Genomic DNA, 144179 nt, shown 5'->3' on the forward strand with positions numbered 1-144179 from the left:
AATAGCGGTATAGAATATTGTTGAACAATATCCTAAACATCCATATGTCTTTGTTCAGCTCTTTCCAAAGCTTGTTTGGCCCTTAATTCCAAAACAGTTGAAGCCATAACCCTAAATATTAATACAAATCTTCCTTTTTTGTTTGGAACCACAAGATAAACTTTTATAAAGATCAACCAACTAGAATATTCAAGTTATATATCATTCTCCGACTTAAGTTGATTGGAAGGAGTGTCGCGACACCACCAAAGATTCATTGAATGCATATTGCAAATAATGGATTTTACAGAGAAAAATCAGATAAGTTTCGTCAATTAATGAATGACCATTATAGATACCAGAATTGAACATCGCAAAAAGAACTATGTATCATTCGATACTCATTTTCGATTTCTAGAATGAGAAATAAGTTGAAAGATTTAAGAAAGAAATTTGTGTCTGCATCGGCGGATAAAGCGGCTAACCTCGTGGTTATTATATGACGTAAATATTATACAAAAGTACTTTGTCACGAAATAACTATCTCGAGAACTGTCATAGTTTTCCTTCCCTCGTTTGTCTACCCCGGACTTGACTTTTTATGAGCAACTCGGCGGGTGTTTCTAGAAAAGCAGCTAGAGGACGCTTACCCTACCGGTGCACCTGGTCCATGCTCCCAACTTTTAGTGGAGTCCGATTTGCTCGTTTGCTTTTGTTACTTTGTATGTATGATTTTGGTTACTTTATGCTCTTTGTTGTGTGTGTCTGTTTTCCATGTCTGGTCTTTGTCCCTGGATTACATTCTTTTGATTACCGCTATAACCTTGGTTCCCTTGATTACTCTTCCAATTCATACTACAGAGAGTAATACTACAGAGAGTGAAATAACTAAAATAACATCATAAATCTGCTGCTTTGTTGTGTATCAACATCGATCATAGACCGTTCCAACATTATACTGAATACCAAAACTTCATAAAAAGCCGTTCAAATCATGTTTTATCTCGTCCTCAAACAAGTGTTCTACTACTCATGACCTTTACTTTTATTACTATTAAAAACTTTGTTGTTAATTATTGCAATAAATGTCATGAATATAATTAATTGTGTTAACCATTTTTGAGTATCAAAAAATCGTTTAAGGTATCAGATCGGCTTTATAACAAATGTACAAACTAAGGACTACTAGCAGTTAACTGACATGCCAGTTGCAGACCAGTTTAAAAGTACAAAAAGTTATGTTCCCTATCGTATGTAAAATTAATCCCAATTCTTCTCGTGCGGGATTGAGAATCACGGTACGTCATAAATCATACAATATCTGATTCTGATTCCGATACAACCAGGGCACAACCCATGGCATGCCAATAACTGCTATAAAATGTAGTGTTTTAATTTCTATGTAAAAACTTTAAGAGCGAATGAATGTTGATACCAAAATGTCATCCTTAACGATTTGACAACAATATCATAACTATATCCCTTACGAATGAGCCTATTCAACGGTGTAGTTGATTTATAGGGTAGTATCGAGCTCTCCGGGCTTTGTGTAGAATATGACCTTACAGCAAAGGGTGAGAGGTACCAGTACTGTATTAATCCTTTACAAGTACATCTGTATTTGAGATTACTTGTATTGGTTGAAAATTTTGTGAATATTTTAAAGAGCTTATCGATATATCGATAGTGATATCGAAAATCTTGATGTAGTAATTTCTCGGTTATATAAAAGAGTAATCAAGGGAACCAAGGTTATAGCGGTCATCAAAAGAATGTAATCCAGGGACAAAGACCAGACATGGAAAACAGACATACACAACAAAGAACATAAAATAACTATACAAAGTAAGAAAAGCAAATGAGCAACTCGGACTCCATTAAAAAATGGGAGCATGGACCAGGTGCATCGGTAGGGTAAGCGTCCTCTGTTTTTCTAGAAACACCCGCCGAGTTGCTCATAAAAAGTCAAGTCTGGGGCAGACGAAAGAGGAAAGGAAAACTATGACACGCTGAACAAATCAGTTTTCATGGCGCAGATGGATACACCGTAACGATCCATGAGTTCACGATGACGACCATAAAACCTTTGTAGTGATGACTTCAATCTTGTAGCAACATAACCCTGCACCAGAAGCCTATTTGTTAGAATTCTAGCACGATACAAAAAGTCTGCGTAGTCTCGGCAAGCTCTGGCATAACGTATGAGTTGTGATATGAACACTCCATGCGCAGGTGCTGAAGGAACGTTGCCACAGATGAAAGGAAAGTTGACAATTTTGAATAAAAAGTCATCACGTTTGTTGTAAAGTTTGGTCAATAGTTTTCCTTTATCGTCGATTTCTAAGTGTAGGTCAAGATATGAGGCTGACTTCACAGTGTCTGTAGTATCCTTTATCTCAAGTTTTTGGGGTAGATGCGATGTATCAAATCCCCATAATTAGGAACATTCATTTCGTTAAAAACATTGTTACAAATACGAGCAAATCGAACCAGCTGTGATATGTAAACACCACATGATGGTGGCACAATGGAACGTCACAATCTAAAAACGGATGGTTGACAATAGGGAATAAAAAAAATCATCCCTTTTATCGTAAATTTTAATATCAAGTGTACTATAATCGATATGAATACTAAGATCAAGAAACGGACATTCTTTGTTATTAAAGGTGTTATTTTTTTTTCTACCAAATGCTGTTTGAATGGGTCTTTATTTATTTTAGTAATAAATTGTGATTCGTAACAGTACATAAAGAGGTCTGTAATAAGTGGTACACAATTGGTCCCCATGGGAATTTCAATAACTTGACGACAAACAGTTTCGCCAAAGCGGATGAAGATGTTGTCTAACAAGACCTCAAGTGCTGTAAGCATATCAAAAGAAGTCCAACTTAATTTGTCCTGGGCTAGCTATCAGTAATTGCGAGTGTTTTTTAATTGGATGTCTCATTTTGTCTATATGTTGTATGTTTTGGCATTCCGTGAAGGAAAATTGGATATATTGCTGGGTGCATTTTATAGTGTGCTTATTTGTTGTTTCAGTTCAATTTTGAGTTGACATAAGAAGGGTTGTTAAAGCCTTATAAAACTAGTTTAACCCCACCGCAGACATGCACCTGTCAACAGACACGAGATGTTGGTCATTATTGTGTTTTCGTGTCGTTGTTTGACTTTTAGTTTATTTTGAAGAAGTGTCATCGTTCTGTTACCATGGATTTCATTAGTTTTGTTGCCGGGGCTGTTCAGAGCTTACTTAAAATCGTGTTTACCCTTGTTGAAGAAATTTTGGTGATTTCTGTAAGTGTTTATTATTTTTATAAAGGGTACAGTTACGACGATGCATTTGTTGCGTTTCAACATATTTCCTTTTCTACTTTCATTGCACGAAAATCAAATGCAAGTATCTACGGACGACGACAGTGTCATACCATTATACGACCTCAAATTCCTTTAGGTCGTATTAAAATTATCGCTTTGAAGTCCAGATTAGCTGATACATTTATTATGATTGTACAAATATATAGATAAGCAAAGAATCAAGTTTCTTAGTCTTGTAAACTATCATACCTATTAGTAGCTGTCTTTGTAAGAATCATGCAAAATCTGAAAAATGTGATACACCCCAAAAAAGGCTACATATTTTTATTTTTGTAATTTAGTTGTTTTGTGGGTCTATATTACGAAATGTGTAATTATTCATTCAAATCTGCCTGCTCTTAGGAGATAATCAACATTGAAAATCCAATAGATTCTATTGTATTTGAGTGTCATTTACAGAGTTATCTTCCTTACTTTTGAATTCTACAGTGCATTCTATACAATTTTTATCTCCTATGTGCACGGGTTATATGAAAAACCAAATGTTAATTTCTGTTTACCAAAGCATTTTAAACAAAATATCAAAAATTAAAATATGTAGGCTTTCCAACTATATATCACATTTTGCATGATTCTTAGCTGGAGTGCTACTTAATATTTCAGATTTGCCAGTAAATGTACCAGTGGAACACCTGTCAACTACATTTTCAATTAAAGCTCACGAATTTAATTCTCTATTTATCATCCCAACATCTGGCTATAGATATTATCAAGAATTGTTCATCTGTTGTAAGTAATTTATTTTCAAATTTGCAAGCACTGCCGAACAAAAATTCTGAATTACAGCTACTCAAGTTAATCAAAATTGTTAAGTAGACAACTCATTCTGCATTAAGTTGGAGAATGATAGAATATGTTGCTACACTGACATCAAATGAAATCTGACGAAGACTCTTTCCCTACCGGGGCACCTGGTCTATGCTCCCAGTTTTCACTGGAGTCCGGGAAGTTCATGATTCTATGTGTGTGTGCGTATTTTCTTTGTCTAGTCGTTATCTCTGTATGATGCTCTTCTTGATTAGTGTTTGAATCATCCTGGTTCTCATGATTTCTCCTTGGTATGGTATAATTAAATTAATCCAGCGTACCATTGACCTGATTAGTCTAATGCTCAATAAAAACAACAAAGCTTTATAGGGAAATGCAGGAAAATGTGGGGTATTCAGATGATTACGTCAATCAAGCGTGTATTGGTGTACATACACTTCATGAACATTTGCTGGTTGAATTCTGCAGTATTCTCTTTTAACTTAGGTCCTGTTCTCATGACCAAATTTGCTTTTGTGCAAATTTATTTGCATATAATATGTTAATTTAATTTGCACATATGTAAATTTACACACAGGTGCGAACTCGTCCATGTGAACGTCCATTTAAGAGCAACCAAGGGAACCAAGGTTATAGCGGTAATCAAAAGAATGTAATCCAGTATGAGTTGTGATATGAACACTCCATACGCAGATGCTGAAGGGATGTTGCCACAGATGAAAGGAAAGTTGACAATTCTGGATCATCACGTTTGTCGTAGTTTGGTCAATAGTTTTCCTTTACCATCGATTTCTAAGTGTAGGTGTAAATTCGTCATGAGATTGGGGGGTTAGTAACCTTTATTATTCTAATCTGTACTCTTTAATAAATAGTATTCGCTTTCACTTTATCTTCATGATTCGATTCAGTTTGTAGTTGTAAGAAACTGATACCAGTAGTTCATTTTCCCCTAGTTATCTGTACTAATAAAGAGTATCACATGAAGACAGCACGTAAAATTTAAGTGTATAGGGAAAACGTGAAGGTATGATGGAGAACATTGCACATACACCTGCCAATTTTTCTTGATGGCTTCATGGTTGGACAAAGAATTAGCTGATTACTTTACAATAATAAAAACTATACAGAGATGTCCCGAAATCCAAATGCATGGACACATCTTTTTAGCAAAAATGCTCTAAGTTGTACTACCCTAAAACATCTTTGTGTCTGGTTGACACAGATGATACCCTAGCACACCAACGATTTATCCATAGACGCTTGAATGAACTTTTCCCTGAGCTGCTAAGCTAAGTTTTCTATCAATCCTCAATTAAAATTAAAGTGAGTTTACCAGTGTAGATGTACACCTCCAATTGCTTCATTTTAATTGGTGGAAGCGTTTTTAGTTCTTGTGTGAAAATTGGAAATCATCCATTTTTTTATCAATGAATTTTCGTTACTCAAAAAAGGAAAATAGGAATTAAAAATAAAACAAGAGTTTTTGGAGATATTGGCTGAAAACTGCTAAAACATGATTTTTCGCCTTTCAAGGGCCATAACTCTAACAATTAGTAGCCATCCGACAACTTTGATCGCCGCACACGTTGGTAGGCCTTATCATAAGGATCATAGGAGGATCATTTCGGCAATTGATAGAATTCGGCTAAACCAACAGTTTTTGAGATATATGTGAAAAACGTCTGTTTGACCCCTATGTTTTATTTATAGTAAAGGCAGCCATGTTTTGTCGACGGATCAAAAATCCCCACATCTGTTCTATGCACGATACCCCAACCAACATTCATACCAAGTTTGGTTCCAATTGGTCAAGTAGTGTCAGAGAAGTAGATTTTTGAAAGACATAACATTGAAATAGAAAAAAAGTAAAAAAAGGGCAATGGCTCAGAGTTATCAAGGGAACCAAGGTTATAGGATAATCAAAAGAATGTAATCCAGGGACAAAGACCAGATATGGAAAACAGACAAACACAATAAAGAACATTAAGTAACTAAAATCATACATACAAAGTAAAAAAAAGCAAATAAGCAACTCGGACTCCACTAAAAAAACTGGGAGCATGGACCAGGTGCACCGGTAAGGTAAGCGTCCTGTTTTTTTTTCTAGAAACACCCACCGAGTTGCTCATAAAAAGTCAAGTCCGGGGTAGACAGACGAGGAAAGGAAAACTACGACCCGTTGAATATATCAGTTTTCATGGTGCAGATGGATACACCATAACGATCCACGAGTTCATGATGACGACCATAAAACTTCTGTTGTGATGACTTCAACATAGCTTAACAGATTAAAACGAAAATTTCCTCACAGGTAGATCTCATCATGCTGAATACTTTTATCCATGTCAGAATGTGGCTAAACCTAACGGTTTTGGAGTTAAATGAAAAAAAAAAACTACCGTCTGACCCCTATGTTCCAAATTTTGGTAACGGCAGCTATTGTCTTCGACGGATCAAAAATCCCCACATCAGTTCTATGCAGGATACCCCAGGGAACATTCATACAAAGATTGGTTCCAATTGGTCAAGTACGTAGTGTCAGAGGAGAATTAAAAAACATTGTTAAAGATGACGACGACGGAAGCCAGGTGATGGCAATGGCTCACATGGCCTTTGGCCTGGCCAGCTAATAAGGGGAGATTCACACCACGAATATATTCATTTCCCTAAAGTTTCAACATGATTTGCGAAAGACTTTTTGAGTTGGAAAGCACCATCCTTTTTATGAATAAATTTCAGTAACTCGAAAACAAAATATTGTATATAAAAAAATTATAATCATATGAGTTTCCCATCATGGACATGTGCAGTTTCTCAATTTGTTTTAATGTAATTGATGCAAGAGTTTTTGAGTGATAGAGCGAAACCGTGCGGGACAGAATGACAAGGGTTTTAAATATTCTCTAACTTTTAGTTGCAGGGGCATAATATGGATTAATGACATTTAAAATAGTAATACCTTAGCAGAACTAAATTTATTTAAACACCAAATAGCCATTTTCATTCAGACCATGCGTTTTTTTTCTTGTTTTGGCCACTTTCTCAAACTATAGCAGAATTTGCATTTGCATGACATTTTAATGATGTAACGCGTGTCTAATTTTCAAAATAATATGATAGTCAATTTTTGTTAACCCTTTCCCGATTTTGCGTCTCGGTAACCGGTTTCAAGTATGAAAGGGAGAAAACTTAAAACAATTTATATCCATTTGGGAATAAATGGACAAAAACTCCTAAAAAGAATGCAACTGCAAACGAGCTAACTTCGGAATGAAACTGGAAAATGGATGAATACAGGGATCGCAAACTAAACAAGTGTTGTATTAAATAATGAAATCACCAAGAAGAAAAAGCAAAACAATCATCAAAATGAGCGGAAAATATCGGAGGGCGGCTTCATTAAAACAGAAATGTGAATTTAAATCAGAATGCATAGGAGCCACACGAAATAGTCCACGACTAAGTCCAAGTTGTCAACGCTTCTGAGATCGTTTGGATATCATAGCTTCTTACCACACATATATGGTCCTACATACATACATTATGAGGGAAAAGCGTCCTTTTTGTTTTCTTTGTTTCAACAGTATACCGACAACCATCGACTTAGCTAACATGCAAGGCAAAGAAAGGTAACCAAAAAAAAAAACGTCCTGAAGCTCTGTCGAACTACTGGCATATAATTACTACTGTAACATCTGTGTATCTTAGTCAAAGGCGTATAAATACATCATACATGAAGTTGGCATTAAACAAAATTTAAACGTTTTCTTTGGCTGATTTCAGAATAACAGGCACTGTTCGATGTTGATGATAAATGACGTCTGATTATCTTAAATATTAACCAAGAAATATGCATAGCTATGTTAAACTATTTTTAGTTATATAAGAAATAAGAAATTATTTTGTTGGCTATAGCTGGAGGTTGAAAAATGAGTTTATTTTCCTACAAATACACAGAAAGACATAATTATTTCTCTACAGACAGATTGGCAGATTGGGTCAGCAGTAAAAACACTGGACAATTAAGACATTAGTTGGTAAAATCAATTTATTGTTAAAAACAATACAGAGAGCAGCTTGATATAGTCAGCACCCATTATATAGCACAGTGCGAAATCAAAACAAGGGGTAGATCCAGAAATTTGCTTTTAAACCCCCAGAACCCTTTTTGAATCCACTACTGAAAATACTAAGACTTGATTTAAATTTGAAATGAATTCATGAACAGAATTAAAATACAAAAAAATCTGGATGAGCAATTTCTTAAAATAGAAAGACACAGTGAAAATGATAAAGCAGGTCCTATATTTAAAAATAACAAACATTTGGGAGAAAATTAATTCCTTAAATGAAATGGTTGCTCCATAAAATTTGAACTTTGTAGCATATTGAAACATTTGTTCTTAGGCTAAGTAAACTTAAATGGTAGATTATCATCCAACCATCACAAAAAATATGGGGTGGGTGGGAGGATTTTTTCATTTTTATTTCTTTCCAGATATTTGCTACCCTAATTTTAGCTATTTGGAGTATAGATATTTTCTAAATCCATTGCCACATCAGTTTCAGAGAAGAAACATTGTTTTAGTCACCAAGAAATGAATAATTTGTGTATTATAGAATTTCAATACGAGGAACTGACACTAAAAAAATCCTACTTTGAAATTCCGCCCCAATTTTTTATTTTTTTGTCATTTTTTTAGGGACAGGAGGAATGAGAATCCAATAATTATTTTATTGGGCCTTATTCTTTTTAAAATGCTCCATGTGTGAACAATTCAGAGACAGAATGTTAAAAAAAATACATAGTCTTCCTACATTGTAGTTAAAAGTTCTTGATTCATGCAATGATATAGTGTAGCTAAAAAGGTCAGTTAGTGGTCATTAAAAGGTGATAACCACTCTGAAAGATATGACAATCTCGATTTTTGATCAGTTTTGACACTCATGATTTAAGATATTATGACCTTGTATGATCTTCCACAGATGGGTGCTATGCTGATTACACTTTTTGTTTAGTTTTTAAAAATGTGCAGATGAAACAAAAATACCCTTATTCCATTCTAAAACTTAATATTTATGATCATTACATATGAAGATTTTACATGTACATTGTACTATTACTTTATTTTTATTACAATTCACCACATAGAAGACACAACACAGCACATACTGAACATAACCAGGTCATGAAATTCTAATAAAATATAATCTAATTTTACATCTGTTTTAATCTTGCATTGGAAATGCAGACAGATTCATACAATAAACTTATTAGTCCAACTAAAAATCATGCAGGTTATTTACTGAATTCAGTGTCTCTGGTTTAATGGCTAAAATGCATAAATGTATGAGTACTTTGCAATAGCCTGTAAAACTGACAAAAATTACCTTGACTTCAAATAACAAACTCTACAATAAGCCTTCTAATACATTTATAAACTAATTTACCCCATTTTGCATGATTTTTAGTTGGAAAAATTTACAAATATAAACATTAAACATTTTTGTTCACAGTTAATTTTTGTGAGTATAAATAGAACTCTGTAATTTATAACATCATATAATGTACATGCAACTCATTATCCAAAATTTTGAGCATAACAGACAAAGAGCAGTAACTCCAGTTAAAAACAAATCCCCAACTAATGCAAATAATTGCTTTGCATGATAAACATTGAGTAATTGGTGGACAAAACTGGTGAGGTATATGGAGACTAGAAGACTGTAAAATGGAAGGTAATAATAAATCCATTAATAAAAATATAAAGATGGAATGAAAAGAGGCAGGAGGAGTGGGGATGTAGGATGTAGAGTTCTGGAAAATGGAGACTTGGAAACATAAGATTGATCATCGATTAATCAACTATTGAGGTAAGGTGAACAATGTGAACATTGAATGGAAGGACAAAGGCAAAAAAGGGGACACAGACTATTTAAGTAAGAAATATGAGCAATATAAAGATATGAGGAAAGGCTGAGAGAATGGAGAAGAGATAAGAGTGACTTGAACGTAAACACACGGTTATTGTTAGAAGAAGGAATGTCATGAAGACAACACAACAACAACTAAATATTGCAACATAAAAACAATAGTGAAACCAGTCTTAACCAAAACCTGGGTAAACTGGTAACCTGTTTAAACCAGTCTTAACCAAAACCTTGATAAACCAGACATCTACAGATGCAATCTAATTAATATTAGACCTATACAGTGACTGAATGGCACAACTGATAGGTCAACTTTTAATTAGATTGCTACAGTCAAGTCCATTCAAATCAGTTTTAATACTTTGTGAACTGGAGTAAACAGAAAACCTGTTTAAAGAGGTAAACCTAGGGTAAGGGACATAACTCTTAAAAATAGTGATACGTCAGTATCATATTCAATTTCACCAAAGCCTATCAAGCTTTCATTTGAAAAAAGTGAAATCAATCCATGTTACTTTCATTTTTACATGATGTCAACTGCTGAATACATACATTCCAATGGTTTGTAAGTTGTAGTTGTGTCCCTTACCTTATGCCTACCTCCTTAAACCAAACAAATCTCTTTGTCCAGAAGGGGTTAGGTTAAGACAGATTTCAATGCATATAGACAGCCTTTTTTATGAAACTCATGTGATGCTGAAATTCAATCTGTGCAACTTTGAATCACTGTAAATGTAATTACAGACAGGCAGATAAAAAGAACAGAAACAATGTCTCCCTTAGATATTGGGGAGAGAAAATATAGCAATAATTTCTAAAGTTGTGAAATACAATATATATTATCACAGTTTAAATACTTTTATACATTTGAAATACTATTTTTCATAGAGTTTAAAATTTTGTGGTTTACAAAGATTACTCAAACCAAAAATTTTAAATTTCTTACAAAATGTAAAATTTCCATAGCAAACTTATATGCTTTTATGAAATATGTGAATTCAAAATTCCAGGCACTAACAAAATTTTGACAAACCCCCAAAATTAATGCAACCCAGTAAATGTATCTTTATTGTTATTTAATCCACAACCATTTTTCCATATGATTAGTTCTCATCTTGAGCAAATGCTATTAAACCGGAAATATCAGAGTCTCATTTGATAAAAAAATCAAATTGCATTTTCCTTCAAACTTTACTCAACTAAAAGTTAACAAAAGTTAACAAACTGGATTGCTACAAATTGATAACTTGAGGAAGAACCCAAAATAAAATTTCTTTTTATAAGACAAGCAGTTTAGGCACAGACCATTTTTTTTTTTTGGGGGGGGGGGGGGGGGCTAGGGTGTTATGTTGAGTAAAAATTTGTTCATGCATACATGAAAATGAATTATTTTTCAGCAGTCGTAATTAACAATTTTTATTTGAAAACCCTGTTATGTATTGGGTGAAATATTGAATCATAACTATTTTTCTGTCCATGGCCGAGTAAAAAGATTTTTTGGCTCAAATTTCAAAAGAATTTATATTTTTTTCAAAATAATCACAGCCACCCCTCCTCCCAGTAAAAAAAATTGTTGGTGCCTTAGATTTGCTGACCAAGAAATTTTCCATGATAAAAAGACATCACAACTGAAGGCCTAAAACTTCAAAATATATATTACATGTAAACTTTCTCATATATACACACTAACAATGCCTAACTTTTTTATCATGCAACTAACATCTTATACATAAAATTAACTATTGATAAAAATATTTAACAAAATAACAAATAATTATTTGCAAAACAAAGTACATGTACAAATAATTCGAAATACACAAAAATATTGCATCTATTCTTGAAATTTTGTCATTTCAGTCCAAAAACTGATAGTAATTTTTGCCGAATTGAAAATCCTGCTTAAGTATTAAAACGACAACAATCCTTCATGAATTATTACCTTTTATTATAAAGATAGTAGTGACAGGAACGCCTGAAGATTAAACTTGTGCGTGGAACATGTTCTTCATACTCTTTAAATATAGTCATTCTTTGGCACTTGTGATCATATTTGGGTTATTCACTCTTCTAAATAATTATCCTACAAGTCTAATGCAATTTATCATTGAAAAAGCCACATATAAAAAAAATATCACATGAATTTTTGAATTTACAGTATAATACTAACAATTTAATTAAAATACTGTTTAAGTACTATTGTTCGTTGGGTACCAATTTTCATGGTTTTTGTGGGAAGGCCAACCCACGAAATTTGGTTCCCTTCGAATAGGATATTTTCATTGATGTGTATACTGAAAAACCTCAAAAACACGAATTATAGAATCCATGAACATGTGCTCCTTCCTTAATCCATGAAAATTGATATCCACAAATTAAAGTACTTTCACAGTAATTTACCCCCCTCTTGAATCAACCACAACTCCAGTATATTCTACCGTCAAAGTGAGGAAGGATTTTTAAGATGTGGAGATATGAAGACGTAGAGAAACTACTTCCCAAAGTATCAGATTCAAATCACTTTTAATTTCAATGTGTATTCAAAATTTGCATGAGAATTGTATATTTGAAGGGAAGGGGCATAGCAATTTTATTGTTGTATACAAATTATTTGGAGGAGAAGTATAATATAATACCATATGCACCATTAGGATATCATTTGTCCTTGGTCCTCGGAATTCGTAGTGAACTTTTGAAAATGCTAATCTAAAGATAAAATGTACTGAAAACTTAAGTTATGTTAATACCAAAGTTCTACTACTTGTACTACTTGATTCATTAACCTTTCTTATATCTGTTAGCATGTTATCATGAAATATAACAAAATGAAACCCCCCCCCCCCCCAAAAAAAAAAAAACCCCAAAAAAACCATGGAGTCTTGAAAACTGACGTGGGGAGCTCCTGTGCCATTAGAACACAGATTGGTGTCCAACACAATTAAAACTATTTATTATTGCATTCATTATTAGTAAATAATTAAAAACATAATCATATTCTTTTGAACAAAAGACAACATTCTTACATCCTAATACATGTAAAATTTAGCAATTTTGTAAATTAATTCAGAAACATTAACATTCATAATTTTTAACAAAATATATTCACAGACAAACACATTTAAAACGAATAAAACACAACATGAATTACATACAAAGTAGCATTGTTTTTCTTATTTTGTTTTGGCTTCACAACATTAACATCTTATTTCATCTTCATCTGATTCCGAGTCAAATGGGTTTAAACTTTTTCTTTTCTCATTTCCCAGAGGATCTGAAAAACTTTCTTCTTTATCAGAACCAGATGACTCAAAAGGATTGAGACTTTTTGGTTTCCTAGCAACTTGACCCCCATCTTCATCTTCACATGGAAGAGTTCCATTGCCATTCATTTTTGCACCTTTAGATTGAAGAGTTATATCACTGCTATATTTGCGCGATTCCGTGTAATCTGACAGCTCATACTTAGCCTCAATTATGGTGGAATTCGGAACAAAGTCTGCTGTGGGAGAATCAGCAACTTCAGAGTTTTCTTCACTGCTCATGTAAAACATTTTGCCAATTTTCCTTCCAGTGGGTAGTTGTTCAATATTGTTTTTTTGGTAATCACAAATACCATTAGCATTGTCAGGTTCTAGTGATGCGGAATCCTGGGATATCTGTGATGTTTTCATATCCATATCTTCATTCAATAAACTCTTTGTAAACTTCAATGTTCCTTTCAACAGATCACGAACCTGCACAGTGTAAAAATCATTCATTAAAATTTAAAAATAAATTACAACTGGGAGTGAAATCTCCTCTTTTAATGCAAAATGTAAAGCCTCAAGTTTGATTATTGCCCTTTCAAAGCATCTGGCAATACCAACCTTGCCTCATGCATATCGACATATGATGTCTAAACTTCATTTACGTACATCAATTTAATTACATAAATTACATTTTGTACCTTCAATTTTGGAAGAGAAGTTTTGAGATTACAAGTTAAAACACGGAAAACACTTTCATGCACATCTACATATGATGCCCAAGGATGAACCTTCATGTAAAATTTCATCCATTCTATTGAAAGGTTTATAATAGTTTGTACTTACAATGTCTCATCTTTGTGTGCAAAAGGGTGTTATTGAAAATTTCAAATTAAAGACAAAAAGCAAAACTTGGCAAATGTGAAAATTATTAAATATACATTACCTGTTTGATTCCTGCAAGAGCTATCAGTATCTCATCTTCATTTTGTAAGTTCTGAGATAAAAGTTCTGACTGTAAACGATCTGAAAGTTACAAAATATAATCATTGTTACACCCTTTCAAAGCTATTTTAAATGTCATAGCCTTATTTTATTACACACAGATTTGATTTTGAATTTTGAAACTGGAAGTTATGATATACATATTAACAATGAAAAAAAGGACCACAATAGAAAAAAATCCAGAAAAAAATAATTTTTTTTTATTTAAACCAGAAAAATGATGTCAACTTGATGAAGATGAAATATTTGCAATAAATAAGGTACATGTATAAGCATACAGGAAAAAAAAAAACTAGATAAGTCGGGCAAGCAAAATTTTACTTAACAAGCAGAAGAAGCATTTCTGGTACTATATATATAAAAATATCCAAACAAAAACAGGAGGGTTTCAGGGTTATAGGAAATTTAAATTTAAGTCTGTATAAAGCTTTAAATCATTGAAAAACATAAATTTAAACCTTAACAGTCCAAACTTTCAAAGTGGATAACAGCCATATCTCATGAATGAAATATGCAGTATATCATCATCAATTTTGATGTAGAATTTTGGTTCAAACGAAAAAGAATTATGAAAGAGTGAATGATAGGATGGACAGATAATCAGTCTGGAGAATCACTTTATACCAGGTCAAAATTAGAAAACTGTGAGTAATGCTCAATAACTTGATACCCCCACACCCCCATTTGATAACATGCACCTTTTAACCACCATATTGATTCGGATCAAAATCTAAAATATAAGGTGCACAATGGGAATATGTAACAAAGGTTCGGTGATTCCATTCAGTGGTGTAGGAGTAACAGATAATAAATGGGTCCCCATCATGTCCCCATATTCACAAATGACTAAGTCCATGTTTTGTTATGTAAAAACCTCAAATTGAGGTGCACGATTGGAACATGTAATAAAGAATTCTGTCAAAGTTTCATTCAATTCCATTCTGTGGTGTAGAAGGATGGACAGATAAAAGAGGGGAAGTGCAGACGGAAGGAAGGAAGTGTGGATGTATTCCCACCCACTTTATAAGGAAGGGTATAAAAACTCCCTAAGTGTAGGTAGAAAAGGGTATGTAAGTCTCCTCATGTGACTCTGTGGTTTCACGAGAATGGATCCTTTTCTACCATTCAAATGCATGGAGATTTGTCATTAACATAGCAATAAGTTCAATATCAAAAGCAAAATATTTTTTTAGGTAAAAAATACTGATGAAACATGACAAATATTTAGTTCTAAAGGATAAAAATGTTAAGAAGAGCATAAAACAGAAGATTTTGCATTGTGATGCAGCGTTTCGATTTCCTGGACAATAAAATGCAGATCGGTCCTCGGGATTTCAGTACGTTCTGCATTGGAACTAGAACGAGACTTACAAACCCTATAAATGCAAGCAGTTTATCATGAATCACTAAACTATATTGACAGTGAGATACCATCTGTTTACCTATATGTAAGTCTAGTTTCTGAGCAGAGTATTCACACATAGATTCTTTCTCTGTTACTTGATTCTGTAACAACCCTATCTGGTACTCATACTCTTTCTCCTGTAATACAAAACAAGGGCAATCACTCTTACACTTCACCAAAAACATTTTTTGGCACTTTTTGGCATATGTTTGTATGGTTTCTAAGGTATAATTTTTTCATATTTTATTTTTAATTTATTGTGTATATCTTGGCTGACGCTATTTCAGTATATATATATGTACATGAGTTTTTAGATGTTTGATAGAGGATGAAGTCCTCATAATGGTAATAATCCCAAAATTTAAGGTATAATATTAGAAGCACAGAGAGCTTAATTTCCGTCTGACAGGAAGTTACATCCAGTTGAACTTTCCAGAATTTATGGGGTTAGTGCAGGCAAGATGACAAAATAGTTTTGAACGAGAAACACGAAAACAAACTGAATGTAGAGTAAGCCAGTTTCATATCTGAACACATGGAACTCACCTCACAAACACTAAAACTTAGCTTGTCATTGATAAAGCCATCATGTCATAAAACTTCATCCTTTTACCGGTTAAAACTGCCTCATATCAAATGTTACAAATGATAAAAGCATTACACTTCCTGACCAAAGCTAGACAGTTCTACAATATTACCAAATCCTAGCAATAGTCTTTAGCCATTTTGCACCTATCTACCTTATTTGCTTTTTTGCCTTTGCCTTTAGGACTAGGTAATGTGGCAAATTTTGCCATGCTGCCCATCCCATCATCAGATAGTGGACTGCCTGTATAGGCTGATGGAGGATGACTAGAAGATTCCATTCTAGCCATAGCAGACGTGGTATTGCCTGAAGTTTCTATTTTGGGTGATGAATTCTCAGATTTGAAGTAAGCATCTTCTACTTGAGACAAACTTGCAGATGATCCTCTCTTCTGTTTAGGGTATTGTGGAGTTCCTACAGAAATATATATTAATCTATCATGCTTGTAAACGACTATAGTTAAAATTTCATGAAATTCAATAAAGTCCTCAAAACAGGACTTGATCTAAGAAGTCAGAAACTTCCACACTGAATGCAAGTAACTTGAAAAAAAATAACAATGCTTAAACATATCATGGAACCTTTAACTTGAAATGAATATGAATATTTAAGTCACTGACTTTCTATATACATTTTCGGCAAATTTGATATACTCTTAAATGCACAATACCAAATTTCATGATTTACCAAAACTGGTACCTGACAAACAATAATACTTTCACTACCTGGTGACATATCTGTTTGGGTGTTCATGACAACAACAACACAATTTACTTGGAGATACATCAGTTAGGATGTTCATGGGAACAACAACACAATTTACCTGGAGATACATCAGTTAAGGAAATCATAGGAACAACACAATTTACCTGGAGATACATCTGTTTGGGAAATCATAGGAACAACACAATTTACCTGGAGATACATCAGTTAGGATGTTCATGGGAACAACAACACAATTTACCTGGAGATACATCAGTTAGGATGTTCATGGGAACAACAACACAATTTACCTGGAGATACACCAGTTAAGGAAATCATAGGAACAACACAATTTACCATAAGGTACATCAATATGGATGTTCATTGGAACAACAACACAATTTACCTGGAGATACATCTGTTTGGGAAATCATAGGAACAACACAATTTACCTGGAGATACATCTGTTAGGATGTTCATGGGAACAACAACACAATTTACCTGGAGATACACCAGTTAAGGAAATCATAGGAACAACACAATTTACCTGGAGATACATCCGTTAGGATGTTCATGGGAACAACAACACAATTTACCTGGAGATACATCAGTTAGGATGTTCATGGGAACACTAACACAATTTACCTGGTGAAATATCAGTTTGGAGATTCATTGGAACACTAGTGGATTTATACATGGTCTTTTTATCAGCAGACATGTGCAAGGTCTTTGGTCGGGAACCAGACATTTTTCTACTGAAACTTGACCAGCTGGTCGTCATGGATGCAGGTTTGTTAGTAGTGCTAATGGTAGTAGTGGAAGTGGTATTAGAGGCAAGTGTAGCTGGAATATATATTTATTTGGCAAATAAAGCATAGAATTTTCTGCTATATAAGGCATAATCAATGCATTAATTAGCTAATAGCAAATTGTACCCTGCAGACTAACAATCTATATGTTCATAACATCTACTTACCTTATGGACAAACTGACACAGTGAGTGTATATGACTAAAGTAGCAGTCTTTATAAAAATCAGACAGATGGTGATTCATGCATGTCAAAATCCCACCAAATTTTACTCTTATTTTTCTTTCAGAAACAGTTACATACCACACAACCACATAATCTTATTTTGTCATTCAGATGATATAGACAGTGTATGTAATTGTCACTTTAAAAGAGTTATCGTTCTTGATTTTGTTTGATTTGGTTGATTTTAGTGGGAGATGAATGTATGTTTTTTCTAAAAAAAAATACAGTTTTGAATACAGAAAGGACTATTGTTTCATAAATGTAGCATATGCAGATCAAACATGCATCGTTTGTTGCTCAGTGGGTTTTTTCTAAACTTTGAATCACCTCTACCAAAGACAGTGTTTGAATTTTATATGAACTGGTGCTTAATATCTCATATTATTTTAGCTCAAAGTTATTTTTTTAGAATAATTAAAGGAATGAATCTGAAACAGAGCACTTGATCTTTAATCCAAAAATTTCTTACTGATATCTGAAAATTTTCTTTAAAAATAAATAGACTTAAATGTACCTTCCATGAACAAAAGTCAAAAGCTATATACTACAAGTTTTGTGTGTTTTGGATTACACAGCACAGCTTCAGTATTTGAACTAAACTTTAAAAATTATGCTGAATGGCAAGTGTTTGAAGGATGTGCTTAGGACCTCAAAAATCTAGATTAAAAATGCAAGTTAGAATTTTTCTTACCAAACATATCTACTTGTTCTATGAAAATTATAATTTCCAATTACATGTATATGATCTCCTTAAGTGAATGGGTTTTGCAGTTTCTATTTTTTTCATGATTGATTACCAAAAAAACAGTGAAAAATTATAACTCTTTTAAAACAAAATGCTTCATTTCAGTAAGTATTACTGTAAATGTACTAATTTTTTTTGTAAATTTTTACAGACTCTGTAAAGTGAACATATTTGCGGGTATCAATTTTCTCGGTTCCAAAAGAAGATTAGTGTTATGTTGTGTTAAAAATCAATTTTATGAGTATCATTTTTCATAGTTTTCCGACCACTGTAAACAAAAAATAGCAAAAATTAGAACACCATGAAGATTAAGATGTTTACAGCAGTCATTATGGTTGAATGTACATCAAAGCCCTCTAAATTTTGTGAAATAATCGTTCAGTTATTATAAAGTGAATAGAAAGAAAACAATCACCATACAAGATATGATTTTTCTGATTATACTTAAAAGCAGTAAGATACTGTAAATTCAGAAACTATTTTCTGCACTCATTATTGAAAATATTTTGGAACAATGAATTTAAGAGGTAGATGCAATCTTCTTGCATCTAAAATTGAGAAAATGTAAAAATTGCTTGTTTAATGATCATCTTCATGATTAGATAACATTATTTCCAATAATAAAAACTCATAATTTCTGAATTTACAACTAATCATTCCTGTTTGTAAAATATATCTACCTTTTTTGCTGACAGGAGTAGTTTTGGCTATATTGACATTCTGGTAAGTGTAATTAGGGGGTCTTGGATGACTCTGAAATAGATAAATTACCAGCTAAATAAATATTTCACACATGTAAGAAAAATAGATAATTGTTTGAAAAAAGTGAATAACCTGGTTGTGGTACCACAAAAATTCAAAGACACTTAAATGGAATAGGAATCCAAAAGAGTTTTACTTTAATTTAATAGTATCTATGTAAACATGCAAAAAAAATGTGTTTCTTTAATTTCAAAGCCTCACTAATTAGCCTTAATTAACTGATAAACACTAACACCGGAGGCTGACATTTTTTCCCAGCATACATCATGATTATGATGTATCTTTGGCACTAATCTGATCAAGTAATACTTTATCTTATCATGTGGTCACACAAGAAACAAAATGTGTGTGAAGTAGAAAATATAATTCAAAACAATTGTATAATAAAAAATATCAAAACTTGACATTGTTTTTCTTTAAAGCTGGGATTTTCAATGTTGCTAAATTAATTTTCTTCTGTTTTAATTTTTAATCATTTAATTTTTTTTCAATAGCAATTGAAGTATAATTTTTTTTTTAGAAATATGGCAGGTTTTTTTTTTTTGCTGGTCAAATTTACGATGAACAATAAATGTAAAACATTATGAAATATTATGTAAATATCAAGGGAGGACATATGAAAGTAAAGACTCAGATAATCAGATATTGTATCTTTGTTAAAACCAAATAAAATTAATTAATAAGTTTACATCCCCCCCTCCCGCTCCTAATTTTTTTTTTTAAATTGGACACAAATTTCAAAATCAGGATTTTTTTTCACTTCAGTTTAGGCACTATAATATACCAATCTTTCAATTCTTGGTGACCAAAATAATGTTTCTGAAACTGATGTGGCTATGGATTTAGAACATGTCTATATACCAAAAAGATAAAATTAGGCCAGCAAATATCTGGTAAGGAGTAAAATATAAAAAATGAAATCCTCCCAAACACCTCATATTTTTGATGAGGGTTGAATGAAATTTATTTGTCCTAAACAAGACATGGCTTTGTCTGTGGTCAGGATTTAATGAGGAGCTGCTTCTTTTTTCTAAACCATACAGAGCATAAGAAAGCCTAGGACTCATGCAGGCCAGGATTAGCTTCTCCTGTGATAGCCTAAGAGTCTGGGACTTTTGCATGGAAGCAGCCCATGTCACAATCAATTATGCATGGCCAATCTAGCGTCTACAGCCCTTTAGCACCAAAAATATATCAATTAGGCAAGTAGCAATCTATGAGTGAATTCATGATTGTATATTATATCTCATTAAGATTCTTGCACACTTACATAGAAAATAAGGGGTGACAGGAGACAACCTTGGGGTACTTTTTGTATGTTCATTGAAGGATAGTGAGAGTGTTGAATTGTGGATGACTTGGCATTTGGTGTTTTTGTAGAGTCCTTGGATAATCTTTACAATTTAACAGGGATTCCACAGTGTCTTAGTACCTTCCAAAGTACATTTCCGTTAACTATGCTAAGGCCTTCTTGAAGTCCATGAAGTTTATATAGAGGGCTGATTGCCATTCTATTTATTCCTTGATGATGATCTGTAATGTGGCATTTTGGTCAATACATAATCGACCACATCGGAATCTGGAGAGTAGTTGAATTCCTCACCAGTTTTTGGCAGTTGCTCAGGTCGCCCTTCTTTGGAAGCATAATGATATATCTTAAACCCCACTCTTCAGGGATTTCGACTGTTTTCAAACAGGTCATGCAAGGTGATGTAGGGCCCCGTGGAGGTCAGAGTGTCATCAGAACAGGTGAAATATTGCTACTTGGGTGTTAAACCCCAACAATCAATCAATCAATCAATCAATCGATATGAAGGTTTTTTCAAGATTGATATTCAAAACCTCAGGTGGAAATTTGGTTCGGTCCTGGGGCTTTTCCAGTCCTTATTCGTAGGGCTTTTATGATTTAAACCTTCGCGATTGGGCCAGTATCAACATCAAGGTCTTCTCCAGGAGGTAGATCAGGAGCACCTGATATATCTTCTCCATTTAAAAGTGGTCAATCTAGGTTTGTTATCACATTGCCACATTTGTCTTTCACTGGTTTGGATGTGTCTACCTGTCAGTTGGCATGTGATTTTGTATTCAGTTTTTGTGTCATTTCTGCCCATTGCGTTCTTTGCTTTTGAAGCGAGTTTGTTGATGTAGGTTCTTTTATCCTGTCAATTCCTTCCTCTTCACTTCTCTCCTTATGCTTATATGTTTGCTCGTCACTCATCTTGTCTTGACCTGGTCAAGTTATATCTTAACAGACTTATGCTTCTCAGTTGTCTCAATTGTATCGTCAGATAATCATGGTTTGTATTCCTTCTTTGAGAATCCAAATATATTCTTCTTGGCATGTGGTGTTACGTGTGGATTTTACTCTTTCCAATTGTTTGTCTACTGCAACTCTTCCTTATGCTACACTTTTGCCTACTAATCTGATCTTGTCTGGTTGCCATGGCTATCTTGATCTTCAATTTAGCCACCACATGTTGATGATCGGATGCTATATCAGCACCTCGATAAAGCTCTTATAAACGGCTGTCATGTTCTTTCTTCATCTCCTGGCGACTGTAATGTGGTCTTATCTGGTTTTTATAGTTTTCATCTCTGGAGACACTCGGGTTGTTTTTTGTATATCAGTTTTTTGAATGTCGTACCTGCTATGATCAGATTGTTCTAAAAGAAAAAATCTGCATTCTGAGTTCTCCATTTTCTTTGATGTTACTGATTCACTCCTTCCCCATGATGAGTTCTCTCTCTGCGTTATCTTTTCAAACTTTGGCATTCATGTCACCCATTACAACCAAGATGCCCCAAGTGTTATTCAATCTTGGGTAGCTTGGAGCTGGTTGTAAAACTCTTCTTTGTTTTCTTCCTCTGCTATGTTGGTAGGAGCGTAGCATTGAATGACTGATACTTTTTGTACCTTTGATATAAATCTTGCTACGGTAAATCTTTCACCCAAAGGATTTCATTCGAAGAATGATGATTTGGTCTTTATGTTGAGTGAGATTTCTACTCCATGTTGATGGTTGCCATCCTTGTTTTGTGGTCCAGAGTACAGTAGAATTTGCCCTGTAGATAGTATGACTGCTCCAGATGAAGTCCATCAACTTCATCCCAAAATATCAAGGTTATAGCACTCCATTTCTATTGCAGCCTGGGCAGCTTTTCCTGTTTCGTATAATGTCTTCACGCTCAAGCTTGCAATCATCTAGGCAGTCTTAAGGAAGAAAATTTTCATTGGTGGACGTAAAATTATAGTAAAGAGAAATCGAATGTATTTTGTAAAGCATATACACATACTACAAGTATCCTTCAGGAATGTTGCATTGGCTTCAGATCATATAGTGAAAATATTAATTAGCTTCAGAATTAAATGTATTATGTAAAAGATGCAAATATAAAGAACGGTATATACATGTGATGATTTTATCTTCAACAGATAAAAAGTGCTATGGAGTAATACTAATAGTTTAATTGTTACGAAAGACAAGCATTATAAAGGTTTGACCAGGGACTTCTTTAGTGGTGGAACTAATAGTTGAGAGCATTCAGGGTCATTAATTATAAAAGACCAGTGCTTTCGTAACAAAAACGAGATTGTGGAATGTTGGGTAGTATTTTGTTACAAATGTTAATAACTTTATTTTTTTTATTGACTTAAGTCTGAGAGCACTCGCTCTGCTAGTGGGCAGCACAAGCTGTACATTGTGCAGTCGAGTAACTTTTTAATGAATTAAAACTTTTGAGACACATTGGACTACTATTAAATATTAAATATCGTAAGGTTTCTCCGTATTTGATTTGGATTTATTTACACTTTCTCTCAGAAATTTACTGAGGACTTAGATAACGTATAAGTATGTTTGAGTAGCTCAGGTTCTTATTAGCAATGTTAAATAACATTTGAAGTTGATCAAAAGACCCATTAAAGACAATAAAGCCATGACGTCGGAGCTAATTATGTTGTGCTTGTTTGGGAACTTTTCAACCATAAAGTTAATAAGTTCTTAAGCTTGTATGTCGCAAATGTCAGGGCAAGGGACTGTCCTCATTGCACATCGTATTAAGAACTAATTCTAATAGAACAAATTATAATATTAGAAGTAAGTTATCATTGCTCAAAAGTATAGCATAGTCTTCTTTTTTCATTTCAAAGTGAATGTTTTCAGCTGCCTTTATTAGTTCATTACTGAACATGCTTGTATGGGTGTGTTCTCCAACATTTAATTATTAGACTAAAACGTGCATACATAAGTTCTTTGGTCTTTAGCTATAGGTAGCAAAAAGTAGTCAAGAAGTCTAAGCAATTTCCCCAATGGGGAATAATCAGACGGCATGGTATTCTTATCTTTTCTCTATTGAAGATAAAATCTAAATTGGTTATAATAGTGGTAGTTCGTGTAATTTTTGCATCTTTCTAATAGTCAAACTGGATTAATCTAACACAGTTGCTCATTATAACATTATGAATTTTTCGAATATAAACCATAAAATGTTAATATTAAAGACATTTGTTACATACTTCTTCATACATAATTTAACACTTTGAATGGCAGTTTATGGTACATTCACTATATGTACATGTGATTCCTCTTCTCTCCTATCCTTTCTTTTTTTTAAATTTTTTATGAAAAACAGAATACAACATTATTTTTTTTTCACCAGTAAGCAACTTCATTTATTTTTTTCTTGCCACAACAAAAATATTTTTTTTATTTTTCTTCAAAGTAAAATTAATATTTTTTTTCAAAAATATCCCTGGCCCCCCTCATAAAAATGGTTGGTGCCTAAGGGAGATTATCTTATAGCAAAGATGGCTGCCCCCTGTAACCATAGATTTAGATCAATTACCCTCTCTAATGAAGTAATTAAGTATAATATAGGAAAAAGAACTTCAGATTCTTCTAGTATTATGTAAAGACTATCTATATACCCCACATGTGGAAAAGGGTTCCTATTCTCTTTAAGTATGAGAATATTCCTAACTTCCATGGTACTTTGAAATTGATGACACCACAAACAGTTAAGAATTTTCTCAGACAAGTATTTTATAATTTTCAAGTGTTTTGGCACTGGAGTCTAAAAATAATCATGAGTGTCGAAGAACAATATTTGAACACAAAAACAATTAATGAGTATTTCCAAATGACTGCGATTTGGCTTTTGAATGGCCAATTAAAATTCTGTAGAATATCCCTGTCATATGCAGACTTTGCAAAGTTTTGAAAGACTATTAAACCTAAAATTAGGTATATGATCTACCAGTAGAACAAGTTTTCCTTAACTTGACAACAGAATAAAAAAGGAAAGGAGGGAGAGACAATTGTTGCATTCTACTATAACCTTAAGTTCTTTATTATGAAGAATCAGATGGTGGGTAAATCTGACGTGGGGGGGGGGGGGTAAATCTGACATGGGGTGGGGGGGGGGGCACAAAAGCCTTTCCATGAAAATTATTCAAAATATTATATGAAATGCATTTTTTTTTAAGTGTCAGTCATTTGAGGTATAAAGTATATAACAACATTCCAGTCTCATTGTCAAAGGGAGATAACTCTCTTTTCCCCAAATCATTCCAATGTAACTTTCAACTCTTTTAAGACAAACAAACTTGTAATTTGTCTTCAATAGACCATAAACTATGTGCCTACAATGTCATTTCATGTGGTTTTTTTTAAGCATGATTCATAATTTTTAGAATTTTGCTTTATTCTTACAGATTCAAGGACAAATGTAACTCACATTAGGATCCCTCAGGTACCTCGCCTTCTCTATCAAATAATGGACGTCTCCAACAGGTGGATACCTCATCAGACAGTTCAGGCATTGTGGGTAATCACTAGCCAGTACTGGAAAGATAATTGAATCGTCTGTGTATATTTGTTATGAATTTCAAAGAAGGGTATCAAACAAATTCTAAAAATAGTCGGTATTACTAGTTATATATTTAGGCTATTTTAAGCCTTTACAGCCCCTGCCTCTTTGTAAAGAATTTCAATGAAAGGTTTCAAAACTAATTTAATACAATATAGAGTATATCTCTAAGAACAATTCAAAATAAAAATTTCGAGTCAAAGGGAGACAAATCATTATAAACTTGGAAGAAAACGGTTGATTACAGCAAGAAGTCAAATGGTTCTTACATAAATCTCTGATGTACAATAACATTGCCACAAAGATGTAGTCCACCAGATCAAAACCAATACCATCAGCAAACAAAGCATCCCATAAAACCAGCAGGTCCTGCATTGGAAACTCTCGTCCAAACAACAGCCTGATCCATCGTCTGTGATTAGCAAAGGAAAACATTAACATTTGAGTGGAATTATTTCTGATTTGATACATTGTGTATTCTTTGGGCTAATTACAGTAAAATCTAACTAAACTGAACCCAGGACCAAACAAAAGTACCTGTCTAAATCAGACACTTTTGAAGTCCCTCGCATCAATTTGAATGCATCTTTAACCTGTGTAAACCATGCAAACGCATATTTAAAAATGTGTTTATGGTCCACAGGAAACACACAAAATTTTACAGTAAAAAGTAATTATACAGCTGAACTTGTCTAAACTTAATTCTATCAGGGTGAATATTTTTTTATTTGCTTTATTTGGACAGTTTGCTTGGTTTTATACAGGTTCAAAATAAAAGAAAATACAAATAAAATTCAATCCTGCCTAGTATAGACAGGTTTCCAGTTTAATCAGGGTTCACTTTTAACAGGTTTCACTTTACCTACTTACATGCCATAAATCTGTGGAGGTATTTCTAGTCTGTCCAGATGCATGTGAAGTTCTACATCAAACTTCTTCAGTATGTAATCCTGTATCCTTGTCAGTTTACTCACTATTGCATTAGAGGGGTTGAGGTCCTGGGGTCTTGCAAATGGGGTGGTTGTTATTTTTTCTCTACCCTGTAAAATGGTGATATAACATTTTAAAGATGACGTTCATCAATAACACCAAAAATGGAATAGGTTTAAACAGAAAAAGGAACTGATTTGGTGAAAGGCAAAAAAAAAAACCACCAGCATATTACCTAAATACAAAATTGTCAATACTTTCAGTGATCACAAAAAGGTCTTCGACAAGTATAAACGCACCTTTAAGTAAGCTCTGGAAGGCCCTGGCAACAAAAGCAACAAAATCCACAGTTACAGAACGATGACAGGACATATTGTCATGGAAACATTTGCAATCAAATAAAGTTATGCATATCATTTAAGTCATCATAATCATAACAAAAGGGGAAATGTTCTAATTCATAACTAGAATGACATAAAAAGTGGCTTGATACAAGAACTTAGCTTGTAGTAAAATGCAACTTATAGTAGTTAGATGACAGAGTCAATGGGTGCATGGTCAGCCCACAGAACTTTTATGGGTGTACCTTAGGTGGCTAAATAGGATAGCCATCTCTTCAGAGTTATTTGGCCATAAGAAAAAAACCTGACGTGGACCATAGTAAACCAACAATAAAGTGAGAAAACAACTCATTGATAATGGCTCTATGGGTTCCTGAATTATAGTACTCATAACATGCTCTAGGACAATCATCTTACCTTACATGGAGGGTCTTTAGAGACATACCATGGCTCCACTGTGTCCATAATCTGGGACAACATTGCACTATAAATATACATCCAGCAGTCAGTTAGACTGATGTTAAAATGATGGAAAAGTTTCAAAACAAAAAAAAAAAAAAACAATAAGTTGTTTATGAAACTACTGCAGGCAATTCATATTTTTGTAGTTTCAATGATTTATTTATATAGTTTGTTCATGGCCATTTTTGTACAAAAGTACATTTTGGGGTAATACCATGGTGCATTTGTTGCATTTCATCATATTAGTTCCTTTTTCTAATATTTCTAGTTCTCAACTAAACACAGTAAATTTGTTTAAAATGATTTTCTTGGTTGGTAATACCTTCAAAAGTATAACGAAACCCTATTTATAGGATTGAATTATTTTATAATAATTCTTTTAGTTTTCAAATCTGTCATTTCACTGTATGATCAATGAAAATCAAAAGCCATTATTTTTCAATGGATGACATTTACCTAACTACAATTTTTTTTAATATCTTCCTACTAAAAAGAAGGTCTGGCAGAAAGATCTATTATGAAATGAATTGCTTTTTTTTAAACTGAACATCTCTCAAACATGATGTTGCAAGTATTGGCATGCTAGGTATGGTTTACAATGTATGCCCCACCAATATAAAGCCAAATACTACATTAAAATCAGTTGCCCCAAAAGCAATCAAGATTTTTGTGATGAAAGTTTTCTCTTTCATTCCTTTAATTAAAAAAAGGAAAGTCCCATGATACAGGAAGAATTGGACATCAACCAAAATTGTACAGGCAAGGAATTTCTAATATACCACCAACCCATTCAGTGGGAGTATGATAAACTGATTCAATAAACTTACTAAGCATCATGTTCTAAATAAGATGGATCCATTACTTCTTTAATTACCTCCCTGTAAAAATAATATAAATTTAAGTAACATCACTTTATTGTTTACATATAGGTAATTTTGTCACCATATATTTTTAATCTTTTATAATTGAATTCAAATAGCAGCACTAGACATAGATAAATGATTCAAAACACCTATCATAAAGTGCAAAAAATAATTGAATTTGATAAAAAGTGTATATACAGTGTTTTCATTAGGAACAGGCTGGAGGCCAATTTGCATGCTCCAAACACCTGTCTGGCTGGTTCAAGAGGAAAAAATAACATATATAATTAGGAATTAATAAAGTTGTCCTGTTCAAATTTTTATTTGACCTTTTAGGAGAAAAAATAGTGAAAATACTGTATATACCATAGATCAAGTTGTTGTCTCTTTGGTACTTCATTGTGAAAGTGGTGGGCAATGGCAAAAAATCTCCATGATTATTTTTACACTATTTTAACTGACCTGTATGAAGCATTTGAAATGACATTGAATTATAGTCTAAGGGTATAAGTCATTGCTCATTGTAAAAATCGATGAAACTAGACATTAAAAGTAACTTACTAACATGTATCCTTTGATAGCATCATCTAGTGTGTTTGAATGCTGAAGGTGAGTCTTAGATTGATTGATTGTTGGGGTTTAACGCCCGTGCAGCAATATTTCAGCTATATTCAGGTGATGGATTAGTGTAATATAATGTTATGTGAATTAAAACTTTGAAATCTTGTCAAAAATGACCAAATTTTAATTCTAGTTACAAATTAAAAAATTTGATTAATCCCAGAATGTTTTTCAAGTTTTAGTGGACAAAAATTATGCATCACTAAAATTCAGACAGAAGTGGAAGCATGACAGCAAGAAATGATACACAAATAGTACAATCAGTTATGTTTAAGACAAATTCTAAATATCAAATCATACTTGTAAAGGGTTCTTAAATTTAAGCGGATATAAAATTTATGAATAGATGTACATGTTGACAGCAGTAAAACCTAATATCCAACTGACTTAAAATTAAAAGTTCAAGTACCATTCTGTGTAAGTTTCAGGCAATGAGTGGCACATCATTTTTCTCAATTTGGTCTTTTTGCCTCAAACATACTCAAAAACATCTATATAACAACTATAAAGCTATTTAAATTTATCCTTAAGTATTGGTGATGTAGATATTTTTTGACTGCTTATATAAGGAAAAAGTTCTGGAAAATTTTCCCGCCATTTTTCCGTAGTGCATTTCAACTAAATTTGACCTGTCAATATCTTAAAAAGGCAAACTTTACAAACACTTTTACAGTAATTTCTTGAGGTTATAAGGTATAAATATTTGGATAATGCAATAAAATCTCTGTATATTTTTTCTTCATGTGCCACACTTAATAAATATTTCGTCTGATTCTTAGACGTAGAAAAGTTTAAATGGCCAGTGAAACCTGTCTAAACCAAACTGTTTAGGAAGGAATTATTTATTCAGATAAAACAGGTGTTTGGTTTAAACAGGTAAAAATGCATTGAAACTGATATGAATGGATATCAGAAAATATCAATTGGAACTACTAAGCCTTTCTTGATGTACAGAAGAAAAACACTATTTTAGTGGTCAGAAATGGCGGTGTAGTTCCTAATGAGAATACATCTGGTTAAGACAGATAACTGGTTTATTCAGGGTTCAATTTAGACAGGTAACTAGTTTATTCAGGAATCAGTTGAGACAGGTAACTTGTTTATTCAGGGCTCAGTTTAGACAGATTACTGGTTTATTCAATGTCTGGTTAAGACAGGTTACTGGTTTAATCATGGTCTGGTTAAGACAGGTTACTGGTTTAATCAGGGTCTGGTTTTGACAGGTTTCACTGTATATAATTTTCTTTGCTGTACCTCTCTATACTCACTGGGTTCTCAATAAGTTTTAAAAAAGTAGGTGGAAGAAAATTAAAAGTAGGTGGCACCATTGAGGGCCCTCATTTACCAAAATATATCATTTTTTTTAGCAACAAAATAGCCAGCACCAGTGTCAAAGTAGACAGCAAAATCGCCAGTCGTCGGCACTTGTTGAGAACCTGTACTTATATAAGAGCCAAATAGTCCAGTAAGATAATATAGTAGAGATAGGCAAAACAAGCACTTATAAGAAATTTCATTAAAAGTATACATACTAGTATAATAGTGCTAGAGTCATACTAAATACAATGTATTGTTTATACAAAAGAAGTCAACAAGCATAATTCTAAACAAAGTAATTATTAACTGTGTCATAAGTCTAAAGTATTAGTTACCTAGATAATGTTGATTAGTGAGAAATGTGAAATGGCAGACATAATCATGTCTAGGGCATCAAATTCATGTTTCAAGAATAAAAAAATTGATTTTGTAAAACCTTAGCTCATAGAGATGCCCTCACTCCCAGAAAAAAGTGATGGGGGAGGACTAGGATCAATTTTGAAATAAAAAAGAAGGAGGATGATGTATGGTTAAACTAATCCAGGATGAATAATTGGGTAAATCTATGACAAAATAGAAGTTAAAATAAAGTCATATCAGAAATTGCTATGAAAAAAATCCAGGACACAAAAGTTGATCCTAGCCCCTAGAAATCTAATGGTAGCTCCCTAATTAGCCAATCAGAAATAGTCTTCCAAAAGTAAGGGAAAGGCTAAAGACTGATTTAAATGGCTCTTTATAATGTAATTAAGAAATGATCTCCAATTCATAAAGTTGTCTCCTCTTTACAGGCATCAATTAAAAAAAAAAAACATACTGATAAACAATCAGATCTACTCAGCCTTTCCCATTTCATAAAAGAAATGTTTTTTTTAACAGAGTGGAAATGGCCAAGTAGTTCTAATCGTACTGGTAAATAGAAAGATTTCTTTTTGAAACTAAATAAACATGATATGCCTTTATTTCCATCACTAAGCAAAGACTACAGTATCCAGGCTACTTTTAGAAAGACCAACCACCTTGCAACAGACATAGAAATAACAAAAAAAAACTTTCACCTGTCATGAGAAGGAATCAAACTAAAAAATGGATGATAAGTTTATTGATGGGTATATAAAATTAATTTAAATTTTTAACTTTAGCTTAGTTGATTATCTATCTAACTGATGCAATGCATAAACAAAGCCATGTGCACAGCAATAATAAATGAGTAAAATGGGAATATGCAATAGGTTAAGGATTGTAAAGGTTCACTTTACTATTAATTTTCATACTGTGAAGGCACTTTTATTTTGGGGTACCAATGTTCATTGTGTTTCAAATTTTCACTACTGAAAACCAATTTATTTTCATGGAAACTTCTTCTAGAAATTAAGGATGTAAGATATTCGGCCATTTTTATCGGATTTTCAGACTCCTCAGAAATTTTTCAAATGTAACAAAAATGAAGTTCTTAACAGAGTTATCTGCCCTTGAAATGTTAAAACTCAATCTGCCAAAATGATATGGAAAATATCATCTTTTTTCCTTGATTCTAATGGTGCAAATAGTTAAACTACACTTTCAAAATGATGGGTTTTTTCCATACCATGTTTCACCAACTGCCTGATTCTTACAGAGAAATAACACTTATAAGATTTCCTAAACCTTGAAATTCTTGTTATTCTTAAATTATATACATGTAGTGAGCATCCTATGTATATCAATTCAATTTAGCAGCTACTTAATTTCAAGTCTAATTTACATGTTTTCCATTATAAAGAGACTTAATTGCAGTGATTTATTATTTTCGTATTTCCCACCTTAAATGTGAAAAATCAAATCACTCATGATAAAAAAGTTAACAGTATTTTGTAGGCTTAGTACTACTTAGTAAGAAACAGGCAGTGGGTGAAACACGGTAAAAAAAAATAATCACAAATCTTTCCATGAAACCTTATTCAAAGTGTTATCTGGAATGCAGAAATTGCATTCATTTCTTTTTTTTAAGTGTCAATAATTTGAGTTATAAATTACATGAAATGCATTAGAATTGCAATATCATCGTCCAAGGGAGATAACCCACTTTTCTATTGTAACCTGGAACTTGCTTTTCCACATCCTCTGACACTTCTAGGAGGAACTTACTGTCAATTTGTCTAGAATTGACCATAAACTTTGTGCCTAAATAGTAATATTTGGGTTTAATCTGAGCATGATTCATTGTTTTTCAAATTTGCTACCAGCATATTTTTCACTGATTTAAACTGAATTTTAACACACCATTGTGACTTTCAAAAAATGTTGTTTTTACTGAACCACCAAATCAACAAAAATTGGTACCCCACAAATAATAGTATTTCCTCTAAGCTAATCAGTTGAGAATAAGATATACATATACCAGAAATCTGGTAGTTCTTCATCACTGTAAACAATATCAAATTAGAATCATCAATATTATAAATAACGTTATCTGACGATTTTCTTCCCAGACTCCTTAACGCTTGTACTGGGTAATCTTTAACTTACTATGGATTTAATGTCCTTCACTTCTCTTTAGGATTCTTGCAGGGACAACTAAATTTTTGTGGGCTTTGAACAAATATTAATTTTATATTTCTTTATTTTCATTTTGATATCATTTAGCATAGATTAACACTAAATTAAATGTGCAAAACTCTGAACTATACAATGTGCCACTATTACAACATTTATTAAAACAACACAACACGGTTTGAAATAATGATGTGAAACAACATTTACGTATAATGTATTCAGTGGAAAAAATGACATGACACAACATTTAATTATTAGATATCTGAGGAATAATGTGAATAACAAAAATAAAAATACAGAAGCTATAAACAATTCACATTAACTGGTCCAAATTTCATAAAAAAGATCTCATATTGAGATTTTCCTAAAATCCTGATGTTTCTTCACAAATCTACAATTTCAATCAAACTTACTGGTCAAAATTTGAGTTTGGGAAGAATTGGAGGAAAATTGATGAAACCTGACCCTGGTTACCAAGTAGATATACGTACCCTAATGACTCTACTTCTGATGCATGGAGGAAAGCCTGGTGGTCACAATGCAATACAAATACTAGTGGAGCTAACAACTCATGCATACCCTAGAGAAGAGAAATTGTCATAGTTGTGTGATAGAATGTTTTCAATGCAAAACTTAAGCTTCTACATAAAATGGTGTTTGCAAAATATCAAAATGGAAAAAAAATAAGACTGTGAATATAAGAAATTACAAAAACAAAATCCAAAAAAAAAATCAAGTATTAAAAATTTAAATTTGAACTATCTTTTAATTGTGAAATTCCAAGGCTTCATTTTGAAAATTTTCAACAAAATTGCAAATACATTTATTTAATGGCTTCCAAATGATCATAAGATGCATAATCTAAGTCAAGCTTATCACCATTAATTAATATCAATAAGATCATTTATCTTAAGTCGATTATGGTACAATATAAGAATTAAAGAATATGCAAAGCTTGCATGCAAAAATAACAAAAAAAAAAACGAAAAAAAAATAATTAGATAAAAGAAATACAATGAATGAGTACATTGTACTAATTTGGGTTATTTAGATTATATGTAGACTTCCAACAATCTAATGAAAGTTTTCACTATAATAGTATACAAAAGAAATGCAAGAAAATTCAGAGAGCATAATAAAACTACTGACTAGCACAATAAAAAAGAAGACCATGCATTAACTAAAGGCTGCCAGGAGCCTGAATTAGTCGCCTAGTTCATTTTTTTTGCCTTTCAAAGGGAATAACTCTAACATGAAGTCTTCCTACAACTTTGATACAATGGCTATTTTGTAAGCTTTATCATAATAATCATTTCATTAATTGAAGTTTTTTTTCTATTAATTATGGTTTTCAAAATATTGGCTAAGAATAATCAAGGGAACCAAGTTTATAGTGGTAATCAAAAGAATGTAATCCAGGGACAAAGACCAGACATGGGAAACAGACATACACAACAAAGAACATAAAGTAACTAAAATCATACATACAAAGTAACAAAAGCATATGAGCAACTCTGACTCTACTTAAAACTGGGAGCATGGACCAGGTGCACTGGTAGGGTAAGCGTCCTCTGCTTTCCTAGAAACACCCGTCATGAAAAATCAAGTCAGGGGTAGACGAAAGAGGAAAGGAAAACTATGGCACGTTGAACAAATCAGTTTTCATGGTGCAGGTGAATACACTATAACTATCCACGAATTCATGATGACTGAAACTGTCAAAAATGTCATTTTTGCCTTCCAAGGGCATTAACTCAAGCAAGGATTAATCCTACAACTTTGACCTAATCAAAGAAAGAAATTCATATTAGTTTTTGCCCATCCCTAATAGTTTTTGAAATATACCTAGAAATAAGTGGCTTTACCCCTATGTTCTATAAATAAACATGGCAGCCATGTTTTTTTGCAAAGAATGAATAACAGGCAGTTGGAAAGACAGACAAAAGTACACCAAATATGTCTAGAATGACTGCATATACAAAATTTAATGCTCTTAGAAATTTTCTTCATGACCCTAATTCTTTGCCCTCTTGATATAGTTAGCTCACTGGACCCACACAGTCATTAACCACAAATTTGGCTTAGGATATATAATTAGAGGAATGCTATAAAAAATAAAGCAAGGTTAAGAGGGTGTTAAATAATCATCAGTGTTCTCTCTACATATACATATATGCCTAAAAGCCAGTAATCCTAAAAGATTTAGTAAAAAGTAAGTTAGTAGATTTCAATATTAACACATGTGAAAATATGTGTGAACAATACTAATGTTATTTACAGAATATGATTAGCAATCAAACACACCCACTTAGGAGCTCATAACACTTGTATACCTGTTTATATGAAATAGTGCCCCTCATTTTACATAAGATAAACAGTAAATCTATCATCTTTTGCCTGACCTCTTCTGACTGAAAAAACTGCACCTCAGGAAAGCTACAAATAAACTAAATACATTCACAACATGCAAAACCTCAAATATCAACTAAAGAGAAAATAAGAAAAGAAGTGATGCTTCAACATCCATGCAGAGCTATTGGATTACATTGGTGTGCTAGACATAAGAGCACATAAAACGTATTTTTAAGTCTTTAATAAATTTTGCTTCATTTGATGTAAAAAGTAGGGCATTAATGCAACATTAAATGATACCCTGTAACATAATGATGAAAAAAGGGGAATGGCAGAATGTTCAAAATGGCCTAACCCAAACATTGTTGAAAATTGAACACATTTGAACACAACTTATATCTTATGGAACTAAACAACTGTGCAAAGTTTAAAAAAAATTCTTTGATTTGTTCTCAAATTATCATCTGGAAACCGTTGGGGGACGGATAGACTGATGAACATGCAACTTTTCTGAGGGTATCACCAAATTAATACCTGGTCACTTCATGTAGCGGGGTATAAAAGAGTAATCAAGGTAACCAAGGTTATAGCGGTAATCAAAAGAATGTAATCCAGGGACAAAGACCAGACATGGAAAACAGACACACACAACAAAGAACATAAAGTAACTAAAATAATACATACAAAGTAACAACAGCAAATGAGCAACTCGGACTCCACTAAGAACTGGGAGCATGGACCAGGTGCACCAGTAGGGTAAAGTAGCCAGACTTAATTATATCAAAAGTTTTTTTCAAGCAATCCTATTCTTTATATTGCTGTGAAGAGTTACAGCACTACTAAATCTTGGGATGTTTAAAGGAGCTGGACATTGATGTTTTTCTGCAACAACTGTGCCATTGTGTACATAACCATACAGGTACAGAATCACCTAGGATTGACAAAAGTTAGGCTAAAGGTGATAAGGCAAAACAAAATTATAGTCTTGTTTCCTGCTAAACACAAGAAAAAAGTAGGGTAGGTAGGTAAATTATTGAGTAAATGGGGTAATGATCCAGATTTTAACAAATCTTGAGCCAAGATGACCATAAAATGTTTAGGATAGGCACAGTAGGGTAGCAGGAAACAGACATATTTATTGTTCAGGCCTAAGTGGAAAATGCTTGTCAACTTCCTTAATAACAAAGAAATCTTTCAAATAGTCACACTTTTGACTAGAAAAACCCATTCCCCACCCCAGAAATCACATGGTCAAATATATAAGCTAAGTTGTCAGACAGGAAATTTATGTCATTTGAGAATAAAAACCCACAAAATGGCATATTTAATATTTCTCCGTCTAAGAATCAGGCAAAATGTGTAGAAGCAGTGGCACATAAAGGGAAGAACACAGAGATTTTATTGCATTAACCAAGTATTTATACCCAATAACCTCCAAAAATAACCATCAAGTGTTTGTAAAATTGCCTTTTTATGATATTGATAGGTCAAATTTAGTTGAAATGAACTATGGAAAATTTTTTTCTGCTCTCAAGCAGCAAAAAATATCTACTTCACAGATGCTTCAGGATAAACTTAAACAGCTTTTCAGTTGTTTTCTAGATGTATTGAATATATTTGAGGCAAAAAATACCAAATTGAGAAAAATGTACAACCCAATGACTGATTCTTACACAGAATGGTACTTAAAAGCCTCAGTCAAAATATCAAGTGGCAGGGAAAACTGTTACGAAAAAGTTGTGGACAGTTGAATGGACAGATAAAAACCATGACCGCACTATATCTCCCAAAAAGGGTGGGTTATAAATAAAAATAACATTAAAAAATGTTTCTAGGGTTGGGAAAGTAATGGAACTACTAAGCATAGCTATTCTTTTTCAAAGAACTCTAACTCAGAAAAAAAGGAATCTAAAAAAATAATATAAATTAGTAGGGATTTAGATATTTTTGAGTGATAAGAATAAAATAAAAAGAAACTGATATTTATATATATAAAAGCAAAAGGTATAGAACAAAATAAAAAATTCAAGCATTGACAAATAAAGCGGCAATATTAAAATAAAAAGGCAAGCATACGACATAAGACATAATGAGTTCGACATGGACCAAACCTGACGATAACATATTTCAGGATTAATCTTTGCATAGATAAACAAGACATCCACCATTAAATTTCTCACTTGGTTAGATTGGAAAAATTCTATCCGTGGGTAGCTACAACAGGAATCTCACAAAAATTAAAACTGGGGAAAGCATAAGGTTTATAAGAAAATGTTGCTTAGGAAGCATTTTTAATTCATGAGAAAGAGTTTTTTTTGTAGTTCCACTAAATTTAGTGAAATTTTTAAAACTTGTTGACGATATTCAGCTGTCTTCATTTTTCAAAGAAAAATAACATTCAGATGGGAATGCAAATTAATGGTCTCAGTGACCCACGAAAACCACAAAAATGGTAATCTACTGCCATGAAGAAATTACAGAAGAGCATTTTAAGAAAGGAACAACCATTTGATTTCTATGGAAAGCCAGGATAGTATTTTTATCCTAGAATTTTCTTGTGCTTGTAATTTCATATCATCAGAAACCCACGGCTGATTCTAATGCATACCTTACTCAAAGGTATCCAACAGAATCAGCTGTGCGTTTGCGACAATGGTAATTTCAGTCATTACTCTTATTTTCTTAAACAAACCATTATTACCAGAACTAAATATGTGTTTGAATTTCTTTTCACCATGAGACTAGCTAGTACCACATTTTTACTCCAAAATAGATCCTTGTTCTTCCCTAAAGATCAAATGGTTCTGTCCCAAGCAAGATATCAATGACCAGTATCATTCAGTGGTTTTAAGTAAGTAAAGCTTGTAAATCTATGCTAAATTCTAATTTCACATCATTATAGCATCATGCTAATTATCAGAAATGTAGAATTTGTTAGTGACAGGAATTTAACACATGATAAAGGATCATAGTTCAGGGCCTAATCTAGATATTGATGACAAGGAGAAGTTTTTGTAAATTCTGTTTGAAAAATAACAACATTGACATTTATGTGTATGTAATCTATTACAAAAACTTCTCCCTCTCAAAGACAAATGAGAGAGGAGAGCACAAACAAGGAGAAGTTTTTGCCCATTTCTCCCTCTAGATTAGGCCCTGAGAGTTTTTTGTTAGTAGTAGTTTTCAAGAACATAATAACTAGATGTATTTTTCTTCACTGGCACATGTATTGCCTTCCAATACAAACTAACTAACGTTGGAATAATTACCATGGATATCTAATTTTATCATTTTTTTATTGAGGTAGTCATCAAACCTTGTGCTTGTTTGACAGCTATTTGCAAACTCCTGGTCCATTACTTATTAAAATAGATTTTGATGTTTTTTTAAATAATTTTTTCAAAAGGCTCAAGTGACAAAACAAAATTTAACAAATTACGACACTCACGTTCTGATAACATCTTGTTTTATGGTCAACCTCAATTCATTGTCCTGAAAAAATCTGTTCCATGGGCTCTGAAAATAGAAACAAGGGAGATTACTCATTGTATTTTTTAAACACAGTACAAAAATCCCTGTCTTAAAGTTAAATTTAGTCAGATATTTGTGTGGTTTCTCTTCATAAAAAATAATTAAAAAAAAAATTAGAACTGACCATTAGTCAGAGGTGTCTTTTTTTAAGTATTAAACCTGTTTACTAACAAGTAGAATACAGTATGTGACTGAATATACATGTAATTTTGTTTTGACATCAAAAACCTAACATTGTTTTGAAGTGGCCAGGATCTCACCCATTATGAATAAAAATAATTGTTTTTCTCACTTTTCATGTATTTTGTGCAATTTTTAGAAATAACAGTGCACTGACTTGAAAAAAAAAAAAGATACACAAATTTAACTGAAACAAGTGGAAATGCTCTGCAGGAATTTGGTTTATTCAAGTTCAAATGCAATAAAGACGGTAAAAAGACTTCAGAAGACAGTCACTTGTGTTGTTTACCTGAAAGGTTTGGTGTGGACAGGTTTTTTTATACTATTGTACATAACTCATCAGCATGTGACAGAGCGTTGTTGACAACTTAACGAATGGATTGACCAATTTCTATACATACCCCATCATCCTGTGACGGAGGGTTGTTAACAACTAAATCAATAGAGTGATAGCTTATTATACATACCCCATCAACCTGTGAAAGGGGGTTGTTGACAACTATTCCATAGTGATCACCTACTAAACACACCTCATAAGTATGTAACAGAGGGTTGTTGACAACTTAATGAATGGATTGACCAATATCTTTACATACCTCATCAGCATGAGAAAGATGGTTGTTGACAACTCAAACAATAGAGTGATTGCCTACTATACATATCTCATCAGCCTATGACAGAGGACTGTTGACAACTAATCAATCTATACAAACCTTATCAGCCTGTGACAGAGGGTTGTTAACAACTAAATCAATAGAGTGACTGACCACCTACTAAACATACCTCATCAGCCTGTGACAGAGGATTATTGACAACTAAATCAATTGAGTGATCCCCTGCTTTATGTGGATTAACTATCAGCTACAAAATAAAGTACAGATTTTACATGAATTCATGATTTATTGTCACATATTCAACTAGGCATTTTCATGGATACAAATAGACATTATTTATCTATGTCTGGAGAGTTAACTTTTTGCAATATTTCTCAAAATAGTACTGCACCTGAAATTAAACTTTGCACAATACATACTAAAATGTATACTACAACTTTATCATAAAAATATCAGTATTTTTACACATTAAGGTTTCCAGTTATATTGCAATAGTTAATAAGATAATGCACTCTGTAAGTTTTTCTTCCAAATAAATCTTCATATTCTTGAACTATTTGTTCACTAGTAATGAACAAACTGACATGAACTGTTGACATATTTAATATTTTTTGCAGATTCTGTCAAGTGAACATATTTGCAGGTATCAATTTTTGAGGGAAAAAAAAATGATTACTGCTACATAGTGTTAAAAATGGTCTACTGCGATAATAGTGAAAATTAGTACAACGTGAAAACTGATTCATTTACAGTATTCTAAAGCCTTACACTATTTTTAAGATCATCAAACTTATTCCTCCATTCTCTCGTTTTAGATACCCACAAATTGACATCATCTGGCAGAACTTCTAAGAATATCTGAAATATTTTATAAGCTTACATGTAGTTAACAACTACAAGCAATAAAGAAGCCTAAATTGATTTCAAAAACATTCTAAAATTGCAGTATACTGCACAGGCAAACATTCTTCATGTGAAATTCATGTTAAACATCACATGAAATTAACATGCTTTTCACATGAAATTCACTAAACACGATTTTCATGTGAACAATTCAGGTGAATTTTATGTGAAGTCTGTCACAAAGTTTAATTGCTAAATTCAGATGAAAATCATGTGAAATAATTTTGCGTGCTTAAAATTAATTAATTTAAAAAAAAATCTTATTTAATTGTTTTTATTGATTTTTCGTTTATGTATACATGATACTAATTGCATTTTTCATCTATCTATAAGCACATTCTACTTGTTCTGAAAAATCTAAACACAGCTAAAGTTCATTCAAGAAACAATTCAAATAACTTGTACATAAAAAGTTGTACCTGTATAGTGTACATTTGAAAATTATTGGTATGTTTCTATTGCTATGAAAAATGCATAAATTGAAAATTTTTATTGAAGTATTGTTCTGCTATTTTAAAAATGAAGATAAAATTTTAGAAAAAAAATATGATAATAAATGCATGAAATAATTTCTGAATTTACAGTTTCCAAATCATTTATTGTTATTCTACATGAATTTGTTCTCGTTGTTTACCTTCCAGCTCACACTTCGGAATCGGCTGCTGCGTAGATAACCACTCATAGCATAGTGTTTCAGTAACTTGCGGTAGTTGGGTTTGGTGTACAATTTCTCCCATTCTGTGCTGTAAGTAAAAGGAGTTTGTAATAACATTTTTTTGTTGTGCAGTTTGGAATAAAGGCCTGTATTTGCATTGCACTAAAAACTCTAAATAATCAACTTGTATAAGGCATAGTTGCCTTCATGCTGAAATGACAAGAACTTCTGTACCAGAAAGAATTAGACTATAGTATGATGGAAGCAATTAGTCCATCTAAAGAATTAAGAGTTTTTTTTCTCTAAAAATGTATGGTGATTAAAAATTATGCAAACAAACAGGTTTATAACATCCCTGGACCTCCATTTGGTGACGTGAAAATACATCAAAATTGAAATTCAAAACCAATCTCCTTTGAACTAAAGAGTTTGATGTTGACACCGGTTAAGAACGAACTGAAACTGATATGAACCCTGAATGAAGGAATTAAGAAGACATGTAGATTTGTCAGTTTATGTAAGTTTCAGTTTTGATAGCAGTGACAGTTCCAGGGGGTGTTCTAGTTGTTGGAAAGTTTTGATAATTTGGAGCAAGTTTGGGACAAAAACCAGCAAATAATAGCCTAGAACCCACCCCTAAAAAATTGAGGTATTTCATGCAGAGAATAGGATGTATTATTCAGTGAATTTTAGGGTGTGTTGGCCTATTAGTCTGTTTGTTGCTTCAGTTCATTTTTAACCTTACATAAAGGGGGGGGGGTGGGTAAGACCTTATAAAAGTAATTTAAATCCGTCACAGATTTCATGTGCCTATCCTCAGTCAAGAGATGTTGGTCATTAATATGTCTTTGTCTTGTTATACATTTTGTATTTCTTTTCAATTTGATTTTGAAGAATTGTCTTCGTTCTTTACAGTGGATTTTATTATTTTTGTTGGGCCTTTCAAAGCTCACTTTAAGATGTGTTTACACTTGTTAAGGATCATTTTGGTGTTCTCTGAATATATTGTATTATTTTTTATTTAAACACTGGTGCATTTGTCACATTTCAACAAATCTGTTCTTTTTTCCACTATTACCTATAAGCATTAGTGTAACTAGCTCCGAGAGGTTTGATGTCCGGGATTTCCCAAGAGTCAGATACAACACTTTCCTTACTGTTGTGTCTTGTCAGGTTATTGTTGTCCTCAGGTAACTCTGAACCTCCATCTGAAACATGTTTTCATTCTTTTAAGGTGTCCATGCAAAAACCAGGCAGCAGGTGGCACATCGCAAAATTTGTTTTTAAAAAACTTTCATATCACATATGCATCATTTCTCAGAGTTGAAGGTTGGTTTTTGATAAACTTCAACAATTAAAGAGAAATAACATAGAAAGCATTGAAGAAAGGGAGATAGCTCTTTAATTTTAAACAAGGTCTTACTAACCACTACTGGGGCAAATGGCCACCCCCTTATGTAGTACCAAAAACATGCTGAACCTAGACCTATGCATTGTAAGTGCATTATTTGTGTGTATTCTGATTAAAGGTAGTCAAAATAAAGCTGAGAATGTGTACTTTAAAATCATATATGTAATTTACTACAAAAGTGTATGAATATTGTTTACATGTGTGAGTAATTTGCCTCCATGCTGTCAGTGAGTAGAAAAGTAAAAATGTTGATTTTCAGTATTTTTTATTCAAGCAAATTTTGTGAAGAATTTCTACGGACATCGTACCATTAGAGTAATGATTTTGAAAGCTTTATTTTCCAAGCTTTGCAATGGTATGCAACTTTAAGGTGTAATTTGTCCTGGAAATTCACAGTCAAACATTGAAAATTACTTGTTTAACATGTAAAGTAATGGAAACGTTAGAAGTGGTTAGTGAGACCCAAACTTTACAATCATTTTCTGACCCATCCATTGTCCATTTAAAACAAACTTTATACTTTTGACATACATATGATATATACATTACATCTGAACAAATAATTCAGTGGGATAAAATTTACTCTGTGCCACCCATATCATAGCCTGATTTTCACATGGACAGTCTCATAAAGATTTTTATGTACAGTTCTTTGTAGCAACCATGCAAATGAGGTTGGAACTAAGTTCTTAATAGGAATGAGACATCATTAAATAATGAAAACGTACATCAAAATCACACCAATCTTATAAAGCCTACTGAATTTGACATCCCTCAAATTTACTCTGATACAAACACAGCACAATGATTTTTTTTTAAGTCTCTGAAGTTTTTTTTTAAACCACAAACCTTGACTAGATACTCAAATTACAAATGTAGTTATACATGTAGCAAACCGTATTTTATAATTATCAAACAAAATTAATATTGTGACCTTGGCAATTGCAAAAGGAGCGCATAGATGGCCTCTGGTGGCCATTTTGTAAAATACATGGGCATCGTAAGTTAATAATTTAAGTCCTCCTACAAATCTTTTCTGCAAATTTGGTATAAAATGGCAAAATGGCTTTAACCCAATTGAACAAATGTCAGTTAACAGATAACAGAATAAAGAGATACTGATAGGGAACTTTGACCTATAGTTCAGGATAAAAAAAAACATATCCTCTATACCAGGACAAATATTCTTAGCAAAGGAAGCACTAATATGCAAAAGAACATATTTTTTTCAACTCTTATCTTATTTTATCAATTTAGTTTTTTGTTTTTTCTTCCCTTATCTGTACTTTTATCCTCCCTTCCTTCCTCATTTCTTAACTCCCACAAACCCTACCATAAGTACAAAATCTAGTTACCAACCATTTTCAGAGTTTCCAGTGAATCCATCAATAGCATTTAGAATGTCTTCCTTGGAAGGTGGAGGTTTTGTTAGAGTTGAGTTTCTCTCTGATTTAGACTTCTGATTGGCTGAGCGGAATTTGCTAATCATTCTTAAGGTTCATTTTCTGAAGAAGATAAAAATGTATATCATAATGTCATCTAAAGTAGGAAATTGGATTTTTTTTTAGAACTAGCCAGTGTACAAAGTTTCACTTTATTACTAAGTTCACTTTTCTTTTTGCTCTTGGGAAAGAAAATATCTTGTTAAAATGTCAGATTTAATGAACAGACACACTTCCATTAATGACATTCTGTCTGTTGGGTCTAAGATGGTAAAGATCAGTTATATTAATAAAATAACCAGAGAATTAATTTCTCTTACAGGAAGCTGGGTGGTCATACTTTTAAAGAATGTCTGAAAAAAGAGAATAAAGGTCACTGAACTTGATTCAAGACAACACATGCAGGTAAGAGTTATATACAGATTAGTAAGAAAATTTGCTGATTTCCAAACTACAAAGGTATAAATAAAAATCACATGCACAGAATTTTGTTTCTAAATATAGGAAAAAAAATGTTTCCATATTCTTAATAAAAAATTAAGGTTACCAAGCATTTTTTCATGTTATTTTAAAAAGAATCTGAGGAAGTTCACTGAAGTTCCCTATTTTCCTGGCTGTGAGAATCAAACTAGCTTGACTTTTAAAAAAGTACTACCCTCAGATAAACATACAATCAAAAATTTCAAAAATAAAGTTTGAAATATTCGCTGGTCCCTATTTTAGAACTTGACCAAGCTTGGTCTGCCTTGCTGGACAAATGTTGGTGTAAACATTCATATTAAAATTATTTTATTTTATTTTTTGTTGACAATGTTCAACCAAAATATGAAAACAAAAAATATCACATGTGCTTCATTAAATTGCTTTCAAACCAATAAAAAATATGTAAAACAAAGAAGTGAACAGAGTAATTGCATCAATGAAATCATCAAGATGTGCATACATTTGTACTTATTTTCAATATGGATTTCAAAACTTGATATATCAATGAACTTATCAAACTGTCAATAGAACAGTTTATGGCCACCACATGTGTCAAGGTTACTGGTATCTTTACAATTGTAGTATTATATACAATGCTACAATCAAACATTAAAAGTATACATTTCCATAACATAGTTATTTTTCACATTATATATAAAAATGTATATTATTTTCTTTCTTGTAATGGGACCTTCAAATACATTTATGTAGATAGAAGTGAGACTTGTCAATACCATCTGTTACTTTTAATATTTCAAGATGTTTTTTGTAGAATATTTATTTTAACTTTTTACCCATTACATCCTGGTTTACTTCAATCATCACTTGTGCATTCCAGCACATACAGCATTTCAGCCAAGACAAAAAAATTACCTTTAGATGTAAATATGACTTTGTATGTAAGTATCATAATGGCCCAATTGGTAAATCTTAGATGGAACCACTATTCTAGGGTACAGACTCGGCCAAAGATGCAACGAGTGTATGATGGCCTTCACATACATGTATGACATTGACATTGTATATGAATACTATAACCACTTTATTTTTATGACAAATTTCATTTAACTTTTTAAAAATGCGAAAATAAATCATGGCAAATAATTGCAATACATTTCGTAACTTACACACACCTAATTTTTTTCTAGTAAAAAATAAAAGGCTGCAAACTACAACAACACTCTAAAAAACAGTTGCACTAAAGAATTGGATACCCCTATGCTCTTTTTTAATATTAAAAGCACAATAACTTTGAAATGAAAAAATCAGAAAGCAATTTCAGTGAAGACAAACATTGTACCAAAAAATATTACAATCATTAAAGGTTTTGTATTTCAGTTATCATATAAAATGTGGAAATATGAATTGACTAAAAGTCTGACTGGCATTGCAATTGTATGATTTACCATAATACATCCATCAAATGATAGAGGTATACAAATGTGATGAAGAAAATTAATAAAATAGTGATAGAACAATTAAATTTTATAGTCATTTTATAACTCCCTCCTGTTAAATTATATTATCTTTACCATATAGCATTTGCTTATACTTCATAGAAAGTAAAGGTATCTTTATTAACCTACTTAATAAAACATATTGACACTGAAACCCTTTCCAAATAATGCCTGTAAATCACAATGCCAAACTCTAAAGCTAAATTGCCTCTGCAGCTTATCCAATATCTCTTAAATCATGAAAAACCCAATCAATTTTTCACACAGTCAGAAAGATAAATAGTCCATTTAGATTCCATATTGCTCTCCCAACAGGCCCATATATTACATGGCTAAACACAGCATCATCAGAGTTGTACCAATTATTCTATGAATCCTTTGTTTTTGAAAGCTGTTCTAAAAATTTCTATGTAAAATAGAATTCTATTACTGAATATAGTAAAATGTATGAATTATTAACCATCCACAATACAAAAAGTTTCAAAATAGCTACTATACCTGCTCATTCCACTTATGCCATTCACTGGGAAACTTCATTTCCACATGCATGCAGATCAAAATTTTAAGTGAATTCTAGTTACACAGTAAATTCACTTAAATTATTACAACAAAACCACATTAGATATAACATGTATATGACAGTGACATATTCTGAGGTGTACTCTAAAAAACCACTCTTTTCTCATTTACATATATATATGCAATGCACTATATGTACATGTATTATACAACTCATGTACTTCTCCAGCATCTGAATTTATATTTTTATCCAGAAATGGTAACAGATGTATGTACTTTTCAACAGTGTCAAAGTCATATCTCCCTATAAATACGGCTGCTTACAGTAACAATACATCAAACTACAAGTTTGTATTAACTTAGTTACTGGTATTTCCTTTCCAGGAGTAGATACACCAGACATAATAATTTACTTTTGCGGAGTTGTCAAGAGATAATTCTGACTTTTCTGGAATGGAACAATTCCTAGTTAAATGTCAATATATTCTCTAGACAAATCTGTGTTATCTGAAATGAATATCTCTATTGACTCAAACTTGTTCAAGTTTTATTCCATTTAAGAGTTAGGTGAAAATTGACACATACATGTATTCCTGCTCATAGAATAGGCAAAATTATTCAATTAAGCAAATATACAAACAAGTGCATGAATTTTCCAAACAGCTTATGTAAGTTGAAGTTCAAATCTTCCATGGAAGAAATTTAGCAAACCTACTGTTGTTGGTACAGCCAACTACATGTAAACCACATGTTGTTACAGGTCCCATACCTGTTAAACACCCCATATTAATGGGGAGAATCCCACACAGTCAATGGAAAATTTTTAATCTCCCACATAAAAAGTAAGATTTGTGGGAGGTTTTAGATTTTCTGTGATAAATACTAAATAATAGAATTTTTAAGTAAAAATATTCCATATAAGACAGTGTCAATGGATGAGAATCTCCCACACGAACTTCAGGTATGCAGGAACTAAAATTAACTTAGTTAAAAAAAATAAACTGTTTCTTTTACAATCAACTATTAGTAAGTTAACAAATTAAACCATTACTGTTACAGCCACCTAAAATGTTGTTACATTCAACCAGATAGCTGTTACAGCAAACTAAATTTTAATTATTACAGACAAATTAGTTGTTTTAGTTAGAGCAAACAAATTGTTTCTGATACCATCAACTATAAAATATTGTTTAACTGTTGCTGTTATAGCCAATTAAACAGTTGCTTTTCCTGCTAATTAAATAGTTGCTATTAAAGCCAACTAAACTGACATTGTTACAGTCAACTAAAATGTTGTTACAGTCAACCACAATGTTGTTACAGTCAACTACAATATTGTTACAGTCAACCACAATGTTGTTACAATCAACTACAATATTGTTACAGCAAATTAAATCATTGTAACAGAAAATTAAAAAGTTCTTGTTAAAGTCAACTTAACTGAGTTATGACAATCTAAATTGTTGTTATTACAGCCTACAAATTTGGTGTTATAACAGCAAACTAAATTGTTGTTACTATAACCAACTAAACTATTGTTTTCTGGGCAAATACCTCTCTAAAAATGATGGCTGAAGTAAACTCTCCACAAATCATTAGACATTCATCTTGAACACACCCTTTGTCTCATTCTTAAGAAGATTGTTGCTTCAAGTATTAATCCATATAAAATTTCAGACGCTACCAATCAAAAAAAAAATTCAATGGAACAATTTTTTTACATACAATATACACCATATTTTTATGTAACTATAGCTCTTTTTTGGATACAGATCTGTATTTTGGAGAAAACCATACATTCATCTCCCTCATAAATCAACCAAATCAAGGATAACTCTTGCAAAGTGACAATGTCATACATTGTACATATTCTATATGATTTTTGCCATAAAAGTGCAACAACAGAAAGACAAATTCAAATTAGTAAATTATGTGGTCTGTAACAGTTTCTGAATTAGAAATAAAAGTGAATTTTGTGGGTTTTTGAATGACAGGCATGTATCACCTGCTACCTGACAGTTACAAAGACAATTACATTGAGACTGATCACTTTAGACTATCAATTACATTTTAATGGCTTCTACCAGAAATTATGCAACTTTAACAGGTCCAATCAATGTTCACATGCTATAATTCTTCTTGTTGAGGGACCACATTATCCTGCAATCAATACAGTAGTCCCCATCAATGCATAACAGAAGAAATGAGGCTAATTAAATTCAGTTTCCTTTGCAGTGTTTGGGGAATATTTGTTCACCTGAAAAATTGTGCAAAACATTTAAGGCAAAGTTTATGGGGATTTTACATTACTTAATGTTTGTCAGTTTTCAATGAGCTCAGTGATCGAATTTAAGGGGAAATACTTGCTAAATGCAAGTTGAAATTTCATTTTGCTAGAAGAAATTACTTTCACTTGCTAAAATTTGCTAGTGGAATTCTATATGTAATGTAGGTAAAGTCCAGAAATAACTCAAAAAACTTAAATTTAGCAAGTGTAAATTTTCAGTACTTGCTAAATTAAGCTAGTGGAAAAAATTCTGAAATCCAGTCCCTGGAGCAGCGTTTCACCTTTGGTAAAGTTGGAAGGAAAGCCTGAATTTGCACATGTTGTCATTCTAAGCATATCAAACAGGAAGTTGATACTGGACAGAAACCAAATTCCTTACAACGTATGCCCCAACTAAATGAAGCCACCCCCAAATGTGAAAACAATCCATCCATTGGGAGCTGAGGTAGTTGCTGAGACAATGTGGTTCCAACACACCACCTGTTGAATTTGGGTATAAAAAGAATACTATTACTCAGTAGACTGAAGATCTAATAATCAAAGATAATTCTGATTGAAAAACCTTCAACAACTGAAAATAATCTCATTGATCTCATTCTATATAAAGGCTACTGGCTCCAAATCTAGAGGGAAATCCTGCATTTCAAATAAGAGGCATTAATATATTACATGTAAATAATCAGATATATCTTTACAGCAATACAGTCCAAATTATATTAGGAATGTTTAAATCATTCTGTGAAACTCATATTATTCAACAATGAGAGAAATTGCTTTCAGCAAGGACTTTCTTTCCAGCAAGGTCTAGATATATTACACATGTTTTGTTGTACATGTGATCAATTGTTAATATTTTTTTTTATAATTTTGTTATCAAAAACAGAGAAGTGTTGATGTGTCAAATCATGAGATACTGTAGATCTCAAAACCAACTAAAGCATTTGTACCGATAGCTGGTTTCATAAAATTTTGAGATTTAACCATCATTTGACTGGATTAGGAAATTGATAATCTCTCTAGTGCATTCTTAGTTCTCATATTGTGATGTTATCAAAATCACACATCAACTGATGCTCCGATATTAAGTCATTGGTTTAAAAGCATTCTGAGAACCAATGAAACCCTTATCTAATTCATGGATTGGAGACTGGTCTCAGATCAAGTTGTATGAAATTGCTCAGTTGTAACCCAAAGTTCTTGAAGTTTTGGAGTATAATTTGATTCCTCATGATATTTTTGGGAATATTATACAACAGTTCAGGCATAGAACCAGATATTTTACAAAGGGGGTGTCCAGACTATTATTTTACAGAGGGGATGTCCAGACTATTGTTTGCTAAGTTTTGCACTAATTAAGTGATTTCCAAGAAATGGGGGAGGAGTTCCAGTCATTCCAAACCCACCTGAATCCACCAACAGAGTTTGTAAATCTTATTCTAGTTTCATTTTCCTTAAAAGAATTTTCGATGTAAGACATATTGATATCCAAAGATAGGTCTGCATTTTATTGTTTACTTGTGGGATCTGGAAATGATGCATTACAATGCAAAATCTTTTATTTCTTGCTTTACGTAACTCTTTTATCATGTAGAAATATATATTTGTTATTTTTTATCGGTGCTTTTATACAAAAAGATGTTTTACTTTTACACATGTAATACTGAACTCAACACTCTGTAAATGACAAAATATCAATGTATTTGAATGGAAGAAACCACGAAGTGATGTGACAAGACTTACGTACCCTATTCATTTAATGTGCATTGAATATAAACCGCTACACAGTAGGAAACAATCACATTTTAACAAAAACTGTCTTTAAGGATCTACTGATAATATACGTTGTGATTGTAGAAACCAAAATTTCTTAAAAAAAAGGGTATTATATTTGAATTTGGAATTATTTTGGATTAAAGAAAATAAGTCAAAAAAAATTTTAAAACTTACCCCTACTAAGGGGGTTAGTCATGCAGTCATGACTTATGGGGGTAGTAAGTTTTCGTTTCCTTTTGTTATTCAATTAACCTTACCCCTTAGCCAAGCCAGCATGACTAATCCCCTTAGTAGAGGGTTGATTTTAAAAATTATTGTATGTGTCATTTTCTAAATTCCAAAATAATTCCAAATTCAAATAACACCTCCATATAGTGATCCAAAGTATGTGCATTGTAACCCATTTGGGGTTCACATTAGTCCTGGTCTGAAGTCAAGGACCCTCAATTTTGTTATGCAGGACCTTTGAAATATTATTTAACCAAATCCTGAACCTCATATCTATGTTTAATCTTATTGAGGACCATAACTTAATTATAGGGGACCTTTTCGTTTAGGAGGTATAAAATACCAGGACTTTTCACTCTTGAAAGCAGATTTGAACCCATGAACACTGTATAAAAACTTGTGCAATATGAAAAGTATACTGTTTGGAACAATATTCCTCAATAAATATGCAATTACTGTTTGTATATTAACCTATTTATCAATTTAATTGAATGACCTTACAATGTTTTACATTATTGTAACAGATCTGTATTACATAGGCAACAGCTGGTAAAGTGACTTTTAATTGAAGAATACACATTTATATTACAATAATACCACATTTTTTTACAAGTTGTGGTAAATGGCACATCAATAACACTAATGACGAATATGGTATATAGTACATGAACAAAATTATACATGAATAATTAACCTTTATATATGTACTTCACAAACATATTGATTTTATACATGCATTTCAGGGCCAAAAAAATTACAGAAAGAGTAAAATTAATTTAAAAATAAAACAACAACAAAAAAAAACCATATAGCATAATATTCAGAGTACATATATGTACAATGTATTTCTGCCAGTTTTACAGAATTAAGATTGTGATAGTATTGCATGTATATTGTATAGCAATACTGTATTATACATACATGTACATGTAGTTCACTACTAGCTGCAAGGACTATAACTGTGTCAAAAACTAACCCATCTTACCAGAATTCAAATTTGAACATATATGTACAACATGTATAGCAGTAATTCACCTGGCATACATTTTGTAAGATAAGAAAATAAATTATCTGACAAAAAAGAATCAAATACACTGTATTTCTCATGAAATTCAAAGGTCAAAGGCCTATATTTAAAAAAGCAATGAATAATTGGAACAAATCAAACATTTTTACAATATGTCACCAACATGTACAGTACTACTAAACAAAATATCAGCTCAACATTTGAAAGCATTTAAAAAAAATGATTAGAACTTTTTATTAGTTTGTTTTAAAGCTTGGTCAAGCATCACTGCATCTGCAACAGAACCGAACATAAAATTTACTTGTTATTCATCCGTACCCATTTACAAAAATCATGTCAATACATGTACATGTATCTGGAAGTGTAAAAAAATGATACAGTAGGGTCTTAGATTTACTAAATTTACTAAGTCAGAGGCCTGTACAAATACAAATTTGTAAAAAAAAATATTGAACTGGAACCAACCATAAATTAAATCTAAATCTGTGTTCCATACTAATACATGTACATGAATGATCACTTAACTGAAATCATCTCAATTTCTTGTTATATTTAAGGTGATACAAGAGCTAAAAGGGAACTAAAAATTGTACAAAACATTGACAATGGTAATAACTTGAGCTTGAGTAACTCCAGGTTCAATCAGGAAATACATGTACATGTACATGTAAACTGTGGAAGAAGATTGGTTTTGAAGAAAAATGATAGAGATAATACATTACCATTCCACAAAATATACTGTCATGCAAAGTATAGCAGCAAATAGGGCTGAAACATTATCGTCACCTCATGATGGGTACATGTACATGTATTACTTTCAATAAGATACAATTTGACAAATTTTCATACATTTACAAATGTATCTAAAACTTTGAATTAAAAATACAAATGTACTTCCACATTTGTGACCTAAAGCTTGCATGGGGATCTTTCAGTTTAATTTGATCAGAAACGAATCCTCAACCATGACCCAACTGTAAGAGGTCACCATTTTGTTTATTTTACATCTGCACTGAAGATTTCAAAAACAGTCCAACAAGCCCTGAGTGCTTATCATACCAAAATTACAGTATGTTGCACCGTACACCATGCAACATATAGTTTTGCAGTACATCAGAGTATGGTTTCATCCCTCCATCCAAATCCATTTCATTTAGACACATACATTGTACAGGCATACACTTGTGTTGGCCATTATAGAAAATAATGCCTTTTCAAGTTGTTTTAATTCAAACTGACTTCCCTCTGAATAGACCTTTTTTCATATTCCCAACTATGTTTTCGTTTTTTAAATTTTGAGCAAAGGGAAGTAAGCTTCCAACCTGACAGACTGGTTTACTGTGCTTTTGGAGCAGCGGACAGCAGTAGACTTCAAATTTAAATATTTGACATATGGTAACTGCGGTAAGTACATTTACATGTACATATACTTGGTTGCTTTTGATTAATTAATTTCAAACCATGTAGCTACTTACCGAAGTGTAAATTGTTTAAGTTTCAAAGAAAAATGTTTACTCATTATTCTTCCTTTACCCGATGAGACCCCCCCCACAAGTTTGGTGGGTTACGTCCCTTTTGAAAAACTTGCTAAAATGGCTAGCATTCTATAATTATGAAAAACAACTATTATAATTATGAATAGGTGATTTGTATTATCTAATTTTTCCTTCAACTGAAAAATAAATGATAACACAATTTGAAATAACACTATTTCTCTGGTGTCCAAATGGTCACTTGAAGGTACAATTTAGGACCAAAACCTGGTATGTTAAAATTAGAATCTCTTACATGTTGTGTACAATGTACATGTACAAATGTACTGAATAAAACAATGACAGTCTGTGTACATAATAACCTGAGTATTGCATACAATATTTGAACTACAGAATAATACCAGTTCTGGTTTCAAATTTATGATAATATGACTGACTCATCCAGCCGGTAATATGAAATTAATTTCACAGGAAAATTGACATTTTCTAGTCACATGATTTGTCATGTATGTGATTATATTCTGTTCATGAATGTAACAACAACAGGTTTAACACGAAAAATATAATTACTTTATACTTTTTAAATACCTGACAAATGATAAATAAACATCAGTTGGTCTTCAATTATCCAAAGTTCACATCTTGTCAATTTCTGTTTACACCGGAAAAAGAACACACAAGCTCTTCAGAGTGTTTGGATTGCCTGAAAAAACACTCAGCGATTGTAGAAACTTGTGACATTGACGAGTATTTCTTGTCGCCGGTTTGCCGGAAATTGATGAATTTACAGCTTTTTATATTGTAAATAGAACCTAGTGATATGTTAATATCACCACAGAAAGTCTGATTCTTTAAGGTTAGGTCTAATGAATGTATAATCAGCTCAGACGAAAAAGCTCAATCTCTCAAAGTCAAACTCAAAGTCGAAGTCAAATCCACACTTCGATCTAACACAAGGACAGGCCTGAACTGAAGTAAAATGAGCAATCATACCATTTTCGTGGAGGAATAAAATTTTAGTAAGCAGATTGGCGAGAGTAATTTCTGTCTTGAAAATGGGGAGATCTACTCTCAGTCCAGTAAATACCATGATTTACAGAGTTAATAAGATGACTGTTTAGCTGTATAAAATGTATCCTTGATAACTTCACTGAATTTTAATAACATTGATATAGGACAGGTGAAACCAGAAACACTCCTGAAACTGAAAACCTCGTTTTTTTTCTCCAGAAAATCAGGTGTATTTATCCAAAACCTCAATAAAATACATTTTCGGTTGGTATAATTGCTTCCTATTGAACCACCTAGAAACATCATTTTTAGCTTTTCAGACATGTACACATAGTTTTTCGGTTATTTAAGGTACAAAAAAAAATGCATAAAAAGTTCATACCCCAATAGTTGGGTCAGAATGATGTGCAATACAAAAAGTTTGAGTTTTAGTGGCATTGTGAAGTTCTACTTACGACTTTCAGGTTGATATTGTGCATGTCACACCTATATGTACCTAGTTTAATTCTGTAATTCTGGATTTATTTTTCCATTAGTTGGTGTCAGAAGATGGAACTCTTTCATTCCTATTCATGTTCTGCTGTATGATTTTCACATACAATAAAAATCCTGTATGTACAAGTTCACATGTCAAATCATTAAGTACAACAATATAACTGTCAGAATAACTCATTCGAGAATAGAAGGAACTGCAGTCCTTTTCACAAAAAATCTGTGTAAAATTAGTTTTAAGTTATGAAGTCATAATAAATCAAAGTATTGTGATGCCATAACTTATGACAGATTTTACACTTAAATTTTTTTGTGAAATAGACCACGGGTCTTTCATTTTTTTTATTAATACTTTTATCATAGTATTTTTGTTTTAACAAAGATTGTTTGCAGTTGTGGGTCAGTGTGCAGTCTTTAACAAAAAATTGGACAAAATTTTCTACTTTTTAGAAAAGAAATGATTTTTTTCTAGTTAAACTATTTATTATAACCTTTAACTCCCGTTTCCTGAAGGTTATACTAATTGGGGCTAATTCATTATGAATTAGCCCAATTCAAAGAAAAAGCAGTAAACAATATTTATAAGGAAGTCTATTAAACCAGAAAAGAAAAACACACAGCTTAACTGGCATACAATTTATTTTCTTTTTTTCAATTACCATTTGGTTAAATGTTGTTTTACATAAATTTGTACTTTTTACTCAGGATATTTCAAATTCTCTTCTGTTACATTAGGGCTAGGGTTGGGATTAGGGGTTCCTTGCAAGATATTTTATATACATGTACTATTTACATGTGCATTAATAAAAGTACAGTAATTTATTGTACTATCAGACTTTCTTTTTCACAAACATCTCTGTCATTTATTGTAGGTAAATGTTCGGTTAGTTTGTGACTTAACAACTGTTCACAATTAAAAAGGGCTACTGTTCAGTGGTAAAGAAATGACGAAAATCCTGAGATGGAAGAAAACAAAGGAGGGGAGATAACTGTAGAAAACAAAGAAGGGGAGATAACTGTATCTCAAGAAGAAAATGAAATTGAATCTCAAGGTTTAGAGACAAATCCAAATACTTGTAAAGGTGGAAACGTGCCTAGAAGGAAAAAAGAGCATACTATTAGATTTACAAGAACAGAGGAGAAAATTTCTGAAGAGGACGAAATTCAAATTGAAGAATTAGAGGTACATAACACAATGGTTGAAGCGGAGAAAGGAGGTCTTTGTGGAACAAACAGAGGACCACACATTATTTTACTATCCTTTTTCTACATACCATGTGCCCTTATTTCATCTATGTGTGTTTCTTTCTATTATGGTGCCTGGACTTGGTTTAATCTGTATCTGTTTTTCAGCGAAGAAAAAACTGTGTGGCATAAAGTCACAATTTGTCCCTTGTTGATTTTGACGTTTCCATTCACAGTGGGTCTGTCTTCCATATTTATTGCAGTATTTGCAGCATTTATACAGTTATCTTGGTACTTCAGAAGCTGGAGAAATGAAATTGTAGACTTTGACAAAGGATTTTATGGTTGGTTTTGTGATAAAATTGGTTTGTCTCAATGTTCCCCTTATGAAATGATCACCCTAAATGATGAATCTGAACTAGAAAATCTTCCAATTAGATCTTAGCAACCATTTTAAAGAAACAAAATATTAACCAAAATAGCCAGGGTAATCTTAATCTAGCAATTAATAATGTTCAATTATTCCTTGTAAAGTGGGAACTGAAACAAAGTTTGACAGAACTATCAAATTATCTCCTTTTATTTCAAGTACCAGTATGTCTAATTCTGTCTTGACCAACCTGGATTTGAATGCTTTGAAAGCACGCCCATATAACTAAAAATTTATGACCCATAATAGAACATGTCACATTCAATAGAAACTTTGAGGCTGATAAAAACAATATTTAATATCACTCTTACAATATATTATAATTTACATGTATGTAAATGTTAAATTATTATAGGATGTGAGAAATTACTATCAATTGGTGTTCATACTTATTATAAATTAGAATATAATTACAGTTATGATCAAAATAAAGAATCCAGGGAATTGTAAGTTTCCAAAGCATGCTGACATTTTGATGGCAGTCTTGAATGTTCTGTAAGACCCTGAATTATTCTAGTAATCAGTTAAAGCCAAAGTTTTATCGGTTTTTAGGGACAGTTTTTAGAAAAGCTCTTGAAGGTGCAGTGTAATATTTTTGTGTTGTGCTTTAAAGAACAATTTGTGAGCATTTTAATAGTTTTATTGTGTATCATGGTGCCATATATCTTGTCAGGTTGTGAAAACATTATTTAAAAATGGTTGTTGAAGTTATTGTGGCTTTTAGATCATCTATATGTCACAACATGTTATGACATTGTAAATGTATATTATTTTTAGTGAAATAATTATTACTTACGGTATGTTTTTATTTAAATCTGTAAAACAAAGATTTTTTTTTATTTCTAAAGAAGGGATTGAATAACCAAAATCTAATCATGAGTGGCAAAGAATGTGTAAAGGAGGTAGACCTAGGGTAAGGGACATAACTCTTGAAATCAGAGATATGTTTGTATCAAATTCAATTTCACCAAAGCCTATCAAGCTTTCATTTGAAACCGAATGAAATCAGTCCAAGTTACTCTGATGATTACATGAGATTGATGTAAATTGCTGAATACAAACGTTCCGGGTATTTGTAAGAGTTGTTTCCCTTACCCTAGGTCAACCTCCTTAAACAAGTGTGCTGAACTTATTCCTCACATGACATAAATCTTTTCATGTTTTCTGTATTATTTCATGGTCCTTATTGTTTTATCTATGTTGATGTATCAAATTATTTTTTATATGATATAAATATTAGTAGGATTAGTTTTTAAACAAATAAAATTTTATCCTTTTCTTGTAAATGAAATACATGTGTTGATACACACAAATTACCAGTGGTGCCAAATATTGTCATCTATGTCACATTACCAAAGTTTAATTTTGTCAAAGTGACAAAAGTTTTAGAGTGAAAATAAAAAGTATTTTCATGTGTATTATAGAAATCAATTTACTGCATCAAGGAAAATAAAATAAATCATTGATGCATGTATCTGCAGAATACTGTAATAACCACCTCAGTCAATTATTTGTTAACTACTGTTTTACTTGTTTTTTGGATATAAAAGATTAATGAAAAATGCCACATGACATTCAATAAATGATTTTTTCTCAGTTACAACACATATAATTGTTTAGTAGATGTACATGTATGTATACTGTCCATTCTGATTACTTATGATTTATCTTAATTCTCTATAAATTAGTATGATATTACATCAGGTGTGTTCTTTTTGTCTCAAGTTATATACATGTATTTTTTATAGACACTTGTATTAATAAATGTTCATATGTAGCTTGTCATGGCATTTCCAGGAAGATGGAAGTTTTCTTTCAATGCCCATGCAGTAGAGTGTTTATTCCTTATGAAAATAATATGCAAATAAAAAGTATTATGTGCACCTTCTATTCTTAAGGTTCTGCTAAAGTCAATATCTAGGACATTTATTGTCAAGATAATTTTAGTCAGGATGTTAAGAATGCAATTTTTATGTTCCTGAAAACTTTGCTTAATGCTTTTATACAGTAGTCTACACATATGTATGTTTCTTTCCATCACAAAACATTTTATTCAAGCCATACATGTATTTAGCCTAAATATCTAGTGCAGTGAAAGCTAGCAATAATTTGTGATAAATTGCCAGATTTTTATGAAAATTTTAATATTTTATGTTTATTGGTGTTGGTATTTAGCTGGATCATGGCATATAATATCTAAATTAATCTAAATTTTAAAAGATGGCAATTTTTTCAAGAAAATTAATGCTGCATAATACATTTGGGAACAGGACTATATGAATTTCATCAAATCATGTTTTTGACAGCTATAGATTTATTCTAAAATATGTTGTTTACACTTTTGTTGTTAATGTTGTATAGAAGTTACAAAAACAATTTTACTCGAAAGTCATGTGACTTCTGAGCCTTAAAACCATCTGATGTCAGTCAAAAGGACTTCTGGTTGATAACTGCCTTTAAAGTACTACCAACGCATAAGAGATCTGGCAGATGAATATTAAAATGTATCAAATTGATTATTTCGTATAATTACATTGCCTGTTTTTACAGTATACGATTAAAATTACATTTTACATGATTGATTGTCAAAGAAAAATTCAAAGAAATAAATAGAAATTTGATCTATATTTTATCAATGCCTTTGATTTCCGTATGTGGATTACATGTGATTGGCTACGTTTCAAACATCGGTAAAAATAGGTTGTCAAGATTACACTTTGAGAAACAAAATAATAACGAAATAAAATGAAACAAAAAAAAAAAGAAAACGAAATTTAAATTGAAATTTTGAATCATCAGTATTGTGTGGATGTGTAGTTCTAGTAGTGGTAAAAGTGCTGATCCCATTGTAAATAATTAATCTTTTTGGAAAAACAGAAAGAACAAATTACATCAGTGTATTATTATGTTTTTAAAATACCTATAAATATCTAATGACTTTGGGTTCTATGCCATCAGGGCTTTGATTTTTCCTGAGATTAACTTGTGCTTTCGTGTTAAGTACATATACAGATGCATTTAGCAATGTTTCAGCACTTAATTTAATGTATTGTTAAAACTATGAATGAAAACAATTCATTAAGGAATGTCCTAGATATTGACTTACTCTGACCATTAAAATAAATCTGCTCTTAGTGCAAAATACAGAGATACCAGTATTTAAATTTCTGGACTTGAAATTAAACAGGTTTGGTTGAAATACGGAATCATAATAGTTAGAGGGGGTTCACAACACCTAAGGGAAATAACTGTAAAAACAGCAAAATGTTTTTTTTTGGTGACATTCTGATATAAAACTCCAAGCATCTTAATGATCAAGTTTTGTTGATGGTTAAAATTTCTTGAAATTATTATTTTTGTTTCTTTTATAAACAAAATTTCAACAAATTTAAATGAGCCAAATAAATTTTAGAGGTGTTTAAGTAAATACAATGGGGGCAAAACAAAGGAACAGTCTTTCCATCGGAAAATACAAAAAAAAAGTTCAAACATATTCTTCTTGTATGTAATGTAGACTTTTCTTTTGATTGACCCCACAGAATTAAAAATTTTTTTCCTCACCCTCCTGTAATCACAAAACCCTTTAGATGGTTTCATAAAAAGGTCAAATAAATAATATTTAGAAAGTTGTCACATTTAGTTAAAACTAATGACCAAATTATGCTTATTTCAACCATTGGACCCATAGGCTGTTCATAAGGGGGCTGTCCACCTTTTCTGTGAGTTTGGTTGATTAAATTGAAAAATGAGAATGACCCCCCCTCTTTTTTTTCAAATTTTCTATATCTGCCACTTCAGTCTAACCTGGAACTCCTGTAGCTAGTCACTCAATATTGTGGTGTTCTTTTATCTCATGTTTTATTTTTATAGATCTTGTTATATGTTGTAAATGTAGTCATGTAGTACATTTTTACATTATAATCATATCTAGTCTTTATTAACTTGTACATGCAATTACACTTTTTTTCCATATAACACTTTGTTTTCTACTTATGAAGATATAGAACCAAGGTTTTTATCTAGGTATGTTAGAACATAAGAAGAAAAGTTGTATTTGTAGAAAATTTGCTAGTAATTTAAATTTACTGGTAGTGAGTATTTTATAACAATCAAAAATCTAAAAAATAATTGTCTTTTATTAAAAAAAACCAATTTTTCTTTGATTGTCACATTTGTCTAGAGCTCTTATTTACTCATACAATGTATGAAGTGTGAATTATATTTTTCTCATTCCCAAAGTTGAATCAGGATTTGAACAAAATTAAATTTAGTTTAAGCTACTTCAAAACTTAGTTTAGTAGTAACATATAGAAAATGAATATAAAAAAAGAGCCATATTGATCTAATCTAAATTTAAATACATTCCTGAAAAAAAATAATGCTTAAGATCTTTAACTTAATTACTTAACATGTGAGAACTGGAATGATGGATGATTTTATAGTAAGCACTATAAAAAAGTAGTATTGGTGTATTATTGTTTTAAGCAGTAGCTATTTTGGTGGAAAATTGAAGGAGTGCATTAAAAAACATCCAACTATTGGAAATAACTCCATATGAATGAAACAATGGTTGGTATACCTGTTAACCCTACTCCCACATTAGGTGGGGGAGATTCCCTGATTAGGAGGAAGCCTCTTACATAATAAATCAAAAATCCAGAATCTACCACATAAAAATGTAAGATTCATGTGAGGTTTTTTGTTAATATAATTTCTGTGAAAAATACTATATAATTGAATTTTTACCTTAAAAATTGGCTTTTATAGAAAATATCCCACATGAAACAGTGTTAATGGAAGAGAATTTCCCACATGAACTGTTCCAAAGGTTAACAGGTACAAAATGCATACTGATGTGATAGTGAAACAGTTTTAGATGCCAAAAATTACTGAGCTATTGCTTAAGTGAATTAATTGCCATTACAATTAATTTTTTAATAAATATTTGTACCGCTAACTGTACTTTTCATTTACATCCTCATTTCTTATGGATTTACAAGAGTCTTTCCATTGTGATGAAATATTTTTTTGTTTTCTTTGTTATTTGTTGTATGTTAGTGCTTCCATAATTCTGCTTTTGTATGATTATTTCCAATTACTATTTTTTTGAATGTGCAATGTCATTTTTACAGCACAATAAATCTAATTTTTTTAAGTCATGTTTTTTGATTGAAATGTGGCCAATCTTACATCTCATTAATAATTACAATCAACAGCTTGAGAACCACAGCAACAAAATGTTAATAAAATGAGTAATCAAAGGAACTAAGATACTAGTGGATATCAAAAGAATGTAATCCAGGGACAAAGACCAGACATGGAAAACAGACACACACAACATAGAACATAAAATAATCAATATAATGCGTACAAAGCAACAAAAGTAAATGAGTAAATTGGGCTCCACTAAAAACTTGGAGCATGGATTAGGTGCACTGGTAGGGTAAGCTTCCTCTGCTTTTCTAGAAATACCTTGTCTTGGGTAGATGGAAGAGGACAGGATAACTATGACCTGTTGAACAAACCAGTTTTCATGGTGTAGATGGATACACTGCAACAAACATCAGTTAGATAGTGCATGAATCAATGGGTACCCTAAAACGTCAGAAGGCATTATTGCATAAGTGGAAGATTAATGTAAATGATCATATGTAATCCTCACAAAACAAAATATACTTGCATGCAAGGATAACCTATTCATATTTATACCCCAAGAATCTAATTTGCAGATGTTAAATATAATAATTATAATGTGTCTTCCCTCAGCTTGTCAGGCTTCTCTCTTTCGTTGCAATACTTCTCAAAATGTTGATCAGAAGTTCATGAAACTTGGTATGTAATAAGGATGTTAAATGTAGTTGTTTTTGTTGGCTGGAAATTTTGACCTTAAATAATTGTAGGACTTATGCCCCTTTGAACTTACTTGCCAGGGTTACATGGCTGAATCATCTTGTGATCCCAACTTCTCTCAAAATACTGAGTAGAATTTATGAAACTTGGTACATGTATGTAGTAAGTACACACTTTGTTGTTATTATTGATCATATTTCCAGGACATTTTTTTATCCCTATCATTTTGTTGAGTTATGTCCTTTTGAAGTACACTTCTGAAACATTTGTCGTTATAACTCCTCACAATCTACTGAACAGGATTTGCAAAACTTGGTTTGTATTTTATGCATATAACCCAAGGAAATTTTATTTAATTTTGTGGAAGTCATACCCTTCTGAACTTAGTTTCATGATATTCACTAACAAAAAATGTCTATTAAATGAAACTTTTCCCACTTTACAGAACAAATTGTTTTAATATTTCCCTCTAATTATGCTGTTCAAGTGAACAAAATGATTGAACAGTGTTACTGGTGCTCTTTTGCCTTGTCTTTATTTTGGTATTCAGTGATACCATTGAAACCGGAAATGTCAAAAGAAAAATGGCAGCCTCTACAGAAAATATGAACCGGCTTATTAAAAAGAGAGATCAACTGGAAGCGGACATAAAAGCACTGAATGATGTTTTGGAATCGGTAAGGCAATGCCTAAGTACATTCAGCTGTTGATATTTTGTACGTGCATTACTTTTACTTGCTGTGTCAACATCTATTTTCAATCACAGAGTCTCAGAGAGGTGAAAAAAATATTTCATTCAAAATTGCTATGTCATGTCATTATGACAGACTCATTACACGGTGTCGCATACTTACTTTAAATTTACGTGAAAGAAGACCTCACTTCTTATTTATAAAAGACCAGTGTCAAGTTGTTTAAAGACTGTTTGAAATATGCTAAAATAGGGAAGCAAAAGCTGTATTTACGGATGTATCTGTATTGATCTATATTCATGAGATGAGAGAAGGGCTACCTGAAAGTTTGAAACCTCCTGTAAGAATTGAAAGTTTCAGAATGCAGTTGTCTTGTTATCCCAATTTAGAAGGTGCAACACCCTTCTGCCCTTTTTAACCTGACCTAAAATGCACTTGTGCCTTTTCATTTTTAGCTCACCTTGTGGAAGACCAGGTGAGCTACACAATGTATTGCCTTCACATGGCATCCCTTATCGTTGTCTGTAGTCACTAATAATTTTTCAAAACTCCTTTCCTCTGCTATTACTTGACCAATTGGAAACAAATTTGGTATGAATGTTCCTTAGGGTATTCTGCATAGAATTGATGTGGTGATTTTTGATCCATTGTGAAACATTGTTACCGTTACTAAAAATAGAACAAAGAGGTCAAACAAGTTATTTGCATGTATCTCCTAAACCTTTAAGTTTAGCTAAATTCTGACAGGATAAAAGTGTTCAGCATAATGAGATCTATCTCTGGTTAAATTTTTGGTTTTAATCTGTTAAGCCATGTTAAGAGTTACATGTATTACCCTTTTCAAGGTTTTTTCACCTATTTTTAATGTTATTTCTTAAGAGAATCTTCTCTGAAATTAGAATAAAACTTGGTAAGAATATTCCTTAGGTCTGATGTGGGGATTTTTTATCTGTGGAAAAAAAATTTCACCAGGTGACCGATTCAGGCTGCTGGGAGACTCATTTTTCAGGAGGGATAGTATATCAATGTCAGTGTATATCAGGTCCTAAATTTTCATTTGAAATTCTCTACCATGTCGGTGTCTGTGGAAGCATATTAATCTTAAGAAACAGTTTCTTAATCCTTTGCATTCATGAGTTGTTGCAATTTTTTGAACATTTGTTTTTCAGCAAAAAGGTGTAGGAATGAAAGAACCTTTAGTAGATAAAGATGGATATCCTCGAAATGATATTGATGTTTACACAGTTAGAAATGCAAGGCATGATATTATCTGTAAGTCATCATGAGTAAATATTATAAAGATAGAGACAGATATATATTTGTACTTGACAAAATCATTGTGACACTGTACTATAAGCTGTTTTAGAAGAGTTCCTCTCTGTTACTCTCCAATGCAGTTCAGTATATAAAACTGGGAGGAAACCAGTGTATCATGTCCACATTCTTTTAAGATATTACTGTATATGGAAATAAAACATATGTTGATTTGAATATGTCTGCTGTGAAATAAATTATTGTGACAATAATATGCAAGTAAAATTTATAATTATTTTGAAATTATTTAATTACACTATGCTCACAGTAAATGTACTTTTTTAAGAGCTCAGCTATGGTATCAACATATAAGTCAAGGCATTTATTATGCATACTGGTAACATATTGTAGGTTTACAAAATGACCACAAGGCCCTGATGGCAGAAATTGAAGAAGAACTTTACAAGATTCATGCAGCCGCAAAAGCTGCCAAGAGTGAAGAGAGTATGGATACATCCAGTGAAACACAGCTATCTGTAGAAATGCAAGAAAGGTTATCACCCTTCCTTGAAGTCAATAAAGTGGATGATGGATCACCGGCCTCAGCAGCAGTAAGTGTTAAAATTATACTTTTAAAGCATTTTTGAATTTAAATCATTCATTTGCTTGTTTTACTACCTACATAAATGTAGTATTTAATAGAAATAAGTGGAAACTTAAGTAGCTGTCTTTGTAAGAATCATGCAAAATCTGAAAAATGTGATGCACCCCAAAAAAAGGCTACATATTTTTATTTTTGTAATTAAATTGTTTTATGGGTCTATACTATGAAGTGTGTAATTATTCATTCAAATCTGCCTGCTCTTAGGAGATAATCAACATTGAAAATCCTGTAGATTCTTTTGTATTTTGGCATCATTTACAGCGTTATCTCCCTTAATTTTGAACTCTTCAGTGTACTCTATATAATTTTTATCTCCTATGAGCACGGGTTTTATGAAAAACCACATGTTAATTGCTGTTTACTATGACATTTCAAACAAAATATCGAAAATGAAAATATGTAGGCTTTTTACCTATGAATCACATTTTGCATGATCCTTAGCTGGAGTGCTACTTAAAAAAGAGTATTATTACTTATCTTGTAACATTAGATACATGTACTTAGAAAAGTAACAATTCCTGAAACAATCCATGCAACCATTTGAGGGATCCATGACCACTGACTTGTTGATTGCTGACAGATCGATAACCCATGACCAGTGATCACAGTTTTGTTATGTAAAATAACGGATAATCTGTTTGAAAAAAACAAATGTAAAATAAAATTATTAATTGATGTTAAAATTTACTGTATTATGTTCATATGTGTAAAATTGACAAATAAAACAAAGGAATCCGTAAAATATATTGACCGCTCTGTGGTCATGTGATGCAATCACCAGTTAATGGATCAGTGTGATAGATTAATGACTGATTGGAAACTGATTGATGATTAATGACCGATTGCAGCTTTTGTTGCATGGACTGGTTCAGGTACTGTACGTATACGAAGCTTAGCTTAGAGAAGAAAGTGGAAATGAGAAATGTTTCAAAGAGACATCAAACCCTACCTAACTGTAAAATTAGGCCTGTAATGAATGTTGAAAAATTTCCAACAGCAGGATTCTGCCTTTGAATGGTTTCTGAAACAGATATCACATATAGAAAGTTTTTAATTCTATAGTTCTCTCTTCATAATTTGTTGACACTTTTAAAAAAAATCTATCAAGGTTTCTTTATTTGATCAAAACTGAAATAACTTTGGCTCTGTTTTCAGCAATTACAAGTTGGAGATAAAATATTACAGTTTGGGTCAATCACAGCACAGAATTTTAAAACTTTACAAGATATTGCAACAGTTGTTCAACACAGTAAAGGGGTAAGTTATAATTACTAGAACCGATACATGTAATGTTTATAGGAATCAAGCAGAAGGGTTTCAGGATAAAATATCACAGCTATTCTCATAATCTGACCTATCTAATAAGAACTAGATATTTTGATCACATCCCTATACATATAACTGTATGTGCTCATTCATCATGTTCATATCCAATTTTTATTATTTTGTAGCTTGAGCAACTTCCAAGTTATTATTGATGTCAAATGCTCTGAAGAAAGAAATTGCTATTTTTACAATTTTTAAAATATGGGAGATAACTCATGAAGTTTAATTCACTGTAATTAATTATTTGAAATATTTAGTTATTCAGAATGAAATTGCGATAAACTGGATAAAAATTATTTAACCTAAAGCTCTTTTTAGTGATTTCAATTTCAAAATGAAAAAAAAAATCAATGTGATTGAATTGGGTGGATTTCTTCAATAGATTAAGACCGACCTTCAGAAATTAAACAGTATTTTAAAGTGTATTTTAAAAGCCACTATCATAAATAATTACATGATATTAAATTTTCAGTTAAAAAAAGGTTTTCCTCATTCACCCTTGTAAATGTATATAGCATTGTTTTCTATATTTCAGAAGCCATTGTCATTAACCATATCTAGAAATAACAGTGAGATAAGGTTATCACTGACCCCTAATACTTGGAATGGGAGAGGCTTGTTAGGGTAGGTTATTTGCTATTAGCTGGCAAGTTAGTCTTAATTTAAGTATCAAACTGCCTTGCTTACCATAATTGTATGCAGTAGCAGCCTTAGTGCCTCAAGTGTGGTTGATTAAGGTTCAATTCATAGACTAGCAATATTGATTACTTCTAGAACTGATAGTTTGATAGTTGCTGGTTCTCTGTGGATATATAGCTGATAAGAGCTAGAGTGAAAGAAATTGGTTCAGAGCCATAATGATGAGTGTAAAGAGTATTACATGGCTTTCTTTTTAGTACTGTTGTTGAGTTTCACTATCATGTCACAGGCTCATTGAAGGTGTAGTTACAAAACAATTATGAATGACATGTTTTGTTTACTGGCAATAACATAATACAATGAAACCTGTCTAAACCAATCAAAGAATTAACTGAAAACCTGCCTACACCAGGCAACTTTTGAAGTCCCATTGTGTCAGTTTATATATATTTCGAACCTGGATAAATCGTACACCTGTCCACAGCGACCAAATTCCACAGTACTAAAGGGGTTTGGTGTAGAGAGGTTTTACTGTAAATGAATATTAAGAGTTATATCTTAAATCTTAAGTTGCAAATAATGTGCCAAATAAATTGGAAGTAGAGTTATTGGAAGGAGATTCATTCCTGGCTATGGAATGCAAGCATTTGTGAGTTCATTGGTAAAATTTTCATTAACTCACAAATAACATTTAAAATATAAATTAAATCGTGGATATCATAACAGTATCTAACTTTTCATTCAAAATTTTGCATTTCAATTGGAATTCATATTTTTTGGTACGGGAAACCTTTTTTAAAACCACAGAAATTAGTACCCTATGTAAAAGGTTCTTTTCAGTATTTTAAGTACTATTCTCTGTAAGAATCAGGCAGTGGGTGAATCATGGAAAAATAGAACACACTATTCTTGTCATGAAATCTTATTCAAAATGTTAATCGAAATATAGATTTTTTAGGTGTCAGTAATTCGAGGTAGAAATTACATGAAATGCATTGCAATTTTTAATCAAGGGGAGATTTACAGTACCCTATCTTGCATTCTCTGAAGTTTCTATTGTCTTTGATAAGACAATAAACTATGTACCTACATTGTCAAATTAATGCATTTTTCCTGATAATTATTTTTCAGTTTTACCTGATTCTTTTAGATTCCACCAATTAAAGCAACTGTACTCATATCTTATTTTGTTTTTTTTTTCAGATGTAATATTATACCACAGAAGAATTCATGATGACCATTTGGATATTGACATTTCATTCATCTGTTAAATGCATTGTTCATTGTTTCCTTCTATTAAATGATTATCATTCACTTTTGGCAATCTTTGTGGCTGCTTTAAATTAGATGAGATCAATATCTTTTTAACAGAAAAGAAAATAGTTTTGAGTTGGTCAACTCTATCATAAGCAAACTGTGACAATTCAAATCAGTTTTTCACACTGCAGAAAGTTGTAAGGTGTTGGTTATTTTCCTAGTAATTTTTTGAAACCTTAAGTAGCAGTCTTTATAAAAATCAGGCAGAAGGTGGTCTATGCATGTCAAAAACCAACTTAATTCTGTTTTATTTCTTGTTCAGAAACAGTTACCGATCACGTAACCAGTTTAAGTTTTTCATTTGATTGTTGCACTTTTAAGATGAAATTTATATAGATTGTACATGAAATTTACACTTTGCAAGAGTTATAGTTCTTGATTTTATTGGGAGATTAATGTATGGTATTCTAAAAAGTGCAGATCTGAATGCAGAAATGATTATCGTTATGTGAATGTGTAGCATATATATAGACGATCGTTATGTGAATGTGTAGCATATATATAGACGGAAAAAGCATTGTTTGTTTGGTGGGTTTTTCTACATCATGAATCACTTTTACCACTGGCAGTGTCTGAATTTAATATGGACTGGTACTTAATAAGTCACAAGATTATTGTTGGATTGACTAAAATCCAAAATTCCTCATCCATTGTTTACAAATTCTGTTGTCAATGGCCCATTTTACCACACAAATGAAACACTTTTCTAGCTTGACCTTTTATAGCTGGACATAAAATACATTGTAGTTTAATTGATAAAATAATTGCATCCACATCATTTTATTCATACTGAAGTTCCACACCATACAAAAAAAAAGTGTGTTACATGTCCAAAGGCTGAGGCAGATCTTTCAATGGATGCAAAACCAATACTTCTACCACTGTGAAAGTATTATTGTATGTGGAGTACCAATTTTTGTGGTTTTTGTGGGTTAGGTTAACCACGAAAGTTTGTTCTCAATGAAAAGGAAATTTCCAGTTCGTTTGTTCGATAGAGTTTCAAATCCAAAAATTCAAGAATTCAAGAACTGATATTTTTCCCCTAAACCATGAAAATTGGTACCCACGAATAAAAGTATAGAAACAGTATTAATCAAATACTAGAGTAGAAAATGTAGCAGACAAATACAATGTCGACACATTCAGAAGTTATGAATTTATTAAAACATACAGAGAAAGACATGTTGAATACAAATATACACACACTTTATAACAAAGCTTATTATCCATAACAATAAATTATCACAGATAACATATACAGTGTATAATACTAAAATTCAAGTCTGGTGTCCTTGATAATGTTTCCATTCTTTAAAGCTTTGAAATAATAATGAAATGCCCAGCAAAGGTAACCAGCATTGAAACTTACAAACCAACACTGAAAATACCTGTATTCTCATCAAATATGATTGTATACAAGAGAAATCACCTACAGGATAAAAGCAACAATTTCTATAACTTATTATTCAAGTTTACCTATTGCAGAACACAAATTCATTTCATCAGTTTTAAGTAGAACTCCAACTAAGAATCATGCAAAATGTGATTCATGGGTAAAAAGCCTTTTTGATATTTTGTTAGAATTGCCATAGCAAACAGAATTTAACATTAAATTTTTCATATAACCTGTGTTCTTAGGGGCTAAAAGTTATATAGAATGCACCGTAGATTTCAAAATTAAGGGAGATAACTTTGTAAATGACACTCAAATACTAAAGAATCTATTGGATTTTCAATGTTGATTATCTCCTAAGAGCAGGCAGATTTGAATGAATAGTTACACATTTCATAGTATAGACCCATAAAACAACTTACAAAAATAAAAATATAATGCCTTTCTTGAGGTGTTTCACATTTTTCAGATTTTGCATGATTCTTACAAAGACAGCTACTTAAGTTTTTCCAAAAAATTCAGTCAAACAAATGGTAGTTATTCAGTTTTCAGGGGTAATAAAATCTTGAAACATTTTTTTGTATGTGTAACTCATGATTAAAAGTTTTCATACTACAAATTAAATTATTGGTATAAGTGTTCCCTTAAGAAAGGTTAAGAAATTGATACATACATGCATTGACAATATTTTCCATGTCAAAGGCTAAACAACTTTAAGACCAGGATTTATAAGTTGCAAGCATTGGAATCTCACACAATTTTGCATAGTACGATAATAAATATGTTGCATGGCGAGATTACCCATGATGCATTTCTTTGATGCTGAGCGTGCCCTGTAAATGGCAGACGATTTCCATCGTTTCATCATTTCATCATGATAAATGAAGGTATTCTGAGCCTTATGATTTGAAAAACAAATTAAAATATCCAACCTCAAGTTGCCTCTAGACTTTTTCAATGTTTTGTTTTGATCAATACCTCGATATTTGAAACTTAAATCTCTTATCAAATTTTCAACCTGGTCCCACATTCGAAGGAGTACTACCATTTTCCAAACCAGATCAATCGTCATAAAATTTGTTGAAATTTATCAGAAATGGTATGAGGGTGTATACAAGCAGTTTTATAGTTGTAGCTTTCCCTGCATTTGTGATATCAACGTTTATATATATATGCCTTGGTTTGGACACCTGACTGCGTAGCCCAGCCTTCAAACGCGGTTACCCTCCTTATTTAAAATTTAAACTCCTTCAAAACCCGATCTATCATCATAAAATTTATTTCAAATTGATTCAAAATGGTCCGAGGGTGTACATGAGAAATTTTGTAGCTGCAGCCTCCCCTTCTTGCGTGATACATGTATCAACTTTTTATTTGACCAACTGTTGATATAAAATATAATGGCGGCCAGAGTCACGCCCTCGAGAAAGGCATTCCCTCATAAATTAAAATTTTAACCCCGTCTTCAAAACCCAAACGATCATCATAAAATTTGTTTTACATTGATAAAAAATGGTCTGACGGTGTATAGAAGGATATTTATAGCTGTAGCTTCCCCTGCTTTTGTGATACCAATGTTTTATATGACCTAATTTTGACTGTACTGGCGGCAAGTAGCTGTGGCGAGTATATTGAAATCTCACCACGCGAGATATTTCGATAAATTTGAATCGTTCTATATTTAACTCCTTGTTTAAGAATAGAATACCTAGGAAAAAAATCATCCTATAAAGGTTACAGACTACTAATGTCACTTTCCATAAGCTCCAACTCTTAATTTCACTAAGTCTGATTGGTTATGGAGCTTCTACCTGAAGTTTAACCTGAACAAGATTATATATCACCTAAATTCTGAAATTTTACACTAATAGCTCTGCAACTATTATAGAAAGTTTACTACCTTGCAGTATGACAGTGGCTGCTAGAAGTGAATGAGCAAAGCATAGAATGTAAATTCCACCACAGAACTCATCAAAATATTTAAATGCAGTACATGTAACTTACAGTGATCATTTTATATACAAAAAAAAAGAGAATATAATCATATAAAACCAAATTCACTTGCATTTGATATGCACTCTTTCCATAGCAACATAACACAAATGCTCTAAAATTTGTGTAGGACTATTTTTGCCTACATTCCAAAAGCTCAATGATAGAAATTAGTGGTTAGTAACATAAAAGTGATCAATCATTTCTCATTGTAATTTCATAAATCAAAATCAAACGAAATCGTTGTGTGGCTGCATGAGCGAATGCTATGAAATACATTTGCGTTGCAAAATCATTGCCAGTACAAATATTTAAAAATTACAATTACGTACATTTATGTAATTGCAGCCATGCCAATAAAACAGTGTCATACCAAACTAATGAATATTGTGTTGTTTATAAGGTATTAAATAAGAAATAACGCAAAAAGACTCCATTTTATCATTGTTTTGCCATGGGCTGGCCATTTATGTTGCATTGTTTTACCCCGAGCGATAGGGATGGGTTCAATAACAACAAAATGGCCAGCCCATGGTAAAACAATGATAAAATGGAGTCTCCGTAACTTATTTTGAATCTAATAGGAGTAGTTTCCTTATATTTTTGGATAGTATATGACGTTGGTCATTTGTTTATCACTTTTTTTACCACAGCTGTGGTCTAAAGAGCTTTGAAGCATGTCATATTAGAATCAGACATTTGAGACATTATGAAAGATTAACTTAGGTACATACGGTAATGGAAGGTTCAATAATTCATAATAATGTTACCTGCAATTTACAAATACGTCTGTGACTTTACTTCTCTATATGTTAAGGCAAATAGATGTTAGGTTTCATACAGTAAACGCACATAGAAAACTTGATTTGACTTGGTAGTACATTTTCATCAAAATACATCATATTAAATAATATCTATAGAATGACTTACAATATCAGTTAATCTCATAACAAAGTGAAAACAATGTACACCACTAAAGCTCATTTAACAATCGTGCTTTCCAATGTTACTGTGTATTCTTCATTCTCCTTTGTATAGATACAAAGTTCAACCATCCCCATAGCAACGCTGATCCAATATAAACCCAGTACACAAAGGAGGAAAATGTCAAGGTCATGCCAATGGCAGGATTTCTATACTTGGTGATACCAACAAAACATAAACAGCGAATGAATTCCATCATTGGTGCTTTAGAACTGAAAAAAAAAAACAATGAAATTTTGGGTCTCATACATGTTTTTAATTACCGATTCAGTTTTAGTATTCATGCATTTTCTTTAAAACTGTTTACAGTTTTTATCAGGTAAACACAGTATGTATTTCATGAGAGATTTGTTAAAATGACAAATAAACTTTTAATTTTTATTTCAACATATACTTCTTGTATACTTTGGACAAAAAACACTGTAGAACTTTTAAAATATTGCAAAAAAGCTTGTTTTTCTTGGGACAGGGGTGGTATAATGAAATATATGCTGTATTGAATTTACATTTTTTTGTTCTTTCTGTAAGGTTAGGATATATTTCACTAATTACTGGTAAACTACATACATGTAAGTAAAGAAAAAAAAAACATCAGTGAAATTATTGTGGAAGAATAAAACTTCTAAGCAAAACTTGTAACTTTAAAACTAGACATTAAAGAGGTAGACTTAGGATAAGGGACACAACTCTTACGAAACATTGGCACATTTGGATTCAGCATTTTACATCAATCACATGTAAGCATCAAAGTGACTTGGACTGATTTTATTCCGTTTCAAATGAAAGCTTGATAGGCTTTGGTGAAATTGAAATTGATACAAACATATCACTGATTTCAAGAGTTATGTCCCTTACCCTAGGTCTACCTCCTTAAACTAATCTTCCATCAAATAATGCTCCAAACACCTCCAGACAGATAATAATGTAAACAATATTGGCTAGCACCAAAAAAAGGTCCCATACTCTGTAAGAATATAGATGCATTGTGAATGTAAGGGAAAATACCAGGGGTAGAGTAGGTCAATTGTTGCATAAGGAACAAATGATATTCCACTGTAAAACGATGATATAGAAAAATATCAAATTTACTGATAGAAACACTTATGTTGCTTTATTTCTTTATTTTCAAAACCGATTAGTTTACACAGTAATTGTTTTCCTTAACTCTTTCATTTATCCTGGATTTGACATTTTATGAGCAACTTTGCAGGTGTTTCTAGTTTCTAGAAAGCAGAGGGTGCTTACCTAAGCGTGCACCTGGTTCTCGCTCCAGTTTTTGGTGGAGTCTTAAGTTGCTCATTTGCTTTGTTTCTTTGTATGTGATATTTTGGTAATTTTATGTTCTTTGTTGTGTGTGTCTGTTTTCCCTGTCTGGTCTTTATCCTTGGATTATATTCTTTATTTTCTGCATGAATCTTTGTTCCCTCGATTACCTTTTTTTGAATTCACCAAGACATATTTTCAGATAGTGTTTATTCAGCAAATTTTAAAAATCTTAAATTCACAGATTAGTATCTAAACTGATAAATGTAATATTTTCATCTACTTTATTTTTCATTCACTGCATTATGAAAATGTGATGAAAAATGTTTTATACAAATTCTTTCATTTTTTGGTGTATTTTAATATCTGCGATGTTTCTGTTAAGTAGCAATCTCTTCAAAATCATACAAGAGGTGATTCATGCAGTCTTTATAAAAATCAGGCAGAAGCTGATTCATGCATGTGAAAAAAACCATCAAATCCAATTTCATTTCTTATTCAGAATCAATTACAGACCACATGATTAGGCAGTTTTTCATTTGGGAGTTGCACTTGTGAGATAAAATTTATATAGATCATAAATGAAATTGTCACTGTGCAAGAGTTATCGTTCTTGATTTTGTTTTATTTGGTTGATTTTAGTGGCAGATATATGTATAATTTTCTCAAAAGTAAAGATCTGAATATGGAAAAGATAACTGTTAAGTACAAATACAGCATATGTAGACTGAAAGACCATTATTTGTTTGATGGGTTTTTCTTCACCATTAATCACTTTAATATGGGCAGTGCCTGAATTTCATATGAACTTGTACTTAAATGTTTATGTACAGATAGATGAATTTACTAAGGGACTTTCTATAATCCAAACTTTACCTTATGTTTTTTTTCTATCAAAAACTGGATGAGATTTTTTTTTGCATTATGTAATTTCTTGACAGACAAAATGTTTAATGAATCAGACAAAAATGAATAACTCTATTTTATCTTCATAAATTCCAACTTTGAGCGCGAAAATAACCATTTATACGGTATAATGTAATGGAATCTTTTTCAAAAACATATTTATACATTGTGTTTTGTTTAAGGTTAATTTGGTACATATCCTCACCTGTGTCTTGTGAGCTAGGATAACATATCCAACAATTAAAATTCCAAAGTGTATCCATATGTAGATGTTTGTTTTTAAGGAGAGCCTTGGACCTTCAAACTTGGGCATTGGTGCTTTTACCTAGAAAATAAAGAAACACAAATAATATACTATGAAAGAAGTTTTATTTGAGGGGTACCAATTTTCGTGGTTCTAGTGGGGTTGTCAAACCACGAAATTGAAATGGAGATTCCCTTTGATGTGCATACTGTAAACCTCAAATCCTTGCCTTCATAAATCCAAAAATTGTTTCTTCCCGAAAAAAAATTTGTATCCACAAATCAAAGTATTTTCACAGTACATATATCTATTATAAAGAAAACAGCAATTTAACCGATGTTTTCATGATACTAAAGGGAGATAATCAATTGAATATGATTACAAAGTTTTTGCATACCAAAAAATCTGTCAAATATGATAAGAGTTCCACAATACCGGTAATTTTTATCCATACAGTAAGGGTTTCTCCATGTAAGAAACATTAAATCAAATGTGAAATGAATTACAGTAACTTTACTCTTGGATTTTCTTCGCCTAAAGCGACCAAACACAAATATCAATCCACCAATCACAAAATTTTAAATATATGTTGAAAATAGCAATAAATTATTGAGAAAATCTATATGATAAATAAGAAAATCAACTGGCTATCAAGAATAACCAAAATATATAAATTGTGCAAAGAATGCTTGAAGATTAAACTCATGCTTGGAACAAGTTCCACACACTCATAAAATCTGGGCATTCTTCAGCTCTCGTGATCATATTTTGGTTCCTCACTCTTTCCAGTTAATTATTCTACATTGTTTCTATTTATTATTTTCAAGTTTCTGAAGCTTAAATTAAATTGTTCACTAAACTGGTCATATCAGGAAGTTTCTGTTTTTGCTTTTTTTAAGTAGCAGTCTTGGTAAGAATCATGTAAAATCTTAAAAATGTGATTCACCCCAAAAAAAGGTGTTATATTTTTACTTTAGTAATTAAGTTGTTTTATGAATCTATACTATGAAATTTTTGATTATTCATTCAAATCAGCCTGCTCTTAGGAGATAATCAAGATTGAAAATACAATAGAATATATTGTATTTGAGTGGCATTTACAGAGTTATCTCCCCTAATTTTGAAATCTACAGTGCATTCTATATAATTTTTATCTCCTAAGAACACGGGATATATGAAAAACTTAATGTGAATTTCTGTTAACTACTGAAATTCAAACAAACTATCAAAAATAAAAATATGTAGGCTTTTTACCCATGAATCACATTTTGCATGATTCTTAGCTGGAGTGCTACTTAACACCTTGACCATTTAAGGTATACAGTAATCTAGAATGTCTGAAAGGTCAAAAGTATCAAAATGTTATTCAATTTTATTTTCATGTTCCATATGTCAAAATGATAAGATATAATTTTCTTTGGCCAAATAAAATGAATAAGTAGATTCTCATTACCCCTGCCCTTAAAAGATTAAAAAAATTGACAAAAATTTTTAAAAATTGGGGTGGGAATTTCTAAATTAGGATTTTTATCACGTCAGTTTTTTTTAAAAATTGAAAAAATAAAAAAAAAATTGGGATGGGAATTTCAGAATAAGATTTTTATCACGTCAGGTTCTAGTATTGAGATTCTACAAAACACAAATTTGTCATTTCTTGATGACTTAAACAATGTTTTTTTCTCTGCACCTGATGTGGCTACGGATTTAGAACATATTAATATACTAAAAATAGCTAAAATAAGGCTAGCAAAATACCAGGTAAGAAATAAAAAATAAAGTCCTCCCACTTTCCCCTATTTTTTGTGAAGGTTGGATGAGAATCAACCATATATGTTTACTTGGCCTTACATATTAAAAATATATTAAAATATATAAGAAAGGGAAGTACAACTTATCATTACAGTAAAATATCAATAAGTTAAAACTTAAAAATATTGTGGTCACTCGTTAAAACTTTTCAATATTTAGGCGCTCACAAATAGATATCAAATAAGTATCAGGAATTAACATTAAGTGTAAGTTTTTGTAAGAATCAGGCAAAATGAGAAAAATCATGCATTACAAAACCCACCAATCTGACAATATAATTTCCCTCATGGATGCTCCCTCTATTTGAAAAAAAACCATTATTTGATCTCTGCATCACTGGATTTGCTAAAAAAAAGTCAATAGAATGTTAGAAAAAAAGGTTTTTGACAGAGTTATCTATCCTTGAAATGATCATTTTCAGTACATAATTATAACTCACTTTACCAAAATGATATGGAAAATCTTGTCTTTTTTTCTTTGACTCTGAAGGTGGAAATAGTCAAATTAAATTTATAAAATGTAGTTTTTTTTACCATGTTTTTACCCACTGCCCAATTCTTACAATGACTGACAATTAATAATTACTTCAGGTAAATCTTCTTTAAGATCCAGTCTTGGTTTCCCAGGTGATCAATCAGGGCCTTTAAATATCACTGACATCTTGTTACCAAGGCCTGGGGTTTCCATGAATGTCTTCCACATATACTGTAAATGACATATCTACAAATAAAATGTGATTAGTATGTAGATACCTGAGAAACAAGCTTAAGGATGTTAGAACTTACAACAATACAAGAGCCAGTTTTATTTCTAGGATAAAGAGAAAGACCACATTTTAATACACTAGAGAAAGTTGAACTGGTGTTGACATTTACCAAAAAAAAAAAAAAAAAATTTCGAACTTTTTGAGTGAAAAAGGGCCATAATTCCAGAAAGTTAAAAGCAATATATACCATAATCAACCTTGACTTGTACTTATGACGCAGAACTTTTTCTTTCAATTTGAAAAGATTAAGCTCAATGGTTCTTAAATTATCATTCAGAAACCAGAACTTTAAAATTCTAACAGACAGAGAGACAAAAGAATAACCATATACCATACTTGCCCAGGAGGCTAATTAAAATTTCTTAACACTATAATTTTCTGAACATAGTTTTAAAAAATGTATCATATACAAAATATACAAATTATATAAGTGATCTGTGTAAGGTATGATCTCTTAAACATGCTTAGTCATGGTAGTGTAATTTATTTTTTGTCCCATGAACTATTCAAGAATTCAAAAGCAGATTGTCAAAGGGAATCAACCATAGTCATAATGATATAGTATTGGCAAAGGTCATTACAGAAGACATAAGCAATACTGAAAAAAAAACCAATAAAATCACAGCAAATATGAAAGAGTTGTTATACTGATTAAAGTTTTAAGTGCTAGAATCTCCAAGAATCAAGCAAATTTGGAAAATTATAAATCATGCTCAGAAAAAAACACACACAAATATGACAATGTGGGCAAAGAATTAGAGTCTATTGAATAAGAATCGACAATTTGTTTGTCTTAGAACTGTCAAAGGAGGCAGAAAATCAAGTTCAAAGTTACAATAAATTGGTCAGGAAAGAGGGAATTATTGTCCATTGATTATTAAATTACAATGCATTTCATATAATCCTACAAATTCCTGACACTTAAATAAGAAAGAAACGCCAATTCAGCATTTAAGATTACGTTTTGAATAAGATATCATGGAAAGACTTGCGTTTTTCCCCACCATGATTCACCACCTGCCTAATTCTTACATAGAAAAGCAGTTTAAATACTGATGTTAAGCCAAGTTTTCATGTAATTGCAACACAATTTTAGTATTTCATCATTAGCTTCAGTTAATAAATACTCCAAAGTGCCAATATAAATGGTCAGTTTGAATAATGAAAAAATGTTCAAATGACAATAGTGGCACAAAACAGGTCATTTTTTACCTGTGCATCAAGTGGATGGACTAAACCATAAATAACCTCCTCTTCTTCTGCCTGAAAGGTACCTGCAAGGATTATAAATAGGTAAAGTACCACAAACTAGAAATACTGTGAGCAATGCTCATCAACTTGATACCACTCACTGCCCAATTTGATAACATACACCTTTTGACCTCCATATTGATCTGGATCAAAATCTAAAATAGGTGCACAATGGGAACATGTAATAAAGATTCTGTTAAAGTTTCATTCCATTCCACTCAGTTGTATAGGAGAGTAATAGATAATGAAGGGCCCCCCTGTGTTAGGAAGCAAAGAAGGAAGTAGACGGACACTCCTTTCACTATACCCTCACTTTGCAAGTGGGGGTATACAAAATGTACTATGTGAGCCTTAACATAGAATTAAAACAATTGTCTGATTGCATGATAATAACTTCCGTACAACGTTCCAGATTCTTTTCACACACACATTGTTCAGTGTAGCTGTTCAGTACATTAACCAACTCTCTTAAACAACAATCACCTGAATATAGCTGAGATATTGCTGCTCGGGCGTTAAACCCCAATAATCAATCAATCTTAAACAAATCAAAACATGTCAGTAAAAGCATACTATAAGTATTCTAATGTGTAATAATTTTTTGAGAACATTTGGAGACTTGATTGTGCGTGTTGATGACGCATAATTTGACTCACTAACATTTGATTCACCTTTATTCAAGGAAAAAATTCCTCTGCTAGAATTTTAACTATCAAGAATTCAAATAGATTTTAAATCAAATGTTCCTGTTTGTTAATCATCAATTTAATGCTTAACTCGAATACTGTCTTCATGATACTTCTGTTAAAGGGAGATAATCAAGTGATTATTAGTACAAAGTTTTTCACATATCAATTAATCTGTCAATCTGTCAAATATAATGAGCGTTCTACCATATTTTTTATCTATACAATATGGATTTCTCCCATGATGTACTCTGTGGTGACTAGGTGTATTCAGGATCCATTCCAGTGGACCTAAAGATTTAATGATCTAAAAATATATGAAAAGTAATGTCAGTGATAGTAACACAACGAACAATGTAAGTTGAACTAAATTTTGAGTTTAGTGTGTGTATTCAGAAAACATTAAATTTTCATTAATCCAAAAAAACATTTTTTTTACATTTCATTTTTCTGTAGTTATTTCATCTACCATTGACATTGTGTATTCCACCCTCCGTGTTCCTGGTTCACACCCAGTTTAGTTTATTATATCAGTTCTGGATCCACACAGAGGTATGTACAGAACATATGTTAAACAATTAGTTTTTGATACATGTTTTATCACCGGTATCTCAGGTTGAGATCCGTGAGGGCAAGCCTGAGATTGCTGTCTGAAACCAACTATCAAAAATCAATGGCCTGATATTCTGTTTATTGGTAATTTATAGGAAACATTTTATTTTGATTTTTGTATGCTAAAAATACAAAAATCATCAAAATTTTGACCTTGAAAAAGAATACTTTCAAATGACCTTTTTGTTGGAATGAGCCAACACCATTCAGCTCACAAATACCTGATTTAAACTGACCTGTAAATGTGTTTGCATAAGGGCCAGTATGCTGTGACAAGCATTATCGATCTTTGTGCATCGAAGGAAAATGTTACAAATTACCAATTACTACTGATAATGTTGCATGTATACCAAAGAAAGTATGTTATGGGATGGCTGCTATTACAGTGCTTTCTTACAATTAGGCTTCTGGAACAGGATTATGTTGGTTGAAGTCATCACTACAATAGTTTATGGTCGTCATCATGAAATCATGGATTGTTATGGTGTATTTATTATCACCATAAAACTGATTTGTTCAAAGAGTCATAGTTTTCCTTTCCTCTTTTGTCCACTCCAGACTTGACTTTTTATTAGTATTTGCGGGTGTTTCTAGAAAAGCAGAGTATGCTTTTTCTACCGGTGCACCTGGTCCATGCTCCCAGTTTTCAGTGAAGGCCGAGTTGCTCATTTACTTTTGTTACTTTGTATGTATTTTGATTACTTTATGTTCTTGAATTGGTTTGTCTGTTTTCCATGTCCGATGTTTGTCCCTGGCTTACATTCTTTTGATATCCGCTAGAATCTTGGTTCCCTTGATTCCTCTAATCATGTTATTTAATCGCAATACAAACTGTACATGTAATTATAACTTAAATCAATGTATAATTTTTCCTTAAACCTCTAAAATCAAAACTCAATAGTTTCTGAAATAAGTAATCATGAATGGTTCTCATACAAATGAAAATTTTTAGTTACATTGTACGTTGTGAAACTATCACTGTTATTACTTTCCATGTATTTTTTTTATACCATTAAATCTTTAGGTCCACTGGAATGGGTTCTGAACACACCTAGTCACCACAGAGTACATTGTATAGATAAAAATTATGGTAGAACGCTTATTATCTTTGACAGATTATTTGGTATGTGAAAAACTTTGTACTAATAATCACTTGATTATCTCCCTTTAACAGAAGTATCATGAAGACAGTATTCGAGTTAAGCATTAAATTGATGATTAGCAAACAGGAACATTTGATTTAAAATCTATTTGAATTCTTGATGGTTAAAATTCTAGCAGAGGAATTTTTTCCTTGAATAAAGGTGAATCAAATGTTAGTGAGTCAAATTATGCGTCATCAACACGCACAATCAAGTCTCCAAATGTTCTCAAAAAATTATTACACATTAGAATACTTATAGTATGCTTTTACTGACATGTTTTGATTTGTTTAAGATTGATTGATTATTGGGGTTTAACGCCCGAGCAGCAATATCTCAGCTATATTCAGGTGATTGTTGTTTAAGAGAGTTGGTTAATGTACTGAACAGCTACACTGAACAATGTGTGTGTGTGTGAAAAGAATCTGGAACATTGTACGGAAGTTATTATCATGCATGTTGTTTCAATTACATGTGAAGAAATAAGGTTCACATGGTAAATTTTCTAAGACAGTTCTAAGACAAACAAATTGTCATATTCAATAGACCCTATATTTTTATTCACAGTGTCATATTTGTGTGTGTTATTCTTAAGCATGATTCATAATTTTCCATTTTGCTTGCACTTTTGAAGATTCCAGGACTTAAAACTGTAACCAGCATAACAACTCATTCTTTCATATTTGCTTTGATTTTATTGTTTTTTTTTCAGTATTGCTTATATTTCCTGTAATAACCTTTGCCTGTGTTATTCCATAATGACTATGGTTCATTCCCTTTGATAATCTGCTTTTGAATTCTTGAATAGTTCATGGGACAAAAAATCAATTACACTACCATGACTAAGCATGTTTAAGGGATCATACCTTACACAGATCACTTATATAATTTGTATATTTTGCATATGATACATTTTTTAAAACTAGGTTCAGAAAATTATAGTGTTAAGAAATTTTAATTAGCTTCCTGGGCAAGTATGGTATATGGTTTATTCTTTTGTCTTTGTGTCTTTTGAATTTTAAAGTTCTGGTTTCTGAATGATAATTTAAGAACCATGTAGCTTAATCTTTTCAAACTTAAAAAAAGAAAGTTTTGGGTCATAAGTACAAGTCAAGGTTGATTATGATATATATATATATTGCTTTTAACTTTCTGGAGTTATGACCCTTTTTCACTCGAAAAGTTTGAATTTTTTTTTGGTAAATGTCAACACCAGTTCAACTTTCTCTAGTGTATTAAAAAAGTGGTCTTACTCTTTATCTTAGAGATAAAACTGGCTCTTGTATTGTTGTAAGTTCTAACATCCTTGAGCTTGTTTCTCAGTTATCTACATACTAATTGAACAATTCAATAATCAAACATAGACATCATCTTATAATTGGCATTGAAATAACCCATAAAACAGTCTATTTGTCAATGAAACTGATTTTTGGTCCATCTGAGAGAGGTAGAAGACATCATGCACAAATCAAGCCTAATAACAAAAAAAAAAAAAAAAAAAAAAAAAAAAAAAATTGGAATACTCAGCAACATTGCCAAAACATATTGATCATCGCTTTAGTTTTGATGAACATGAAGTATACGTTAAATTATTGGTAAACCAAAAATGGTATAGATTTTTAAAATAACTAAGCACTTAAGTTAAAAAAAAAATTGATTGATATAAAAAATTCAGAATTCTGAAATCAAATTATACTGATCATGCATGTGGAAAATGCTTGGCATAGCCTCATATTTTGTCTTGCCCCATAAGTTTTGTAGAGGTACAGGCTGTATTTTTGGACAATTCTCTTATATTGAACATTTTATAATTTATAATGTAAACAAAAACGGAACACAACATGCACAACATTCTTACTAAGGATATGACCATTTGATTTTTAGGGGGTTGGCAGTTATTGGAAATAAAAATTTTGGCCCTGAAAAAGTTGAAGATAAATATTTTGGTCTACACCTTCTTGAAAATAAATTTTCGGACTTCAATCCAGAAACTTCATGCAGTGGAATGAAAATGAATGGCATTGTGCTGATAAGGTTGAAAATAAATTTTTTGACCCGCTAAATTTCCAAAATAAATATTCTGACCCCACCAAATTTGCCAGCCCCTTCAGAATCAAATTTCTAGTCCCCTAAGGCACAGATTGTATTCTACTCAAAGAGGGAGGAGAACTTTGATGAGCCAGATATTTCATTCATGCGCTTCCCAAATTGATCATTTTTTACCACTATCCAGTGTTAAATATTTTACTTGAAAATCTACATTGTTAAGTAATGGGGATAGTGACTTTTCTTTTTTTGTCCATTGCAAAGTATAATTTCAGCCAGTTTATTTGAAAATTAAATTCAATCCAAGCCACTCCCCTACCCTCACCCTAAGGCGCTTAACCGAAATGACTGGCACTTCAAACTGAATTGATATGACATTTTGTTTGGTCAAAACTAAAGACTGCAAACCTTTCCAAGTATAGAGCTTAATACGCATATTAAGTTAAATGATTAAAATGTATGATCGACATGCTATCATCAAATAGTTGAAGCAAGTCGAGATTACAACTACTGTTTTACACTTCTCGGTGAAGTATACAGATGCTAAATCTGGATTCTTCTGCATAGTATTTTCAATCCATATTTGCAATATCTTCATATGATCATATTGAATGTTTTGACTAAGAATGAGTGCTACTTCAATAAAACTGAATTCTTGTCCAGTCTTATTTCTTTTCCCATCAAAATAAATCATTTCTACAGGAGTTAGGCGTATTTTTATTTTTTTCCAATTCTCTTTTTAATTCATACATTTCCTAAACAGGTACATAACCAGTTTTTTCACCCCTTTGGTGAAGTTGTTCAAGAATCTGTTCTGCAACGGTTGCGATCGTCGATGTTTCCTCAAGTACTGAAAGAACTGATATTCTACAGCCCACATATTCATATACTGCGTCAATAAATGCCATGCCTTTCATTGAATCCATTCCAATAAATTGAAGTTTGGTGCTTGGATTAAGAGCCGATGATTCGACAGCACATACGTCTGCCACTATCGGAGTTATAACTTCCTCTATTTTCATCTTTTGCTTCTCCTTTGTCATTTTCAGCAATTCTTCAAGATCAACTGACGTAAGTGCATTTTGTGTCGTAATGACAATGTCAACCAAATTGGATTCCTCCAGTATTGATTTTATTCTAGATGTCCAGTGAATCATATCAGGCGACTGACGAACAACAGTTTTCCAATCAAACATGGCGCACAAAACTTGTACATCATTTGAAAGGAGAGAGTGTTCAAAGCATTCAATAATTTCAGACTCAGAAAGGCTTATATAACCTTGCTTATTCAAATGCTTTCCAACATCCTCATTAGTCTCCAGTAAACCAGGTTTTAATGGCCCCCAATTTATAGTTTGAGCAGACATTCCAATTGATCTTCTATAAAAAGACATTGCATCTTTGAACGAATTTCCAGCTCCATAATTGGTTTGACCTGAATTTCCAAATACTGCCGTTATGGAGGAATGAAGTACAAAATAATCTAATTTTAAGTTTCTTGATACTTGATGAAGATTCCATGTCCCTAGAACTTTAGGGCGAAGAACTCTGTCGAATTTGTCCTCTGTCATTTTTGTGATAATGGAATCGTCTACAATAGCCGCACCATGAAAAATGCCCCTGATTTTATTTTGTGGATAACTTGTTTTGAGGTAGTTAAATGCTTTCACTACTGATTCCGTTTCTGATACATCTGCCTGTATAGAGTCTATGATGCACTTGTTATTTGACATAAGTAGACTTATCTTCTGTTTTAGTTCGTCGGTCGGACTTCGTCGAGATAAAATGGCTATTACCCCACCTCCCTTTTCGGCAATATGCTCCACTATAATCCACCCAAGACCTGTTAAACCACCAACGACAACATATGTTGAATTTGGAGAAAACAGTCGTTTTACTGTTGTTGCAACGGGAATATCACTGGCTATTTGTAAGCTGTTGATTTCAGTCTTAGAATTGAAACATATTCCTGTTATATTCTGGTTACGATCGGAACTTTCAGATGAAGTTTGCTTTATCATTCCCTTCGACTTTAACAAACTTCGAATCCTTTTCATAGATATTGACAGTTTTTCGTGACTCAAAATTTCATCTGCATTAATCAAAGTCAGAGTGCATCTAGGATACGAGCGTCGAATGTGTCTTTCGAGAGGTTTCGTCATAAAGCATGAGAGTGACAAAATTTCAACCTTATCCATCGTCGTTTGCTTCAAAGTGCCAAGGAAATGTGATTCGTCTTTAGACAGGATTACTAATTGTACCCGGGCATTGTAAAGTTGGTCTGAAGTGTGTCCAATTGTCTCTACAAAAGCAATGTTTCTTTTCAGCCTCTCTGCAATGCGTTTTAGAACAAAAATATCTATTTGTAAGTTTTTGTCGTGTAATATAGCTATTGGTAAATTACTTGAAGTCTTTTCGATTAGCTCAAAACTCATAATAATTTCCATCAGTGAACATGGTTTATACCATGGTATAAGTGTCTTTTCAATCACACAGTCCTCCGGTACAGCTACATAATTTGTACACGGAGTTTGATAGCAGGTTATAACTTCTTTTTGTTCTATCGATTTTCCAGCGGGTGCTATTTTTGAAGATGGTGACGAGTTGTGAAAAGTTCCAAGAGGAATAACAGTCCCTTCAATTTCGGTTGGAAAGATTTGAAAGCCATCTTTTGCGAACAAACTCCAGGGGTTGGTTTCACTAAAATTTCCGGAAAAGGCAGGAATCCACGTGTTGTTAGTATAACTATTTGACACTTGAATCCGTAGACAGTTACTGTTTACAAGATGAAATATCTCCGAGTCGACTGGCACGAAGAAAGGTTTTTCTAGTCCTGTTGGTACCTTTGATCTTAATTCAACCAAATCCTCTGAGTTATACAATGCCTGTCGTAAAAAGGGCATCTCAGATCGATAGCGAACTATTTGATTGATGTAAATGCACCCTTTTTGAAGCCTGTATTCTGTTGATGTTCTCCACACGTCTGAATCTGAGGCAAAAACAATGTATTGGATCAAGTGTACATCTGAGTTGTCATTAAAGTCGATTAACCGTATTTGCGTAAATGTCCTTTCTCTCAATAAACACCTTCCCATTCCCCAAAGTTCTGAACCGATGACATCAGCAGTGCAGTCGACACTTCGGACCTCCAAATGAGGTTGGCATTGCTTTGTTGTCAAATAAAGTGGAATATCAATGCCCTCTTTAAGTAGATGTTGTATAAGGAAAGTCAGTACTAAACATGATGTTTTTACCATTGCAAACATCAGATTTGCATCTTCCCCAGCATCATTTATATGCAACCCAGGGTAGTACAATATCTCTGAAACATTGAATAATGACCCACATACAGAATGTATAGATTGTAATACATCTTTCCAAAACTCTTCACCCTTAACATTTGGTTTGAAAGAAACAGAAGCTATATTTAAAACGGATGTAGGGAAACTTTTTGTAAACAAATCACTTTCTTTATCCGTGAAGGTAATAGCAAGCGACTTATGATTGTCATAGGACATTTCACGCGACTTATGATTGTCATAGGACATTTCACTGTGTAACTCAATTTGCTTCCAGTTAAGTTTGTAAAGTTTGTCTTTAAGTAATCGAATTTGTGCAGTATGGCGTATATTTTGCACCTCATATCCTTCAATTTCAACAACAACATATCCATTCTTATCAACAATCAACAAATTCATCTCCAATATCATATCGGTATGTTTCACAAGTTGTCCGACCACCATCATCTCCCTCTGAGGTTCCTTTAGTACTATCACGGATTTCAATTTGACTGGAATCCATCGACTGTTCTCTTGTATCGACGATCTATCAGTATCTTCTTTTGATAGAAACGCCAGAGCTATCGTTTGCAGTGCACCATCCAATATTGCTGGGTGCAGATTAAAATGATCGAAACTACCATGTCTCTCATCACTGAAGTTTATTTCCGCAATATATTCATTCCTTGATCTCCAACAATTTCCCACTAAAGTTAAAGAACGGCCATATTGAAATCCATGCGACTTTAATGTTTGGTAAAATTCATTCGATTCTACATGAGTGTCACATTTTTGTTTCAACTCAATAGTATTCACTTTTTGAGTTGCCTTTTCCGGAATCCTCTCGATGTTTACCCTACATATTACGTCTTCTAATCTCTTTATATTTATTGTTGATTCTCCCTCATTGAACAGGGCTTGCAATGAAACACCCTGGTTACCAACGCGCAAGGGTTTTAAGAAATCTAGGGATAATTTAATTTGGGAAATTGGAACATTCAGCATCGATCTAGCAATGAACAAACCTATTTCTGCGTTTAGAGCGCCCGGAGCTATATTTCTACCCTCTACGATATGTTCGAAAACAAATGGCGTTTTTAGTGGGAAAAGATCAATTTTGAAGTCTGAAGATGATGACTGTTTATGGAAGACGAATGGATGACCATCGGTCGTCTCAGGAAACCCTTTGAGGCAGTTTCTAACGGAATCTGATTTAAAGAGAACTCCTGACCTGTTGAACTGGTATCGAGGAATATCCGTCAAAAGTTCTGACCCATCGAAAAAGAAGAGTTTATAGTCAACCAAATAACAATATCTAAATAGCTCGGCAATCGCTGTTACAAATGTGCGGAGTTCATTTTGCTGATCCAAAGAGGCAATCGAAACAGCAGGTAAATGTGTTATGTTTTTTAGATGAGCACGAATAACCGGTTTAGGACCCACTTCTAGAATGATGTTTTTTCTGTCATTTAGCATCGACATGGAAACAGAATCTTTTAAAAGAACTGGTTCCCTGAGATTTCGAAACCAGTATTCTGCTGTTCCCATAAGATCATCTGTCACTCTTTGTCCAGTAACAGTAGAAAATAGATGCGTTTTGGGTTTGCTTCCTTTTAAACCTTGTAGTTTTTGTGGCAGTTGTTTGCTCACAGAATCCATGAACGAACTATGATATGCACAGGAAACATCAAGAACTTTCAGAATTAAATTTGGTTGTACTTTTTGCAATTCGTCTTTTAGTTGTAAAACACCCTTTTCACTTCCAGAGACCACACATGCTTCCTTGCTGCTATACACTGCAATACAAATCTGTCTATTTTTTTCTTCGCAAAGCTTTCCAATTTCCTTAACATCACATTTCCCAATTACCATCATTATCCCCTTTTGTGTCTGTGAAGTCAGTAAAGATCTGTGGTATATAATTTTAACAGCGTCTTCAAGAGAAATGCACCCAGCTGCGTGGGCAGCAGCGACTTCGCCGACTGACTGACCAATTATTGTATCTGGGGAGATACCAAGAGTCTTCCACACATGGAAAATGGATACTTGACAGGCAAAAATAATCAAGGGACCTTTAAATGAATCTTGAACTAAATTGCTATCTAAGTTTTCAATGTCCTTTGCCAAGGATATTGTTGCATTGTATCCTTTAAGTTCTTTGTCTATTTGATCAAATTTATTCCTAAATAGAGCATTTGTCTTGTACATTTCCCTACAAGTTCCTTTCCAGATAGTGCCAACACCGCAAAACAGAAAAACCAAATGTTTTTCTTGTTTGTCTGATGCTTCCAGTTTTTCAATATTTTCCATGCTTCTGTCTATCTCTGTGATGATTTCTTCTTTACTTCCCCCAACATACGCCATGCGATACCTGTAATGATCTCTCCTAATTAGAGAGGTATACGACAGGTCTCTTATACTATAATCCATATTTTGCAATTTGTTTCTCATATGCTTGCTAGTTTTTTTAACTGCAGGAATGCTTGTGCCTGTGACACAAACAATGAAGTACCCTGTAGTTTGATATTTTGTATGATGTTTCTTGCTCTTCTGAACAAGTATTGCATGGGAATTTGTCCCACCAAACCCAAATGAGTTCACACAAGCTATCCGTTTGTTTTCAGCATTGGCCTTCCAATCAGTCACTGAAGTAGCAACGACCAGTGGTATGTTTTTAAAGTCGATTCCAGGATTACCACATTTTTCATTGTAATGTAGGGAGGGAATGATCTTACCATTAATCATCATTAACAACACCTTTATTACACCAGCGGCTCCTGCTGCTGACTCCAAATGGCCAATATTTGTTTTAACAGATCCAACAGGAACTGTGGTGCCTGACTTTAAATGCGGACCAACAAATGCTGAGAGAGCTTTCATTTCAATTTGATCTCCCGTTGGTGTTCCGGTACCTACAACAGTGAACGATGAAGTAGGCATTTTAGCAACTTCATTGTTTAGATTCCTTATTATACTTTTTCAGAAAAAAAAGAAATACATCATAAAATAAATGAAGCAATATATATTTTCTCTCTCCTCTTGATATCAAAATCAAAACAAGAGAATGATGATAGAGTAGAACAATTATAGCCTTCGAAGCGCCTACACTCATGACATGAAAGTATTGAAAGGTAAGATCAAAACAACGAAACTGGGTAATTTTGTTTTACGCGTACTAGATCAACAATGAAATAACTAGTAGCTTAACAAAAGCCAAGCCCACAGTAAACCTTATAACCCCAAATCGATAAAGCAGAACTGATCCAAGTTTACCTTTCAATAATTGTAAATTACTTGTGCAGATATTATTTGACACATGACCACAGTAGACTCTTACATTGTAAGTTTTATATTGGTTTATTTAGTTTGGGTTGTATTGTAATCGCCTATGATTATTTTTCTCTTGCCATCAGTTTTAAGATAACGATTTAATTATTTTTATATTGGTTTGAAAGACCGACGAGTTTTGAAGTAATAATTTGATTCTCGTTGCTTCAAAAACTTGTTCTAATAGCTTTTTGTAAGACATTTAGCACGCTTAAAAAACCCGTTAGATCTAATATAAAAAAAACATGCAGATAGTCTTATGTATGTAGCAATACACAAAGGGATTTGACAACTTTGAATGAAAACAAATCATTAGCTATATCTTGTGATTGTGTGTCTTTCTCTATCACTATTTTAAGCCAAAATATATGACAGACTCTGTAGTGTTCTTTGTCTCATGTTATTTGGGATATATGTGATGGAAAAACAAATCATTTCTTGGATTATTAAACTTTGTAGCCTATAAATGGGATTTAAATTAAGCTAATATTGGTTTTATTAAAGGTGACATCATTTATAAAAAAAAATTCTAAAAGGTCTTACACCTATGGAAACTTATATTGAAAGATTTTGAATTTTAACAAATGACATAATTAAAATATTACAAATTTCTAATTCAGTTTAAACTTTAAAAATCATGACGGTGTTAGAAGAATTAGCTCTAAAGTGAAAATAAAAAAACTTCAGTAACATTATAATATTTTAAATGAATTGATTTTTTAACTGATCATTCATGCACATCAAGTATTGTTGCTATAGTCATAGATTGCATGAATTAAATCGCAATACGTATATTCTGCATAATTTTGCACGAACTAGTAACTTTATTCGCGAAAATAAAAAAAAGTATTTACAAGGGTAGTTTTATATTCCCCTTTTAACAACTCCTCCATGGATTCTGTCCTTTTCTGGTGGTTTCTAAGTGCCTGATATTTTTAAAGCATAAAATATGGTAGTAAGTTCCGAGGCAAAGACACAAAGCATGTATTAACTGAAAGCATATTTCAGAAAGAAATTTAATGTGGCAAAAATTGTGTGTGATTTTGTGTAGTGGTAAACCGCCACGCCAATGAGCTTATTTGAATTTGACTATAAAACGGTATCACACAAGTTCTTACTTTCGTCTACTATCTTGTGATGATTGTCACAGAAAATAGTGTAAATAATTTGTGATTTACCATGTGCCTCAATATACTGAAGAGATCCTGGTGCAATTTTGTATTGCCTGTAGACTTCGGAAAAAAGATATATTTGTTGATCACTTGATGGGGCTGTTATTGGTACATTAGTTTGCCCATCCTGATTACACCCAGTTCCAAGAACAGCCAAAATATTGTCTCCATCTCGCCTTGCCTGGACATAAATAAGAAATACAAAAGGTATTTAAGGCGGGATGAAATAGCGAATAGGCGCAAAAACTTAAAGTTATTTCTTAAGCGTTAAACTTCCTTTCCTGACTAAGTTCAATACTGTGCTTCTAGTTTTTGTACTTTTTAATTTATCAATAAAAAAAGATTTATTTATAGTAATAATTTCAAAATGGAATCAGTAAGGATACCATGATTAGGACGAGGAAATGATTTCTATAATACCCAGACAGGGGCTAGACCAAGAAAACAGACAATTATAACACAAATTAACTGAATTAATACATAGAATGCAGACTTTACACCTTGGACAAGTTTTTGCCGTGCAAAGCATTACAAACAAGAGAAGGAGAAGGAGATATCATATGTCAATATAAAAGATATGGTGGATATGTCAAGGAGAATTCCCGTCCGTGCGAGACCCGACAGGGTAGTCAACGTTAAAAACCCCTTAGTTAGTTAGTCAAGGAGAAAACAACCCGACCGGGATTAAAAGATATCATCTAAATCTTTAAAGAACGACGAGGAAACCCTCACACCACAGGGCACTGCAGCTGGCCCTAAACATTATTATACACGGATACAGCGAAGTAGTTGCCCCTATATACTCCAGCTACATCAACGTCAACTGAGAGTGACAAGACGCCAGAAATTCTCGACTTGAGACAGGCGCAAACAATGCAGCGGGGTAACCACAACCCTCCCCTTTAAATCCGGCCACAGTGGTAAAAATATTACACGATTAAACACACCTAAAAATCAGTTCAAAAAATGTCCGAGTCCTTTGTTAAAGCAGACATAAAGATGATACGTTACACAAATACACAAGCAAATGACTACTAGCAGTCATACCAGCTCCAAAACATTTTAAATCTACAAGAAGTTATATCTTCATCGTATGTAAAACTCCCAAATCTATGTTTGAATCATCAGACGGGCTTACTTTAATGAACACATAGTGAACGCGTGTTACGTTATACTTTTGCACTCGTTTTATCATGAGAATAGGGCTTCAATTTAAATATAAAAACAATTTGTTAATCTCTTTCTGTACCTCTGGTACGAATACTATCAAATTAACACTTCTACAATAATTGTAATATTTTGATTGCATTTCTATTACCTTTGTCAAGTTTTTTAAAACAAGGATTCCACATCCCTCGCCTCTTGCATAACCATCTGCCTTGTCCGAGAACGTGTGACTCAAACCAGTTGGTGATATCATCTTAGCTTTACTAAGTGCTATAAATTTCATTGGTGTCAATATGCTATTTACTCCCCCACAGATAACCATATCACATTCTCCTATGAGTAAAAGACAAATATTTTACGAATTCATACTAAGTTGACATGATAAAAGTCTGTGTGTCACTGATGGTTAATGTTTAAGGTAATCTTGCATCAGGGTATCAGTATTGTTGAAATAATTGCACAATGTTTAGCGTTTGTCAAAATATGAATGTAATAATTTGTCATTAGCCTGTATATATATTAACATCTTTATCGATATCGTTGTGCAATCCTTTAGACTTATTATATATATGTTTGTGCTGCATCGTCATGATTCGACGATCCGATACCCACTAAGTTTACTGGTTGGCAGCTCCCTTTAGACTTATATAAGGGAGTTGCCATAGACGTCACAGCGGTACGAGTCCGAGTACATATAGGTGGGTCTGAAAAATTCCCAACCCTTCTATAAGTTTACATTATCTTTCCTGTATCAATTTGATTCGATGGAGTAGTGTAGCGAATAGAGTCGTCACATTCTGAGACGTTTATATATATATATAAGAGTGTCAAAATCTCAATATATTTAAGTCTCAGTGTTCTATTGGAATACATAATAAACTCCAACATATATTTCCAATTTCGTTGGTGTACCCACCTTCCTCAGGGAATTTATTTTACTAGTACTATGGGAACATACGTCAATCATTATTACTATGACGTTTGTTCCCATAGTACTAGCAAAATAAATTCCCTGAGGAAGGTGGGTACACCACCGAAACGTTGGAAATATGTGTTAGAGTTTATATATATATAAAGTAATTAATTGGTATAGGTGTTATCAAATGTAAATTAAAGAGTATGAAGTAAGAATCAAAATACTGTTTATACTCTTAAAACATATGAGCATGATTCTATAATCAGCACCTGATCTAATTGCCTGGCAACCTAAATGTGTTGCAACTAAAGCTGATGAACAAGCTGTATCTAACAACAGTGATGGTCCTCTGAGATCATAATAGTAGGAAATTCTGTTAGCTGTAATAGAACCAGCTATGCCCGTCACTAGAAAATTGTTAAACTCATTTCTTGCATAGGTCAATCCACCAAAAAAATCGTCATTCATTGCCCCTGAAAACGGACTGGTATATCATTTCTATTTTTTTGAAAGAAAGAAATCCATTGGGTGTTTAAGAGTTAGCAAACCCAAGTAATTTAAAATTCAAGGAATCATAAAAACAACTTGAGTAAAATTAAAAAAAAATATTTTGGAGATAAAACGATTTAATGAGGTTGATGCGTTACAATCATTTTCAATTTTTTAAAGATGAAATACGTTGATATTAGTGTTGATACATTTAAGTGTTCAAGAAAGTAGACGAGAGTCATCAATATTCCAATTATTTGTTCTTAATTGTTACCTATATAAACTCCAGTTCTTGTTCCTTTGATCTTTTCCTTTGTATAACCGGCGTTTTCTAAAGCTGAATGTGTCACCTCTATTGCTAGACACTGTTGAGGGTTCATCCATGATGCTTCAGTGTCACTAACGCCGAAAAATTTATTGTCCCATTTATCCCATCTATAATTAATTCATAAGAATGGTCAAGTTCCAAACAGCGCCTGACGTTCGAAATTCTCTCTAGACGCTGCAGCCAGCCTTCTTAAAAATGCAAGTACTTGCAAAGTTGGGAAAAAGGGAATTATTTTTCCCGATGTTATCCGATTGTAAATAAAAACTACATATGATTTGAATAACGCTCGATAATTTCGAAAGACCTGTCTGCAGCGGTCAGTAAGAGAGGAAACGAACGTCTGCCGGTACATGGAGCTTGAAGAATGGTATCACCCATTAAAATCTGTATAAACGATTAAACTTTGTCATATCAATATTGACATCGAATACTCGTTAAAATACTGCTTGTTTACGTTTTAACAGAAAACTATGTAAATAATAAATATTTGTGGGTAAGCTGAAATTCCTTAATATTGGTTAGTGTATAAATGCCCTGTTGAACTGGGTTGAAGAGCCGTTCTGATAAGATTTTCCTTAGTGCATTAAGTTTCGCATTTAAAACTAAAAAAAAGGCTTGGCCAAAATGAACAGTGCGATACATATATAAATTAACATTTACTCATTAATAATCCCAGCACGCTTTGCACAGGGTTTCCATGAGTCTTCGTCTTGAACATCGACCTGGTCAATGATCCATCTCTCGTCTGGAATCTCTTTGATATGACATTCGCCTTCTTCCAACAATTTCCAAAATTCGTCAGTGTCATTCGCCCCAGGGAAGCGACATGCCATCCCCACGATAGCAACTCCATTTTCATCCGTCACTCTTCATGAATCAAGATTCTCATGTCTCTTTGTAATAAATAAAACTGTGTAAACACTAATATAACATATGAATCAGATTACGCCTTATAATGAAAAACGTTTAAAGTGAAAAGATGTACAGTTGAACAGCGTACTGTATGAACCAAAGATATCATAACAATATTTATAAACAGGTGAGATATCTACGAACAACATTAAAATACAAATCTTGAAGCTCGCATATAAGTGCTAAATAGTAACACAACTGATTCATTTGTTTTATTTTACACATTAATTTAGAAATCCTTTCGCCATTTTTTTTCTTAATTTTGGCTTCGTTTTATTGATGTGATGTCCCTTTCGATTTTTATAAATTTTGAAATTTTTTTTAGTTAGTGACTTTATTGGCCATTTTCTGTTATTGTATTATATCTCAAAGTTTGGTGTTTTTTTATTTATATAGATGGAAGCTGTGTTTCAATTTTTGTAAATTTCCGATTTTACGATTTAAGATTTTGGGACTTTGTTCATTACAAGGATTTTTTTGTTTTTGTTTTCGGAGTATAACTCAGTAGTCATTGCATTCATTTTCATGAAACTTAAAATAAGTTAGTAACGATGTTGTATAGCCCCGTCTACAATCGTCATGAGTTTCTGAATTTCCGTTTTCGAATTTTAGAACTTTATTTACCCCTTACACATAATATGGGGTATTCAAATAATTGCACAATAACTTAATATTGCTTAAAGCAATTTTCTTTTTCTTTCATGAATAGAATACCTTAGTTGTTGAAGCACGTGGCTGAAATCTCCCGGAAAGAAAAATGAATTCATCATGAACTCATGGTCGTTACGGTGTATACGTCTGCACCATGAAAACTGGTTTGTTCAACGTGTTACAGTTTTCCTTTCCTCTTTAGTCCACCCTGCGCATGACTTTTTATGAGCAACACGGGGGTATTTCTAGAAAAGCAGACGACGCTTACTCTACCGGTGCACCTAGTCCATGCTCCCAGATTTTACTGAAGTCCGAGTTGCTCATTTACTTTTGTATGTATCATTTTGTTATTTTATGTTCTTTGTTGTGTGTGACTGTTTTCCATGTCTGGTCCATATTACATTCTTTTGATATCCGATAGAATCATGGTTCCTGTGATTATCTTTTGTCACTAGGATACCCGTGTTATACATGGATGAACTGCAAAAAGGTTCAAAGTACGTACAAATTTGACTTAATAGTATTCAATTTCATAGCTATTTAACTACCCCTTTTTCAGGGACGAATGCATTTTAAACCGAAATATACCCCATTGAATTTTTGCCTCATCGAGGCATAAAAATGATCAAATATATAAAAATGTTTCGTTTATATGTTGCGACAAATTGTTTCTTAAATGGGAGGATTGGAAGTATAACGTTAACAATCATATTAGGAGTTGATCAGACGTAAGATGCTGTCAATGATAAAACTGTTGATAATTTTCATTTTGCTATAATGTACTACATTAAGGCTTCCATTAAATGACAAAATAATAATAATAATAATAAAAAAAATAATAAAATAAAAAAGAAGAGAAATTATGACAATGTACAATAAACAAAATTGAATTACCTCCCTTTAGACATCGAAAATAAAATATAATCTTTCAACTTTAACTAAGCCTATTTACTTAAATACCTTTAAAGTTAAAAAGAAGGATCAGAGAAAAGTTACCAAAAAAAAATATTGGAAAATTACTGTAGCTTTGTCACACATAAACACATTTTTCTTTATTTTTTATATACACCGATATCCCCATTATCTTAAAACACTTTTATACAGTGATTTAAATTGTCAATATTTATGAATTTTTTGCACGGACACAAAAATAATATAAAAATACCAATCATATAAATACTGCATATTTTGATACGCAGCACAAGCGTTTCAGGGAGAGAAACGTCTCATTCTTTTGTTTTGATTTTGTCGCAGTATTGCTATGTTATTTTATTATATTTTATAAGCTTGCTTTGATAAGATCACTTTTATGCACTTTTATCTTCTGGAAGTCTAGTCATCTATCGTTTATTTGTACCTTAAATGATTGCTTATTTAATATTTCATGCAAAATTGAACGCTTTTATAAAACGTTTTCAGGGGTTTTCACATGAATTTAGTTTGTATTTTGGATTTAAATTATTTACTTTCTTACAAAATGAGTTATAATTAAAACGTTTCTTTGGTTGACATCAGGAAACAATTTAGATAAAATTCGTGTTAAATTTGTTAATGAAGGACTGTAATAATGAGAACAAGTAGTAAGTATTCTATACAACCGGCACATCATTCATTTGACATATCTTTTCTACTTCCTTTTTCCATAGAAGCAAACAGTAGAGCGATATGCATGATGTTTTACTGAATGTACAGTTTTATATTACATTGAAACAATGTTATAAATACATGTATTACGTGTATTCATAAAATATGAAATAAAAATAATTATGTCGCCCCCGGACGAATGCAAAGGAAATACTGCTACTGTTCTGTTACTTCTGTCAATGATTATTTAGAGCAAAAATGAGGTAAATGACTTGAAACTTGGCGAAAGAGTAATCAAGGGAACCAAGGTTATAGCGGTAATCAAAAGAATGTAATCCAGGGACAAAGACCAGACATGGAAAACAGACATACACAACAAAGAACATAAAGTAACTAAAATCATACATACAAAGTAACCAAAGTAAATGAGCAACTCGGACTCCACTAAAAACTGGGAGCATGGACCAGGTGCACCGGTAGGGTAAGCGTCCTCTGCTTTTCTAGAAGCGCCCGCCGAGTTGCTCATAAAACGTCAAGGCCGGGGTAGATAAACGAGGAAAGGAAAACTATGACCCGTTGAATAAATCAGTTTTCATGGTGCTGATGGATACACCATAACGATCCACGAGTTCATGATGACGACCATAAAACTTCTGTAGTGATGACTTCAACCTTGTAGCAACATAACCCTGTTCCAGAAGCCTATTTGTTAGAGTTCTAGGGCGATACAAAAAGTCTGCGTAGTTTCGGCAAGCCCTAGCGCTACTCGTGTAATTGTAGTAATTAAACCTTATATACACATGTATCTGTAGATCTTTATATTGTTTGTTTGCACAATTGTGAAGGTTCATAGACCATATATAATAATCAGTGAAGCTTCAAGATGTGTGATGCAGTTCTTCTCACTGGAGCAGTCAGACTGATGCTGGCTAAAATACCTGGCTGTAACACGAGCATACATGTACAACAATTGTTAAAATTGATATAGGATTTTAAGAACACAATTGCAACAAGTTACAATGCTATAAGTTTAAGCAAGTTTGCTTTCAATTATATGATGTTATGCTTATTAATCATTTATGGTTACAAATAAATAATGTAAATTTATTGGTATTGAATTTGCAAATAATGAATTTGAAGAGTACATGTTTACAATACTATGTAAGTACTTTTGAAACAACTTCGTTAGTTAAATTCAATCATATGCATATAAAGTCATTAAATTTATTTAACAAAAACTCAATTGTTATGTTTGTTATTAGTTCCTGAATTGTATATGTATTAATACATGAAAAAAAAATAGATATTTTATCAATATCTTTTTAAAATAATTCTTTTATCAAGAAAATTATAAGTTTAAAAGTATCCAAATATTTTAAATTTGTGGCTCAAATAGAGAAATTAAGAGCAAAACAAAAATTAATTTTATAATTATTTTGCCTTAATCATTGTAACAACATTTAATTAGTTTATTTCGTTGTTTTCATAACAGATATATATAAAATTTCCATTTCGCCTTAGTACTTAATTACATTTTTACATGCTAATGCAAAATTGGAACAAACCATAAAATTGAATGAGAATAGTAAAATTATGTAAAGAAAGTGTGATTCATTTACCATGGCAACTATAAACTGAAAACTTTCAAAAAACCGAATCTACTTTTTTTGCCACTGCCACATCTCTTATTTATGATATACAATTCTATTGACACTAAGTAATATTATGCATCTTATATAAATCTCAGATTTGACGCAAATAAATTCTGCCTAAATGTCCCGTTTTAAATGGCCGACAAAATTAATGATATGGACCATTGAAATATATATTAGAAACAGGACAGGCGAGAAACCTGAAATTTGGTATGTTGATTGAAAAGGTCAAATTATTTATTTTATTTAACTAGTAGACATAAAATGTTGCATGGGCAACATTCGTTATTCCAGCAATTGCACTTCTAGTCCTATATTTTTCCCTATTTAATATGAAATTATTAGGGTTCAAATAGCCGGTTATACCTTATTACACTGTAAATAAAAAGCAAAGCATAACAAATCAAAAGAATGATCATGTTAGCTGTTTTGTTCGATTATAGTAATTATCATTGAAAACAAAAGCGAAGATTTGACAAGAATTTGATGAAAGTTAGGATAAGAAATCTAATAAAAAAAGTAAAGTGCTTCGCACAAAAAGAGTGAAGACATGCATTTATTTGACGTCATTAACGCCTTCAGGAAAGCTGCTATATTTTTGTCGAAACATTGACCTATATCAAATAACAATCAAATTAAAGCGCATTTGAAATTATGAAATATTACAAAAAAAAGAGATAATAATAATAATAATAATAATAATAATTAAAGATAATAATAAAATCAAAATTTAGGGTTGGAAAAATACTGTTTTTTTTTAAGTTGAAACTAATTTAAAATGCTTGACAAGAGTTTTAGATTTTGAAGTATTCAATTTAAATAAAACAGAAATAAAACTAAAACATGTCTCATGAAATTGAATAAAGGAGAGGAGAATATTTATTCAGCGGCCCCTTCCCGAGACAAATAAAATGTTGAATTCATCAGAAGAGCTTTCTGCGCGTTTTGCTAAATATCAATATTAGCATAAAAAGTTCTTAGACAGCCCGCCATTTAAGATACAACTCACCTTTCTTGCTTTTGTAAAAGTAGTATGTGATTGGTTATAAAAGTTATTGAATTTATATGCGCACTATTTCAAGGTGAAAGAAAACTCTAACCAATAAGTATCCGAGTTAATTATATTACTAACGCAATGAAAAAAAAAAACATTTGGATATTGGTATCATAATGTATTCCAGGAAGTTAAACATAAACACCATGCATAATAGCTCGAACGTCTCTATTGGATCAGGTTGGTATAATGCCAAAGTGTCGGACCAAGTACACAACCTTGAAATATAAAAAAACCTAAAAGACTACAGAAAGATAACTGCATTGATTATTTTCTTTTGTTCTGCAAAAGAACGCTATCAAACTTGAAATCAAGTTTTTGTTCAAAAAGCATGGCAATTCTTAAAAGATCTTGTCAGAACAACCCAGACAATGTCGTTAGTTTTAGTATTGATTATCTATTGCAGTTAGTTTCGACTACATTTGTTTTATAGACGAAAGATTGATGATTTGACTATCACATTTTTGATACTTTGTTACAATGCATTTTTCTTCCGTTAATATAAATCTTTGTGCTACATAAGCTCGCAAATAAAAAAAAAGAAAATGAATTTAAAGTAAAATAGTTGAAGTTTGTTTTCTTCTAATGACTTACTATCGCGCAATTATCAAAGCATGAAAAAGATAACATTTTCTTTGTCATCTTTTTTATTGTCTATATCATATAAAGTACAGTTACACTTTAAACACTCGTTATGGCATGGGATTCGGAGACCCACTCCAGTGTCTAATGACACGTAATTAATTGACTTATTTTAAATTTTGGCACAGACCCATCAAGTATTTGAAATTGAAGCACGTCCAAAACTATTTTTCTATTTGTTTTGTGGAATTCCCGTGAATTTCCCATCGTAGGAGAGGGCTTGAATAGTTTTAAAATATGTTAAAAATGATAATATGAAAAATCCCATCGTTTCTACTTTAGTATTGCTATAGAGCCTGAGCGAACCAGATTAAGTTATTAAATAAGAGTAATCAAGGGAACCAAGGTTATAGCGGTAATCAAAATAATGCAATCCAGGGACAAAGACATGGAAAACAGACATACACAACAAAGAACATAAAGTAACTAAAATCATACATACAAAGTAACAAAAGTAAATGAGCAAATCGGACTCCACTAAAAACTGGGAGCACGGACCATGTGAACCGGTAGGGTAAGCGTCCTCTGCTTTTCTAGTAACACCCGCCGAGTTGCTCATAAAAAGTCAAGTCTGGGGTAGATAAACGAGGAAAGGAAAACTATGACCCGTTGAATAAATCAGTTTTCATGGTGCAGATGGATACACCATAACGATCCACGAGTTCATGATGACGACCATAAAACTTCTGTTGTGATGACTTCAATCTTGTAGCAACATAACTCTGTTCCAGAAGCCTATTTGTTAGATACAAAAAGTCTGCGTAGTTTCGGCAAGCTCTGGCATAAGTGTGTTGTGATATGAACACTCCATACGCAGGAGCCAAAGGGATGTTGCCACAGATGAAACGAAAGTTGACAATTTTGAATGAAAAGTCATCACGTTTGTCGTAAAGTTTGGTCAATAGTTTTCCTTTACCATCGATTTCTACATGTAGGTCAAGATATGAGGCTGACTTCACAGTGTCTGTAGTATCCTTTATCTCAAGTTTTCTGCTAAGGAAGAAAATATTAAAATGGTGCTTTACATTTCAAAGCAAGATTTCCTAAAATGCATTGCTTAGATTGAATTAAATGTTCTCTTTAATTTTGTTTGCAGACAGTAGACCGCAAAAAAAAAATCAATTGAGTTGACAATACTAAAACATAATGGAAGAATCAAAATACAGTCATGTGAAATAAATGGCGATTTCAAGTGCATTAGTGCATTATGATTTGAAGTAAATTTATTTATTTTAACAACCATTTAATATCTAAATTGTCTCATAATAACATCACACCCATACAAATAATTATACGAATGATTTAAAAAGGAACTATGTTTAGAGTTTTCAGATTTCTATTGACTAATGACCATGAACATTTTTAATAGACAGGTTATGTAATGTTATGTAATGATTATTAGAAGAATAAACGGAAATCAATAAAGTTATAAATTTATATTTAAAGTGCAAGAAGAGGATTATTTCTGAAATTTCCAATCTACTAAGAATAGTAAACCACGTGACAGAATTATAAAAAGATAATGTGTGTGGGGTTTTCAATTGATTTCAGTGCACATATATGTCATGCTTTTGTTCAAGCTGAAGGTTTGAGTAAGAGTTGCTACTGCCATTGATCGTTCAGGGGGTCCAATATTGAATGGCGCCCTTTCTTCAATTATAGGAATTTTGATGTTAGCATTCTCAAGATCCTTATTTTTTTCCCTTTTTTTTTAAAGTAATGTTTATTGTAATGTTATTTGGTGCAATGTATGCAATGTTATTATTACCGGTGATTTTGTGGTTAATTGGACCAAGTTATATCGACGTGTCTCATGAGAGTAAAAGCGAAACTAAGGAAATCGATTTGTCAAGCAGGTCACATGAAAACGTAATAGCAATAATAGAAACTAAAAAAAAAAGAAAAAAAAAAAAAAAAAAAAAAAAAGAAAAAAACATGTGAAGATAAATATAAAGTGATGATATCAGGAAGAATGCATTCCTAAGCTTATCATTATGAGACTGTCCATGACAATAAGTACTTCTTGCCGAAAGAGAGAGGGGGGATTGGACTAAAATGCTAAAATGGTGAAAGCGAAAGATTAAATGGAATGGTTCGGGCAGGTAATAGTGGATTAAAAGGAAATTAGGTACATTAATGATTGGTGTGTAGTTTTAGATTTTATTTTCTTTATTTATTAGATGTTAATGTAATTATATATTTGCATATAATTATGTGAATTAAAATAGTCTTCTACAATTATACTTGTCGTTTGTGACAAATGCCAATACATTTTACCTTCCCATTTTCTAAATCACCTTTAACATAATGTCAGCATATGCTTGGGGACTTTTGGTTTGAAACTACTAGAGTTCTATTCTTGGAATTTGGCAATATACAAATAAATGAAACGAATTCTTTTGTTTGAGATATCTTGAGGCTTTCGCGAAAGTCTACGTAAGGGACAATATATCTGTTGACATGATCATACCCTCTTTTTTTTTTACTAAACTGTCTTTTCACACTGCAAACAGACTTAAAAATCCTGCAAATGACACATTTATTTTTTTTGCTATGAGATTATATTAATACAATAATACTAAAAATTAGCTGTATGGACAAAGATTAACTATAAGAGACCTTTCGCTTTTCCCCCGCTGAGTTGCATATTAGAGTTCAAATCTCGGTATTTAAACGAAAAAAAAGGAATAAAAAGTGGTATTCCAGGTTTATGATTGCTACAACACTCCATGGAAGATGAAATTCAAGAACTATACTTTTGCAGGGCATTTTATGGATTATAGACAAAAATATGACAAACACAGCTTATGAAAGTGTAATCAAGGGAGCCAAGGCTATAGCGGTAATTAAAAAATGCAATCCAAGGACAAATACCAGACATGGAAAACAGACATACACAACAAAGAACATAAAGTAATTAAAATCATACATTCAAAGTAACAAAAGAAAATGAGCAACTCGGACTCCATTAAAAACTGGGAGCATGGACCAGGTGCACCGGTAGAGTAAGCGTCCTCTGCTCTTCTAGAAACACCTGCCAAGTCATAAAATGTCAAGTCTGGGGTAGACGAAAGAGGAAAGAAAAACTATGACACATGAAACAAATCAGTTTTCATGGCTCAGATGGATACACCGTAAGGATCCATGAGTTCATGATGACGACCATAAAGCTTTTGTAGTAATGACTTCAATCTTGTAGCAACATAACCATGTTCTGGAGCCTATCTGTTAGAGTTCTAGAGCGATACAAAAAGTCTGTGTAGTTTCGGCAAGCTCTGGCATAACGTATGAGTTGTGATATGAACTACCCTTACGCAGGTGTCGCCACAGATGAAACGAAAGTTGACAATTCTGAATGAAAAGTCATCATGTTTGTCGTAAAGTTTGGTTATTTCTAAGTGTAGGTCAAGATATGAGGCTGACCTTACAGTGTCTGTAGTATCCTTTATCTCAAGTTCTTTGGGGTAGATGCGATGTATCAAATCCCCGAAATTAAGATTGTTTAAAGATAAAACTTCATCTCTATAGCGAAAACTGAGATTAAAGGATCTAACGACATTCCTTCTTTCGGATCAAATCAGATATAAAGTCAACTTCATAAGAGTAACGGAATAGGTCAGAAGTAGAGGAGCACAATTTGTTTCCATTGGAATGCCGACCATTTGTTGAAAAACACGTCCACCACACCGAACAAATATATTGTCGATTAAATATTTCAGCATTTTTTAAATATCTTTCTTTGTATATTTGGAAGATGATTTGGAATTATTTTTACAAAGTATGAGGAATCTCTACCAAGAACTATATATTTATATCTTGGTGTACCATCTGTTTAGGAAAAACAACGATGTATAATGTTTTTAAGTCGAGTATGTGGAATAGAAGTATACAGTATTGAAAAATCATAGGTTTTAATGCTATTATATTCAGATAATAGTCTTGAACTGATTGTGTCCAAAAGATCTTTCGTATTTTTCAGGATCCACATTGAATTAATACCACTACGGGAGTAACAAGTGTTGTGGTTGGACTGCAGACCCTCTTTGACAGTTGTGAGTATAATAGTTAAAAGTTTTGAAAGAAGTTTGTTGGTACATTTTGCAGATCCAGCTATGAAACGTTGTATGTATGGATTCTTGTGGAGTTTAGAAATCCATTACATAGTCGGTAAATCACAATCATCGTTCTTGGTAGAGAGACCAAAAGAGGATAGCACAAATTTATGGTTTGCAACATCCCTTCGGCTCCTGCGTATGGAGTGTTCATATCACAACTCATACGTTATGCCAGAGCTTGCCGAAACTACACAGACTTTTTGTATCGCTCTAGAACTCTAACAAATAGGCTTCTGGAACAAGGTTATGTTGCTACAAGATTGAAGTCATCACTACAGAAGTTTTATGGTCGTTATCATGAACTCGTGGATCGTTATGGTGTATCCATCAGCACCATGAGAACTGATTTATTCAACGGGTCATAGTTTTCCTTCCCTCGTTTGTCCACCCCAGACTTGACTTTTTATGAGCAACTCGGCAGGTGTTTCTAGAAAAGCAGAGGACGCTTAACCTACCGGTGCACCTGGTCCATCCTCCAAGTTTTTGGTGGAGTCCGAGTTGCTCATTTACTTTTGTTGCTTTGAATGTATGATTTTAGTTACTTTGTGTTCTTTGTTGTGTGTGTCTGTTTTCCATGTCTGGTCTTTGTCCCTGGATTACATTCTTTTGTTTACCGCTATAACCTAGGTTCCCTTGATTACTCTTCAGCAATCTCTTCTTTGGAGAGTGTGGTAGCAGTATAGGTCTTATCACTGCTATTATTTTCTACGTCTACCTCTGATAATAAACATTGGATGTAAAACGTTTTGTAGACAAACCAATGTTGTTTTGGGCTTTGTCTGCTGGTTCGACAACATAAGTGTCATGTATAGTAGATAATGTTTTTGCTACATCGGAGTCTTTGAAAAATGATGTAGCTTTGGCACTCATTGACCTACTTAAAACTTTCATTCGTTTCAAAATTAAAGACCTCACGGCTTTTAACTACTCTGACAGAGAATCAATGTCTTGCTCTCGTTTTATCCATTTTCTTGCATTGTCCTCGACGGCATCCAGAAGAACTTTAAACTTATAATTCCAATTCATGGAGCGTGGTTCATGGTGCTAGGGACCTTTAGAAAGGATATTACGCAGAGATTCGTTTTCGATGATGGTTAAATCTCCCGTAACGACGTAACCAGAAAGACCATATTTGAATGGAGAGCTTTTGCAAGAACAGTCAGGTGATTTAGCCTTGAAGTCCTCAATCTCGAGGTTCTGCAATAGTCTTTTAACAATTGAAAATTTTGGATGCAATGGGTGAAGTATAGGAATATGAAATAATTGGTATGGATTTGTCTTTGAGATATGGGGGAAATTTGTTGATGACGTGTTTGTGATGGAGGATGTTAGCCAAATTAATTGCATCTATACCTTTGTTGACAAACGGTAGTGGAAGAAATGATCGTTTTTCTTCATCTTGACTTTTCACACAAACTGGTTTAAAGAGTCTGTGGAAACCAATATCCAAAATGGTGGCAACAAGTCTGTATAATGATGAGGTGGGGTCTGAAACAGGCGTGTCAAGACTTGTTTTGTAAAGGGAGTGTAGTAGAGTGAGAGGTATAGAATAAAGTGTGGTTCTAATATGATTAAGTCCAAGAGGTTTTTGTATGAAGGGGAGGAGACCATCTATGGAGACATCATGTAACTTAGGTGACGTATAGTGGCGATGGCCATGACTCCTTTCCCGTCTTGGATTTTTGTCAAATAAATTCATCACATTTATGCTATTGTTAAATTGGCTTGAAGGGTTTCCTATACTTTTGATGTTTTCACTGCATTCGTAAGATATTGCAGTACCTAGTCTGTGTATCCAGTACTCCTCTCTTTCCCAACGAAAGTTTTTATTTAGAACGGGACTGTTCGTAAGATGGTAATTTTTTTTCTAAAATACGAACTTTCATAGAGAGGATTGAATGGTTTTGTTGATTAAAGTGTTGATAAACTGTCGGGAATTTGGTGGTGTTAATGAAAAACACGTACAAATAATTAATAAATATCTTATTCTAGATATTTTTGTTTCCATTCAAGTCGAATACAAAAGATATGATTTTTCAAGTCGCTTTTTCTAATAAATGTTTTAAAAGTAGGAAATAACTGATGTAAAACGATCATTACATTGATTTGGGCGAAAAATCATTCAAAAACACATAAAGTATAGTTGCAGTCCATGCTTAATAATGATTTCTTGGTGTCAGTTTTTACAACTAAATAGGCAGGTAGCATCTGTGTCAAATCAATATGTTGATATATGGAACACTGTGAACTGTTAAAATGTTTTTATCAAATAAAATGGCAAATGCTGTTTTTAAATTAGTAGCACTCAAAAGTTAATATCATGTTTTTTTTATTGTTGTTCTTAAATTTAAGTGTCAGTCTCTGTAAAAATCAGGGTGTGGATGACATACGGTATGAAAAACCCCACTATTTTTGAAAGATTAATTTGACTATTTCCACAATCAGAATCATGAAAAGATATTCCATATTATTTTGGTATCTAGTTATTGTTTCATCAAAATGCACTGTAGATGAACATTTCAAGGACAGATTGCTCTCTGTCAAAAACCTCATTTTATTCATATTTTTTTGAAAAATTTGAGTAAATCAAATGATGCAGAGATCAATAAATAGAAAAAGCATCCTTGAGTGAAATTGTTTTGTCAGATCGGTGGATTTTTCACATGTATGCTCAGTTTCGTTCTTTTATCATTTTCTCCGATTCTTACAAATACGTACACTTAAATATAAATAGAACTTATGTCTATCGGCTATACAATGTACCGGAATAAAAAAATGATTATTTGACCTTAGCTATTTATCACAGGAGGGAAGACAAATAATTAAACATCGTACATTGTTTTGATTTTTTTTGTGATATTTTCTGTTCAATTTAGAACTAGCTGTTTTACCGATTTGAAAGCACTCAGATATAAAGATATATTTTTTTTCTAGTCAGACCAAGGGAGCTTGCGTGTCATTCGTTGCGTGCTTCCATAAGTTTAAAAATTCACATGAAGTTAATCATAAGTTCTTATCTGCTTTACAAACTATTGATTTTCAATTTAAATGGAAGTCATTATGAAAGTAATACTAATGATATTCAGAATGAACTAAATCTGATAGTGTATCACAGGAACAGCAGTGAATTAAAGTCATATTATTTTATAATCTCCTGCCGACGAGTAATTCATATCACTTCAAGAATTATACATCGAGGATGAAATGATGAAAGCAACAATTTTTAAACACTTGTTATTATATGATGAAAGGCAAACCCTGGAACTCTAAACAGTCCTTATCTTTTAAAAGGTTATTCAAATCTGCTAAAAATCATTTTGTTCAAAATTAAAATGTAATTATAGAAAGGCAGATAAAAAGAACAGAAACAATGTCTCCCTTAGAAATTGGGGAGATTAAGTTTAGCAATAACTTCTAAAGTTATGAAATGCAATAAATATTATCACAGTTCAAATACTTTTATATTTTTGAAAAACTGTTATTCTTAGAGTTTAAAATCTTGTGGTTTACAAAGATTAATCAAACTAAAAATTTAAAATGTCTTACAAAATGTAAAATTTCCATATCAAACTTAGATTCTTTTATGAAATATATGAATTCAAAATTCCAGGCACTAACCAAATTTTGACAAACCCCCAAATAATCCTGTTTTCCTTCAAACTTTATTAAATAACAAATTGGATTGCTACAAATTGAGGAATTGAGGAATAACCCAAAATAAAATTTTTTAGATCAGCAGCTTAGGCACAGACCATTTTTTCGGGGGCCTAGGGTGTTATGTTGAGTAAAAATTTGTTCATTCAAGCAAGAACATGAATTATTTTTTCAGCAGTCGGAATTATTTTTCTGTTCATGGCTGAGTAAAAAGATTTTTTTGGTTAAAATTTCAAATCATTATATATTTTTTGAAAATAATCACAGCCCCCACCCAAACCCCCAGTAAAAAAATTGTTGGTGCCTTAGATTTGCTGAACAAAAAAATTTCCATAATAAAAAGACATCACAACTCAAGGCCTAAAACATAAAAAATATGTAGTATATGTAAACTCTCTCAGATATACACAGAAACAATGCCTAACTTTTTTTATCAGTGCAACTAACATTTAATACATAAAATTAACTATTGATGAAAATATTTAACAAACTAACAAATAATTATTTACAAAACAAAGTACATGTACAGATAATTGGAAATACACAATTATACAGAAAATATTGCATCTGTTCTTGAAAATTTGTCATTTCAGTCCAAAAACTGATAGTAATTTTTGCAGAATCGAATATCCTGCTCAAGTATTAAAAAGACAACAATCTTTCATGAAATATTACCTTTTATTATTTTATAGAATGTTCCCTGTGTATAGAATTTTGATAATTCATACTGTGAAATAAATTGGTAATTTCCCGCCAAAACCAGAATATTAATACCCCTAACGCAAATTTTAAAATTAATGTTGAAAACAGCAGTAAATTGTAGGAAAAAACTATATATATATATAATAAATAGGATAATCAATTGGTAACAGTGAATAGCCAAAATATTACTCCTACCAGGAACGCCTGAAGATTAAACTTGTGCGTGGAACAAGTTCTTCATACTCTTTAAATATAGCCATTCTTTGGCACTCGTGATCATATTTGGGTTATTCACTTTTCTAATTAATTATCCTACAAGTGTAATGCAATTTATCATTAAACAAAGCCACATTTAAAAAATTAAAAATATCACATAATTTTTTGAATTTTCAGTATAATACTTACCATTTAATTAACATAATTTACCAACAAAACAGGGTTCAAAATTATGGACATCCCTTCTTGAATAAAAAACAACTCCAGTATATTCTGCCGACAAAGTGGGAACAGATTTTTAAGATGTGGAGATCTGAAGCGTAGAGTAACTACTTCTCAAAGTAGCAGATTGAAATCACTTTTAATTTAAATGTATATTCACAATTTGCATGAGGATTGTATAGTTGAAGGGAAGGGGCATAGCAATTTTATTGTTGTATACAAATTATTTGGAGGAGAAGTATAATATAATACCATATGCACCATTAGGATATCATTTGTCCTTGGTCCTCGGAATTCGTAGTGAACTTTTGAAAATGCTAATCTATAGATAAAATGTACTGAAAACTTAAGTTATGTTAATACCAAAGTTCTACTATTTGTACTACTTGATTCATTAACCTTTCTTATATCTGTTAGCATGTTATCATGAAATATAACAAAAAATTGGAGCCATTAAAACTGAAGTGGGGCGTTCCTGTGCCATAAGAACACAAAATTAGAGGAGATCTGTATTGGTGTCCAACACAATTAAAACTAGTTATTATTGCATTCATTATTAGTAAATAAATAAAAACATAATTATATTCTTTTGAACAGAAGACAACATTCTTACATCCTAATAAAATTAAGCAATTTTGTACATGAATTCAGAAACATCAATATTCATAATTTTTAACAAAATACATTCAAAGACAAACATATTTAAAACCAATAAAACACAACATGAATTACATACAATGTAGCATTGTTTTTCATATTTTGTATTGGCTTCACAACATTAACATCTTATTTCATCTTCATCTGTTTCCGAGTCAAATGGATTGAAACGTTTCCTTTTCTCCCTTCCCAGATGATCAGAGCCAGAAGACTCAAAAGAATTGAGACTCTTTGGTTTCCTAGCAAATTGACCCCCATCTTCACATTCACATGGAAGAGTTCCATTGCCATTCATTTTTGCACCTTCAGATTGAAGAGTTGTATCACTGATATGTCTGCAAGATTCTGTGTAATCTGACCGCTCATACTTAGCTTCAATTATGGTGGAGTTCGGACAAAATCTGCTGTGGCAGAATCAGCAACTTCACTGCTCATGTAAAACATTTTGCAATTTTTTCTTCAAGTGGGTAGTTGTTCAATATTGTTTTTTTGGTAATCACCTACACCATTAGCATTATCAGGTTCTAGTGATGAGGAATCCTGGGATATCTGTGATCTTTTCATATCCATATCTTCATTCAATAAACTCTTTGTAAACTTCAATGTTCCTTTCAATAGATCACGAACCTGCACAGAGTAAAAAATAATGTAACGTTGTAGGATTAGGCTACAGATAGCTATGTTAACCAGTACCTGCAGGCTGGCAAGCTTTTATTATTCGTGTATGCTGATATTATTGTCAGCCACGAGTTGATATAGACATATATCGTTTATCGTTTGTTGTTTGTTGTATTTATTGTATTGTATGCTATTGTGGAGAAAGTTGTTTAGGGCATGATTCGTTCTCACTGTTTCCCAGTCCCTGTTTTAGTTCGGCCCGATTCCTATTTTTTGATCCCTTCTGATTCCATTCTGCGCCATTATCTAATTTCCGGAAGAGAACTCCGGTGTGAGGCCCGGTAATCGGGGGATTGTTTATTCGTCCCCTATTTCTTGACCCCTTCTGATTTATCCTTATAATAACGTTAAGGGATATATTGTTACCCTTTTACTTACTTGTACATGTTAAGGCCCTTTACCCCGTTCATAGTAGTAGATATTTAGTTTATTTACATTCGGCGCCATTATCTAATTTCCGGAAGTGAACTCCACAGTGTGAGGCCCTGTAATCGGGGGATTGTTTATTCGTCCAATCAATGTCGCCTCACAGTGGAGATGCGGAGTCTGATATAAATTACGCGTACGCAGACAATTCAGATTCGGAGACCAAGGAACCATACCGGGCATTTTCTGTATAAATCATTTAAACCTGACCTGTGAGTTCCACCTGTACCTGTATTGCACACCAGTGGATACCTAGTTTAGATGTACGTCTACTAATTTACATACATTATTGACGTAGTAACCCGACCTGACCTGAATACCAGACCTAAATATTTCCCTGGCTACTACTATAAACTCCGAATCCCATTCCCGTCATACATACATTTAACGGGTGTCCTTGGATTATTCAAGCGTGTGTTTATTGTATGAAAATTGCTTTATTATTGATATTCGTGTGTCAATAAATTGTTATTTATTCAAGTTTCTCTTACTTAGACTAGACAAAACAGTGCCTTAAAATATATTCAACAAACCAGTGCCATATCATGTTTGGCCACACTACAGAAGTTTTATGGTCGTCATCATGAACTCGTGGGTCGTTATGGTGTATCCATCTGCACCATGAAAACTGATTTATTCAACGGCTCATAGTTTTCCTTTCCTCGTTTGTCTACCCCGGACTTGACTTTTTATGAGCAACTCGGTGGGTGTTTCTAGAAAAGCAGAGGACGCTTACCCCTACCGGTGCACCTGGTCCATGCTCCCAGTTTTTAGTGGAGTCCGAGTTGCTCATTTACTTTTGTTACTTTGTATGTATGATTATAGTTACTTAATGTTCTTTGTTGTGTATGTCCGTTTCCCAAGTCTGGTCTTTGTCCCTGAATTGCATTCTTTTGATTACCGCTATAACCTTGGTTCACTTGATTACTCTTTAACCTGCTACCAAGGTTAACCAGAAGAATAAATAAAACCAGTGTTTTGGGTGACCCCCACCCAAACGCAACATTTTTGTGCCTGGCAGTGGGATACGATTTCCCTCATTCTATATTTTTACCAATTATTTACTCTGAATTGTGTTATAAAAAATGACTGATCATTATAGTGATTATGATGCAGATCTTTCACATGTTGAAGGATCTGAGTTGAGTGAACGGGGGTCTGAATTGTCAAGTCCTAACCAACCCCCAGTCATGAGCAGACAGAATTGTGGTACCATTTCGCCTGAAATGTTAACAACATCCAATTTGCACCCTAATGAAGTACACTTGCTCAATACAAAAGTCGATGTTTTTAGTAGTGTTCTAGTGTTCTTAGTGATTTCAACAGAGGAGCAAAATCAGAAAATAGAAAGCTTTAAGAACCAATTTGATGTGTTCAATGCACACATAAATGATAAAGTTGAAAGAATCACTTCTAGTTTCAACCAGAAAATACTCCAGTTAGCAAGTGATTTTGATGTAAAACTAAATAGCCAGGCCACTGAGTTTGAAACAAGAATTGACACAAAATTTGACTCTCTGAAACAAGAAATAATGAATTAAACCACAGCCATGGAAAAACAAACAAACAATATAGTAGATAAGATATTCACATTGTCTGCAGGTGTTGAAAAATCTGCCATTAGCCAAAGCTTAAGATTATCAAATTCACAAATGACCAGAATGAGTCAAACAATAGAATGTTAAGTGCATCAAAAGCCCTGGAACAAAATTCACACCGAACAAGAAATGCATTTGTTCCTATTGAAAAAAAAAAACTTGTGGTAACAATTTAGTTACAGGTGCACCATATTCTGGCACCCTGATTACACCTACTCCTATTAGGGATATCCCAAACAAGTCACCAGCCAAAAATATATCTGTGTCTCAAACAAAGTTTCACGAGTTTGGAAATGTAGGTTATACAAAACCAAACAATTTCAGTGGCAAGTCAAGTTGGTCTGACTATAAGGTCCATTTGGAAATTGTAGCTCAATTAAATGGTTGGCCAAATGAAGTCAGAGCTTTAAAACTTATTTCATGCATGGGGGGCAGTGCTCTAGCAGTTTTAGGAAATATTGATGCCAACTGCCCTCCTACTTAAAATGAGCTAATCACTACTCTAGATAAAAGATTTGTTACAGCAAATCAAACAGAAATGTTCAGATCCCAAATTGATGCCCGAACCCGTAAAAAGGGTGAATCCTTACCAGAGCTTGCCCAGGATATTGATAGATTGGTACGGTTTGCATATCCTCAGACTCCACAAGAGACCCAATATAGCATAGCTTACCGTTGTTTTAGGGAGGCCCTTAATGACTTTGACCTAGCCCAATATTGATACAATTGACGATGCACTTAATCTGGCATTGAAATATGAAGCCTTCCATTCTAGTCACAGTGACGATGCACTTAATCTGGCATTGAAATATGAGGCCTTCCATTCTAGTCACAGAAGGCCATTCTTAAGAAAACTTTCAAGTGAAAATGTGCCAAACGACCCAAGCATGAAACATGCTAAAGCAGATCACCAAGAGAATAGGGGATGTTTCTATTGTGGTGAACTAGGGCCCAGCCCCAGTGTAAGAAACGCATGGCTGAGAACAAGAAATTAGTTCAGCAAATGTACAATGGGCAGTTTATTAAAAGGCCTGATAACCAAAAATTCCATTATAAAGAACAGTCCAAAAATAACCATGTTGTAGGTCAGGGAAACTAATGATTGCTGGTAGAGAGGGTCATCTCCCAGCAAATGTTGATGTAAAAGAACCCAATATTATAAAAGTTAACCATAATAATGATGGACTTTTCGTGAAAGCACAACTTTTTGATACAAGTTTACATTGTTTATTAGATACGGGTCCACCTACCAGTGTTTTTGAACACCCGAATTTTTGAAAAGTTACCTAACCATTGTAAAGCTAGATTACAAACTTATGGAAATGACTTGAAAGTAGCTGATGGTAGAAATGTTAGACCTATTAGCTGCATAAAAGGGCCTTTATTAATAGGAAATCAATATATTTACCAAAATTTTGTGGTAGCAGAAATTGATATTCTTGTAGTTTTGGGGTATGATTTTATGTCCGACAATAATGTGTGATTCTTAAGAAAGAATCTATTGATTGCCAGTTAGAGAGTCGGGTACCAAAAGTATTCAGAGTTACGCTTGAGAAGCGAGTAACCTTACCCCCAAATAGTGAGACCATTATTTTTGCCAAACCTCCTGACACCATACCATGAGGTACTACCATGGTAGTGGATAATACCCGTGATTCCTTGAAAAATCAAGGGGTCGTAATGGCAAGATCAGTATGTACTTACATAGGTGAAAAGATACCTCTGAGAGTTATGAATCTGTCAAACTTGCCAAAAACGTTGTATAAAAATACTTGTGCTGGTACAGGGGAGACCATACACGACACGATATAGTTGACCAGTCAGCTGTCTCTGACAATACAGATTTGTCTGACCACAGGTTGCCTGACCATATGGAGGTAGTAATTGATAAGTGCACAGAAAACCTGAATACTGATCAATATCACAAGGTAGAAAGCCTGCTGGCCCAATATACAAATACATTTGCCAAGGCCAAAAGTGACCTTGGACAGACTGGGGTGATTAAACATCAAATAAACACCAATAATGCCCACCGGTTAAACAAAATCCCCGACGGATACCCCTTGCTCAAAGGCAAGAAGTAGACGATGACATAGAGCGAATGCTGAACAATCGTATTTTGCTTGTATCTACCTCTCCCTGAACTTCCCCATTGAATAGATTACTGTCTAGACGATTTACAGGGCAACACATGCTACAGTACACTAGACCTAGCAAGTGGATACCATCAAGTAGAGATGGACCATGATGATGCAATAAAGACAGCATACGTCACTAATAAAGTTTTATTTTTGTTCGCATGCCTTTTGGACTGTGCAACGCTGGGGCAATTTTTCAAGACTTATGGAATATGTCTTGTCAGGGTTACAGTGGGGAACATGCGTAGTATATCTTGATGATATATTTTTTTCACCTTTGATGAACACAGTCAGACTCAGAGAAGTTCTTAACAGGATAAACCAAGCTGGCCTCAAGATATCTCCTAAAAAGTGTTTCATTTTACAGTATCATTTCTAGGGCATGTTGTAAATGGGGAGGGTATTCCTCCTGAACAGGGCAAGGCTGAAACTATTAAATCTTGGCCTATTCCAAAAACTTTGAAGGATGCGCGAGCATTTGTGTCCACCTGTTCTTATTACCGAAAATTTATCAAGGATTTTGCCAAGATTGCACAATCATTGCACTGCTTGACACAGAAAAATGTACTTTTTAAATGGGATGAGCCGTGCAACAAAGATTTTGAAAACCTAAAAACCAAGCTAGTAACTAGTCCAATTTTGACCTATCCCTGTCTGACTAAAGAATTTATTCTTGACACTGATGCTAGTGGAACTGGTATCGGGGATGTGCGATCCCAAGTTTCTGATGAGGGAAGAGAGTGTATAATAGCCTATTACAGTCGTACACTGTCAAAAGCAGAGCGCCAGTACTGTGTGACGAGGAGAGAGTTGTTGGCTATTGTAGCTGCAGTGAAACACTACCACCATTATTTGAATGGAGTAAAATGTAGGACTGACCACGGGGTCCTTAATTGGTTGACAAATTTTAAAAACCCAGAGGGACAGCTAGCAAGCTGACATGGCTGGTTAGAAATTCTTGGAACCTACATCTTTACCATTAAACATAGGGCTGGGGTAAGGCATGGTAATGCTGGTGGTCTGTCCCGTAGACCCTGCACTGACATTACGTTATGTGGATTTATCTTTACGTGCAGTGGTTTTCTGATAACAAGAGGTCGTTTCATCTTTACGTTATGTCGATCTCTAAATACTTTATGTGCATTTTCTTTTTTTTACGTGCAGTGATTTCTTCTTTACGTGATGTGGACAAAAATTTCATGATGACGAGTGACCCCGGACTTTTCGATCGTGTAAACTTCAAATCAGTCCATCAAAGGCAAAATAGACGTCACAACGCCGATTCTTGGGTAGTCTATCCAGTCACCCTAGAGTATTCTATAGTAAAAATAGCTTATTTGTTATTTACGTTCAATATTATCACAATGACTCTGTTGATGACTTGTGGCGATTTTCGTAGTCAGAATATATTGTTTTTAATTAAAAAAACATGGAAATTTCGACTCCCGCGAAAATTTGCATAAATTCAACTTATTGCGTGACTAAATTTAATTTTCTACATTAATAAACCACCAAAACTAATTTTTAAGAAATAATTTTAATACAATGTTAAAAATATTACCCCTACCCCTACAACATTGGTCTCAGTATCAAACATAATTCTCATTCACAGCATACCGACATTTTGAAACTCATATTTTAGTCATTCATAATTTAAAAGATAATTATTTACCCAAAATATCTGAACAATGCAGGCGAGTGATTTTTATAGGGTTACATTTACTATATCAAAGAACTGAAGTACTGAGTTAATGAAGTCTTCATAGTTTGCTTCGTTTCTTACTGCACAATCACATTTCCAATCATAAAAAAGGATTGTTATATTTTAAACTAGGGAAAGTAATTTTTTTACCATTCTTTCTTTTAGAAAAAAAAGAACTGATTTTTAGATGTGTTTAATCGTTTTATATATTTCCACAGTGGATAGATTTAAGAGGGGTGGTTGTGATCACGCCAAAAGACTTTAATTCATTAGCTGAGCAGCCATGGATTCTTGAGTTGACAAGACGAATGGGAGAAAATAACTCGCAACCTTTTCTTACTTTTCATACACACAGATTTGACGATACACATTTAAAAATATACAATGTTAATTCACTCTTCCATGTTTTTTGCTTTTTTATATCACTTCATTACATAGCTTTTGCTTTTACTTATCATAGAATTGAAGGAAATATTTATACAGCTCCAAGTTCTCTCTTAGTCATACATGGACAAAGACTCTTTAGTTAAACCACTGTTGAGTCCTGTGTTCCTGTGTCAAAGCATGTAAATTTGCCATTTTTGCTGTCTAATTACTTTCAAAATGAATTATGACCATACAATCAGACCAAAGCATCAATATAGTAGTTCACCCAAAACCAAGGTTCTTTCACCTCTACTACATAGAGCTACTAACAGAGTCATAAGTGGAGCAGTCCTAAGAGACGCAAATAGGGTATTCAAGACTGTGATAGAAACAATCTGTATTTTCATGTCATTCAAAGAACTTGTATCTTTCAGTACTAATGGACCCACATATTTTGTTTAATGGCTAAATCAGATAATTAAGTCCCATTCCCATTAAATGCAATGCTGTCCAAAAATTCTAAATAAACAGAAACAGAAAACTTTTGGTAAATAACATTTTTACTATCTATTCAAAACTTAGACAAAACCAAGTACGTTACAGTTTACAATATGTGTTGTTAATTGTAAGTATGTGTATATGTATTAAGATGACAAACAATGATATGAATACATCAATTGAAACTAGGTTTTTGTACTGTTTACAAGTTACACATTGTAAACAAGTCTTATCCTTAAAAAAAAAGATAGCCAACGCAGTAAAATTTGTTCTTTTTACTTAAAATTTTCTACATTTCAATCCGGAAATAACTGCGTCGGAAAAATAATACATGTTACAAGTATTTGTTGGTACATACAATGAATGTATAGCAGGCAATGCCTATACTTAAGCTGTTGTTGCATAGTTATAAACTGATTCAAAAAGTTCAAACCTTCTTAAGTTTGTAACATGAATCATAATACATTACATAGCAAAAAAGGGTAAATTATCAGGACCATGAGCTGATAATAGATTCATACTTATTTATCATAAACTAACAGAGTACAAAAACATTTTACAAATATTGTACATCAATGGTAAAAAAAATAAACAAGTTGAATACAGAAGATTTTACATGATGCTCGTCTGTTGAGATGCATGCGGGGTGACGCGAAAGTACTTTCCATTTTAATTGGCGTATGTCCTTTTTTTTCTCAAAAGAGCTTTTGTATATTAAAATACAACTATATAGTGTAGTAGCTTTGTAATGAGCCCAAGATATATAAGTACTTGAACTTTTCCAAGTCAAGTTAGTGCAAAAATTGCCCCTACCCATGATAAAAATACCTTAATATGGCCCATCGCCTATGATTATTAGGAAGCCAAGATGCTAAATAAATATGTTTAGATATGCAAAGGCATGTTTGAAGTACGGTACTTAAAAAATTGCACATAACAGATTTTAAAATGAAAGAAAATATGAAATAAAAAAAAAAAATCCCCTCTTTACAATGAAAAACACAATATTTTCACATTGAAACTGGAAGCAATACGCCCCTGAAATGAGTAGATATGTTGAATACGTCGACAATTAAAACACTAGTACCCAGCATGTCTTTTAAACATCGATTATATGCTAAATATATTATTTTGGTTCATGTTGAGGTATTTTTGTCATGGGTAGGGCGTACTCCCTGCACTAACGTGGAAAAGTTCAAATACTTATAACTTTGGCTCACAAAAAAGCTACTAAACTATATAGTAGTATTTATTTACTTTTTTGGAGTACTGTATTTTAAAAAATATGCCAATTAAAAGTGAAATGGAAGAAAAATGAAATTCCGAAAATTCCCCTTTTTACGAAAACACATTATTGTCGCCTTGAAACTAATATAATACGGTCATGAAATGAGCAGTGATGTTGTATATATCAATGATGAAAACAACAGCACCCAGCATGCCTATTGTACATCGTTAATAAACTTAAAACTAACATTTTGGTTCAAGTTAAGGTATTTTTTTTCATGGGTAGGGGTGGTAATTTCTCACCTTATTTGACTTGGAAAAGTTAAATTAGTAATAATTGGGCTCATTTGATAGCTTAGGCACTATATACATGCACTGTATCACACAAACACTTGTTTAAACTACGGTATTCTAAAGAAAGATAACAACGGTGATTCCCCTTTTCTTGATTTTATAGTAAATGCAATCCTATAAAGAAATTCAAACGTCTGAATTGATCAGATATGTTGAGTAAATCATTATCTTAATTATGAATGCCTAAAATATGAGCTTCAAAGTGTTGGTATGCTGTGAATGAGAATTATGTTTGATACTGAGACCAGTTTTCTATGGGTAGGGGTAGTATTTTAAACATTTTTTGAAAATTCTTTCTTGAAAATTAGTTTTGGTGGTTTATTAATGTAGAAAATTAAATTTAGTCACGCAATAATTTGTAGAGTCGAATTTATGCAAATTTTCGCGGGAGTCGAAATTCCAATGTTTTCTGACTACGAAAATCGCCACAAGTCATCAACAGAGTCCCAGGTGTATCAATTGTGATGATATTGAACGTAAATAACAAATAAGCTATTTTTATTATAGAATAAATACTCTAGTGTGACTGGATAGACTACCTAAGTGTATTTCGTTCGGCATTTTTCTAATTGGCGTTGTGACGTCTATTTTGCCTTTTATGGACTGATTTGAAGTTTACATGGTCGTCATCATGAACTCGTGGATCGTTATGGTGTATCCATCAGCACCATGGAAACTGATTTATTCAACGGGTCATAGTTTTCCTTTCCTCGTTTGTCTACCCCGGACTTGACTTTTTATGAGCAACTCGGCAGGTGTTTCTAGAAAAGCATAGGACACTACCGGTGCACCTGGTCCATGCTCCCAGTTTTTAGTGGAGTTCGAGTTGCTCATTTACTTTTTTTACTTTGTATGTATGATTTTAGTTACTTTATGTTCTTTGTTGTGTATGTCTGTTTTCCATGTCTGGCCTTTGGCCCTGGATTACATTCTTTTGATTACCACTATAATCTTGGTTTCCTTGACTACTCTTACATGATCAAAAAGTTCCGGGGTCATACGTTATCATGAAAATGTCCACATCACGTAAAGAATAAATCACTGCACGTAAAGAAAAGAAAATGCACATAAAGTATTTAGAGATCGACATAACGTAAAGATGAAACAACCTCTTGTTATAAGAAAACCACTGCACGTAAAGATAAATCCACATAACGTAAATATATGCTGACATAACGTAATCACAAAACGAGAGAACGTAAAGACAAAATTACAGAACGTAAAGACAAAATGACAGAACGAAAAGAAGAAATGGCTGAACGTAAAGACAAAACGACATAATGTAAAGATGTTCCTACATAATGTAAATACAAAATGACCACATGTAATTATAAAACCAGAGCAAGTAATATAAAATTGACAACACGTAAGCAAATGTGTATCTCATCAGACAGTTTAGGCGTTCCATATGCATGACATACCGGTAGTTTACAAAATAAAAAAGGAAAGGGAGGGGGAAGACAATAACAGTTGCATCCTACCATAACCTTAAGTTCTTTTCTATGAAGAATCAGACAGTGGGTGAATAGGGGATGGGGGGATGCACACAAGCCTTTCCATGACATCTTATTCAAAATGTTATCTGAAATGCAGAAACAGAATCCATTTCTTTTTTAAGTGTCAGTCATTTGAGGTATTAATTATATAAACTACATTGCAGTTGCATCAGCAAAGGGAGATAACTCTCTTTTCCCCAAATCATTCCAATGTAACTTTCCAACAGGTGGATACCTCATCAGACAGTTCAGGCATTGTGGGTAATCACTAGCCAGTACTGGAAAGATAATTGAATAGTCTGTGTATATTTGTTATGAATTTCAAAGACCGGTATCAAACAAATTCTAAAAATAGACTGTACTGCTAGTTTTATATTTAGGCCATTTTAAGCCTTTACAGCCCCTGCCTCTTTGAAAAGAATTTCAATGAAAGGTTTCAAAACTAATTTAATACAATATAGAGTGTATCTCTAAGAACAATTCAAAATAAAAATTTCTAGTCAAAGGGAGACAAATCATTATAAAATTGGGAGAAAACGGTTGATAAACCAAGAAATCAAATGCTTATTACATAGATCTCTAATGTACAATAACATTGCCACAAAGTTGTAGTCCACCAGATCAAAACCAATACCATCAGCAAACAAAGCATCCCATAAAACCAGCAGGTCCTGCATTGGGAAAGAGTAATCAAGGGAACCAAGGTTATAGCAGTAATCAAAAGAATGTAATCCAAGGACAAAGACCAGACATGGAAAATAGACAAACAAACACAACAAAGAACATAAAGCAATTAAAGTCATACAAACAAAGTAACAAAAGCAAATGAGCAACTCGGACTTGCTCATAAAAAGTCAAGTCTGGGGTAGACAAACGAGGAAAGGAAAACTATGACCCGTTGAATAAATCAGTTTTCATGGTGCAGATGGATACACCATAACGATCCACGAGTTCATGATAACGACCATAAAACTTCTGTAGTGATGACTTCAATCTTGTAGCAACATAACCCTGTTCCAAAAGCCTATTTGTCAGAGTTCTAGCATGATACAAAAAGTCTGCGTAGTTTTGGCAAGCTCTGGCATAACGTATGAGTTGTGATATGAACACTCCATATGCAGGTGCAGAAGGGATGTTGCCACAGATGAAAGGAAAGTTGACAATTCTGAATGAAAAGTCAGCATGTTTGTCGTAAAGTTTAGTCAGTAGTTTTCCTTTACCATCGATCTCTGAGTGTAGGTCAAGATATGAGGCTGACTTCACAGTGTCTGTAGTATCCTTTATCTCAAGTTCTTTTGGGTAGATGCGATGCATCAAATCCCCGAAATTAGGATTGTTTAAAGATAATATGTCATCTATATAGTGGAAACTGAGATTGAAGGATCTAGCCAAACAATATTCTTACTTTCTGATCAGATCAGCTATAAAATCAGCCTCATAAGAGTGAAGGAATAGGTCAGCAAGTAAAGGAGCACAATTTGTTCCCATTGCCGACTGTTTGTTGAAAAACGTCCACCACATGGACAAATATGTTGTCAATTAAAAATTCCAGCATTTTGTAAACATATTCGTCCAAACAACAGCCTGATCCAACGTCTGTAATTAGCAAAGAAAAAAATTAACATTTGAGAGGTATTATTTCTGATTTGAGATGGTTTACATTGTATGCCCCATCAATATACAGCCACGTACCACATTAAAATCAATTGCCCCAAAAGCAGTCAAGATTTTTGTGATGAATTTTTTCTCTATCATTCCTTTTATTGATACAAAGGAAAGTACCATGATACAGGAAGAATTGGACATCAACCAAAATTCTACAGAAAAGGTATTTCTAATATACCACCAACCCATTCAGTGGGAGTATGATAAACTGATTCAATAAACTTACTAAGCATCATGATCTAAATAAAATGGATTCATTACTTCTTTAATTACCTCCCTGTAAAAATAAAATCCATTTGAGTAAATACATCTCTTTATTGTTTACATATAGGTCATTTTGTCACCATATATTCTTAATCTTCTATAATTGAATTCAAATAGCAGCACTAGACAGATAAATGATTCAAAACACCTATCATAAAGTGCAAAAAATAATTGAATTTGATAAAAAGTGTATATACAGTGTTTTCATTAGGAACAGGCTGGAGGCCAATTTGCATGCTTCAAACACCTGTCTGGCTGGTTCAAGAGGAAAAAAATAACATATCATATAATTAGGAATTAATAAAGTTGTCCTGTTCAAATTTTTATTTGACCTTTTAGGAGAAAAAATAGTGAAAATACTGTATATACCATAGATCAAGTTGTTGTCTCTTTGGTACTTCATTGTGAAATTGGTGGGCAATTGCAAAAAATCTCCCTCATTATTTTTTAAACTATCTTAATTAAACTTGTATAAAGTACTTGAAATGACATTGAATAAATAGTCCAAAGGTATAATTCATGACATCATGCTCATTGTAAAAATAGATGAAACTAGATATACTTTAAAAGTAACTTACTAACATGTATTCCTTGATAGCAACATCTAGTGTGTCTGAATGCTGAAGGGGAGTCTTAGAGTGTAACATAATGTTTTGTGAATTAAAACTTTGAAATCTTGTAATAGATGACCAAGTTTTTATTCTAGTCACAAATTCAAAAATTTGATTAAGCCCAGATTGTTTCTCAGGATTTAGTGGAAAAAAATTATTCATCACTTAAATTTAGACAGGAGCGAAGCATTGACAGCAGTAAAACTTAATACCCAATTGACTAAAACTTAAAAGTTTAAATACCATTCTGTGTAAGAATCAGGCAATGAGTGGCACATCATTTTGGTCTTTTTTGCCTCAAACATATTCAAATACATCTACAAAACAATTATAAAGCTATTTAAATTAATCCTGAAGCATTGATGACGTAGAAATTTTGTGACTGCTTATACATGTATAAGGAAAAAGTTTGGGAAAATTATCCCGCCATTTTTCCATAGTGCATTTCAACTAAATTAGAACTATCAACTTCTTAAAAAGGCAAACTTTACAAACACTTTTACAGTAATTTCTTGAGGTTATGAGGTATAAATACTTGGATCATGCAATAAAATCTCTCCATATTTTTTCTTCATGTGCCACACCTTATACACATTTTGTCTGATTCTTAAACAGAGAAGTACTTAAAAGTTTAAATGGCCAGTGAAACCTGTCTAAATCACACACTTTAGAAAGGAATTATTTATTCAGAGTAACTGGGTGTTTGGTTTACACAGTTTAAAAATGCATTGAAACTGATATAAATGGATCTCAGAAAATATCAGTCTGAACTACTCAGCCTTTCTTGTTGCACAGAAAAAAAAGCACGACATAGCAACCACCCATAAGTTCATTGCACATGCACGTTCATTGTTGTTATTCTAAACCTCCAGGGACCAGCAAAGTAAATTCTTCCCAAATAGGGAACGAATTAACTATTTGCTTTTCTGTTAAAAAGATATTGATTTCATCTAATTTAAAGCAGCCACAAAAATTGTCAAAAGTGAATGAAAATCATTTAATAAAAGGAAACAAACAATGAACAATGCATTTAACAGATGAATGAAATGTCAATATCCAAATGGTCATCATGAATTCTTCTGTGGTATAATATTACATCTGAAAAAAAAAAAAATATGGTATGAGTTGCTTTAACTGGTGGAATATGTAAGAATCAGGTAAATCTGAACAAAAAATAATCAGGAAAAACACAAATTTGACAAGGAACAAATTTACCTTCGAAGGCGTACTTCCCTCCTCATTAACAATTCAAACTCCATTTTCCAAACCTGATCAATCGTGATAAAATTTATTAAAATTTATCAGAAATCGTATGAGGGTGTATAAAAGCAGTTTTACAGTTGTCGCTTTCCCTGCATTTGTGATATCAATGTTTATATATGCCTTGATTTTGACTCCTGACTGCGTAGCCCCGCCTTCAAATGTGGTTACCCTCCTTATTTAAAATTTAAATTCCTTCTTCAAAACTCGACTTGCTTCAAAGCTATTTAGACCACAGCCATGGTATAAAAAGTGGTAAACAAATGATCATGGGCTAGCCATTCATGTTGCATTGTTTTACCCCGAGCGATAGGGAGCGTTAAATAACAACAAAATGGCCAGCCCATGGTAAAATAATGATAAAATGTAATATATTTCGAATCTAATAGGACTAGTTTCTTCATATTTTTGATTAGACAAAGTCTACGACTTGGTCATTTGTTTACCACTTTTTATACCACAGCTGTGGTCTAAAGAGCTTTGAAGCACGTCATATTAAAATCAGACATTTGAGACATTATGAAAAATTAACTTAGGTACATATGGTAATGAAAGGTTCAATAATTCAAAATAATGTTACCTGCAATTTACAAATACATCTGTGACGTTACTTCTCTATATGTTCAGGCAAATAAAATGTTAGGTTACATACAGTAAACGCACATAGAAAACTTGATTTGACTTGATAGTACACCACTCACATTCTATTCATTTAACAATCTTGCTTTCCAATGTTACCGTGTTTTCTTCATTCTCCTTTGTATAGATACAAAGTTCAACCATCCCCATAGCAACGCTGATCCTATATAAATCCAGTACACAAAGGAGAAAAATGTCAAGGTCATACCAATGGCAAGATTTCTATACATGACAATACCAACAAAACATAAACAGCGAATGAATTCCATAATTGGTGCTTTAGATCTGAAAAAAAAAACCCAAAAAAACAAAAAAAAAAAAACAATGAAATTTTAGGTCTCATATATGTTTTAATTACCAGTGCAGTTTTAGTATTCATGCATTTTCTTTAAAACTGTTTACAGTTTTTATCAGGTAAACACAGTATGTATTTCATGAGAGATTTACTAGTGGTTGTCATAATGACAAATAAACTTTTAATTTTTATTTAAACATATATTTCTTGCATACTATGGATCAACAACACTGTAGAACTTTTAAAATATTGCAAAAAAGCTTGTTTTTTTTGGGGATAGGGGTAGTATAATGAAATATATGTTGTATTGAATTTACATTTTTTTCTTCTTTATATAAGGTTAGGATATATTTCACTAATTATTGGTAAACTACATACATGTAAGTAAAGAAAAAATATCCTGTAAAATATTTCAAATGTAGTTCAAAAACTGTAGGAGAGATAGACAGACAAGCCATATAGCCCTATTTCTGATGAAAATGACTAAGTGTAACTATCATCAATTTCCGTAATATTTCATGAAAATCAAAATCCTTTGGCCCTGCACCCCTAACTCATGTGTAGAAATATCCTGTAAAAATCCGAGGAGATAGCCGGACAAGCTATGATCATGTGTAATCCAGATGGACAGACAGATGAACAAATGGACAGGGGTATAAAAAACAGTGAAATTATTGTGGAAGAATAAAACTCCAAAGCAAAACTTGTAACTTTAAAACTAGACATTAAGGAGGTAAACTGAGGATAAGGGACACAACTCATATGAAACATTGGTACATTTGTATTCAGCACTTTACATAGATCACATGTAAGCATCAAAGTGACTTGGACTGATTTCACTTTGTTTCAGATGAAAGCTTGATAGGCTTTGGTGAAATTGAATATGATACAAACATATCACTGATTTCAAGAGTTATGTCCCTTACCCTAGGTCTACCGCCTTAAACTAACCTTCCATCAAATAATGCTCCAAACACCTCCAGACATATAATAATGTAAACAATATTGGCTAGCACCAAAAAAGCTCCCATACTCTGTAAGAATATAGATGCACTGTTAATGTAAGAGAAAACACCAGGGGCAGAGTAGCTCAATTGTTGTATAAGGAACAAATGATAATGCACTGTGAAATCTAAACTGATAAATTTAAGATTTTCATCTACTTTATTTTTTTTGGGTGTTGCACTTATGAGATAAAATTTATATAGATCATACATGAAATTGTCACTTTGCAAGAGTTATCTTTCTTGATTTTGTTTGATTTGGTTGATTTTAGTGGTAGATAAATGTATGATTTTCTCAAAAGTAAAGATCTGAATATGGAAAACATAACTGTTAAGTACAAATACAGCATATGTAGACTGAAAAAGCATGATTTGTTTGGTGGATTTTTCTTCACCATCACTTTAATATGGGCAGTGCCTGAATTTCATATGAACTTGTACTTAAATGTTTATGTACAGATAGATGAATTTACAAAGGGACTTTCTATAATCCAAAATTTTAAAATACCTTATGTTTTTTTTTCAAAATCTGGATGAGGTTTTTTTTGCATTATGTAATTTCCTACACAGACAAAATGTTTAACAAATCAGACAAAAATGAATAAATATTTTGAGAGCAAAAATAACCATTTATACCGTATAATGTAATGGAATCTTTTTTTCAAAAACATATTTATACATTGTGTTTTTGTTTAAGGTTAATTTGGTACATATCCTCACCTGTGTCTTGTGAGCTAGGATAACATATCCAACAATTAGGATACCAAAGTGTATCCATATGTAGATGTTTGTTTTTAAAGAGAGCTTTGGACCTTCAAACTTGGGCATTGGTGCTTTAACCTAGAAAATAAAGACACACAAATAACATACTATGAAAGAAGTTTTATTTGCGGGGTACCAATTTTCATGGTTTATGTGGGGAGGCCAAACCAGGAAATTGAAATGGAGATTCCCTTTGATGTGCATACTGTAAATCTCAAATCCATGCCTTCATAAATCCAAAAATTGTTTCTTCCCTAAAAAAATTTGTATCCACAAATTAAAGTATTTTCACAGTACATATATCTATTATAAAGAAAACAGCAATTTAACCAATGTTTTCATGATACTAAAGGGAGATAATCAATTGAATATGATAACAAAGTTTTTGCATACCAAAAAATCTGTCAAATATGATAAGAGTTCCATATTACGGGTAATTTTTATCCATACAGTAAGGGTTTCTCCATGTAAGAAACATTAAATCAAATGTAAAATAAATTACAGTAACTTTACTCTTGGACTTTCTTCGACTAAAACGACACAACACAAATATCAATCCACCAATCACAAAATTCTAAATTTATGTTGAAAATAGCAATAAATTATTGAGAAAATCTATAGGATAAATAAGAAAATCAACTGGCTATCAAGAATAACCAAAATATATAACTTATACTTGGAACAACTTCCACACACTCACAAAATCTGGGCATTCTTCAGCTCTCGTGATCATATTTTGGTTCCTCACTCTTTCCAGTTAATTATACATTGTTTGTATTTATTATTTTCAAGTTTCTGAAGCTTAAATTAAATTGTTCACTAAACTGGTCATATCAGGAAGTTTGTTTTTGACCATTTAAGGTATACAGTAATCTAGAATGTCTGAAAGGCCAAATGTATCAAAATGTTATTCAATGTTATTTTCATGTTCCATATGTCAAAATGATAAGATATAATTTTCTTTGGCGAAATAAAATGAATAAGTAGATTCTCATTACCCCTGACCTTAAAAGATTAAAATAATTGATAAAAATTAAAAAAATTGGGGTGGGAATTTCTAAATTAGGATTTTTATCACATCAGTTTTTTAAAAAATTGACAAAAATAAAAAAAAAATTGGGATGGGAATTTCAGAACAGGATTTTTATCACGTCAGTTTCTAGAACTGAGATTCTACAAAACACAAATTTGTCATTTCTTGGTGACTTAAACAATGTTTTTTTTCTCTGCACCTGATGTGGCTATGGATTTAGAACATATATATACTTAAAATAGCTAAAATAAGGCTAGCAAAATACCAGGTAAGAAATCAAAAATAAAGTCCTCCCACTCTCCCCTATTTTTTGTGAAGGTTGGATGAGAATCAACCATTTATGTTTACTTGGCCTTACATATTAAAAATATATTAAAAGGGAAGTACAACTTATCAATACAGTAAAATATCAATAAATTAAAACTTAAAAATATTGTAGTAACTCTTTAAAACTTTTCAATATTTAGGCGCTCACAAATAGATATCAAAAAGTAACAGGAATTAACATTAAGTGTAAGTTTTTTGTAAGAATCAGGTAAAATGAGAAAAATCATGCATTACAAAACCCACAAATCTGACAATATAATTTGCCTCGTGGATGCTCCCTATATTTGAAAAGACCATTATTTGATCTCTGCATCACTGGATTTTTTCAAAAAAGTTTCAGTAGAATGTTAGAAAAATTAGGTTTTTGACAGAGTTATCTGCCCTTGAAATGATCATTTTCAGTACATATTTATAACTCACTTTACCAAAATGATATGGAAAATCTTGTCTTTTTTTCCTTGACTCTGAAGGTGCAAATAGTCAAATTAAATTTATAAAATGTAGTTTTTTTATACCATGTTTTTACCCACTGCCCGATTCTTACAATGACTGACAATTAAAAATTACTTCAGGTAAATCTTCTTTAAGACCCAGTCTTGGTTTCCCAGGTGACCAACCAGGGCCTTTAAATATCACTGACATCTTGTTACCAAGGCCTGGGGTTTCCATGAATGTCTTCCACATATACTGTAAATGACATATCTACAAATAAAATGTGATTAGTATGTAGATACCTGAGAAACAGGTGTTAGAACGTACAACAATACAAGAGCCAGTTTTATTTCTAAGATAAAGAGAAAGACCACATTTTAATACACTAGAGAAAGTTGAACTGGTGTTGACATTTACCAAAAAGGGCAATAACTCCAGAAAGTTAAAAGCAATATATATCATAATCAACCTTGACTTGTACTTATGACTGAAAACTTTTTTTTGAAGTTTGAAAAGATTAAGCTAAATAGTTCTTAAATTATCATTCAGAAACCAAAACTTTAAAATTGTAACAGACAGAAAGACAAAGGATAACTATATACCATACTCGCCCAGGAGGCTAATTAAAATTTCTCAACACTAACATTTTCTTAACATAGTTTTAAAAAATGTATCACATGCAAAATATACAAATTATATAAGTGATCTGTGTAAGGTATGATCTCTTAAACATGCTTATTCATGGTAGTGTAATTTATTTTTTGTCCCATGAACTATTCAATAATTCAAAAGCAGATTATCAAAGGGAATGAACCATAGTCATTATGAAATAGTATTGGCAAAGGTTATTACAGGAGATATAAGAAATACTGAAAAAAACCAATAAAATCACAGCAAATATGAAAGAAAGAGTTGTTATGCTGGTTATAATTTTAAGTGCTGGAATCTGCAAAAGTGCAAGCAAAATGGAAAATTATGAATCATGCTCAGAGAAAACACACACAAATATGACAATGTGGGCAAAAATTTAGGGTCTATTGAATATGACAATTTGTTTGTCTTAGAACTGTCAGAGGATGCAAAAAAGCAAGTTCAAAGTTACAATAAAATGGTGAGGAAAGAGGGAATTATTTCCTTTGATGATTAAATAGCAATGCATTTCATATAATCCTACAAATTACTGACATTTAACAAAAAAATAAACACCAATTCAGCATATAAGATTTCATGGAAAGACTTGCGTTTTTTTCCAACCACGATTCACCACCTGCCTGATTCTTACAGAGAACAGCACTTAAAACACTGATATTAAGCCATGTTTTCATGTAATTGCAACAAAATTTTAGTATTTCATCATTAGCTTCAGTTAATAAATACTCCAAAGTGCCAATATAAATGGTCAGGTTGAATAATGAAAAAAATGTTCAAATGACATTAGTGGCACAAAACAGGTAATTTTTTTTACCTGTGCATGAATTGGACCCCATGAGTCAAGTGGATGGACTAAACCATAAACAACCTCCTCTTCTTCTGCTTGGAAGGTACCTGCAAGTATCAAAAATATAGGTGAAGTATCACAAGCTAGAAAATCTGTGAGCAATACTCACCAACTTGATACCACTCACTGCCCAATTTGATAATATACACCTTTTGACCTCCATATTGATTTGGATGGAAATCTCAAATAGGAGGTGCACAATGGGAACATGTAATAAAGATTCTTTGAAAGTTTCATTCCATTCCATTCCGTTGTATAGGAGAGTAATTGATAATGATGGGTCCCCCTGTGTTAGGAAGCAAGGAAGGAAGTAGACGGAAACTCCCATCACTATAACCCCCGCTTTGCAAGTGGGGGGTGTACAAAATGTACCATGTGAACCTTCTTTCTTAATATAGAATTGAAACAATTGTCTGATTGCATGATAATAACTTCCGTACAATGTTCCAGATTCTTTTCACACACACATTGTTCAGCGTAGCTGTTCAGAACATTAACCAACTCCCTTAAACAACAATCACCTGAATATAGCTGAGATATTGCTGCTCGGGTGTTAAACCCCAATAATCAATCAATCATAAACAAATCAAAGCATGTCAGTAAAAGCATACTATAAGTATTCTAATGTTAAATAATTTTTTGAAACATTTGGAGACTTGATTGTGCATGTTGATGATGCATAATTTGACTCATTAATATTGGACTCACCTTTATTCAAGGAAAAAAATTACTCTGCTAAAATTTTAACTATCAAGAATTCAAACAGATTTTAAATCAAATGGTTCCTGTTTGTTAATCATCAGTTTAATGCTTAACTCTAATACTGTCTTCATGAAACTTCTGTTAAAGGGAGATACTCAAGTGATCATTAGTACAAAGTTTTTCACATACCAAATAATCTGTCAAATATAATGAGCGTTCCACCATAATTTTTATCTATACAATATGGATTTCTCCCATGATGTACTCTGTGGTGACTAGGTGTATTCAGGATCCATTCCAGTGGACCTAAAGATTTAATGGTCTAAAAAATATATGAAAAGTAATATCAGTGATAGTTTCACAAGGTACAATGTAAGTTGAATTAAAAATTTACATTTGTATGAGAACCATTCATGATTACTTATTTCAGAAACTACAGAGTTTTAATTTTAGAGGTTTAGGGAAAAATTATACATTGATCCAACTTATAATTACATGTACATTTTGTATTGTGATTAAATAACATGATAAGAGGAATCAAAAGAATGTAAGCCAGGGACAAAGATCAGACATGGAAAACAGACATACACAACAAAAAACAAGTACCAAAATACATACAAAGTAACAAAGTATATGAGCAACTCGGCCTCCACTAAAAACTGGGAGCATGGACCAGATGCAATGGTAAGGTAAGCATCCTCTGCTTTTCTAGAAACACCCACAGAGTTGCTCATTAAAGTCAAGTCTGGGGTGGACAAAATAGTAAAGGAAAACAATGACATGTTGAACAAATCAGTTTTTATGGTGCAAATAAATACACCATAACAATCCATGATTTCATGACGCAACCATAAACTTTTGTAGTGATGACGACCATAAACTTTTGTAGTGATGACTTCAACCAACATAATCCTGTTCCAGAAGCCTAATTGTAAAAGAAACACTGTAATAGCAGCCATCCCATAACATACTTTCTTTGGTATACATGCAACATTATCAGTAGTAATTGGTAATTTGCAACATTTTCCTTCAATGCATAAAGATCGATAATGCTTGTCACAGCGTACTGGCCCTTATGCAAAAAAATACAGGTCAGTTTAAATCAGATATTTGTGAAAAGTCGTAACGTCACAATGGAGCTGAATGGTGTTGGCTCATTCCAACAAAAAAGGTCATTTGAAAATATTCTTTTTCAAGGTCAAAATTTTGTTTTTTTTTTGTATTTTTTTTAACATACAAAAAAAAACAAAATAAAAAGTTGCCTATAAATTACCAATAAACAGAATATTAGGCAGTTGATTTTTGATAGTTGCTTTCACACAGGAATCTCAGGCTTGCCCTCACCGATCTCAATCTGAGATACCGGTGATAAAACCTGTATCAAAAACTAATTGTTTAACATATGCTCTGTACATACCTCTGTGTGGATCCAGAACTGATATAATAAACTAAACTGGGTGTGAACCAGGAACACGGAGGGTGGAACACACAATGTCAATGGTAGATAAAATACCTACAGAAAAATGAAATGTGTAGAAAATGTTTTTTTGGTTTAATGAAAATTTTATGTTTTCTGCACACACACACACACTAAACTGAAAATTGGGAGGGGGGGCAATGTAATATAATGTAATGTTGTACAACTATGTACTTCAAATAAGGCCACAAAAAAATATCCTGAAATCTCATTCACATGACCCAATTTTTCAACTCTCTCCAAAAATAATTATTCTAATTTTTTTCCCAATTTAGGTCAATTCCCTTCAAATTGACAGCATTTTTCACTTAAATTCATCAAAAATAAAAAAATAAAAAAAATTTGCCTGCCTGCCCCTACTTTTGGAAAATGTTCCATGAGAATCTAGAAAATTTTTTATGATGGCCTAACCTTCACATTGAATTTAATCAACAAATTGTGAAATGCTTTGACATACATGTAAAACTATCAATAAAAAAATACTTTGATGACTTTTCAATTCATATAAGAATTCTTAGGAATAACAAATATTTAAATTTAAATCAGTGGTATTGTCTGCTTAATGTTGAATTTTCTAATGGCAACCTACCCATGTGATGTACCTAAGAATACATGACTAACATACCCATGAGATGTACCTAAGAATACATGACTGTCTTAAAGCAGTGGTGAGGTTATATTCCTCAGAGCTGTGGTGTGTCTGATGTGCAGCCCATACTATATTTATTTCTAAGAAAAGAGAGTGGAGAATTGTGAGGTATACTGTGTAATACCAAATGTAAATATGTAGAAGCAAGCATTCAATATTCAATTGGGGCTAGGCTGCTAGAGTAAAATCCATCATCTAACAAAGTCTTTTGTAGTTGTTTATTATGACTAGCTTCATCAAATTTTTAAAAAGACACAGCCTATGTGTTGCATGAAATGGTGACTGTTATGGAGCAAAACTCTATTGTGACATTGGTAAATTTGACCTATGACATCATAAATATGACAGTCATGAGTCTATGGCATTAGTCATGTGTTTATCAAAGTTTTACCATGGCTGTGGTTTAACGACATGGCTTTTACCATGACCTGGATAATGCTTACAATTAAAGCTTTTTTTCACAATTGAACCAAATGATAGTCAAAATTTTTTTACCACCATAATTGACTTCAGGAGGTAGACCTAAGGTAAGGGAAATAGCTCTTGTCAACATTGATATGTTTGTATCATATTCAGTTTCACCAAAGCCTTTCAAGCTTTTTTTTGAAACAGAATGAAATCAAACCAAGTTACTTTGATGCTTACATGAGATGGATGTCAAATGCTGAACACAAATGTTCCAATGATTTACTAGAGTTGTGTCCCTTACACTAGATCTACCTCCTTAAAACTTATCTTTGCCCCACAATAAAATCAAATGATTGCTCCCTATTGGTTGGAAAAAAGGGAGAGAATGCATCTAAGGAAAGTGTGTTTGAGGACGTACCGGTAAATGTATAATTAACAGGAACCACAGATTTGAAAAAAAAAACATGTAAGGAAAAAAGAAACATAAAAGATATAAAGATAAAATGTTTTTATTTGCACTTTACAAAAGCATGCATAGAAAGAATTAATGCAGAAATGCATAAAAAATATTGAAGTAAAAGTTTAAACTTACTGACAAAATGTTAACAACCCAAATATGTTTTATATTGTACGTACATCAACAATCATTCTAACATGTCACCCCATGAGGACTGTCATAGCACAACAGGGTTCAAGAAAGAAAAACGGTACAGAAAGAGTGTACATGTACATCTGAAATAATTGTGGGTATAATGCAAGGAAAATTTTTTGGTATTTTTTTCCCTTATACTGTACCCAAGAGAAGTATCTATGGAAACCAGATTGACGTAGTGCTGTTGTTAAATTATAGTCCTCTGAGCTATGATGTGTCTGATGACCAGCCCAAAATAAGTTCACTTCTAAAAACATAATTTAGAGACTTAATACTATGAAATTTATTCTAGTGAGGTACATTTCATATTTTAACCATCATCTAAACAAAAATTCCTTTAATTCTCTGATTCCCCTTTATTGCTCCATTTACAAATTTCCATTCCCAAGCTTCATCTGCCTTTCCAATTCTTAAAAACTGAATCAATGCCACAGGAAAAGAATACCAGCATTTTTTCTTCCCATTCCAGGGTTTCAAATTAACTTTCAAGGTTGAACAGTCCTGAACTTTTCCATTTTTTTTTAAATCAATGATCCACCTGAGGAAACTTAAAGTCCTACACAATGTTTGAGTTGAAAAGAATGAAAGTGCTAGACCTAAGAAAGAAGATCTCTGATCCACACTAATTAAACCCATGCCATTATCAGCAAGCCAAAACAATTCCAAGCTATTTTTAACCATAAGTGGTGGTTAAATTTCTGAAAGAATTTTCCTGCCATTTCAGATCTACAAAACTTCTGTAATTTTAATAGCGAAAGAAACATATTCTCCCTCAGGCAATTGTGGATTTAAAATATTTATCCACTCTCAGTCGCAAAAGTTATATTCAACATGGTCACTGAAGCTTGCATGTTTAAAATCCATAAGAAGCCAACTTCATGTGGAGAAATAGTTTAAACCATTTCTACCAACAAGAGAATTTATTTTGAAACAATGTCAGTAATTTCTAACATTTCAAGTAATATCCCTTCCATCAGGAGATATAGATATGTATCCCATGTTATCCCTTCCATCAGGAGATATAGATATGTATCCTATTTTATCCCTTCCATCAGGAGATATAGATATGTATCCTATTTTATCCCTTCCATCAGGAGATATAGATATGTATCCTATTTTATCCCTTCTATCAGGAGATATAGATATGTATCCCATGTTATCCCTTCCATCAGGAGATATAGATATGTATCCCATGTTATCCCTTCCATCAGGAGATATAGATATGTATCCTATTTTATCCCTTCTATCAGGAGATATAAATATGTATCCCATGTTATCCCTTCTATCAGGAGATATAGATATGTATCCCATGTTATCCCTTCCATCAGGAGATATAGATATGTATCCTATTTTATCCCTTCCATCAGGAGATATAAATATGTATCCCATGTTATCCCTTCTATCAGGAGATATAGATATGTATCCCATGTTATCCCTTCCATCAGGAGATATAGATATGTATCCCATGTTATCCCTTCCATCAGGAGATATAGATATGTATCCCATGTTACCCCTTCCATCAGGAGATATAGATATGTATCCCATGTTATCCCTTCCATCAGGAGATATAGATATGTATCCTATTTTATCCCTTCCATCAGGTGATATAGATATCTACCCCTTTTAAATCAGTGTAAATATTTTAGGCATTGTAACATTTTTACTAATCCATGCCTAGTTTCCTAAAAAATCTCAAATTGAGATTTTCCTCAAATCCTTCCTCAACTCAAATCTGAACCAATCAAATTACTTGAAATCAGAAATTTGAGGAAAAACTAAAAAATTGAGGAAATTATCAATTATGAAACCCATGTCTGATATCACTTTTTGTTACGTACCATGTCCTGACCTATGGACCCAGTAATAACAAAAATCCACACCAATCATTCCTAAGACCCAGGTCCACGGACTATCCCAGGGTAACTCTATCATATTGTATCTTCTGTAAACCCACAAATATGTTGATAATTCCACAGATCTGAAGAGCAACCTAAATAAAAAATATCATAACAATAAAACGAGTGATATTTCAAGAAAAAGTGCCACTGTCAAAGTTCAGATTTTTTCTTTTCTTATACATTTGTAGCTAAATACATGTATGTTGTACATCATATTTGTATGATGCTGAACCAGCAAAAAAAAAGTGGTACAGTACCCACTGGGTACTTGACCTGTGTAAAATTAGTTTTGAAAAAGTTTCATGTGCTACAATCAGCAAATTTATTTTTTCATCATTTTTTTGGTTTTTCTACAAATCAAAAATCCCTATATAAGTTCTATGGAGGATACCCCAAGGAACATTCATAACAAATTTGGTTTCAATTGGTTCAGTAGTGTCATAGGAGAAGATTTTGAAAGAAATAACATTAAAAATAGCAACAATCGTTGAAAAAGGGCAATAACTCCAACATGGCTTAACGGATTAAAACCAAAATTTGACCAGAGATAGATCTCATCATGCTAAACACTTTTACCATACCAAATTTAGCTAAACCTAAAGGTTGTGGAGATATATGCAAAAATCTGCTGTCTGACCACTTTGTTAATTTTTAGTAACAGTGGCCATGTTTTTCGACGAATCAAAAATCATCAGTTCTATACCCCAAGGAACATTTATACCAAGTTTGGTGCTAATCAGTCAAGTAGTTTCTGAGGAGAAGAGTTTTGTATAATTGTTAATGACAACGATGACGACGACGATGACAGACAACGACGATGGACGCCAAGTGATGGCAATAGCTCACATAGCCCATGGCCAGGTGAGCTAAGTAGGAATATTTCTTTATAAGCAGTATACAAAAGTATCTGTTAAATGAATGACGGAAATGTAAACAATCGTATTTTCAAATATACTTTATAATTGGGTATTTTGAAATTAGCTGGTGCTGTTTCTCTATGATTTGGTTGTGTCTACCTTATGTACTGCTAGATATTTTGTGATATTACATTACGGGATGATCTGATATGTACTAGGGGTATGAAAAATTGGCCATTGTGATTGCTTGTTGTGTGATTGTGTGATTGTGGCAAATTGTCAATAAATTTGATTGGTAGAAAGAGATGATGTGATATTACTTAAGTTGTTCTACCGCAACAACTGGTGATGTCATTGCTTGAATTTTTGACATAGCAGATACCAAATGTCAAGCTGCCAAATATTCCAGAGAAATTATAAACAAAAATGTTTTATAACTTGTTACAATTGAATTCATGAAATATCAACTCGTCGCTTAGGCTTATTTTCTATGATGTTGAGATTAAATACCTTGAGTTGATATTTTGTGATTTTCAATTTTCACTCATTATTAAACCTACAATTGCCATCAGATTGGCTAAATTTATAAAAATTACCCATGCATTAGTGACAATAGTCCATTAGCAACTGAACTGAACCCATCATTAAACCTCGGTAATGGCTTCCCTTGAAGAAAGAGTACAACAGCTTCAATGATGATCAAGGAAACGAAATATGGTATTGCCTGCAAACACAAAATATGTTGAATCATTATACATGTACAATATAGTAATCATTAAATATTTCATTTTCAAAAAGCAAATCATCCAGAAGTATAAGGTAATAATTGCATCTGTTTAAGTAACTGTCTTTGTAAGAATCATGCAAAATCATAAAAATGTGATACACAATCAAAAAGGTGTTATATTTTTACTTTTGTAATGAAGTTGTTTTATGAGTCTATACTATGAAATGTGCATTTATTCATTCAAATCTGCCTGCTCTTAGGAGATAATCAACATTGAAAATCCAATAGATTCTATTGTATTTGGGTTCATTTACAGAGTTATCTCCCTTAACTTTGAAATTTACAGTGCATTCTATATAATTTTTATCTCCTAAGAACACGGGTTATATGAAAAACTGAATGTTAATTTCTGTTTACTATGGCAATTCAAACAAAATATCAAAAATAAAAATATGCAGGCTTTTTACCCATGAATCACATTTTGCATGATTCTTAGCTGGAGTACTACTTAACATGCAAAATAATCTTATTTGGCAAATATTAATTCTCTACAGTCTCCAGGAACAAAAAATACCCATGGACAGTTCCCCCAATTCTGAATCTTGACCACAGGGACTGCTCATTGTACTTTGTTTGATAATTAGTCCTTCCATGTTTTTTCCCCTTCTCATTAAATGATAAAACAATTTGAAATTGCATCTTCTATTTGAATTGCTAACTGATGTAGATGTAAAAGTGTGATAAAAACATAAACACTACCACAAAGCACAGCAAGATTGTTACATCAACAATGTTTGCAAGATGAAGAGGGAGACACCTGCATAAAACGTTGAGCTTAAACATTATAAAACTCCTAAAACCAGGCAAAGTAAGCCATGAAAAGAGAACAAATATTCAACTTTCAGGTCCTTCTAGCTGATTGTTTATTGTCAAAGCTACATGTAGCAGAGATATTCAGAACATCAAAATTAATTTGGGATTTGCTATACAGATAGTTACTTACATTAAATTAGAAGTCAGGAAAGTACAGCAAACTTGGACCTGACTTCCAGATGTTAAGTAGAACTCTGGATAAGAATCATGCAAAATGTGATTCATGGTTGGAAAGCCTACATAATTTTTATTTTTTATATTTTGTTTAAAATGTAAGTTAACATAAATTAACATGTGGCTTTTCATATACCCCTTGTTTCTTAGGAGATAAAAATTATATAGAATGTACTGTAGAATTCAAAATGAAGGGAAATAACTCTGTAAGTGACACTAAATTATAATAGAAACTGTTGCATTTTCAATGTGGATTATCTCATAAGAGCAGACAGATTGAAATGAATAATTATACATTTCATCATAGAGACCTATAGAGTATCTTAATAACAAAAATTAAAACATGTAGCCTTTTTTTGGTGTATCACATGCATGTATCACAGAATTTGCATTATTCTTACAAAGAATACTAGTTAAGCATTGTGCATACTATGAAAGTATTGTTCATTGGGTACTAATTTTTGTGGGTAGGCCAAACCATGAAATATGGTTCCAAATGAAAAGGAGATTTCCATTGATGTTTATACAGAAAACTTCAAAACCATAAATTCAAAAATGCATGAACTAGTGTTTCCTCCCTAATCCATGAAAATTGGTATCCACAAATTAAAGTACTTTTACAGTATACATTTGTATATAAGTTTTATAAAACTAGGGAAGCATAAGACTGTCTAGGGCCTTAAGAGTTCATGTTTCCAATTTATGCATTCACTTATCATATACAGTATGATTGTATATGTATAAAGCAAGCATTTTAGAGATAAAATAAGTGAAAGATTTAAACAGGATAGAAGGGTTTGTTTTAATGACAGATATTACATTCATTTCATGATGAGGATATTTACCAGCAACTATGGAACTCACCTTGCTTTTTACTATAATTGTAGTGCAACACCTTGATGTTCATATTTTAAAGGCTAGCTAACAGGAGTATGGTAATAACCTAAAGAAAGCTGGCATATCACCTAACTCACACACATTTGTTGGACTTTTGGTCATCCAGTTTTCAATTTAACTAATAAATATGGTGTGCTTGATGGAGAAGCTGTGACTACCATTTTTTTTACTGGTTATCATTTTGAACTCCTTAATATGGTGTGCTTGGTGAAAGCAGTGACTACCAGTTTTTTCATTGGTATTCACATCTAACTCCTTAATATGGTGTGCTTGATGGAGAAGCAGTGACTACCAGTTTATTCTCAGGTATGCATTACAAACTCCTGAATATGGTTTGCTTGGCGAAGAAGCACTGATTACCTGATTTTTCATTGGTAATCATTTAAAACTCCTAAATATGGACTGTGCTTGGTAGAGAAGCTCTGACTACCCATTTCTTTTCATTGGTACCCCAGATATGATGTGCTTGTTGGAGAAGCACTGACTTCCAGTTTTATTCACTGATTTTCATTTCAAACTCTTATATATGGTGTGCTTGGTAGAGAAGCAGTGACTACCCATTGTTTGATTAATGTTCACTTCAGGACTAGAAAGCACACTGGCACTTTTCTAGTAGTGAATCCATATTGTATATAAATTGTAGCTTCATACAGCATTTTCATATAGAGATGACCAGTAATTTAGGTGGGAGGACCTGGCAAGATTCTGTGACCCCTAAAAGTTTGCCATACTCCCAAATCTCCTTTGGGATTCAGTATGTTGAAAATGCTCAAAAGGGATTACCTCCCTGAGAATCAAATGGTTATCCTCCCTGAGATTTTGATGTACTGTGGTTAAAGGTGAAAACTATGTTATTATGCAAGTCATGAATATCAAAACTAATCTGTCAAACGTTCATGAAAATTAAATTGAAAAAAAAATCTTCCTTTTCTTAACTAATTAATGATTGCAATTCATAATTATGGAATTTGAATTTCCCATGCCTATGGGTGCCACCATTATCAGTTGAGCTGTGACGTCATGAAGTCGGTTTGTAAAGTGAAAGTAAATAAGTAATTGATTACGATGTCTAAAGAAATTTGGGACTTTCCCCCTATAATTCCAATCCAAAATACAGGCAGAAGAAGAGATTAAGGCACAACATGAAAGAATTGTCAGCAAACATTGACAATCGATGGTATTTTGCAACTAGAAAACTAGTATCTCTGACGGAAATCTAATAGCTACTTCCAAACAGTGTTTGTGTTTCTGGAAAAAAAAAAAACTTAGAATATTTCTCTTTTATCTTTTGTGCAACTATAACCTTGACAAGACAGCATGTTTACATCATTAAAAAAACAGGAAAGTAGAAATATTTATGGAATTTAATTTGTTTACGTATTTTATATGCAGTACTTGCATCAGTACCAAACTGACAGTGCCATCACGAGCTAATTGGAAGCAATCAGTAAAAATCGATAAAGTCTGCACATGATCAAAACCATCAATTCCTTCAAATAAAAGAGTTTTGCAAGATGGCAATTCACATATATCTTAATGATTTTGAATGTCACGTAGCAATTTATAAAAGAGCATTATACATTACAGGTTATTTATTTTTGATTACATGTGTATGATTTGAGCCTAACTTAATGAAAAGGTGGTCTTTTTCTTTAAATTTCATCCTGAATGGATTAATTTACACTAATATATCACAGAAACTAAATTGTTTCTATTAAAGAGGAGATTTTACTATCCACATGTACCCTAGATTTTTCTCAGAGTATGTGTGGATAGTAAAGCCTTTCATTAATTGATATTGCCTGTGACTCATACACATATGTAAATTATGCGTTCATCATCATCATCATCTTCCGGAACTTGCAGCAATATATACATAAAAAAATATTTATGTCTAGATGTTTCCTGATGTTACTTGTTAATACATGTTCAAGGATCTTACAACAAATCTGTAGCTGTTGGTACGAGAACACAATTAATTCCCTTTGGTTTTCATTGTACTAATATAGTTCCAACTTTGGTAGTAGGTACCTTCCACATTTTTTCATATATTTATTAGAAACTTATTTGCTGAAGTTTTGCCTCTAATTGGTAGAAAATAGGTTAAAATTACATGGGATTTTTTTCATTAATCAATTCTGACTAAAAGTTGTGATTTGGTTCAGTGGAAGAAGGTTAAAATTTAGGACTTATAACTAAGTTCATTTGTCATGACGTTTACCCCATCTCTGGGTCATATGTACTAATCTCAGAAAATGATGGTAAAATTTTCTACAATTAATATATAAAATCCTGTTTGTACAAATCTTTAGGCCAGAGAAGTTTTATTCAGTTTGCGCAGGTGGAATCTTTTTAATCTGCTCAAATGTGTATATTGAAATGCACTTGAAAATTAATTGTGGTCTTGTGCCTGTTAAGGATACAGGCCTGTCGTTTTATTTGTCTCAGCGTTGCCGTTGGTACAAAATATAAAAAAAAACCTGCCTCGTCCACATATTTTGGGACATCTTCAATTGTCTCGAATGAAGACTCATTTGGTGAAACGAGATAAAATATTGAACGAAAGTTTTCAGTGTGTACTTGGCTCATGGTATTGACTTTTTGGTGTCGTTCTTCGAGTTTGTTAACGTTTTCTTCCTTAAGAACTTTGACCCTTCGTAATTTTGATACGATTGCGGACAGACAAATCAAAATTCCGGAATTGCAACCCACGTGTATTTCCGGTTTTGAAGCTGATGAAATTTTGACAAGAAAATGAAATTGTTTACAGATAAAGGGAATTTTAATACTTTAAAAGTTGTTGCTGCTGCTGAAGAGAATAAAATACAATTAAGCATAGTTGATAAAAAACATGGAGGTAAGTTAGCATAGTATATAGACGATATTTTTTCGATAAACCTGCTGCATTATGGCAATTATTTAAGTTCATGATTAGAATAATTCCTTGTTTTCACGCATAATTTGGTATTTTTCGTCTTGTAGATTTAGTAGATGTAATTTAAAAATAGTTGGATAGAAAGGGGAATTTACACAAATCATATGTCTTGGCTTTTATTCTGATCAAAAGTCTGTATATATATATATATATAGCAAAATGTTCAGTATTTTACAAACTTTTTCTTACATATTCATTTTTAAAGAACATTTAAGGTACAGACTTTTGCACAATTGTGAAAATGATAAAAAAAATTTGAGCAGCAGCCAGAGTTGAAAAATTTAATTTTTTGTTTGTAATATTAAAAAAAAACTAAAATTCCCATTACATTTCTATAAAAATTTTCCAGTCAATTATCTTCCCAGAAAAGAGGCTTTTATGTTTATTATGTGGGGCCTGATGGGTTATTTTCGTTCTTTATGATAGGTGCATTTTCGCTATCATGATCCGTTTTTTTCTACAGATTTATTGTTCGTGAATCGTTTTCATTGGAGTTTTATGTTTGATCTTCGTGATTGAAACATATATTTCGTTCTTGTGATTTTTTTTCCAATATGGAAATAAAGAGTTCCATTGAGTTGTCTTTCTTGGCTTAAAAAGGTGAAGTGGCATGATTTAATTTAGAACCTGGGAGAATTCAACACGTAAACAAGTCATGAGCCAGTAATGTATTTGATTGTAGCTTAATTATGAACCAATCTACAACACAAAACAACGAGCTTCTGAATTTCTATTATCGAGATTGTTTGGGGATACTCTTTTTTATATTTTCATGATCCATGATCATGGAAACTTATTTTCTGTGAATCGTGATTGACAAAAAAATCGACTCATGAAGTGTGATGACCCCCCCCCCCCACCCCATCAGGCCCCTCTCTTATGTCAAATACTCTTTCAGAAGAATTTATACATATTATTTTTATTTCATTTCAAACACTTACATTGTAGTTAATTGAAAATATATAAAAAAATGTACATCTGCAAGATTACAGAAAAGAATGCTCTGTGTAATTGGTGTGATCAGCTACCTTAATAGATGAAACTGGTGTGGCTATTTTGGCTTTCGTCATAAGATTTGGTCTTGTGTATACAGACATCCAATTATAGTTGTACAAAATCACTCTCACAATTTGTGCATGAGACTGTAGCTAAGTCAATTAACTATTCTTTTTTAGTTTTTTTTCAAAGTCTCCTGTGCTTGAGAAAAAAATCTTAAGAATTTACCTACACATAATGCAGCTGAGGACACGTAATTTAATAGTGAAATGAAATACTACAAGACTGACAGACATGTCTAGTAGAAAATGCCTTTGGTCCTGTAAAAAATACTATTTTTTGTGGTTGGCCAAAAAGAAGAAAAGTTCAAAATATGAGATTTGATCTGGTAATCTCTAAACCAATTTTGCATCCACTGATTTAATGCATGTAATTCTCAACCTGGGCGTAACATTCTCATTATTTACATGTACAAAATGTAGAAGAAAGTACATTTATTTTCCAACTTCAAAAGTTTAACATTTTCCTGACAAATTACATTGTATATAAGATAAGAAATAAATATTGGTACACCATCAGACTCAGCAATTGTTTTGATTTGAATCTAAAACTATTGCAAAATCTACTTAAAGAGGCAATAGTCAATTATCAAAGAAAATAGTACCTGTACCAAAACACAGATTTCAAATTTTGCATTTATCCTCTTTTTTATTTTAATTATCAAACCGTAAAGATGTACATTTTGTATAATATAGATGGCTAAAGGATACATGTATATGAATAAATATTTCAATTGGTTATTTCTCTTTATATTTTCTATTCTAAAGCACACATTTTTGCAGACATTTGTAGATGTCAGGAAAATTAAATTATGATTTATTGGTACATGTAGTTCTTACTTGCTCATTTAGTAGATAGAAAAAGAATAGATATGGTGAAACATAACAAATGCACCAGTATATTTCTCAAATAAAATGTAGTCAATACTTCCAGAGATCACCAAAAGGTCTTCAATAAAATGTCTTCCTTTCCTTGTTTGTCTACCCCAGATTTTTTATGAGCAACTCAGCAGGTGTTACTAGGAAAGCAGAGGACGCTTACCCTACTGGTGCACCTGGTCCATGCTCCCAGTTTCTAGTG

General features: G+C 32.5%; 6 protein-coding genes and 2 long non-coding RNA genes across 32 annotated transcripts in view; 3 read left to right on the forward strand and 5 right to left on the reverse strand.

Moving 5' to 3' along the window:
• Positions 1 to 8155: 8155 nt before the first annotated feature.
• LOC148612615 (TBC1 domain family member 5-like) lies at positions 8156 to 53552 on the reverse strand. Of its 15 annotated transcripts, none has more exons than XM_088594228.1 (22): positions 53418 to 53552; positions 43480 to 43625; positions 41788 to 41917; positions 40689 to 40797; positions 39920 to 40009; positions 39321 to 39398; positions 38275 to 38342; positions 34808 to 34910; positions 32966 to 33054; positions 32320 to 32343; positions 30998 to 31018; positions 27966 to 28016; positions 27094 to 27160; positions 26276 to 26445; positions 25675 to 25817; positions 25274 to 25380; positions 19456 to 19528; positions 17642 to 17839; positions 16449 to 16708; positions 15746 to 15845; positions 14245 to 14324; positions 8156 to 13787 (listed from the first exon to the last, which is right to left on the reverse strand). In XM_088594228.1, exons 2-22 carry the CDS (start codon positions 43607 to 43609, stop codon positions 13248 to 13250), a joined length of 2631 nt encoding a protein of 876 aa, XP_088450354.1. In that variant the 5' UTR covers positions 43610 to 43625; positions 53418 to 53552; the 3' UTR covers positions 8156 to 13247. The 15 variants fall into 15 exon arrangements, with proteins under 15 accessions (XP_088450354.1, XP_088450365.1, XP_088450358.1 ...); XM_088594239.1 differs by lacking the exon at positions 17642 to 17839 and adding an exon at positions 18722 to 18739; XM_088594232.1 differs by lacking the exon at positions 34808 to 34910 and adding an exon at positions 36938 to 37040.
• On the forward strand, positions 53534 to 61102 carry LOC148612616 (transmembrane protein 169-like). Of its 3 annotated transcripts, none has more exons than XM_088594247.1 (2): positions 53534 to 53630; positions 55205 to 61102. In XM_088594247.1, the coding sequence occupies exon 2, from the start codon at positions 55294 to 55296 to the stop codon at positions 55960 to 55962; it is 669 nt and encodes a 222-aa protein (XP_088450373.1). In that variant the 5' UTR covers positions 53534 to 53630; positions 55205 to 55293; the 3' UTR covers positions 55963 to 61102. The 3 variants fall into 3 exon arrangements, with proteins under 3 accessions (XP_088450373.1, XP_088450372.1, XP_088450371.1); XM_088594246.1 differs by having other exon boundaries at positions 53562 to 53848; XM_088594245.1 differs by having other exon boundaries at positions 53562 to 53685.
• Positions 61103 to 62328: 1226 nt separating this feature from the next.
• Positions 62329 to 67686, forward strand: LOC148612617 (26S proteasome non-ATPase regulatory subunit 9-like). Of its 2 annotated transcripts, none has more exons than XM_088594248.1 (6): positions 62329 to 62474; positions 63659 to 63761; positions 64155 to 64354; positions 65563 to 65664; positions 66269 to 66357; positions 67576 to 67686. In XM_088594248.1, the coding sequence occupies exons 1-6, from the start codon at positions 62382 to 62384 to the stop codon at positions 67604 to 67606; spliced, it is 618 nt and encodes a 205-aa protein (XP_088450374.1). In that variant the 5' UTR covers positions 62329 to 62381; the 3' UTR covers positions 67607 to 67686. The 2 variants fall into 2 exon arrangements, with proteins under 2 accessions (XP_088450374.1, XP_088450375.1); XM_088594249.1 differs by having other exon boundaries at positions 62377 to 62513.
• Positions 67687 to 68830: 1144 nt separating this feature from the next.
• LOC148612618 (uncharacterized) lies at positions 68831 to 76899 on the reverse strand. The gene is made up of 4 exons (XR_015924437.1): positions 76866 to 76899; positions 74433 to 74552; positions 72914 to 73022; positions 68831 to 72270 (listed from the first exon to the last, which is right to left on the reverse strand). It is a non-coding gene; the product is annotated as an uncharacterized LOC148612618 (long non-coding RNA).
• Positions 76900 to 78258: 1359 nt separating this feature from the next.
• LOC148612619 (uncharacterized) lies at positions 78259 to 99357 on the reverse strand. Of its 3 annotated transcripts, none has more exons than XM_088594252.1 (7): positions 94121 to 97052; positions 93407 to 93567; positions 92913 to 93116; positions 91879 to 92060; positions 90567 to 90741; positions 83534 to 88973; positions 78259 to 78320 (listed from the first exon to the last, which is right to left on the reverse strand). In XM_088594252.1, exons 1-6 carry the CDS (start codon positions 94291 to 94293, stop codon positions 83539 to 83541), a joined length of 6330 nt encoding a protein of 2109 aa, XP_088450378.1. In that variant the 5' UTR covers positions 94294 to 97052; the 3' UTR covers positions 78259 to 78320; positions 83534 to 83538. The 3 variants fall into 3 exon arrangements, with proteins under 3 accessions (XP_088450378.1, XP_088450377.1, XP_088450379.1); XM_088594251.1 differs by lacking the exon at positions 78259 to 78320 and adding an exon at positions 99269 to 99357 and having other exon boundaries at positions 83489 to 88973; positions 94121 to 94353; XM_088594253.1 differs by lacking the exons at positions 78259 to 78320; positions 91879 to 92060; positions 92913 to 93116; positions 94121 to 97052 and having other exon boundaries at positions 83489 to 88973; positions 93407 to 93548.
• An 8359-nt stretch (positions 99358 to 107716) lies between these two features.
• Positions 107717 to 110687, reverse strand: LOC148612620 (uncharacterized). Its single transcript, XR_015924438.1, has 2 exons — positions 110578 to 110687; positions 107717 to 110148 (listed from the first exon to the last, which is right to left on the reverse strand). It is a non-coding gene; the product is annotated as an uncharacterized LOC148612620 (long non-coding RNA).
• Positions 110688 to 123527: 12840 nt separating this feature from the next.
• LOC148612621 (alkylglycerol monooxygenase-like) lies at positions 123528 to 141791 on the reverse strand. 6 transcript variants are annotated; one of them, XM_088594259.1, is made up of 12 exons: positions 141593 to 141791; positions 137034 to 137161; positions 135521 to 135672; positions 132599 to 132702; positions 131914 to 132009; positions 130686 to 130818; positions 129762 to 129841; positions 128432 to 128566; positions 126463 to 126582; positions 125690 to 125772; positions 124506 to 124606; positions 123528 to 123642 (listed from the first exon to the last, which is right to left on the reverse strand). In XM_088594259.1, exons 1-11 carry the CDS (start codon positions 141695 to 141697, stop codon positions 124513 to 124515), a joined length of 1230 nt encoding a protein of 409 aa, XP_088450385.1. In that variant the 5' UTR covers positions 141698 to 141791; the 3' UTR covers positions 123528 to 123642; positions 124506 to 124512. The 6 variants fall into 6 exon arrangements, with proteins under 6 accessions (XP_088450385.1, XP_088450384.1, XP_088450382.1 ...); XM_088594258.1 differs by having other exon boundaries at positions 124385 to 124606; XM_088594256.1 differs by having other exon boundaries at positions 124506 to 124728.
• A 14-nt stretch (positions 141792 to 141805) lies between these two features.
• Positions 141806 to 144179, forward strand: part of LOC148612622 (methionine--tRNA ligase, cytoplasmic-like) — a 25648-nt gene continuing 23274 nt past the window's right edge. The window contains exon 1 of the mRNA XM_088594254.1: positions 141806 to 141965. Coding sequence (XP_088450380.1) covers positions 141863 to 141965 — 103 coding nt within the window. The 5' untranslated portion in view covers positions 141806 to 141862. The remainder of the gene's footprint in view (positions 141966 to 144179) is intronic.

Source organism: Perna viridis, chromosome 7 (genome assembly GCF_037379345.1).
Source record: "Perna viridis isolate PV_CMFRI_1.1 ecotype Kerala chromosome 7, ASM3737934v1, whole genome shotgun sequence".
Lineage (NCBI taxonomy): Eukaryota > Metazoa > Mollusca > Bivalvia > Mytilida > Mytilidae > Perna > Perna viridis.

What these genes read in the sequence shown, in the direction of transcription:
- LOC148612615 (XM_088594228.1), bottom strand. Translation starts at nt 43,609, where the DNA reads ATGATTAGCAAATTCCGCTCAGCCAATCAGAAGTCTAAATCAGAGAGA. An exon ending in AAACAAGATGTTATCAGAAC is followed by an intron (nt 34,911 to 38,274) that starts GTGAGTGTCGTA and finishes GTTTATTTGTAG; the next exon opens with CTTTCCTGAGGTGCAGTTTT. An exon ending in GGTACCTGAGGGATCCTAAT is followed by an intron (nt 19,529 to 25,273) that starts GTGAGTTACATT and finishes TATCTATTTCAG; the next exon opens with AGTCATCCAAGACCCCCTAA.
- LOC148612616 (XM_088594247.1), top strand. Translation starts at nt 55,294, where the DNA reads ATGGAAGAAAACAAAGGAGGGGAGATAACTGTAGAAAACAAAGAAGGG.
- LOC148612617 (XM_088594248.1), top strand. Translation starts at nt 62,382, where the DNA reads ATGGCAGCCTCTACAGAAAATATGAACCGGCTTATTAAAAAGAGAGAT. An exon ending in TGAATGATGTTTTGGAATCG is followed by an intron (nt 62,475 to 63,658) that starts GTAAGGCAATGC and finishes TTTGTTTTTCAG; the next exon opens with CAAAAAGGTGTAGGAATGAA. An exon ending in TTGTTCAACACAGTAAAGGG is followed by an intron (nt 65,665 to 66,268) that starts GTAAGTTATAAT and finishes TCTATATTTCAG; the next exon opens with AAGCCATTGTCATTAACCAT.
- LOC148612619 (XM_088594252.1), bottom strand. Translation starts at nt 94,293, where the DNA reads ATGGCATGTCGCTTCCCTGGGGCGAATGACACTGACGAATTTTGGAAA. An exon ending in TTGCCAGGCAATTAGATCAG is followed by an intron (nt 92,061 to 92,912) that starts GTGCTGATTATA and finishes TTTTACTCATAG; the next exon opens with GAGAATGTGATATGGTTATC. An exon ending in TCAGTATATTGAGGCACATG is followed by an intron (nt 88,974 to 90,566) that starts GTAAATCACAAA and finishes TCACTGTTGTAG; the next exon opens with GTACCGGAACACCAACGGGA.
- LOC148612621 (XM_088594256.1), bottom strand. Translation starts at nt 141,697, where the DNA reads ATGAGCCAAGTACACACTGAAAACTTTCGTTCAATATTTTATCTCGTT. An exon ending in GGGGTCCAATTCATGCACAG is followed by an intron (nt 128,567 to 129,761) that starts GTAAAAAAAATT and finishes TTTTATTTGTAG; the next exon opens with ATATGTCATTTACAGTATAT. An exon ending in TCCTAGCTCACAAGACACAG is followed by an intron (nt 125,773 to 126,462) that starts GTGAGGATATGT and finishes ATATTCTTACAG; the next exon opens with AGTATGGGAGCTTTTTTGGT.